This window comes from Corvus cornix, chromosome 8 (assembly GCF_000738735.6).
Source record: "Corvus cornix cornix isolate S_Up_H32 chromosome 8, ASM73873v5, whole genome shotgun sequence".
Classification (NCBI taxonomy): domain Eukaryota; kingdom Metazoa; phylum Chordata; class Aves; order Passeriformes; family Corvidae; genus Corvus; species Corvus cornix.
The window spans coordinates 22,222,640-22,366,818 of NC_046338.1; the positions used below are offsets into that span (position 1 = coordinate 22,222,640).

Genomic DNA, 144,179 nt, shown 5'->3' on the forward strand with positions numbered 1-144,179 from the left:
TTTTTCTCTGCAGTTGAAGAACATGCACACTGACTTCTATTGCAACATCAGGAGAGCTGACAAATACATATTTGGTAGCTACTGATGCCAGTGCTGATTTAGACTGTGACAACACCAGTGCTCAGTAGCCATGCAGTCTCCTGCACCTCACCTATAATTGATTTTTTGCAAATTCATCCTGAAAACCACTATTATAAAGACCACCAGCTGCACTGCCCCACAAAAAAAGCTAGTACAGCCCCACCATGTCATCCCTGTTTCTCCTATTTTCCTTTCTTTAAGCCAAGCAGCTGCCAAATCATCAGCTCATGAATTTCTGGCTGGGAGTGGAATCTCACACTTGAGGCAATGAGCGATGCATGTGCACACACACGCACACACATGCTCTGCGTCTGAACTAGAACTTGGTTCTGGGGAGACACAATCTCTGCAATGCTGCATAAACAAATGCCATCTCCATTACCTCAAATGGCTCCATGTTACTGAAGTGGAGCAAGCTGGATGCACTGCAGGAGGCTCAGAAGTGAGCAAAAGGCGTTTGAAGAATTTCAGCACAGCCTGCCGGGAAGCTCTGAAAATACACAAGGGCCTCCCCAAGGACTCTGTGGAGCACTGACATGTGTGAGCTCTGGCTCCCAGCTGACTGCCAGGCAAGGTTAGGCTATCAGGAGGGTTCATCTCAAAATGCAAAAATTTGAAACTGAGTGCTGAAACTGATCCAAAATAAACTTCCTTTTATTTTTCCCTCTGTGTGTCAGACAGTCACACTTATGACTACATTAGCACTGCCAGCCATGGCACGGCACAGATGTGGGATTGAAGAGACACCCCAGCTGTAAATAGATCTATACCTATTCCTCTGAAAAAGGTTTATTACCTTAATTTTAAAAATTTTAGTAACATTATGCATTGCTGATGCTGGCAATCCTGAGTCTGAGGACGTAACTATTTAAAGCTAAAATAATGAGAGTAATATTTTATTATAACTTGTACTAAGTATCCTGCCTAATAATTTTTTATCACTAGAAAGATCTTTGAGCATAAACTTGCATGGTACTTTTGTAGTCACTTTTCTTTCTTTTGCATTGAAAAGACAGATTGACTTAGAAAGCTTTTGAATAAAACTTTTCTCTGTTGCTGTACCTGTCAAATAATTGGATGATATTTATCAGAAGACTTGAGGTTTTTCTGAAGCAGAGCTATGTATATAGAAATGTTCTGTATTCTGTAACTGAAATTTCCTTTTCTGCTGTAGCTCTCCCTAGTCTAAAACCAGCATGTTGGTCCTTGGAAAACAGTTGCTTTATGTATGGAAAAGTAGCTGCGGTACAGCTGTGTAGAGCCATCCGGGAATTTCTGATATTCTTTTAGAGGCAATCTGTAGAATGTACCATGTCAAAAAACCCCTGGGCCTTTACAAAAGCAAGATGCCTTGTCAAAGAGATAAGCATTGCTACTGGAGAGTTTTTCTGAGGAATGTTAAATAAAGCATACAATTTCTTGCTTAATGAAACACCTGTCTTGGAGCCGCTACTCACTTTACTTTCTTTGCTGCCTCACACAAACAAACAGCTCATGATGGTAGCATTTTTCTTCCCTCTGTAACTCTTAGCCCCAGCACTTGCTGTGGCTCAGACCCACTCCCCAGCACAATTTGTGCCTCTCCTACCAGATTTCACCCAGCTTTCCTGATTTGCAGCAAAACCCAGAACTCACTGCCTGCCTCACTGCCCCAGCAGCCCTCCTGCACAGGAAGTGTCCTCAGGGTAACAGGGAGCAGAGGGGTGGGACAGGTGGGGACCCTCCAGGGCTGTCCAGACCCTTGGCTCCTGCATGTGGCCACCAGCTCCCCTCAGCCTGTCCATTCAGAGCAAGGAGCAGAATGCCCTTCCTTTGCCAGTGGGAGTGAGCTCAGTGCCACTGGAGCATGTGCTCCAGCAGCACTGGCTGGCTCAGAAGTGGAGAGGGTGAGTTCATGGACACTGGCTGCACATGTGGGTGGGAAAGGAGCAGGCACAAACATACCCTGCAAGAGCAGAAACCCAGCAGTGGGAGCTGGGGTGTGGGAGAGCAGCAGGGCTTTTGCCATCTCCTGGAACCCTGACTGCCAGAGTTCTGCATGCTGGCCCTGTTTTGTGGGATTGTACAGCCTCTGAAAATGTTTTAATATAACTGCCTTGCTCATTACAGAGCATGAGAAACAGGAAAAAACTAAACAAAAGCAAACATGCACAGTCCATTCCTCACTGCAGTTACCTGACTGAGCAGAATCTTGGGTAGACTCTGGGGTTCTTCCTCTCCCCCATCTTCCCACACTGGATTCCACTAACACAGCATTGTAATTTTTACATACCCGCCTTTATGTCAGCATCTACCCAGAAAATTGTGGGAGAAATCCAGTCACTCCAGTCACATGAACACTTGATTACCTTCATTTGTTGCTCAAAGTCCTCTCTCAGCTCATCTGTTGCTTAGTTGTTTTTATCCTGGACTTCAGATTCTAAACCATGCTCCAAGAGTGGCTCTCTCAGCTTGAGTCAGTGGTTAGCAGGCTTTCTGTGGTTTAGCTGTACTTCATGAGATAAACATTTTTCATCTTACTTTGAGACTGTTTCTCAACTTTCAGGCTATCCCAAGTCTCCAGTGTGCTACACTATTGTTCTTGCCCTGACAGAGCCAAAGCAGTTCCTAGCAAAGCTTACTAGCTTGGGCTTCGTGTCTCACCTGTAAAATGTTTCACCGTGTTCCTGGGGAACCTGAAATTAATCCTAAAAGTGAGTAAGGCATGTGGCTGGAGCATCCAGCATAAGGAGCACCTTCTACAAGTTCTGTGTCACCACCTCATGGATGTTTGGAAAGAAATGGACAAAAGAGAAGGCAACAAAGCATCCCTGGCACACACATGGAGAATTGTAGGAAGCAACCAGAACTTCTGAACTATGTTAAGACAGCCTCCTTCAATAATACTGGGATTTAATGAGGTTTAATTCTACAATATGTTCTTTAATTTGAAAATAATTAAAAGCCAAGAGCTCAGTTTACCTCCTTGTGACTGTAAAGAAATTTACTGCAAAAGTGGTTCACACCAGGCACATGATGGCAGTTTCAGTGTAAAGCTCCATTTCTCTAATAATGAAAATGTGCATGAAGGAAAATTTAACATAGTTAAGGACTTCTCTTTCAAAGTACATGCACAAATCAAGAGTTAACTTGGCATTCTTCTCTTTAAAAAATACCAGCAAAAGACCACAGAAATCATTCTAGAAAATAATTAAACAAATCAAAAACACCCACAGTTTTTACAGCCTAGGTGCTGCAGGAGCTTAAAAACCATAGGAACCTTTTTTCAAGGAATTGAAGTATATGAGTGCCCTCAGATTTAAAACAAGAAAAGTTTGGTGTAATTTTTGATTTGGGAAACACTTTCAGTTATTCGTAAAAGTGTGACTAGTCTCTGTCTCCACAGCCTTAGATTAGACAGCAGCGCTCACCTCTTTATTTTACTACCTGAACTAGCTAGAGAGCCTTTACAGTTGGCAAATCTTAAAAGAGGGAAAATAAATTTATTGTTCTCTGACATGCAGTGAACACCAGTGAACTAATCTGCATCCACGGTTCTTTATACTTTTAATCTTCAAGGTATGCTAGATTTGCAATTTTGTTTTTAGTTCCTTTAAAACCAGCCAACAGATTTTGGGCCTACAATATCTTTTAAATTACCTTCCCATGTAGTCCCTAGAGCTTTCCCTCCACAGATGACCCCCTTCAGCTTTGCTAGTTTATCACCTAACACAAGTCCTTATTGAAAAGGGAGTTCAGCTGACAGCCAAGCGGAATCCCCCTGCTCTGTGTCTGCTTGCCGACACTTTCTGAAGCAAGACTGCCGGCAAGCACTTGTCTGAGCTGATAATTGTAAATGAAGTATTTGATCTAGGCTAATGGTACAATTAAATTAGGGTTTTAACCAAGTGTGACTGTACATGTTGTTTAGACAGCTCTCTAAGTATTTTCAATTGTGTTTTGCAATGAGAAATTAGGAATAAGCAGTGATAAACTTGGAGCACTGAATCTGTTGTGTGACTGTTCCTTTAATGGCTTCAAGCAAAATAAAATGAAGCCTCTTTCCTGTGTTCTGAGAGAGTCATGACACTTACCTGGGTACACACACAGTTTTAGAAGAATTAAATTATGTGTTTTCCTACCGACATTTGTAAATTTTATCCATGTACGGGACAGTGCAAGCTTTTATACCTTTAGAAGTAAATGATCAGTTTCCATAGTACTAGATAACAAAATCATTTTCACCTTGTCAACTATTAATTATCTTTTTTATTTGTTCTAAAAACAGTAGGCTAAAATCCAGCAAGAAATAGTAAAAATATCATAATTGCAACATACAAAACATCATTATGAAAAAAAAATCCTGTACCAATTAAAATCTACAAGTTTTGAGGAAAATTATCAAAGTATTTTCCAATTCTGAAAAAAGGTTGGAGGCATTATGGAAGTAGTCCTTTAAATAAAAGTAAGCATATGAAATGTGCAAGCGCTCAGTTCTTTAAGCTCTAAGAGTAACAGGATGTGTTTTCCATCAAAACTGTTGCAATGATTCAAATCCGCTCTCCAAACTCCTATAGTAGTCTAACTCTGGAATATCAGATTAATATATGTGGAGCAATAAGGACACCTTGAGGACAGTCAGAAAAATGCAAAAATTGCTATTCCACACTGATATGGGAGGATTTACACGCTCTTTGTAAGTCCGAATTCTTTGGAATTGCCACATGATGTAAATGATAAGGTCTTAAAACTGTCAAAGTCCCACAAGTCCCAAGAGTATTATTAATGCTCTCATTACTCCTGAAATACTAGAGTATATGCTTACCTATAGGTTCACTTACTTGCTAGTAGTTTTGAGGACAGACCTGTTCTTGCAACACAATAATCTTGTTCTGAGTTGCTTTTTCCCTCGTTACAGAAATAAAAAATTTTCCTTCGCACTGCTCAGCATAGCATTACACTGTACACATTTTTAAAAGGCAAAGTATAAAAATAGTGAAAAGGTTTCTGGAAAAGTATTAAATGCTAATCTACACAAAAATTAAACTGCCACAGTTCTTTGTCACTCTCTACAAGTTTCAAGTATTCCTTTAAATTTGTACCTTTCAAAAACTGAAATAACTAAACATTTTCCAAAAAAAAAAAAAGTGGGAAGAGGAAGAAATCTTATACCTCTTCTTTTACTTAAGATTTTTTGCATGTGAAAAAGCACTTTTTTTTTAGTCTAGCTCTAAGATAGAACTGGAGTTGTGGGGCCATTTGTAGAGCTTTCTGTTCCCTTAGTGCTATCTGCAGCCTTAGAATCGTCACATGTTTCAGGTGGCTCCTTTTCCTCTGGCAGTGGTGTGGCAAGACCAGTTGTGATCAAATCAGCTTCCTGATTTGATTTTCCTGCTTCACTGCAAAATTCAACTTTATCTTCCTGCTGGCTGTTCTTCTTTATTTGTCCATTCTGTGCAGGGTAGGTACTGGCAATGGTGTCATACAGAAACTGGTAATGTTCCTTAAAAATAAAGAGAAGAAGTTAGTGTGAATGGAATGCTCAGAGCCCAAGAATTAATCCATTCTTTCCCTGTTCTCTTAAATTTTAGGCATGTAGCATGTAGTTGGACAAGCAAGACTGCATATGAAGCAGCTTCCACAGTTTTTGGCATAGAGAGTGCTGCTCCTATGGTTTATTCTGACTTCATGTGAATATGACACAGAGACAGTTCCTCTGGAGTGACAGAAACAAAACACTCAGTGGCTGCCAGCCTGCAAATGGAGTTAATCTCCCAACTGCAGAAGGGACACTGCCCGTACATCATGAACCAGCTGCAGGAACAGCAATTTACACAATTTGTAGTTTTATACTATTCAGCCTTTTCCAAAGGTGGTACAGAATTGCAGCTCTGGACATCTCAGACTCCTTCATTCCTATCAGCTAAGACCAATGCCCAAATGCTGGTGAGTGTGAATGTTCCAATTAGAATCAGTGCTCCCTATACAGAAATTATGCCCAAGGTTATGAGGATATTAGTGTCCTTGATAAGTAACCTCATCTTTTTTTCTTTTAATTCATAAGATTTACTTACAAAGGTGGAGACCATTCCCAGCCTGGTGCGACGAAGAGATTTTACGACTTGGAAAACATCTATTACTTCTTCTATTTCTGCACTTTCCAAGAGGGTCATTAAAGCACAAAATACACCAGTCTGCTGTGATCCATCACTAGAAGATGTGTAAAATGTACACGTAAATTTACAATGTAAAATCAGAAGTCTTCTGACTAAATGTTAGGTATGTTTTAAAGCCTTTATACTCATTTACATTTCCAAAGCATTTTTTACTGAACTGAAATTGTCACAATTAATTATATGTGTAGGACTCACACTGGACATAGTTTTTCTAGAGAGTACCTGGATCTCAAGTATCACTTAAGGGGAAGAGAGAAATTCAAAATGTCAGACTTGCAGTCTCAACTATTGTTAGCAGGATTATCTTCTGGTTTAGATGGCATGCAAGGCTATTCCCTGAAACAGTCCTAGAAAAGTGAACTTTTATACTAGAGCAAGAGATGATCCTAAAAACTCTACAGGATGTTCACTAGTGTATCCTGAAAGTGCACTCTGACCTAGCATTTCCCCACAAAATAGGTGCACCAGCCAAGAGCAGCTGCTCATAGCACCTGCTCTGTGCCAACACTTGCCCAAGAGAAGTGTGCTTGCTTTTCATCACTACAGTTCAAAAGGTTAAGATTGAGCAATTCAAGGAATCTTCTAGGGGGAGTTGAGTCTCCAGACACATGGAAAGGCTTGTGAGAAAAGACAGGCATCCCAAAATTATGGTTGCTATGTATACCCAGAACTTAGAGCTAGGTGAATATGTGTGCTGAACTCAGACCTACCAGCAGTGGACAAGGAGTGGGACACTGCGGGTTCTCCTGTTGTCCTCAGTGGCTGGTCTGGCTGGAAGCTTTTGTTTAATGTTGACAATCATGCTGACTAAATCTTTGGGGGTTTCTGGAACATCACAGCCACTCCATTTACGGTACTGATACTGATACACCTTCTGAGTTTCTTTTGTCTGGAAAACAGCAGTGGAGATGTAGTTAATGCTCAGGATAAAATATGGATTCACATAGTAACTCTATTGCTGCTGATTTACAAAGGAAGAATTATATTCCTGAGGAACTGCAGGGTGGTAGTTCTACCTCATGAATATGAGGGAGGTACACATCCAAGCTTTGTTCAAAGTACAAAAGACAGCTGATCTCCTGAGACTCCCCTCCCACCATCTCAGCAACTCACTAAATAGAAAACTTGAGATAATTTAGCATTTCTCATGACTGACTGCTGGTCTGGAAGAGAAAAATATTTCCATTTCTTAGAGCAGGAGGTAACTGCAGTGGGAACTGTCTCTTCTCTTTTTTGAGGCTAAATTTATAAATTTGTTTTTAAATTTAAAAACTTCTTGAAAACCTCCTTTTGGAATTAGCAAAAAAAACTTTTACCTTCAGATGTGTAACATCAAATGCACGTATGGTATAGCTAGGACCAGAGTTGACATCTGCCATCTGAACTTCTAAGCCATCATATATTTGCTTTCCTTCTCCCCAGTACTGTGCACAGAGTTCCTAAAATGGATAAAAGTGCAAGTCAGTGATTACCATTCAAATCTCCTTTGATTTTGCCTTCCATGTGCACTTACAGATTTTAGTAACTTTAAAGTAGGAGGAATTCCACTGTAGTTTAAAATATAGCATCACACACTTTTCCATCAAAAATTCATTAGAGAGTAAATTAAGTAGGTAAATCATAGAGCAAAATACATTGGAAATGCAAATTCCTTATGCTATGGAAAACTCTTAAGTGGAGTGAGGGAATGAGAGAGTGCAGTGCAATGTTTTGTTTGCACATAGAGGATACTCAGTATGTCAGTGTGCAGACAATACCCTCACCTGATCTCCTTCCTTCAGCTCTGTCAGCATAACAATGACTTTGACTTTTCTTTGGAACACCATGTGCCAGAAGTCAGAGATAGTTTCCTGCAGCGGTCCCTGTGTTGCAATCATGGCTTTTGGACCCCAGTAACCCTATAAAAGAATTTTTTTTTCCTTCAATTCATCCAAAATGTGATTGTCAAACAATAGAACTCATTGTCATTTAAGGAATACCCCATGGAATAAATTAACGAAGCATTTTGTTTACATGGAAAACATGCCTACCTATCACAGTAGGAAATGATCTTAAAGGAATTCTACTACCCAAATAACATTAAACTCAATCCTCCCAAGAAAAATATCACTTCAGACTGACAACAATGTGCTGCAGTGGGTGAGACCTCACCCTGCCATTTTTTGCAAACCGTCTTTTTAAGGGGTAAAACATTCTGTTCTACACAGCTATTTAGTTTTACCACTAAGAAATTGTGTTTATACCACACAAAGTTGGTGCACCAGTCAGTTCACACTGAGCTTCCTAAAAATAAAGATACATTTACCCTGAATAAGTATCCTAACTGTGCAGCATTTCAAAGGATTCAGATAAATGGAACTTAGCTAGTAATTCCATTAAAATCAGTTACTTCATTTGTGACCAATAACTGTTTTTCTTCTTTGGATATATAATGATACCAAAAAACTGTTTGCTCCGATTTTCAGTGGTAGGGTTTGGTCCATGTGAATAACTATACTCACATTTCACTAACAGGGAAAATATTTATCTGGTTTAACCTGTAGACAGATGCCCACTGATAGAAATACATGTTATCACGAGGCCAGTCTGAAGGCTAATGGTTTTAAACATAGATGGATTTGCCAATCAACCATCAGATCCTTCTCCCTTATTCAACTAAATTCTTTTCTATTGTGATGCCAACACGAGAAAAAGAGTTTTAGCTGAAAGATTGTGAAATGCCTATAGTGGATCCTCTAAATACATACAGTTATGAAGGAAGCATTGATGTACTTGCTGGATTCCTCACAGTCGCTGTCCTCATCCGAGGACTCATCTGAATCATGCTCACTCTCCTTACTGCAATCATGTTCAAGCCTGATGGGCACTCGGTTAAAGTCATCTGTGTGAGACAAAGTGTCACCGTCACAGCACACAGCCCCCTGCATTTGTGGAGGGGGAGGGAATGGAAAAGGCCAGTCCTTTCACAACAGACTGCAGAACCAAGGTCACCTTGCTTGAAATAAACACTCCCAATAATTCACATTGGTAAAAACTCATCTCTTTTTTTTAATCACGATGAGAAATTTCTGATTTTACAGTGTTGAGAATACTAATCAAATACTACCCTTTAAGGTGATTTGCCCATTTTTTCAAAGTTTTTCTACTAGAAGATAACAGATGAAATAAGGCAAGGTGGGATAAAATAAGGCAATGGAAAATACTTACAAGGAATTATGTTGGCGTTCCTATTTTTGCTTTTATTTTCCTCCCGATTCCCAGTGTTCTGCGTCCGCCACCCCTTATAGGATGGCAATCGCTGAAGAAAGAGGATGTTTGGTATTATGCTTGATTAAAATCATTCCTGAGATCATCATATCCTCAGGACACTCACACCCAGTCTTCATCTCACAGTGCCTCACTCCTTACTTTAGTTCTTTAAACTTTGGTCACATTGAACTACAGTTTAAAAATGCCTGCTACCCACGCACAATGGCACAGGAAACCATGAACACAGACACAAGTAATAATTCTGTGAGCTCCATCTTTCTTAAAAATATTAACACCAAAGCAGAAATAAAACTTCATTCATATACAGATTATTTCATGAAGGTAAAGAAACTTTCTGTGTCAGAGAAATAAAATATCATCTAAATGATCTATTACCTCTGGTATCTCTATCTCATGACTATTGTGCAAGGCATTTTCTAATACAAGTGGGAAGTTAGGGCAACTGAAATGCAAAGCTTATTTACCTGGAACTCTGCCTCCAGTGGAGAAGGCTCATTCGGGTGGTCTTTTCTTTTCAGACCATTAAGGCAGGAATGCAGTTCTGAGAGACTGACCTCCGTTTCTCCATACTGATTGTATTCCACCAGTGCTTGATGAATAAGGATGTACTGTGACTGGTGTTTGCCATTTGAAGATTTTAAACATGACATTATTAAAGAGTAAAAGAAAACCATAACACTTTTTAAAACCATTATAAGAAGCTATTACTCCCATGATATCAGCATTAGTGTTAATAATATTAAGCATTAACATTAAACAGGTCTTAAATACAAGTGTTAAAACTGTAAAATGCTGAAATAAGTTAAAAACATGTGTTGCATCAGTCCATAACTTTTTTTGTACTCAACTCAAATGAAAATTGCACTTAGGCAGATGCATTTTAGAATTTTTTAAATCAAGTTTGACTCTGCAAGCTCAATTTTGCACTTGTGAATTGTAAGCCAGAAAGCTGTTCTCCTTGGCTTCCTCTTCTAAAGTCTAAACTTAAAAAGTTGAAGTTTCTAAAATTGAAAAATTATGTTGGAAGTTTTTCTCCCTCTTAATACTTTTCAGAGCTATATTTTCTAAGAACAGCTTCAACTGAACTGAGCAGTGCACTTGTGAGAAATACTGCTGAAGCCCTAGTGAAGGAGAGCTGTAAGTGACAGGAGTTTCAGGGACATACCTCTACTTGGACCATGAGGCATCGCTGCCGACGCAGCTTCACAATGTAGCCATAAACATCCACTCTGCCTTCTGCATCCAGCCCCTCCAACATGGCGTCAATCCCTATGTATGTCCCGGTGCGCCCAACACCGGCACTGCAAAGTGCAAAGGGATTTGGTTATCAACAGGGAACGGCAGCTCCCACTCCCACTCCGAGGGGAGCAGTCACGAGAGAGTGAAACTGGAAAAGTGTAACAACAGGATTCAAAGTACCTGAAAACACTTCTTGCTGTAAATTTATTGGCAACACAAACAATGATGAGTTTGCATTTTTAGTATCTTTTAGTGAAAGCAAGGACAACACGGCCAAATATGGTGCTTATAGCCAGAGCAGCCCCACATTTATCTGGCTGTTTTTCAAAAGTCTGTGTATCCTCAGGTTTTATCAACCTGAATTTCCTTCATATCCTCCAGAAAACAGGCCTTGTGTATCTTTGGCTGCCTCATTTTCAAGTGTTCAAGTCACAAAATCTGGGATCAGACAAACACTTTTGCCAGCTCCCTTTTCTGAATAGCTTCATTTCAGTCATTTACATTACCAAATTTTTTAAAGAATAATATATATTTACCTGCAATGAACCACGATCGGACCACTAAAAAAGTTGCTGAGAGCATTAACTCTGCGTCGGAGTTTGAGAAGAAGATGCGGATCCTCAGGGACTCCATGGTCTGGCCAGCTTGTGAACTGGATATGAGTGACATCTCTTCCAGCTGTCCTTTCTCTTCCCTAGAAAAAGTGTTGTTTTTAACACATATCAATCTATATATACATGAATATATGTATATATATGTATACTTAAGTAGAAGTGACTAGATTAAAGCTCAAAGCATGTGAAGTCTTGAGTTGAATTTGGTATGTTGATGCTAGACTAAAAGGGAGGATCTAAGGTTTGACAACCCTGATTATAAAACCAAATGAGAAAAACTCCTCAATGACATGCTTTTACTGGCCATATTTAGTATGGTTGTACAGGCACATCCTAGTAATTAATGCTCAAATTCTTACTCAAGAGTTGAATTATCCAGTTGTTTCAGTAATTGCCATTGTTTCAGTAATTATACATCACTACCACAAATGCAGAAGTCTTCACTTTCTTCCAGGGAATCACTCTTAAATTCCACAACCAATATCCATTTTATCTTTACTGATATGATGTCAGCTGAACAAAAAGCAAACAGCTCAAAAAGTATCAGCCCTCAACCCACTGCAATCTCTCATTTCTAAAGTCAGTCTTCAAGTGACAGAGCAATGTCCTGGTAAATAGTTAATTCTTAACATCCTGATCTACTCACTGACCACATGAAGTTACAACTTTCTTTTAATCCGACCACTTTCTGAGTAAATTTTAATGCAATATGAGACAGCAGAATAGGAATTTCCAGCTGTAATAATGGGTCAAGATGGATGAATTCTGTTGCTTTGCTGAAGATCTGTCAGCAGATTTACACTTTGAGTCTGAAGGCTTTTTAGCTAAGACTTAGGCTCCATTTATCATCATTGAAGTGTTTTTGCAAAGGGCCTGAGGTGAGAATTTAGCCTTTGATGGCAAATTTTGTTCTCAATTACATAGGGCAACTAATGTGACTTCAGATATGTGAAAGAGAGCAATTAACCAGACTTGATGACCCTAAAAATATCTAAATAGTGATTTTAAAATACATTTATAAATGCACTTGAGATTACCAGGATTTGTAATTGTCCCACGGCACAATTATCACGAGGGCAGATAATGGTTATCTATGAGTCACACTGATTTTAGTTGCAGAAGGTTATACTGGGATACGCACAAACCAGCAACTTTTTTGTTCTCAAGAACAAACTAAATACATAAGGAAACCACAGCGTATTTACTAATTTTTTACCACTTTTCAAGGTATTAATAGTTTAATTTTAAATGTATTAAAGGAAAATTTAAGGAAATTTAATTTTAAATGTATCAAAGGAAAATTTAAGGAAATTTAAATGTATTAAGGAAAAATACCTTTTGAAGTTGGGAAATATATATCCAACTTTGCAAGGAAGGACACCTACATCTAAATTTTCCCTTAAGCTATATCATGCTTAGGAAAGACAGCAGAGCATCTTCCATTAATAGCTGACTCTTCTTTCTTAAAATGCAGACTCCAAATAGACACTCCAGTTCCAGTCAGTCTCACACTTTTGAGTCAACTTACATTTGTGATGTGCAGTTTCTGAATAACATAGTCTGGACATGTTTTACTTTCATTGATCTTTACAATGATGTCCCCATACGTTGCAGTTCCATTCTCCATTGATGGCCAGTACTGGGCACATTTGTTCTATGAAGAGATGACGTTAAGTCAGCAGCACAACAGCAAAGTGGTAGAGAGCTGAGAGCTAGAAAAAAGCCTAATTTAAAGTAGATGGCAACTCAGTATAGCTTTTCCAACTTCTCAATTCCAAATATCTAACAACTCAGGCCTCTGACCTGAAATTCATGGCCATGGAATTTAGTTTCAGATGTAAAGAGGGGAAAAAAAAATATCCTGTGCACTAGTTGAAACAATGAACTGTGACTGCTGCTGTTGCCTGATGGCTGTAGAAATGTTTGCAGCTACTTTCGTGGCTTCTTTTTCAGTCAATGAGGGCTGCTGCTCCTGCCTGCCTATAACATCATCTTGGCTGTCAACATCTTTAAATGCAGCTAAAACAGCAGTTCCCTTTCTTCCTGCTGTACCTGGAATAAGGAACAAAAGCAGGCCAGAAGCATCCAACCTTCCGCTTAAATAAAGGCAACAGAGGAAAAATATTCTTTCTAGGATCTACTGAGGACTCTGCCAGGATACCACAATAGACAGAAGAAAAATAGAAACCATACCCTTTCTGACAGGTCTATGAGGAGATACAGTTCTACCTTGAGCCCTTTTCTGGATTAATTAGCTGTACTTTGGAAGCTCACCCTCTGCTACTTACAGCTATGTCTAAAGTGATATTTTCTGATAAGACTGATAATTCGTAAGGCAACAATGTTTTAGCACGCTTTCCAACACAGGTTCTGCCACAATGAGAGAACAGCAAAGAATGAAAAAAAGTACTAAGAAGACTATGTAATTCAGCACAGCAATCCACTCTGTTTTCAGGAAAAAGATGGATGGAAAGATAGAAGGAGGGAAAGATGGATATTTCTCACCCTCTTTCCTTCCTCACAACGAGTCACCATGACAATAATTGTTGCCTTCTGTTCCCAGATCATTCTCCAGAAATCATCTGTGGTTTCATCCTTGGGGCCTAGAAGGAGATAATTTAAGGGACCTTTTCGGAGTGCAGCCACATGAAGAAAAACCCTGCCTGCTTGACATGCTTAGCCATGCAGTCTGAAGAGCTAACCAGAGATCACGCAAATAACAGCCACACACTTGATTTCATTATGGCTGCTGTCATCAGGCTACAACAGTTTAAAAGTCTCATCTGTATCTGTAGTGCATAGCTATGAAATCTGAAAACTTTTGGTGCAAAATTACACAAGATGAAAAACCTCCCTTTGAAGTACCACGATTAATCTTCACAAAATTCCCTAAGCAAAAACACATTGACAACTTTGTCATATTAAATTTCAAAAGGTCAGATTTTCATTTTTCCTTTAAGCTTACTAATAGGATTTCAATAGTCTGCCGAAAATGGGTGACTAAAGAAAGCATATTCTTTTAAGGTTATAAATTACCTTGTGCAGCAATGTATTTTCTTGGTTCTTTGAAGCCCTGTAAAAAGTACATTGTTATTAACTTTTAGGAAGAAAGCATGAACAATCTAAAAGATTTGCAACTTTAAAAATAAATTCAGTATGCAACAGTTCAATGATACTAAATACATTACAAAGTTGAAAACAATTCCAATGGAAATCCTCAAAGGTGTTGTTGCTTTAAAAGCACAGACTACAGGATTTCCCACACAGCATCTAAGACCTTTTTTTAAGTAAAAGTTACTCACATCAATATAACTTGCATTGATATAGTCTGATCCTGGATCTCCTGGCATCTCTGAGAGCTCAACACGGTTATGGTCGTCTGTTTAAATAATTTAAACCAAAATAATTATGTTATCTCAAGGCAGTGAGAAATCAAACATTTATAAAACATGTCAAAATTATTACAGATACTCACATGGAAGAATATCAATGTAACGGTTTTTGTTCTGATTATGGCTCTTTTTGGCCTCCTTTATAGCAAATTTACTGAAAACTCTGGGAATACTCTGTAAAATGTAAAATTTATTTTATTAGTTAAGCCTCAATTTAAAATATCTTTTACTTACAGTCAAATGCATATGGAAATAATTTTGTATTACTGAATCTGGAAGGTAACATTCTATTTCATACAATATTACTTCCTATATTTCTTATATCTAAAGTTAAAAAAATTCTTCTCCCTAATGTAGATAATATATAACTCCAGAATTACATATTATTTATATCCCCATGGCTATGCAGTAAGACAAAGTTTAAAAAATATGTATTAAAAGGTACTTTAGAATGAGAAATATTTAGAATGTGTTCTTTATACTTTTGCTGAAGAACACCTTCAGGAAAAAAATTATTGTCATCTTACAATGAGGAGAGATTGGTAGCAAAATTAACTGAGGCATATTTGACCTTAGATGAGAATTCACTCAATTTTCTAGATTATTTAGTTATTTATTTCTGACTAGTACATATACTTCAAACATGCTCCTGAATAGACTTCTTCCAACCACCGGGATAAAAAGCTGTGGTATATTTTGAGCAAAGGGCAAACCTGAAATTCTTCCAAGAAAAGCCTTCCTTCATCTGCAATCTTCCTCTTGTATGCGTCCAGCAATAGCTCTGAGGGTATTGGCTCTATGTTGAGAAGTTGCTTGTCATCATCTTTAACTGTAAATAAGCCAAGCATTTATTGTTACTGATGATGAAAATGTACATTACACTCCAGTAAATGTGATTCTAAAACTCCCAGATAAATTAACAAAAGGACCAAACTCTTTATTTTAACTTGGTGTATTTATGTTTTATAAAACTGGTGTTGCCTGAGCCAGCTGTGAGCAAACAGGCTGTGGGAATAAGAGAACTTTTCCAGCTCTACTGCCTGACTGGAGACACCTCTGGAGGCTACATGCAGGGACACCACATTAACTGCTTTTGTACAATGTGGTGACAGTCACGTTCAGGAAACAGCAACTGCCGCAATGCCCACAGCAGTGACATGGCCTCACCTTCTGCTTCAGTACTGATCAGTTATTGTCAGTGATTAAAATATAACAACACGTATTGCCTAACTTTACAAATTTTCTCCAATTTATGTTTTGAGTTGCAATAATCTGTAATATGATCTTGAATGATAAAATAACAGTTGAACAAGTTTTAACACCTCTTACTAGACACAGATTAATTTTTCATTTACATTTACATTAATAACCATGAATCTAAGTAAATGGATTTGAGTTTCAACACAGTATTACTTCCCATTTAATGTAGTTAGTTTCTGTGAGTTTTAGTGTTCTAAATTATTTTTGTCTTGAAGCCTTCTGGTACTGACTGATCCTGTTTTCACAGGCTTTGAAATCTTGTGCAAAAAGTTGCACAAAATTTTCAGTTTCAGTCTTAGGGATTTGAAAGCCTTCAAAAGTTTTCAGTAAAAAACAACTGACTAATGTTCAATCTCTTGTTTTGAAAAGGTGCACAGAAAAGGGAAATTTTGTTTTAAGATGGATTTTATTCTGGACTTATTATCAGTGTTGAACATCACAAACGTGTCTGGGATAACTAAAATTTGGTTTGCAATGAAATAATTAAGAATTTTTCAGACATTGATGAACTTTCAGTTCATTCAAGTACACATACTTCTGTGTATTTACTGAAGTATTTTTCCCTCCAAATAGGGTGTTATTGTGTTGATATCTGTAATCTATGTATGTAACCTAGAATGCAAACAATCCAAAGGTGACAGCAAGACCTGAGACTAATTTTATTTCCACTTGCTAAATATACAAAGATACTCACCTGCAACAAGGTTCACGCCTTCAGAAGAATTGCTGTAAGAAGCAGAAGCATCTGTAAATGCTTTGACCAGTAAGATATACATGATAATAAGTTAAATAAAATCAGTTTTGTATGAGAACACCAGGGCTGTTGTTAGCTAGCAGCCTGCATTACAAGCTGTCTTTGAAACAAGAGTGCTACACCTGGGATTATGCAGAGGTGGTTGGGATCCTTGTCCTCCCACCCTCCTGCCGTGAGGTGGAGAAATGTGGTGATCTGTTAATCCATCGCTTTTCCTATTTCGTATGTCCCCCCTGTTCCCTTCCTAGCCCTGGGCACTCCCTCGGTTTCCCCCCTATTTGCTCCTGTGCCCCAGCCCCACCCAGGGACTGCCCTTGGGCCCCTGACAAAACCACCCCGCACCCAGACCTCGTTGTCTCTCTACCTCTGAACGTCGTGGGGACAGGATGTGATTAAAGCCATCTCAAACCCTCATGAGAGACCCTTCTCTGCCTTCTTTACCCCCCCTGCCCTGTAACGCTGCTGGCTGCCGGAGCCAGCTCGCGGGGCTGTCCCAAATGGACTCTGGCATGCGACTGCTCGCATGGCCCTAGGAAACCTGGCTGAGCTCTCAGGGAGCAGCAGCCTGCTAGGCAGACTCCAGCAGTCACAACAGAGAAACAAGGTGGAGAGCAAAAAGCTTTACTGCTTGCATGATTTTGCCCATCTCGCCTACAACAAACATATACTTAATTTCTTCACTGGAGTGACTGCTCACACCATCTTCACTTCTCTTGCTAGCGACAGAAAACTAACACATAAAATATAATGAAATTAAGTTTAAATGCTAAGTAGCCAATAACAAGTCAGACTCTCTGGAGCTGTACAAGCAGAAATTAGTTTGGCTTCCCTAAACATAAAAGTTTGCATCTGAGCAAGAGCAGCTCCCTGTCCCCCTAAGGGGAAGAGTAGGGAAGGGGAGTCACCAAGTTCTGTTGTTGCCAGAGGGTTGAGAGGTTTCAGAAGAAATTTCCCAAACTCCTGTGTCTCTCCCAGCAGCCTGTGCCCCCTCAGGAGAGCAGCAGTCAGCCTGGCTTTGCAGGTAGGTGGCACAGGCATCAGGGAAGGCAATGGCCATCCTTCTATTGCCATCCTCTGTCCTACACAACTGCTTCGTTGCCATCAAGAAATTACTGTAATAAACAACACCTCCCCGAGATATTGTTCTGGGTGAACAAACATTCAAAAGGGTTACAAGAAAGTGTGGATTATTTTCAGTGTTTTTGATTTAAATAATGAAGGAAATATTTTCCAGATATTTCAGAACATTTTTTCACAAAACTAGGGAAAAATCATTTTGTTCTGTGCCTTGAACAAGGGTAGAGCAGAGAGATTTTTAAATCTATTTCATTATATTTGTTTTATTAGACAAACACCAAAAAATTAGTTTCTTTTAAAAGGATTTAAAGGTAAAAGGTTATCTTTTTCCAGTATTAATGAATCATCAAACTTGTAACATTTTGCCACTACCCACTGTGAAATCTTGTGGAAAAACCAGAAGTCTCCCCCCCCACCATTTATGGAAGAGAGGGAGACAAACATGAAGCTTACCTAAGCTTTTTTTGGTGAAGATCATAGATTTTGTACAGAACCAGTAGTAAAGCAATTGAAGTCACAATGATCAAGAATGCCAAGAATATAATCAAGGCTCTAGAATTATCTATCAACAGAAAAAGAATACATTTATTATTTTAAAATTACTTTAAAAAAAGAAATCTGTATACTCCCTAGAACCAGGGCTCATCAATTTTTAGTTTGAGGGGTTTTTTTGAGAAAAAACCAAACTGTTATTTTTAAGTGTTCGGTTTAAGCTTACTATGCCAAAGTAGAGGAGGGAGTTTTATGTTCTCATTAAGAAAACTTTCCCTTAAACAAGTTCTCCAAGTCCACCTGTCAAAATGCTACAACTCACTGGTTCAGCATTACTGTGCTTGTCTCCTGCTTTTGTGTGACCTGTACACCTGAGCAGTGCAGCTCTCAGTTGCTCCTGATCTGGGAATTGGGAACATCTGCCAAGTCACAGATGTTCAGCTCCTGAAATGCAGGATCTGAACACAGGAGAAATAATCCTGAAGTGAATAATATAAGTTAGAGAAATTAATTTCTAGTTGCATTCAAATGTTTCCTGAAGAAACCACAGCTGTGTAATAATTCTGAATTATGATTAATGACTTTTCAATAGGATCTGTTACATTAATACTGAGAGGGGATAATATTTTTCAAATGCAGATCAAATATTAACTATAAAACAGGCAGTTTGGATTTTTAATTAGGAGCAATTTAACCGAATTTGCAATTTACATTATTTATATTATGCTAAATATGAAGGTAAAGATACTGTACATATTTACTTACATCTGGTTTTTATACTCCCCACTACTGGTGTCCCATTAAATTGTCCATTATTCACGAAGATCTGCATGCAGTGGATGACAATAATAGAGATGCTAAGACATGACAAGTAAAAATTTCTGCATAAAATTCTTTAAAAACACAGCACAATGGATATTCGAAAATCATCCATCTATTGACAACCTCACTGACAGCAGTACCTGCTGTCAATCTCTGTATTGCCATTTATGGTGCAACTCAGGTTTCTACCCAAGTTACAGCAAGATCGAGATCCAAAAATATAGGGATGACAGGAAAAAAAATTTCGAAAAAATTTTACATTTTACAAAATAAAAATCAGATGCATCTCAAAATCAATTTTATCTTTCATCAAGCCTCTCAAATCTGAAAAATAACCAGGTAATATATAAAAACCCCATTTCCTCAACAGTAAATATACAAATAGTCAACTGAATTTGATGGTTTTAGTATAAGTTTCTGTATGGGAGGTAATTAATAGAAGTTTAATTAAATACACCATTTTCTTGCATAATTAACTTTTGGGTACTTTAAATGGTGTTAAAATACTAACTTTGTTTTGCTGTGTTTATGTTTTGTCATATATTTAACATTTATTCAACATTTTAAATTTCCTGAATAGAAATTCCTATCAGATCTAAAAGACAGCTTGCAATCAAATACTTCACACTGGGCTTTTTTTCCTCTTCAGTCTTCTAGAACTTGATCAGAGTCCTTTCATTACCAGCTACGGCCATTAGGTTTTCTCTGGTTTTTTGGGTAAGAATTGAGCAAAATAAGTGCAAAGCAGAAGCCAGGATTTGGAGGTGCAGAAGCAAATTCCTTCTGTAAGGAAAACTGCTCACTGAAAGTGGTGGACAAAAACTTTAAATGGTACAAAGATCCTGTGCTACTGGGACAATGCAAGGATCTTTTCCTCCTACAGGACCTCATCTTTATTTTCCAAATACAGAGCTCTCTGAGCAGAATCTGTTGGGAAAATACAAAATCCTGAAATAAAACTGAGACTACTCAAGTCGTCTGACACTGCATTTCTGCAGCTAAAAAGAGAAAAGGAGGAAAAGACTGTGGGAAATAAATAAATGAAACTGCTTCCTAAAAGTAGGAGAACTCCATCCTTACTGGTTACTTTCTTGCCTAAACTTTACTGAGAGGAGCTATCAGGATATAAAAAATATTTCTACTGGCCTTATTAAGAGAATCGCACAAGATCATTGGTCTTGCAGGCAACCCCAAAAGGGTGAAGAGAAAATTGCAGGAAGCCTTCAGGAAAGTGAAACTTGTAAACAGAGGATGATATATTTTGTATAGAAACAAGGACTGGCTTGTAAGAGGCTGATGTAAGGACATGCAAAAGGATCTGAACTGCTTTACACCAATTAGTCCCTGAAGAACCAAAAATCTTCATTCATTAAATGGAATATGTTTTAAAAACTAAAATATCAATCAAGCTCAAGAAACTATTTTAATCTTATCGATCCCCCAAATTTCTCTCTGAGCCAAGTACAAACAGGCTATTCCACTTGCATTTTTCTTGCTGTCAGAACCTATGTGGAATAGCACACAAGGGATTGCTTGATAGGTTAGGCACCTATGGATTGTAGTTCCAAAATAATAGCTACTTATTTACACCTGAGGCCTACAGATTCATAGATTGACTCCTCTGCCACCATATTTGCCTTTTTTTCCTAAAATTAGTATAATATGCTTAAACATTGAAAATACAGCAATATTTTCTATTTTTTAATACAATAAGCTAACTTACCTTAAATTTATAGTTTGTTAAGTACAAGAGATTTTCCTTTTTAAATTCACACTTGCTTTTGTTTTCACTTTTTCCATCATTCTCCCAAATCAGTATAAATTCTGTACGTGGCCCAAACACTTTTTGCTTTTTGCACGTAATCTGGACAGCATTATCAGCTGTCAATGTTTTTTTAACATCAGTCACTTCTTGTGGTTCTGTAGACAAAAAAAAAAGGGTTACTTGCTCTATTCTCATCATTTGAAACCCAACAGCTCTATGTGCTCATGTCTGTTTCCTATCTTCTGTCAATAACTTCATATATTTTCTTCCTTAAAGATTTCAGTCCCAATTTAGAAGATAAGTAAAATCAATTTTGACCTAATCATAGGCTTATCTAAGCTGGAAAAGATGTGAAGTGGAACTGAAAAGGCTCTACTGAGAGTCAGACTGAAAAAATAGTATGATGCCAAATCTCTCTCTTACATCTGAGATCACTTTCTCTTTTGAGGAACACGGGGCAACAGACAAGACAGGAGAAAAAAAGAGTTCTCCATGTGAATATTCATTTCAAAACTACTGTAAATTAAATTTTCTACCAGGAGTCACTAGTGTATTTTAATATTTGGCACAGTGTCCCTTAAGTCTGGCCTAAAGCCACAAAAACTTTTTAATGATAGAGAATCTGTTAAGTCTAATCTGTGGTTTCAAACTTCATTTTTGTTGCAGCAAATGTTGCAGGCTTCAGACTGAGGAGCACAGCTGAGGGGCCTTTCACTGAGAGCTGATAAAACCTATCAGAAACTAAATCAGGCAGCCTCTGTAAGGCAACCCCATTAGCCACATTTCAGTAGAACACTGATGCCTGGAGATGGCCACCTAAAAATAGAGACTAGACAAGAATAAGGGAATAAAGGTAGGTATGTATTTGAAGGGCCTTCAAAGGTACACCCTGGGCAGTCAAAAGGCTACACCCAAGGTGGACCCTGGGTCATGAGCTCTTCACACTTTTGTCCATTTGCATATCAATTCTCCAATTACAACCCCAGTTAATGATGTAACTACTCCAAGTTTGCCCTCCTCTTGAAAGGCTTTAGTTTACATATTCTGGGGCCTGGGACAATAAGGTGTCCTTGGAGAGCAAACCTAGAGTGGCTTGTTATGTCTAACCAGCATGAGAGAACAGCAGCTAACAGGCCACAAGAAACTTCAGAGTTACACACTAGGCAGTACAGGATTTGAAAAATATAAAAGTTAAAACCTAAGGCATCAACACCGCCATGGAATTTTTCTTCAAAATCATGTTAACTTGCAAACCAGCATATAAAAAAAGAAAAAAGGCATCTTCTTTTTTCTTTATGTGAAGAGCTAAGACCTGTGAGGCTTTATGAGCAGATCAAATATCCCGTGTGGGGAGTGGCAGGATATTTGACTTGGCTGAGGGGGAGGTTACAACATATCTGATCATTTTTATCCACAGGGCAGATCTGTTAGATTCATATTCCACGTGCTGCTGAAAGAGCTGTGAAAAGGAGAACGTGAACATTTCTGGAGGCAATGTGTTTGTTGAAGATGAAAACCTCTTTTATAAAATGTAAGGGTTTTCCTACTTCCAAGGACTTGTGTTCTACTGATACATCCTTCAGTAAGAAGCCATGAAACTCTTCCATTTCCTGTGTGACCTGTTATCAGCTGTTGTGACAGCTGGAGAAGTTCTAATACCATTAATTCATGAAGCAACTCATTATTTTCTCAAAAAAATAAGAGAAATGAGGTTGTTTTCACACCCATAAACTTATATCGTAGACTTTAATCTTCACCTGAATTATTAAGATATGAGTGGAACCCAGAAAGTGGGGGCTTCAAAAGATAATATGCTCAAACTACATTTTCATAGAAAGAATCATGATCATGCTCAAATTAGGGCTGCCTAAAAATTAAAGCCATATTTAAATTTCTGTAAAAGTTAAGTCTCAGATCAAACTGTTCACATTTATCAATATATTAATCAGCTTTTTAATTTTTTTCATGGGGCTTCAGGTGACAATTCTGATCCTTGTATACTTCAAACTATACATTTGAAAAGATAGCCCCAGAAAGATGCACACACCTTTCTGTCAGCACAAGGGTTGGCATGTCTGTAACCTAGTGTTGGAAGCTGTGTACAGCTACATCCAAACTAACTGGCATCCATTATAGACCTCAGTGTTGGTGTAGCCTGGGTCTGCTTCAAGCAAACAGGTAACTACAGAACAGAAGGTAGAGTCTGCACGTCTTTCTAACTTTCACGCCACAAAGAAAAAAGCAAATATTTTTATTCTCTTTTTGTTTAATTTGAATCTGTTCTTTACATTGGGACATAATGCTTCCTAAAACCTTAACGAAAATTTCAAATTAATATTATTTTTTTAGAAATTATGTATCTATAAGAAAAATATGAATACCAAGTGCATAATGAAAAAATAGTTCAACATTAAGTAATTTTAAAAGGGACACATATGAATGTCAAAACAATTATTTTAAGCACTTTCTTGGCTAATAGTAATACCATGTATAAAATATAATGAACTACACTAGGGAAGTACATATTCTTTGTGTTATATCAGCCTAGGTCATAACAGTTTGCAAACGAGAGATTTACCTTTTGCTTTTGTTGTGAAGTTTGTGCTTACACATCCACCACGAAGGGTTTCATTGCGTTTGCTGGTTGTATATGTAGTCACAGATACAGAAGCAGTGGTATAAGGTTCAAATTCACTGAAAGTATAGGAAGTTGTTTGGATACTGTTTTCATGAACATCTGAAAAATGAAATTAATTAATGAAATTAACGAAATCTATATTAGGAGGACAAGAACTCTTACACTTTATCAGAGCTACCTGAAACCACAGTTATGTGTATTTCTATTTTTAACTTGGTTGCTTTGCTTTGCTTACTAATGCTAAGTGAATGCTCAGGAAGAGGAGTAAATATATAAATATATAGAGAGTATTTATATATATAAAGTGCATTCAGCTTGGGCAGGGCTAAGTAGGAAGACATCACTCTGCAGACTGAGCATGTCTATCCTGGTATGATGCCAGAGACGTTGTGGTGGTCCTGCTTTCAGGAGTGGCAAACAGGACAGAAAGGAATTGCATGAGAAGCAACATGAGCAAACCTACTGCCCACCGTGCAGCTGGGGCTTTGGTGGCTTGGGGAACTGGGAGAGCCATGGCCTTTCCATGTTTCCTTCTACCTGCTTCCGATGTGGCCTCCCTGCACCCACACATCACCGTCTCGGTCTCCTACACTGGCCAAGTCAAACCAATCACAGACACTGGCTCATGAAGCTGCCACCCCTTTGGGTTGTGGTCAAATTTGGGGCTTGGAGAATGGGAGAGATTATTTGTATCAGGGGTCACAGGAGCATGACAGCCTTTGGTTCCTGTGGCAGCACAGGTTTACATAACCTGCAGTACGTGAACAGAAAGGCTGAATTAAGCCTAAAGGGTGAATCAAACCAGGTCTAGCTTAAACCTGGTACATATTTATTATTATCAGGCTCTTGATTTTAAAAACCTCATTGTCCATTCCTTGTTTTGAAGAAAAGCTTGCATCTGGAGAACATGATCCCAGTGCAATGGATACAAATTTATTCATTGAAATGTAAGGTGGCCTAGACCAGCATATCTGACAGGAGTGGCCATTTAGCAGAAGACAATCCCCTGGCTATACCTATCTAAACATTTTTATGTCTAACTGCCATATGTTTATGCCAACTGAACAGTGACAGGGTCATGTCCTGACATGGTAAACTGAATAATCTCAACTGAAAGTTCAACTGGAACAACCTCAAAGGAAAGAAATTTAAATGTTTGTTTAAAAAAAAAAAAATTGCAGTGTTAAGAAATTCCAATAGGACTTGACAGTGCATTATGCTTGGTGCTCTGTAATTACATACATTCAATGAATTATTTAATAGTGAATATACTTACTTTGGCCTTCCACAATGAATTTCACAACGTAGCCATCTATGGGACCATTTGAATTGTTCTCAGGTTTCATCCATGTAACTGTTACACTTGTGGTATTTATATCCATTACTTTAAGGTGTTGTGGTGCTTTTGGAACTGTTGTAAAAGAAAAATAACAGTAATTAACAATAAATGAAAATGCAAGTATTCCTCTTTTTACCTACTTTAATTAAATTAAATTTCATCTGACACTAAAGCAAGATACCAACAACATGTAATATTTTTTTCTACTGTACTTCAGGAAATTATACATAAGTATAAACTGAGTATATGTAAAAGCATCATATTACAGTAATTTCATAATTAATTAATTCAGGACAAGGTGACTACAGCAACATCACATTTTACTAAAATTGTCCACTCTTCAAATCAAGAGTTTGAAACTTGTTTCAGACTAGATCTGCATGTTTTTTGTGTGTGTCTTCATTCAAAATTCCTTGTAGTTGACCATGTTCTCAGCCTCCAAAAAAACAACAAAAAGTTATCACAGTCTCTGATAAAAGGAAAGAAAGGCTTTAGACTGGAAGACTGAGAGGGTGACTGCAATCAAAGAACAACCACAAGGGCAGGAGACCAGGAAGGAAGAGCTGAAGGAGAACCTGAGTATGGCTGAGAATGCTGCTCAAAGTGTATCTTGAATTGGCCATTGAAGATGATGGCCCCAGGAAACACAGATAATGGGGTTCATAGCAGGGGTTTCCAGAAATATGTGGAATGTAAAGCAAAAGTAAGCATTACACTTACTGTCATAGTCTGTTTGTATGGAGAAGTTTTGGTTGACAACATCCCTTTCATTAAAACGTATGAATCCAATGCAGTAGTACTCATGGTAGGGTGATAAATTTTTCAGTTCTTCACAAGTTAAATTTTTACATCCTGAGTGTGTAGGCTGTGAATCTGTAGACACAAGAAGAGTTTTATCAATATATTTCACAACTCCAAAAGTATGTGGCACTATTTCAAACGGGATTTTCTCTACCATATTTATTCAATATAATTTGTAATAAACTACCATAATATTCCAAACAGAAAAATGTATACCTGATTATTCTGACTAGATTTTAGGTTCTTACACACTTAGTTTGCATAGATCTTTAATTTTCATCAGTAAAGGTCATATGATTTGACTTTCTAAGGAAACAGCTTTCCTACAGAAATCAGAACATGTCATGGGGAGTGTGGCAGAACCCTGGAATGGCTTCGTAGCTCTTCAGCTCCCTGAAGCAGGAAATCTCCAGGTGTTCATTACCCATTTTCTGGGACACATAAGGACATTCAGCATTCATATTTGCCCTATCACTAGGTGCCTTTGAGCCATCATGTCCTCAGGATGGCTGGCTCTGAGAGCAGAGAGCCTGGCCTTGCACCGTCCAGGAGCCTGTACCGCCAGTGGCCCAGGCAGCCTATGAAGGGTCAGCTCATAGCAGAGCTGCAGACTGCAGCATTTCCAAAGTGCTCAGCTCCCCTTCAGAAAATCAAACAGGACCTCAAAATCTCCAGAAGTCTGCAATTTGTGAAGCTGGTAAACTCAGCAAAAGAGGTCTCGGTTCCCAGATCTGCACTCTGTGGGGATGGTAGTCCCTCAGCTGGTGATCCCAGGAATTCTGAACTACCCTTCCCTCAGACTGGCACAATTAATTTAAATCTGCCAGTCTCTCACCAAAAGACAACATCAACAATACTTTAGAAGATAAATAAATAAATAACCCACTGTCAGGCTCCTTTAGAGGTGATGTCCCGTTGCAGGTAACAGTCACATTAGCACAGGCCAGTGAACTAGTCCGACATAACCTGGCAGATTTGTTGGTTATGTCCGTGACTACAAGAGGTTTATTGACAACTGAAAAGGAAGAATATTATACATCATTGTGACATTGGCTATATTGAGTCTTTAAATAACAGTTTGTTTTATGGTTTTTGACCTCTTCTGCAATATGAAGATACAATCGGCATAGAATAATATACAAAGAATTTAATAAGAAATGGAAAGTAAAAATTGAAAAAGCCTTCACGAGATAAAGACCCACAGGTATTCAAATAATAAAGTTTTAGTCCAGACTTCAGCATAAACACCGACTTTGAAGTGGTGGCTGCTCTTGCTATTGTTTACCACACTGCATATGGCACATGCAGTTAAAGTTCCCTTTTTTCTTTACAATGAAAAAATTACAGTTTGTTTACATTATTCCTTGAGAAAATACTGAGAAGTTTTAATGAGCAATTTCAAAATATCTTGCAAACCATGGACGAAATATCAAAACTTTCTGTCTGATTCTCTGAGAAGTGACAAGAATACGCAAAGAAACCTGGGGAAGATTAATTACTGCATATCAAAAAAAAAATTTAAAAAAAAAAGAAAATAAACTACTGAAACCCTTGTACACTTACCTTTCGGAACAGAAAAAGAACTACTGTCTGAACACCTGCCGTTTTTAACTTGAACAGTGTATCTCTTGCATTTCCGAAGCTGTACTGAACGGTTGCTGGAATTCACAGTTATGCTTTTGCCATCCCCCAATATAATATATTCTCTGTCTTTCGTGAAATTTTTCAGTTCAACTTCAGCCATTTCAGAGTCGCACTTAGAGTCTTTTATATCTTTAATAATATCTAAAAGAAAAGCCACTGTAAATGGAGGTGCAAAGACCAGAATTGTTAAATAACTTTAATCCTACTTCCAGAACTGGAAGACATTTTATTAAATAACCCAAGATGCTAATTGATCAGTTTTATTTTTTTGCTGCTTTATCAGCTTTACCAGTTTTCTGTATTTGAGTTTACTGTTTGGTCACATTTCAAGACTGAAGAAGAATAAGGGGTTTGGTTCTTACCACAAGGTTCTTCAGGTATCACTGTGATAGTTTCTACAAGAAAAGAAAACAACATGAAGGTCTCTTAGCAGGTTGGGTTTTTTTCCACCGAGCATTGGAGAAGGGTGACCAATACTGCCCCAAACTCTTTGTTCAATACATTCAATACAAGCACATGTATTTAGCACTCCTCTCACATTTGAAATAGGGAAGAAATTATCAGCTACACATAATGCCATTCTCTAATTAGTTATTTTAGGCATCATGTGTCTTTCACAATTTTCATATGACATCAATGAACTAGAATTTAAACTGGTTATTAGTAACGTTTCTGAGTACAAAGTTGCACAAGAATATTCCATAATCACACATTCTCATAGCAGTATGCTAAGCTGCAGAAGTTTTCCAGGATATGTATACTGTGGAATGGGTAACTGAGCAGTATGTCACCAAAGAAACAAAATTTACCTGCTTTTTGCACTGCCACTCTTACCTTTGGAAAGAGATTTATACAACAGTACAGATTGTTTAATGACTATTTGTACACTGAGATACCCCCAAAAAATTTTAGCTGGTGTTTTCTGTACAGAAGCTTGAGCAAAGAACTTCATCCTGAAAACACTTACTTAAAATATCCTAAGGTAAAGATGTTACCAAAACACACAAATATCTGATTTCTTTTTTAGAGAAGGCAGGCCCTAGATTTGCCTCCCTCCAGGCTGGGAGTCACCTGGCTGGATAGTGGCCCTACTGAGAGGGCCACTGGACAGTCACCAGGACTGGGCAGAACACCCACAAGTAAAAGCTAAGCTCAGTTTGTCAAAGAGCAGACAGCAGCCTACAGCTACTTGAAGGACAGTTGAAAAAGATGGTAAGGGTCTGGATGTACTTTGCACAAGCACATACCTATATGTTACTGACCCGAGTAATTCCTTACAGCCCAATGGCAATTAAACCCTCTCTAAGTGTTTGAACTACTGCATCCCAAGAAAGTATTACTGCTGTGTGAAACAAAAGGGAAGACACTGGAAAACAGAGAAGCACACAGATCTTGGATGTATTCACAACTTTGAGCTGCTTGGGTGAATTTCTGTGAATAACAAAAGGAGTACTGATACAATAATTGACAGATTTATCCCCCTACTATGTGCCACTGTGTGGAAATAATTTCAATTTTTCACTTGCTTGACAAGTAACAAACCTGGTATCTTTAATATTACTCATAAATAGTTAGAAAGATTCCTAAAAACATCCTTAAGTTTAATGCAGTTGTATGCCTAATTTGTATGCTTAGGTTTGATACATTCTAAATGAATCATCTCATTCTAACCCATTTTCTGTGCCTGATGTATCATAATTGAGGTAACTGTGTGCAAGTTTGTCACCTATTGTGTGAGTGGGGCTGATCCCAGTGCTTGTTGGCATGCTGACTGATGAGGTGGTGCTGTGCAAGGATGTTGAATTGTAATCATCTGTAAGAAAATAAACAACATATCAGCATTAAAAACTGAAGTTCATTCTTTCATATGGCTTTGTCTTCAGAAATGTCTTACACTACAGCCCTTCTCCACCTTTTTTTCTTAGGGGATTTTTGTTATTTAGAGAAGACGGCTAAAAGAAAAGTCATGTCAAAATAGTAAATAAAACAAAAAAATGAGTATGTAAATAGAAAGCAAATTTTTAGGAGTATACCCCTTACAAATGAATTTTGCAATGTACAGTGACAATTTTTTTGGTCATTATTTAGTCATAATCCAAGATGAAGTCAACATAAAAATGTTACAGTTTGTGAACTGGGAAAAACAAGAACATTTTGGTATATTATTACAGTAAAACAATTATGAACAGTTCTTGTGCTGTTTCACAAACAGCAACTCTAGATAGTGCTCATTTGCAAGATCATGTAACTTGCTCACTATATTTCTTACCATATATCATTATTTATCTCCATGTTTTTAAACCACTGACAGGTTTATATATTCTCTTTTAGGCTCATTCCTATTGCTCTTGCTTTGGGGAAAGCTTTGTTGGCAGCAGCTGGCATTTTGGCGCTACTGTGACGACTGCAAGACTTGGCCTCCATATACCAGACCTGGTCCTGAGATCCTGCAAATAATCCTGGTATTGCTGCTGTGCCAAATTGCAGACACCTTTTTGATTTGAGGAACCATGAGCTGAAAAAGGCTACCCTGATGCTGAATGACTTCGTTTTCCCCCAGAGTTCTGAGAGCAGAGAGTGGCTTCCAAAGGAAGAGTGCAAACCTGCTGAACCATTCCCGAAGGCAGAGGGAGTGCGTGCGGTGAGGGCAGCAGTGCTGCTGTTGAGTGCTGGGGTGCTCGGTGCCGTGCTGGGGCTGGGCGCTGTGTGCGTGGAGAAGTGCGTGCTGTTTGCAAGGGTGGCACCTGTGGCACCTGTGGTGAGAGGTACAGCAGGGTCGTTAATGCTTCACGTCTGCCTGGCCAAGGAGGGACAGAGCTGTCCCCAGCACTGGGCTGCAGTGCTGGAGCACTCTCATACTGGAATGCTGGGAATTTTTAAGGAAGCAAAGAGACAGCAAACTTTTAAAGTGCAGGGGATTCACAGGTGTCAGATGAACATCCAGTGAGTATATTCCTTTTTGGTTATGTCTGCACCTTTCATGCTAAATGCTGTGTTTTAAAATGCACTCAAATACATGACTGAAAACCAGACTTGTCGGATATTATTGCCTATTAAGACAGCATATTTCATTTTGTTGCATGAATGAAAAGGCATTATACACTCTGTGAGGTAACTGTGTGTGAGAAAAAGAAAAAAGAAATTATCAGGGAAAAAAAATCAATGCAGTTCTCTCAAGTGAATTAGGTTTCTTACCAGGTGTGGTCATTGTTATCGTCTGTCCTGAAAAAGAGAAAGAGATAGAAAAACTATAAATTAAACTTTCAAGGAACTAAACACGTCATTGGCCAAAAATACAAAAAGACACATTCCTTCCTCCCAAACATCAGCTAAGCTTTTCCCAGGAAATTACACATTCTTAAGTATTATTTAGTGGATGTAGCAACAATCAGACCCCCAAAATATCAAGCATGTGGTCACAGAATCACAGAATGGTCTGGGTTAGAGAGGATCTTAAAGACCGTCTAGTTCAAACACCAGTAGATGCCACCCAGTAGATTAGGTTTCTCAGGGCCACCCAAAAACTTCCATCCACTTCTTTGGTTCTTCCTTCCTCTTTCTTTTACTTCTTCTACCAGTTCTTTCCCACTATGTTTGTTTCTTGGAATTTATTTCTTTTTTTGTGGCACGTGTTTTTCAGATAGTACTTTCCTATTTATAATTTCTCTGTTACTTCAGCTTCCCTACATGGCACTTCACAACTGCTGCAGCTCTACTCTTTTGAAAATAAACTCCTTCAACCTTTAAAGCAAAAAGCCAGGTTTATGTGACAAAGTGCAATACTTATGAGGGATACATAAGTATCCTGTTCATGTGCCAGAATCAAAACCATGTCTCTCGTCTCTGACACAGATGATCAACATAGGCAGTTCTCCTGGGACTCCAGAGATTTTCTCCCTATCGACCTGACAAGCAGCAGCACACGTGTTGGTTGCTTAGTGGGCACCATGGATTCTGCACCCCATATGGACAGTTCAGAAAGCTGACAACGGCCATTAAAAACACACAGCCAGTGATGGCAACGTCACCTGCAAAGAGTGAGCAATTTTGTGCTCAGAACTGTCATGAAGTGTATCTAAGCCATGATATGAATATGAATGTAAACAAAAGCTAAAGTCTTGCAAATACTTGTCTAGTGAGCAGCTGAATTTGTTGTGGACAGTATATTATTCAAGATCTCTTACCACAAATTAAAATTTGAAAAAAGCCAATAGGCTGATGTCTTACAGAAAAAGTATCAAGAGAAGTCAAATGAACTCCAGCTAAAAAGAGTAATGCAGTATTTCTTTACAGAAGTGGGGAGGGGTGTTGCCTAAAATCTGCTTCATGAGATGAGGATATGGGTCTGTCTATACTTTGCTTGAAATCATATGAAACTGCCAAAATAACATTGCTCTTAATTGTAAGAATATAGTCTCTAAAATGTAGCAGACTGACAACAGGTTGAATAACACGGGTGTAGAAGCCACTACATTAACAGGTCTAGCATGAAGATTCATTTATATCTATATATCTTCATTGCATTCTTTTCAAAGCTACAGAATATTAGCAGATGAAGCTTCCTAACCTGAAAGAGGTTACAGATAAGAAACAAAAATATAGGTGATCTTTTGAACTATCAGTGTACCTTCAGCATCCAAAATCTCCTATCTGCAACATTTCTTTACAACAATTGCATAAACAATAGCTATACACATTAAACTGCCAAGGAACCCTGTAAAAGCTAACAGTTATTCATATTTGCCATAAACAATTAATTTTCAATGTTCTTTCATGGTTTTCAATTCAGTGTTTGAAAACTGGCAGTTGGTCATTCTAAATTCCATAATGTGATTTTTCTTTATTCAAATGGCTTCTCAGATGAAGAATCAATTATTCCCCCTCCTTTCCCTAATCTTACTTTAGTTCAACACATCAAATATACCTCAAGCTAAAAATTAACCTTCTGTGAGCATCAACACAGATCAACTTTCACTTAAAAAACTTTTCCAAGAACACAATAAAAAGAAGTTGTAGAAAAAGTCCTAAATTAAACTCTGCTCAGATTAGTGAAACATTAAGAAATGGGTTTCAAGCTGCTTACTGATCTCTAATGCAAACATAATAGAAACAAAAACATATACATCAAGACTGCCTCTTCCAAGTAAAGTGAGATAATAAGAGAAAAGGGGGATCATAAGCTTGTTGGTGTTGTGTTTCTGGTTGCCTCATTCACTTCCTCAAGATTCCTGTGAAAATAATTTTCCCCATCCTCCCCCTTGTAAAGTTAGGAATAATGCTAGTAGCTTAAATAGAGTGTAAAGTTTATTGCTCACTCGCAGTGAGAGATGCTAAACATTACACATAATCATAGAACTCCAGGTTAGAAGTGATTTTAGAAATCACCTGGTCCCACTGCCTTGCTCAGAACAGTGTCTTAAAACAGTCTGGAAAGTAATAGTCCTAGATTGCCTTTTTTTTCCCCCTACAACTAAGCAGTGTTATTTTAACAGAACTTCATGGCAGTTTTATGCTCTTCTAAGCATTTTAAGGGTCTCCTGCTCTCCTGTGATTCTCTTCCCTGATACGCTTTATTGTAAAAATGGAAGAGGACGCAGTTGAAAAGAATTCAATAGGTGGCACCAGAACACTAGAAAATCCTCTCAGAAAGAAAAGCAAATACATTTCCCCATGAAACCTTATTGGGAGATACTTGGTAAAATGAAGGAAAATCAAGAAGGATCCCAACACACCAGACTCTGTTGCTCTGAGATTAATAGGTATATTGCTACTATTCATTTATTTTCAAAAACCTGACCTAGAGCTAACAAATATGTCTGCGTTAACCTCAGGCTAACAAAGTAAACCTCAAAGACAAAACTGTCTGCTCATGTTTATATTCTAAAACATAACTCTGGAAACTTGAAAGCTGAAATCCAAAAATATCTTTAAAATGTAATAAGGATGTCCAATCCCCCAAACACACGGTGTGCAGTACCAAAGCTTGGTGATTGCCAAACTAAGCAAGTCGGTCTGAGTTTAAACAAGAACTATCCCAAAACTTTTCTCAAAGCTTAAACTGCATCCAACCATAAGACAGTTTTAAGATGGTATGTGTAGGATAGCCCAAGGATAACATCAGATAACCCAAGTGGAAGAATTAAAGCATAGAAAAAGTTCCTACTACTGAAGTAAGTTTTTTAAGCCTCCCTTTCCCTTGTCCTGCTTTGGCCACCAGTTGGTTACTGCTGACTTACCTAAAAGATTTGCAACCCATCAGTAATGTTTGAGCAAATCTGGCCTTAATCACATGCCCTGGAAAAAGATATAACCAGCAGCTCATCCCACGGGCAGATGGGAGACTGGCTAATTGCTTTCATTCTCCTTCCTCTCTGGCTACCAGTTGGCAGACAGAATGCAGCTTCTGCTTGAAAGGAAGGGTTGAGATGGAATGACAGGCTGCCAACAAAATACACCTAAAGCAAATGAGCTGACCACTCTTTCTGCTGAAAACCCAAAGACATACTGGCCCTGTAAGTGAACATGCGACTGCTGCCTTATGAAGAAACCTTTTGATGTCCAACAAGAAGAGCAAGTGGAAAAACCGGGAAAGAAACCAGGCCCCCAAAAAAAAGCCTATCCCTTCAAACCCCTAGGACAGCCTGGGTCACATCTGGAGGTACAGGAGCTGCTGTACCACCTCTGCAGTACTGACTCTGTGCTCAGTGCAGTGAACTGTGGTTGCACCTGTAGAAGAAGTCCAGTTGTATAAGGAGATAGCTTGTTGCTGTCTTAGGAAAGTGCTTTTACTTGGCAGGACCAAGCAGCTTAACAGAAGACAAGTGGGACCCAGAATATGTTAAAATATACTGTTTTTCAGGGAAGTCCAGGGTCTGATCTTCTCAAGCAGAAGGAAGTGCCAGCACACATTTCCTGTGTGCGTGTGCTATTAATAACACAAACTCCAGCTGATAAGATGGAGATCCTCTTGAATCAGCATTAAGAGCCTAAAAATGTTATCATGTTTATAGGGGCAAAAATCCATTAGCTGACGACAGGGAACATCCATTTTAATTCCATTCTGCTGCTTAATTTGCGCAGTGAGTAAAATGGACCTGGTTTTGTATTCCTGCTGGACTGGCTGGGAGACTACACTTGCATCGCAGCAGCTCAGGCTGTCTGCTCTGAGCACAGGATTGCTGCAGGACTGCATTCCTCCATACACACAGCATAGAGCAATGTGGGAAGGAGGATGCCTCTTCTGCTAATAGTGCATTTGGTGTTTTATCTAGCATGGTACCATACCAGCTGGCTCTTCACATCCAGCTGTACTCCTCGTGTCTTTGCCAGAGCTGGGAGGGGGCCGAGGAAGTAATCCTTCCTCTCAGCCTCATGTCTGTAAAACAGTTGGCAGCCGGGTTTTGCTGCCAGGAAAAATGCTTAGTGATTCTGCAGAGCTGCTGCCCTTTTCCCAGGATCTCTCCAGCCTTTACTATATTGGACAGACCCCAGCAACCCCCACCAGGCAGCATTTTACACCAAGCAACGAGTGTAGGACCAGATTCTGTCTTCCCTCTTTTCACAGCTGAACAACACTGCTTCAGCAGGGTCAGGGCTCTTCACATCTGCACAGAAAGCAACAGGATGTGGTCTACTTGTTCAGATGGAGCAAAGCTCTTTGAGGGGGTCTCCTAGCAAATAGCACAGACATTGCAGCTCCCCTGCAAGCCAACACTGAATTGCAAAAAAAGAACAGCTCCTGGTGGGAGGTGAAGGGTGAGTAAGGCAAGAAGCCTTACAAAATGCTGCCAGCCACCCTTCTTTGATTTATTTTTAAACTTCAAGTGGGATAGGACGTAGTTCACACCTACTTTAAGGTTCCCTTGCGCTGCCAGAACCAGCTAAAGAGACCTTAAAGTAAAAGAGCATCAGGGCCAGAGATGTTACTGTTATTTTTGCCAAAAACACAAAGTGAAGGGATCCATTGCTGCTTTACAAACAAATCTGGGCAGACCTAAGAATAGACTAGCAAACACTTAAACATCTGAGTAATTCTATACCACAGAGGACCCCTCAAATTTTATAGGTGGGATCTCATGTGCAGAACTGCTTTCATAATCAGAGACTACAAAATTACACTTTATTCTTTATCACTAACCCTGGGGAAGAAAAAAACTAAAACTGTTCCTAGTTTCTGAACAAAGTGCTGCTTTTTGAAAATTGAGTAAAAGAATGCCATACAGAGTTCATATTAAAAATACATGAAATTTTGCATGCTCTGAGTCAAAAAATAAACTACTCATTTGAGTCTACAGTGTAGAACTTTCTCAGGTAACAGAGACATTTCAGAGGGTCCTAAAATAGAAACCTACTCTTGTGGTCATTGAAGTCATCAAATCACTTCTAAGTTATTCGTTATCTAATTGATAAAAGTCTTCATAGCCCTATAGCAATCATAGGAATTAGAACTAAATAAACATTTTAATTTCTTTTCCACAGGCAACATTTACAATATTTATTTTCACCAGAAATTAGGGATAAAATGTTGAAACTGTAAATTTTAATTGAACAGAAATTCTAACATGTTCTGATTGAGAAATGCCAATTGTTTCCTTTTGACACCTGGATTTAATGTCCATTCTGTCTCTTCAGAACAATAATTAAAATAGTTTCCCTCTGATTTCTCAAAATATTTCTTTTTGTACAAGTTCATTAATAATTGCCTCCCATAGCTATTCCTTCACACAGTGCATGGCAGCCTAAGAGCCTGATCCTGGCACTCTTTCCTACACCTTAAACCTTTGGTTAAAGCACATATCTGACAGTCAAAGGTCTTGCTGTTCCCAAACACCTGCCAGTGCAGAGACCTGACTTGCACGGGGGAAGGCGTGGTCTTCCTGCAGAGCACAGCTCAGGAGTAAGTGCTGGCCTGACTACAGCTAACGTGATAGGATGTGGTATTATGCTTTTAGTGAAAACTGACCTCTGAAATTAATGCTTGTTCTAGATCCCTCTCCTTGCTGTCCACCTTCCAAGACTGGAGTTATCCCTATCCTCCTCAAGTTCAGAGTCAACTATAGGCATTAATCAGTATTTACAGCTATGGAGAAGGCAAAAAATTCAAATTAGCCAGCAGTCAAATACAAGGGGAGCAACCAGAACAAAGAGATGGAATTATGAATATATAACTGACAGATACAAGGAGGACCACAATATTGCAAACTCAGGAAAGAGAAGGAAATAAAAACATCAAAGTTTGTCAGAGTTTATAAGGTAAAAACGAATTATTACCAAGTATAACTTGCGCAAACATACTGAGCCTTTCTTAAGAAAAGGAAAAGGAAAAAGGCACAAGAAAAATACTGAGATAATATTTTTTCTCAACTAACCTGAAACTGAATATTTCTGACCATTTAAAAAAAGTTTCTGACCATTTTAAAAAAACTTTTCTTGTTGTGATAATGCAAAATAAATGTAAGAGTTTAATTTTTTTCAGAGAAAAATAAAAACACAGAGCAAAAGAGAATTTCTCTGATGAAATATTAATTTAATGGAAGTAATACTTGTTACCAATGATATGTAGAGTTTCTCAAAACCATAAACCTGACGTACAACAAAAACCAAAAGCAAAAAAACCCAAAAACTAAAATTAAATTCTTTTTGCCAATACAGTTCCTACAAACCTAAAATAAATACCCAGGAATATTGTGTGTTTAGCAGTCAGGAGCACTTTTCTGTCAACTGCACCATATTTAATTGACATTCTCAGTCTTCACAGGACGACTTTGTGGTAACCCACTTGCACAGCTAAAGCTAACGACGCCTTTGCTGCTCTGTGGTTTCTCTCATGCTGTTTACTTCTGCCTTTCTTCTACAGAACCCTGCTCAAAAGGAAGAGGGTGCAGCATACTGTTGTTTAGAGCTTAAGTGCTTCCAAATGCAAACTGAGTTACCATAGCACCCACATGCCCAAGCAATCAGACTTATCTTAGTGCTAAACCACTTCTCTAGTGCACTCGTGAAACATCCCTATTAAACTCCTTTTCATCACATTTGCATTTGTAATTATTTTCAGTTGTACAGGTTCATTAATATGACACAGTGGGGGCGGGGGGGCAATCTTTGGGATGAAGTCCAGGCTGCTTTGCAGAGAGTACTTGTCACCATGTGAATTGTCTGCAAGAGAGGAGAATATCAAACCCTGAGGTTCCTTCAGCTGTGAAATGCTGGGTACCCTTCACAGTCATTAAGAAACACCTATACACAAGGAATGGAAGATTGGCTGTGATATTTGTTTGGCAATATTGTGCTACATGCAAAAAAAATCTGTTAATATTTGCTCTGCCCTTTATATATTTTCAGAATTTGTGCACATACAGTCTTGAGCCAAATCCATGTTGTTCCCATGCTAAATTTCTCTGCTCCCGAGGGCCAGTCCCTCTGACTTGAGTCATGACTTTCCTAGCCCTGCTGCACCTTCCTTGATCTTCCTTTCCCACATGGACCATGAACAGAAACACTTGCTCCATATTTCTCTGCTCAATGGCACTGATAGGATGGTTCTGGATTTGCTGAATGGATATTGTGTATGACAAGCAGAAGGAGCAAAGAACTTACACCTATTGTATTGTCCTCTCCATTCCTACTCCATGGTTTTTGCAATTGCCAACTCTATTAGTCATAGAGAGCTGTGGAGGACAGCAGAAAGCAGCTCAGTTCTCAAAAGTTTTGATCATAAAAAGAGGCTACAGCTGAGAACTGACTGACTGTTGGTGAGAGTGCAAGGCAGGGGCAACCTTCCTTCATTTGAGGCCCTTCATTGGACCACGGCTTACTTAAATATCTGACTCACTTCTCTGCTTCTCAGAGACAGATATCTGAGTTCCTTCAAGATTAAAGCATTATCTGGTTTTGTAGATCTTCCTGATTGCACATAACTTTTTATATAATTTTGCCAGCAATAGAAAATGGGCCCTTTGCTCTGATAAACAGAATCAACTTGGAAATACTTCTCTAAACTGTCTTTAATTAGCTCAAACTTCAAACCATAAACAATTTAGTATTGTATGAAAAGTAGGGGAGGCTGCAGCTAAATGATGTTTAAGGTCTATTCCAACCCAAGTCTTTCTGTGAGTCTGTGATTCTAAAATCCCCATTTTAGCCACTGATAACATAGAGACTGTTGAAATCAGAAATACCTTCTGTTTGCCAGAGTCCAATTAGCTTGAAGTCCTTGGATCAACAGCTCTGTACTTACTGAGAGCATTGTATCAGTGAGGACTCTAATCAGCGATTTTCAAAAAGATTCAGCCAGTGATTTTTAAAAAGAAATTAACATTTCTTCCAAGAAATGACATCTCCCTGTGAGTTATTCCTTTTTGTAGTAGTATTCTTCTCTGATCCACTGCTATGTTAAACACCCTAACAAACCACTTGGCTGATTGCTATGCACTGCAGATTTTTTACTGATAAAGGACACATAAATGTACCACAGGAGTGCCTTGGCTTCACCTTGGCCAAGGGCTGAGGGCAGGGCAAGCATGGCTGTGTGGTGGCACACAGACTCAAGCCAGCAGGACCAGAGTGTGACAAATGACAGAGCAACAACCCACCAGAGAGCAACACTGAATAACTTCTGCAAAGGTGTAGTGCGGGTGTTCCTGGGGCTGCACTGACACTGACAGCACCTGAGTGACCCTCAGGTAGTAACTGGCAGTAGCAGCTGGGGACAGAAAGAATCCAGAGCCCCACAAAGCTGCAGTCACAGAGTACCTCTGGCACAGGTGAATGTACAGCTGGTAGCTGCACTGTTCCCATAGTTGTTCCCCTCACCAAGGTAATTCAGTACTGCTGCAAAAATCACACTTTTCAGACAGGGCTGTGACTACAACATTTCTGATACTTCTAGGAGATGGCAAGTGGCTCAAAGGAGTGTTGGTCTGAGTGATGCAGTGATGCTTGGTGCTACTGAAGTGGCCCTGTTACAGAGCCAGATGGTGGGGCTGGGGGAGTCAGCTGCTGTCTTGGGTGAGAACAGGTCCCGTGGTTCAAATGAGCACATTGGAGTCAGAGTGAAGATCTGAGTGAGGATCTGCCTTTATCTACTCACAAAATTAAACATTCATTTTTAATTGAATTATCTGATGCTTGTGCAGTCCAGGCCTAAAGAAAACCAGCTGTTTATACCACAGCAGAGTAATGCATGTGCTATTATTCAGTACCTCCAGTCACAGTGCTGGGTTTTATTGTGCCCAGTTACTCTGCCTGCACAGCCTCAGCCTTTGAAAGATTCGCAAATCAGGATAAAGATGTGGCACAAAAATTTCCTTTTCCAGTGATCTGTCATTTGTACTTCTGTGACTTCTTGCTCCGAGCTTAACAGAACCCTCAGCAGTCCCTGTGCTCCATGAGCTGAAGTCCCAGACTCACATCTCCAAGCAGCAATGCTCTAAACTATCCTGCTAGTCTCAGTCATCTCCTATGACCCAGATTTCTTCCAGCATGAAGAGAAGATCCTAACCAGCACTGGCTGATAGACAACTAGCTTCTGTTTCTTGAAAGGATAGAGAGTACAGAGGGAAAAAAATCATGCAGCTCAGTGGAGAACCGTTCCCATACCAACTCTGCCTGCTGGGCAGCTTCCTCACCCTCCCGGGGCTGCCAGCTGCAGCCAGCAAACTCTCTTTGTTTCAAGGGACAGTGATTTTACTTGGCTACTATCTTCACTTTTTCTTTTTCCTCCAGACATTCAGGCCAAAATTTATCAGAATTGAATATCCATCATCAAATATGCTATTACATATATATATAATAACATTTTTGTTGTTCATAAAATACTATGACAGCCAGTATTCACTGACCAACAGCTAAATCAGCAACATACTTGTTAGGGTGCAATTTAAAACACAGTAATCTCTACACACAAAATGTTGATAGGAAGCATCATGTAAGGGTCAGATTCTACCAGCATTATTCATGCAAAAATCATTTGAAAAGTAAATCACTCAGTGATGCATATCATTCTTTTCCAAAAAGCTGCCTCTTGAAATTTATCATTCATTTTTTATTATTTCCCTGGAGGCTTTTAAGAAAAGACTGGATGTGGTACTTAATGCCATGGTCCAGTTGACAAGGTGGTGTTAGGTCATAGGTTGGACTCAATGATCTCAAAGGTCTTTTCCAACCTAGTTAATTCTGGGATTCTGGGATTGTGTGAAAAGCAGAAATTACACTATTTAAATTAATCAACATTTCCTATATTTGATGTATGACCTGAAATCCATCTTGTACTCAGCCAGAATGAGAAAAATTGGAACTGTGACCAAGTCCTACCCAGGAATTCCACTTTTTACTCAACTGCGTGAGTGGCTGGATGTACCTTCCATTTCTGTGCCTCTCTAACATCCCATGCAAAGTGGAGATAGTGACATATTGCAATTAGAAATCAATTTAAAATGATGAAGTTCGCAGACAAGAGATCTGAAAGTGCCATAAAAAATGTGCTCACGTCCATCTGATTGCAGGAATAGGAACAGGCTGCAAAGAGAGAAACTCCTTGAACTTGAGCTCCCCAGAATGCTATGCACACCCTTATGAAAGCCTCTCCTTATCTCAAAATCTGGATTGCAAAAGCTGGGTTCTGTCCCTTCAGGGAAGCAGAGCAGCTGAGCAGGTCAAGAAGGGGCCCTTACTTCATGCCACATCAGAAGCAATGATGAACGGATTTCAGAAGATAACCGAGTCCAACAATTCCTCCAGAATCCAAAAAAAACATTAAGTGAAAGTGATTTTTTGATCCCCTCTCCTTCTTAATTTTTCTCTTGAAATCAGATCAGCAATTTTGGTACCCAACTCTGGGCCATTCACTCCATTTCAGACGTGCTCTTTTTTTTCCTCTTTCTCCATTTGCTATTTTCATTATAACAAACAGGAGATGTGAGATCCACCTTTAACTAACAAACCACCTGATAATCACAAGCAGAGAGAGGCAAAACCAGTTAATCTAATGTTGCTTTAAATCCTGTGCTGATCAACCTTTTCTAAAAGACTCTATGCTGAATGTTTCAGGAAATAAAGGCTCAGAATGGCAGTATTACACTCTGCTCAAAGGGATTGTGGTGCCCCACATTCGAGCAAAAATCTAAAGCTCATGTTCCTCAGGATTTGAACAAGACAGATTTCAGTATCTTTATAAATAATTCAAAGCAAAAAGAACATAAATAGTCTATGCTTCCATCTTTTGCATGTGGCAAGCAAGTTTCATTAGTATTTCACGAACAGTTCCCTTTTTTATTATAATTTTTTATTTTAAAAGCATTAAGTAAGTGGTCTGGGAAAGAAAAGTAAAATCAAAGATACTAGATAAGGATGCTAGACAATAATTTATTTAGGAAAAGAATTTTATGGACCTTTCAATGTATAGGGACCCAGGGAAAGCCCTCAGGCCAAGGTTAAGAGAACATCCAATTTCATGCTCCAAATAATTTTACACTCTTTATATAGGCACAGCTATGCACAAGCCAGGAAATTCCACAGACCTGTAAATATTTCTTATGTCTAATAGTAAGAAATGTGTATATAGCAACATTACACATCTAATGACAATAACAACAACAACTCCCACTTGGAGGTAGGAGGTCAGAAACTAAATTTGATTCGTAAAACAACTATTGGTTTGTATACACACATCCACATGGATGGAGCAGTTTGGAAGCAGAGCGTGTACTCTCTGCTGTGAGGACAGATGGAAAAGCTGAAGCAGAAAGACACAAGTATGTGAAAATGTGGGTAAGACTTTTCTAAGTCTGTACTTTTACAGTATTTTGTTGAAATACTGGTGAATGTATGGCCACATGGCCTGGTAAAATTTACTGCTCTTTCATTTTTAATATGGAAATAGTTAAGATTTTTTTTCTATTGCATAGACTAAGGCATTTGAAGATATTATTTAGCCCCTATTATTTAGCATTTTGTACGTATACCCCACAAAATTGATAGTATGAACAAACTAAAAAAGACAAAACCTTCTGGTAGGTGTTCAAGGAAGTACAGAAATTTGTCATTTGTCATTTACTTCAGTAAGAATTAAGTATAGTTTAATAAAAGATCATAATTTGAAAAAAAGGTTATCTGAGTCAAGACTGCTACAGAGTCTGGCACATAACAGATCTCTTAATAACTCCCCAGCAACACAAGCAGGAAGTGGGGATTCACAGTGCTTAATTCAGCACTCAGCTCTGCTGGCTCAGGAAGGCACGTGAGCCTTCTTTGTACCTCCACTTGGTGCACGGAGACAACACAAGTGTGGGATCACCTGAGTTTCCATGCTGTGCTCTGCACCAGCATGTACACTGTTAGGAGTACTTGGATAAACTCAGCTATCATCAATGCCCTGCATAATCTACAGCACCCACACCCAAACTCTGTCAATTTTTTCTGCTTTTGTAATACTTGATGCTGCAAACTGAAATTCTGAAGGCAGTTTAATTCATATTAAAATTATGAAAGACAATTTATAATGGTGCCCAACATTAACAAGGCAACTGAGAAAGACAGAAAGACTGCAGCATTTCAGTCAAGATTATCAAGAGTATCCTCATGAGCAGAAAGTTTGAAAAATCTATAAAAAAGTAAAACTCTAGCTTCTGGATTTTCATTTTGCTGCACAAGACCGTTTTGTAGGAAATTCCATGGTCAAGGACGCATGATAGATGCTCTGCTCATCTGCTACAAACCCAATCAATTCTACATTGCTAGCACAGTGTGATCTTTCTTTCCTTTTGGATATAAAATATATTCCTTATATACATTTACGTAAGACCCAAAGAAATTAAGGACAGACCAACATCATCTGCAGTGACGACAGCATAAAGCAGTCTGAAGAAGTGCAATGAAAGATATGTCATGAAACCACTAGCCTTCTTTTTAGGTTGACAGGGTCAAAGGAAAGCTTTACAAAGATTATTAAACTTCCAAGAAAATAAGGAACATAGTGATCAGGGAATGGAACCCTGTACCAAGGATATAATGTGTTTCTATTAGGGTACAAATAGCCAATCCTCCAGGGCCACAGCAGATGGTGTAAAAGAAAATTGAGTTAAAGGCTGTCAATTCATTTTTGGCACATGTATGGGGCAGACAGCAGCCCCAAAGGAACAGGATTCTCTGATGAAGGGAAACGGAACTTTTTAAAAGAATTCTCCAAAGAATGCAAGAAATGGCACTGAGGTCCACAGCATCTCCTGCACTGAGCTGAGATTCCCCTGCTCAATCCCCCATCATGGGTGATTGGGAAACTGGCAGTAGCAGAGGAGCTGGCTCTGCAGCGACAAGTGGCTGTTGGCTCAGTGGCATCCCATTGCACTTGGTATCATGAGGAACTTCTCAAATCAGAACCACTGTAATCTATTTGACCATGGCTTTGGTCTACATTACATGAGGAATATGGGCCTCTTGCCAGAGCGTTGGCTCTCCAGCCAGGAGTGCAAGTGTTTTTACTTGTGCAAAGGTACACACTGCTAAAATGGCTTAACTGCCAAGCTTGTTTTGTCTTTCAGTTTTAAGTTACTGGCAGCTGCTAATGAAAGTAATCTTCTACCTCATCAATGTTAATGAGCTTTGGCACTACACTCCTGAATGTGGTTGTAAAAGTCCTGCTTCCTCCAGTAGTTGTGTTACTGCTTGTTCAGGGGCCTCTCTGCCTGGCTTTGCTGTACCGTGTAATCGCATCCTTTTTGGCTATGAGTCACCACAGTTAGTCAGCCACATGGTCTAACTCCCATTTCAGTTTAAATCAACTTCAGGTTAGATTTGAGTGGCTTAACAATGGGAGGGTTCCCATTATCTTGTTTCTGCCATCAGACCTTAGGGGACAAGGCTGAGAGTCAATGCTGGTGTTTACCCATTAGTCAGCTCAAAGTTTTGGTTTGGCAGAGATATAGAGACATTACATACAGTAGAAACCCACTGCAATCCACCACCTCAGTAGGAAGGGGCAGAAGAATTATTTTAACACTTAAAAGTAGATTAAAGTCTTGTTAAATGTGTTTGGTCTGTAGTAGTAAGTTTGGCAAAATGTCTGCCTCTGTTCCTTCCTAGGCCCTGCATTAATGCTGACACTGACAACAGCTTATGAAGCACGGCTGACACATAAATGCGCTCAGAGAAGGGGTTGGGAAGGTCCTGCAGGGCTCCACTGCCTTCTGCACATCCACCCAACAATGCTACTCTGTTGTGCAGCTTAAAATTGCAAAAGCCATATGTGATTGGCTGCTTTTTTCCCTTTTTTTTTTGCCTTCTGCCCTTCCTACCAGCCAATGTTTTGGAGTTCCTGATTCGATGCCCTTTCATCAGCCAACCTCTAAGCTGCAATGGTCCCACGTTCAAGGGGCTGGTCCCCACCTGCCTGGCTCCTCATTATCTTATCATCATGCATCTGCTTATGTCACACTCCAGGAAACTGGCCCACAGCTCTGATGATGCCTCCACAGCACAAATATCCCCATCTGCAAGATGTGTTCAGCCTCCATAGCCTAAACACTGACATGTTCTTACACCAGAGTTTCACTAGGAACTTAGAGCTGTTTCAGACTTGCCACCTAGATTGCCTTTTAGGATGCCTTTACAGTTTGCTGTCTCTCTGACAACTTGATCAGAAATTCTGAAATTCAGAGGTGATAAGATCACAAGGATTAGTTCAGTCTTCTACAGAGATAGTATTAAATTTGTTTGCCCAGCAAGCCTGTGATGTATAACCATGGCACTGTTTATCTTTCTAGTCTTGAGCAGTTTTCACTGGGATAATATGGTTTGACTTCTGGTAAACTAAGAACCTTAATTAAGATTTATATTTCTTTTCAGATAATAACATTTCCAAAATAGATCCAGTCAGCCCCACTTAATAATTTATTGCTAAAGGTAAATAAAATTTAAGTTGCTAACATTACAAAATAATAAAAGGAGAATGTCCATTTCCCTAGTCTATAACTTCATCTGAAATGTATATGTATTTCAAGACTAAAACACAGCTGAATTTCAACAGCTGCATATTCAACATCTTTTGTACAAGGGTAAGAATGGACACAGGAACTGGCAGCAAATAATGATTACAGATGTACAAGAAGAGTTGCATTAGTTACCAGTTATGTGAATTTACTCCTGTTCACCTGCAAACCTAATATGGCAGAGAAGAAGCCAGAGCAGGTTTTGCTCCTCCTCTGCCACCACCAGGAAGAGTTGCACAAGCAGCAGGTTAAGCTCACAAGGTGTGCTTTCAACTGTGAAGAGTATAAGGCAAATCAGGCATAACTTTTTAAACTGCTGCTTTTTAACAGTTTTTGGAGCTAATGGACTTCTTTCAATTTCCTGGTAAATGGCAGCCTGCAAGAACTAAATGGTGTGACAGGATGTGGGTGCCTTAATTTTATCTCCATGTAGCAGAGCACTGGGCTGTACTTAGCAAAGCAGCTCTCAGCTTGCACTGAAAGCAAGTACCTTCCCATTCCCAGGCAAGGCTGCCTGTCAACCCACAAATGAGTAAACTCCTAACTGAGGTAAGGGGAATGGCAGCAACATACAGAAGTACCAACACTTCAGCCTACATTATTTGAAGGCACAGAATTTTGCAAAACTAAAGAACCAGAAAGTGTAGATGCCCTAATGACTCATTTTTTTCATTTTTAGCGTGCTTTTTAGCTACAAAGCACTACACAGGCAACCACCACAATGACCCAAACCTCATGGTACACTATGAGACAGCAAATATCTAAGAAAAAAGACTGTAATTTACCTTCTATGAGCATTGCACAGAATATCCAGAGACTGTCCTGATCTAGGATGATCCAAGCTGCCCAGTACAAACATCCAAAGCACTTTTTTCTTTTATCCTTCTGCTATTACTGTTTCAAGTATTCTTTTACTATTGAAGTCTCATTGATCTAAATTCCAAAGAGCTACCATTAAATGATGATCCCCTGGCTACCTCTACCATAGCAGCTGATGCTCAGGCATCTGATTTTTATTCTTATTGGAATTTCATATTCATAAGTCCTTCAAGAAATGTTGGGTGAATTCCACAACATTCAGCTCTGAAACTTACTTCCTAAAGACAACATCCACAAGCTTTTTCTCATAAGTCTATTCATAAGCTTTTCTTTCATAAAAGAAAATCTAGCATTAATTAAAAAGAAAAAAAAGTGCCATGTCCCATTTCTGCTCTTTCCCAGTGCACCCAGAAGCAAACACCTCGTGCTGTTAAACTGCTGGGCCCCCTCCCCACACCACTAACAGATTGTAGCCAACCCTGCTTTCTACTGTTGTCATACTTTCCAGCACTGAACAGGAATCTCTCTGGGGCTGACTGCATGAAAACTTTGTAAAAAGGCACTTTAGTCCTCTGTTTTATTGCTTCCATTACTTTTTAAAAATCTAGCAGACCCATCGAGTTATTCACAGCTTTTCTCATACATTGGAGTAATTTGTTAATTTATTGTGGCTTATGTGATTTCCTGAATTAATGTCTTCCTTTTGGTAATAATTACTTCGAATTTTACCTAGAGTAGTTGATATTATCTTTAGATAGCATCGCTTTAGATGGATTTTCATCTTCAGAAGAACACCACTAGTACCTACACAAACACTCATAACCCAGCTGTAATTGTTTTCTCTGGCTTTACTGCTCCCTCTCCATTTAGGCTGAGGCACACACTGGAGCAGTGTGTTGTCATAATTTCCTTACAGGTTCTAGGATTTCAGTTTATATTTGTATACTTTCTTTCCATACAATCTAAAATCCTTTCTCCCAGGGCTAACTTTTAACACTTGTCCTCCCAGAGAAGACTAGAGCTCATATTCTGCAGAAATAGCACTGGGGATTTCAAAGGAGATGTAACTTTTACTGTTTAAATTATACCCAGAAGATAGCATATATATTTGCAATACACTACATTTATGTAGCCTACTAACATCTCTCACTTTTTAATACAAGTGTGCATATATTTTTACAATACTAACTCCAAATGAGATATTTATGAGATAAGGCAGTGGCAGAGATATACCATGAAGCTCTTCATGGTATATCTCTGCCACTTCCTTACACTGTGCAAGGAGTCCTTTGGTTAGGTAGGCTGGGAGCTTGATACAGCTGAGTGAATTAACTCTGTTCTTTATATGCCCAATTTCCAGTTTAACTTAATGGTATTTGCAATGGGATTCTACAAATGTGTACACATGTGCCTTGTCCTCACAAAGAAGAATGCAAACTCAATTAGTGTTCACTCCCAAGCACTGGGAATGGAGAAGGGTTTTTCAGACCGTTAAAACCATCACTGCATCTGCATATTGTTACCTGTGCTTTTCTTAAAGTAGAATAAATTCTCTGTGAAAAAGTATCAATTAAAACATGACATTAAACCAAGTTTGTATTTAGGTAAAAAGTGGTGAATTACTACAGCAAGAGCAAATCAATCACTGGAAAAATAACACACTGCCTAACATGAAGAGAGACATCCAAATGGCCTCAGGCTCCATCCTTCATGCATCAGTAGAAATCGATGAATATCACTATACCAACAAACCTGAAAATGTTTCCAAGATTGCAGGTCCAGATCAAGCACCTGACACCAAAGAGGAAGCACTTCCATCTGCCACACTGGCTCTACATGAAGGAAGTCTAAAGGTGCAGGAGGGATGGAAGCAGCAATGTGAGTCAGGGGTGACTTCCTGGACAGCCAGAGGGCCGACAGCCAGGCAAAGATGTTTACACCTGGGCACATCACACCATATTTCTCTTCCACTTTATAATTTTTATGGATTTTTTTATTTAATAGTTTGCATTATTAAGGTTTTAAAATAGTTTCCTATTAATACAATTTCTCTAATTTAAATTTTAAAAAAACCCCAACAAGTAATTCTGTCTGCTTAACAAAATTACAAGTATTAGAAAACAGCATAAAAACAGTTGATTTTAATAAAGTTGCTCTGACAGATCATAAATGCCAGTGAAAAGAAATACAGAAAATTAATTCTGTTTAATTATTAATCTACTGATGGTACAAAGCTAGTGCAATGTACCTGGAAGTGTCCTTGAGATGCCTCTGGCCTTTGTAAGCAAGAAGGTGGTCAGAATTTATTTTTGCAGAAGATGAACAACCCCTGCATCCCCAGAGAATCCTTTGAATCTCCCAGATCTAGAAAACCTGCCTGCTATGATGTTTAAACCTCATTTTTGTTTCTGTAGCATGCAGACAACTCCAATCTGAGTTGAGAAACTAAGAAGTCTTTTTGATTTCCTCTACCTTCCTCACAGAAAGGCTTCACCTATGAAGAAGGCATGAGCTGGGCTGGTGCTTGCCAATTTGGTCATTACATTACTAAATCCATTGACAGCAATATTCAAACACTCACCAGTAAGATTGCAAGCACTGGACACTAAAACAATATTAAATCTAATTATTTTTAGCAAAGAATCATCAAAGAGCTGAAATTCAGAAAGAATTTTGGATATTAAAACAATAGCAGAAATACATAAAGCAAGTGTACCATAAAGATAATGAGCAGAGAGACCAAGCCAGGATCTATTTGCAATCAAACTGGTTTCTCCTCCAGCAACTACATTGTGAAGCATCTAGATGGAATCTGTGGTCAAGAAACAGCTAACAGTTCAAAAACTCAGCATCACATACTGTCAGCCATTCCCAGCATTATTATGAGTGAAATCTCCTGTCTCTGTATGACAAGAACTCATGGGGATTTTGGATTTGAGCTTGTTTTTGAGCTAAAAGCTTTGAAGCACTTTTTGTTCTGAAATGTGGCATCACAATGAATTTTGCAACAGATCATTTCCCTAATGATCACATTTCCTGTAGAGAGACTTTACATCTTCCTCTATGAATACACCAACACTGCAACACATTCTGCAACAGCTTCCACCTCCAGTGGAAAGGCTCTTATAGTCCCATAGATTGAAAGAGGACTCAAAGAAATGTGTCACTGACTTAAGTCCTGGGTCAGGTCTCTGCATCACCAGCACAGCTGAGCTGTTTTGATTTGGGGGTTGGATTTATTTTACAAGGTAGATGGTAACTTCTATAACAAGCTGCCTGACTAAGACCTATCATCACTCTGATCATGTTAATTCTCATTTGCATTTGCCTCCTGCAGTGCCACAATAATTCCAGATCACAAAATAAATGCAGCTCCTAAACATACTGAGCCCTGCTACAAAATTACTGGGACATTATTGTTGTTTCTCTGCTCTTGATTTACTCTTGCTCATGTTCATTAAAAAACACGACACTCTGACCTGATCCAAGCATCCAAGCGACCCTTTTACTTGTGCTCAATTTGATACCTCTGATTGGAATTAGGTAGAAATTTTCTGTGGAAAAATTTCTGACAGGAATTCTCTCCCAGGAAGAAGGATTAATGCCATCAAGTCCTCCTGCAGTAGTCTTTGCTAAATATCGTATTGAGTTCTTGTGTCCACCCTTTGCTTGGATGACAAGTACTTTATGAAGAAGGTTAGCCCAGGATTTCTGCAACCGTCTGATGTGATTTCCAGGCCTCCTACCATGCTGCTGATTGACCAACAGTGTTCATTAAATTAATGGTTCATTTCATACAATAAGCAGTGTTAGACTCTTGGTTTGGGTTGTTCAATATGGCTTTTTGCTTCAGTTTGCTACAAAGTATGTGACTTCCTTTACGAAATTACAGTCACAACCAATCAACTTCAATGTTTGGATTAAAAAATGCTCCTTGTTTAGTCTTAATTTCTGATCTTTTTTTTTTTGCTTCTTACTCACCAAAAGGTTGAGTATTTCTTTTTGTTTAGCAGCTTTCCAAGTGACCTTTCAGAAGTCAGCTATCTGAATGTTTCCATTTAACACAGAAATAATAACTTTTGTTTGCTGAAGTGTTCTGATCTCTGTGGAACAGTAAGATATTTATGAAGGTGCACTGAAGTCCATTTATGAAGTAGACATATTTTATATCAGCTCTATGAGGTGACAATTTGATATGATGAACAGGTGTCCCAAGGCTCTTTTCTTTTGCATTTCCTTTGATAAGTAATGTTTAGCAGCACTTACTAAAACAAATTTTGGTCTGGTTTCTGCAAACTTTTCCCTCTAATGAAACAAATATTTTGCAAGGTAATACTGTCATTTAAAAAATGGTTTATAGGTCTTTTAAGGAAATCACATTTCTTTGTCTCACCTAAAATATGAAAGTGACCGTCACTAACATTATTTTTCACTCAAACCCCCTGATATGTGTGTGAAATAATCAAGGTTCAGGTACATTCCTGAAAGCAGGAGTCTATTCTAAATCCTTTAGAAGAATCTTGTGTTTCTACTTGCATACTAAACCCCCACACTGTAAAAACTGGCAGCCCATTCATGGTTTGTGAATCCTGAATGATGTCTATGGGGTGGCCAAGAGATCAAGCCTTGTGTGTCTGGTCTGATAATGATGTAGTTTAGTTTCACTATAAGAAATCCCATTGAATTTGACCAAGTTTCAACTAGTGAATAACTCTGCTTTCCCAATAGAACAGATTTAAAGAAGTAAAACAGTAAGACCTTATTAACATTGATTTTAAAGTCAAGCTATTTTGTCTTGGCAAAACTCTCACATAGTTTGAAAGCTTCTCCAGGTAAGAATCTTCTGAAGAGACACTACAATAATTTCTCCGAGCAGAATTCCTCCCCCACACCTGTAAGAATTGCCTATACTCTTTCTTAGACTGGAAGAATGGCAGTATTCTGCCTACACTTCCTGGAAACTGTGCCTAGGTCTGTGTGTCTGCTTTTATCAAAATATCCATCAAAGGTCAGGTAATTTTCCATACTCATCTAGAGATGAAGATGCTACCTATCTTGATGAATCAGTTCAAGAGTGTTAGTGCTTTTCCCTCAAAATGGATCAGATATAATCACTAAGAAAATGAAGTGCATTATTTCCATGACTGTTTCCAAGCATGCTCAGAATTACAATCGTAGCAGATTGGGCAGCTTGTTCCACTGTGTCCCCCCAGTCAGCTCTTCCCTGGCTTTGGAGTTGGTGGCAGGAGACAAGAGGCTGAGCAGCAAATCAGTCAGTAAGGGCTAACTAGACTTCTGCACTAGTTCTGGCAGCTATAAGAAAGTATGAGCATGGGACACTGAGCACTAGTTCTAGAAAAGAAAAAAGACAAAAAAGAGTAGAGAAAAGAGGTGGGGGGAATGCTATCACTGAAGAAATACTGGAGATAAGCCAGCAGGTTTTCATCCTCTTTAGACCTGTGATTGTGCCTGCAGTACTAATTTACTCCTTTAATGAGAAAGAAACCCCATGATTTACTGGGAAGGAAAACCATGCCATTTGTTTTAGCATCAGGACTGCAGTTGCCCCTACAAGTGATCAATAAGTCAGCACATTCATTTTAAGCCATTACAAAGGTCACAATTTCCAAAACAGATAAGGGATTTAGGATCTTAAGTGATCCTCAAAATGTTCACTAAAAAAAAAAAAAAATCTGTCATATTCCTCAGCAAAGAATACAAAGACACTTGACTGAAATCAGTTTGTGCTGCAGGGATCCTAACATGACTCAAAGAAACTAAAATATTTTCTTTTACTATTAAATTCTTATCTTGGCATTACGCCAGTAACACAAAATTTACTTGACATCTTAGAAAGACCTGAAATAGTCAACAAATCAGTTTTCTTTCTTCAAACTTTTCTTATACTTGGGCAAAAATATTAAATATTCCTACACAATATTTTGCAATATGTTTCCTACCAACATACACTGTCCAAAAAAATAAAATAAAAATAAAGCCTACAGCTCAAAACAGAGACAGTGCAGTGATTTTTCAGAAGATGTTTTTCCTACTTCCATCTCAATTCTATGCTCCATTAAATGGGAATTATACTGCCCTTTGTCCAAACTGAAACTTAAAACATTCTGAAAACTGTAATTCTACATTTCCTGTAGAAATACAGATCTAGTATTTTAACAATCTAGAAGATTGTTAAAAATATTCTTAATATTCATGTGATTTACCTTTAATGTGGCAGCTACTTTAAGATATTTCAGTCCTTTGTGCAAGAATCAGGAAGGTCTCATAAAGGAACATTTTAAGTCTTTTGCAAGGGCTTTGCAAATAAATAACATCAACAAATGCAACGTTCATTTTGACAGTAATATTGAAAATACAAAAATAATGATAGCACCAACATGATACAAGTCATTTTCATGGTCATAAAGACAACAGAAACAATTGTCATCCTCAGAAGTAAGTAGGAAAGACAGTTACCAATGGGATGCCCTTGGTCAAGAGGTACAGGGGATGTGGTAGCTTTGGCACTAAGCTTCTGCAAAGAGATGAACTGGCAGAAGAACTTCAGCACAGAATTACAGCCTGGAAAGTCACAGCATGTACCATGTACAATGACTTTTTATAATAAAATCACACATACACAAGTTGTTCCAAAAGTCATTGTCCAGGGAGCAAAGGCAATTATTCAAGAGCTGGCAAATACCATTTGCACTGCCACTGCAAAGCCCTAGTTCTTTTCCTTTCCTAACACAGACAAATATTCACAGAGATGTTTCATTCTTTGATTGCAGACTTCTGGTTTGGTCCAGCATAGAACACAGCTCCAGAGCATGTGGTGAGGATACCTTTCACCTGCAGAGCTCATTCTGTGCATGAGCCATGGAATTAGGGAGGCAGAGAACCATGAGAAAACAGAGATCCCACAGCTAGGTAGTAAAACGGAGGTTTAGGTAACAGGATTACATTCCAGTACTCACCACAGAATTCTTGTATGATGTTACAAAATCTACTCATACTAAATTTTACATGCAGAAATCATTAATAATTGGTCTGCATTTAACAGGTTCTTAATTATACCAATCTGATTCACAGAGGTGGTAACCTTTCAAAACTGCAGATTAACTGAAGCAAGAGGTGCTTTAAAGAGTAGGGTGCTTGTCGAGATTAATCTTTCCAATTAATAGACTGATCTTCTCTTTGGGCCATTTTGTCATCACAAATATGAGACTCTATATGTGCATAGCACTTAGCCTAGAGAAGATAAGCAGCAGCATCAAAAAGCTCAAAAAGAAACTAACATTTCTAGCTGTAGAAAGTTTTCAATAGCAATTCTGTAAATATGGCCTGAACTGTACACTGAGCAACATAGGTGTAACACATTGAATGGATTTTCATCCTCTTCACAGAAAAGAGAATCAAGTAGAGGAAAAACCTCTTTCTGAAGTTCTGAAGAACTTCTTTCAGTGAAGATGCTGATTGCATCCACCACCACTGCAAAGATCTGGTATCAGCCATACATCAGACTTACCACTCTATCAGTATCTGCAGTGCTCTTCAAAGACTACCTTAGAGATTTAAAGTGATTTTTAAAAAGTGTTTAGTGTTACTGTACCTGCTTCCTCCCCCCTATGGCTACTCATTATCTCAAGGAAAGGCTGCCAGGACAGGCAGAGCTCAGATTTTACAGAAAGATGATATTAATAAACAGTTATTATACACACATTACAAAATACAGTTCCATTCAAGGCTCTGCTTAAAGCTGTATCTTATGACCAGCTACTGCATTTGCAAATAGCCATTCCAAACCCTTAGCATTTCACAACAAAACCTTTTCACTCAAGCTTGCAGCCATCTAGAACCCAAAAGTCCTTATGACCCTGAAATCCAGCACAGCAAATTAAAAACCATCAATTCCACAAAAACCAACAAAACAAAACCAAAACCCCTCAACCCTCTGAAATGTTCAGTAAATATTTAAAAAAATATTCTGTACTGTATTATGGATCCAGATCACACTTGAATTATTGCAGGCAATCTCCAGAGCTTTTATCTACAGAGTTCACCATGTGATATTCAGGAAATGTGATTTTTTCTTTTCAGTCTAAATAAATCAGATAGGTCAATTACATGTCAAAATTAATTTATTATTGTTATTACTATTTATGGCCACTGAGATATGAGAATGTTGAGGGCAACCTAAAATTTTTTTGCACTGTACTGAACAGAATGTGGTCCCTCTCTTCCAAATCCAGATGCTGTTCATGTTAGCTCATCTCCTGCAGGCAGAGGAACAGCTACAAGAACTGAGAATCAGGAGGGTGGGATTACATGCTCTCCCATACAAGAGAGTAAATGTGTGTGGATGTTTGTAACACATCATCTACACATTCTGTTATTTGTTTACTGTATTTCACTCACTGGTGGGAGAATCCAATATGTTAATGAAAGGATTAAACAGCTGGAGAAAATAATAATTGCAAATAAATATAGTGCCTTTGGATGTGACCTGATTTTTATTGTTTCCATATAGCAAGAGAGGAGCTTTGGAGCACGGTAAGTTTTTACCCACAGTAGTTTTATCATTAGGAGTTACCTTCCAGGATTACTTGCACTAGTTGTTGACATGTATAAAAGTTGTAAGAGTACAATGTGATGATACCTGCAATACTTGGACTCCTGTAGGAGAGTTTAATTTGAATCCCGGGAATAATTTATTGCACGTTGCTTTGAATAAGGAGTTGTATGTCCCTTTCTCAGAAAAGGAAATAAATAGCACACAGGATTACGCAATTTCTCTGGCTGGCCACATATGCTGCTATCACTTTTTCCATTGTCAGTGTTTCTCTCACCTCTAGAGCATTTCCTTTTAAGAAATATCCACACTGTCCAAAATCAGATCAGAAATCCTTTGAGGACAAGACCATACTTCATCCTACATTTGTCCAGCACCTGGCCCAGCAAGAATGATTGACCACAGCTACAGCAAATAACCCTTCTACAAACACAGAAGTAAGACGGTCACATCCAAACAGAGGAGCAGCTCCTTCCTGACTTTTCAGGTATTTAGTATTCACAACTTCAGGAAAAGTTTCAGAAAATATTAACTTGCAGCTGCACACTACAGTTTTTCACATTGTCTCAGTGACCAACACATGAAAGTCCTCTGAAAATCTGACCATTTTCTTTTCATTTCTATGTAAAAACAGTTCCCAAATGTTTTGGAGCTTACAGTCAAAGCCAGGGATATCTCCTCCAAACAGCTTTGTCAGGGCAACTAACAGGAAATCAGATCTTGGAGTTTGAAGACCCCCAGTAGGTTTAAAGGGGAGGGGAAAAAAAAAAGAACCAAAACAGAAAAAATCCCAAACCAACAAAACCAGAAAGGAAAAATAAATTCTGTAAGATACCTGAAAGCTTTTTCAAACTTTCCACTGACATCACCACTGAGGTGAGACTCAGGTGAGCAGCAATTCTATTGTGAAGAGAAACAGAGAGCATCAGCTGCAGAGAGAGCAGCTAAAAACGGCATTTCTGGCATGCATTTTGTTATGAAAATGTCTTCCTTGCTTGGTGAGGAGTGTGGTTTTTAGAAGCTGTGCAAGCAGTCCTTCCCTTGCCATTTAAGGCATCCTCCTGCAATGACGACACACTTGTTGACATCCACATTGTAAATGGTTTTCTTTCCAATGTTAACACAAAATCTTTAACCAGCTACTGCACCAAAATTTTTTCTATTTATTCAGGACAGTGCACAACTGCATCTTAGCAGGCTATTGAGCCCAGCATTAATTGCACCAGGAAGACAAACACAGCTGTTGTTTTTTTATTAACTTTTGGAATAATTGATCCATATATCTTGCAATTTTTGTGTGACCTTTTCTCCTGAACTGTTCTATGATTTCTAATTAATTTAATGCATTCTGTGTTGATTCAAAAGGCATCTGTAGGTGAGTTCCATAACCGTATACCTCTATAAATAATGTTTTACTACATATTAAAACTTAACTACTTTATCACTTCAAAATCCTCATGGCCAAACCAACCAGTCTGCAGAAAAGTATAAAATGCTAAATTTGGCAGGCCAAGCAACACTGGATTTTATGAAAGTTTCATGTCTGAGTGTTATAAAACCTTGATCCGTTACTGTTACCGTCAAGGTTAAATAACTCTCTATATATTTCACATTCATTTCCTTGAGCTGCCTCCCTCATATTCAGCACCATTCCACTGTAAACCTATTCTAAACTGTAGATAGGAAGCTGTCACTGGCTTAAGCTGTTATTATTCCTACATTTTTTTTCTAAGAGCAAGAGTATTGGATGTCTCTCAGAAACATTTATTTCTAAGTCATTTTATTACCAAAGACAGCAAAATCAGAAATGCTACATATTTCTTTCTGCTCTTTCACATCTTTCCCCCAAATCTTTCTTACCTCAGACTAATACACCAGACTGCAGGTGTGTGGAGGATGTAGAAAGATTTTTCACTTTTGTTGAGGCAGCACAGTTGAGCACAGAAGCATTAATGAAGCTGCAAATGAAGTCAAGCTTTTTTTCTGTACTTGTTAGGCAGTCTGAAGTATCCCAAATGTTACCCTTCCACTCACACATACTGCACAGGCATGAACAGTCACACACTGTATTTTGGGAGGACGTCCCTTGGTATACACGACCTAGGGCAATAATTTCTTACTGCCATCAGGGACCAAATTAAAAAAAAAAAAAAATCACATAATTTTAAAAATATATGTTTCATCATTTAGATTTTTCCAAGAAAGTGTGATATGAATTAAGACATCCTCCAGATACTCTATCCAAAACTCACTAAAACTGGAAGATTTCTTTAAGGTGTATACACACATGATTTTGCATTCATTTTAGGCATCAAAAGTCTATCTTAAGAGGTTAATCAAACTGCTGCAGTAGCAGCACTGGTCATCTTTCCTTTGATTATGTGAGCATAAGATTTTAAATCATATGCTGACAAAGCCGGCTTGGCCTGCACTTCTCTAGAGCAGGTGCTTAGGTTTATAACTACTACCACTGAGACTCCAAAAACGTCTCATTTACTAGACAGGCTTCCTATTGTATTTACCCTTAAATGTGGAGGATAACATGAAACCTTTGCAGCTGTGATCTGTTTAGCACACTTCAGCTCATCCACAGACACAGGAAGTAAAAGGCTGGTGGTCCTGTTCTAGTGTCTCAAGAACTTATTTATCAGCTTCAGTTATTTCACCCACATTTCACCCAATAATGGGTAAAATAGAGACTACAGTTGATGTGACCGTGTTTTACAGAATTTCAGATTTGCTGAAGTTAAGCACAGTATGGGTCGTTCTTACTCAGCACAAAAGTATCAGCTCCCCATTGACAACACCTGTGCTTTGGGACTGAGAAAAAGGTAGAAATTTATGAACAAGTCATTTGCTCCATACTTTTGCTTTCTTTGCTCACACTACCCAAGATACTTTAATGTACAGCCAGTTTCACCACATTAATTGCTGGTAGTTTACATGTTGCGAGACACAGGCATACCTGTAAATATTTAAGGAATTAGGACTCTACATTTTTCCAAAAGGTAAGTGTTACTATCTTCAGTTTGACAGATGATGAAACTGAGGTCTGGAGAAATGAAAGCAACACTTCACACCAGAAGTTTCTAAGACAACCTAGACTGCAGCTGACTTCTGTCTCTTAGATCTTATTCTAGAAGCCTGACTTGGCTTTCCCATTTATCTTACCCTATTTTTCACCTACATAGTCTTAACTGACAAGCCTCTGGAAACAGTTCAGGGCTTAATACTATGTTGGATATTCAATTCAAAGTTTTCAATATATATGATTACCTGGAAAGGCATCACTAGCCCTATATTTTTGTAACATCTCAGCTAAGGTTCTGTATTACATATTTTTCTGAGTATAAAAATCTTTCAACCCATATAGGACATATATGCTTCATTTAATGAACTACTATTTCCTTACATATTTTACAAAAAGCTTCATTGTATGGCTTCATTTCTCTATTAGACAGCTATTTTTATTATTTCTCTTACTGTTAGGAAAAGAATCTGTTTCAAAAGGCAATTAAAAATATTCCTCCATGGAGCCCACATTTTTGAAACAACAAAAAAGTCATTCATGCACTACAAAAGGTACCTCTAGAGCTCTTTGCGAGGCAGTGGGATTATGAATGAAGAACAGACAGATTGTAAGAGAAGTCTTTGAAACTAGAGAATAGAAACCTAAGCAAGCAGGCCAGCCGAGAAGGCACTGACACAGAGGGAATAACTGCAAGAACAGTACTGCAAAGTAGTGGTATAAAAGAAAAGAAGTGGATCCTGTTAGCTATACAACACTATGGATAATATAAGCTAGCACTGAAGTGCTCACAGCTAGTTTCTAAAATCCTGGCATTGAAGGCCCCAAACTGCTTTACTTGAAAGGGAAAAAAAGCCTCGAAATAGATAAAATGCTGTAACAGTTACTGAAACACCAGTGAAAAAGATCTGTTTGCAAGTGTATGGCTAGCCTGGAAATATATAAGGACATGAAGGCTGAAAGAACAGTCAAGTTGCAGGGAAATAAACAACTTTCGTAACTATCTGTTATTTTAATCTTGATATTTACAGGAGGAAGCCAGAGTTTTGCCACTCTTTAAAACTTTTCACCTTTTTTTTTTTTTTTTTCCACAGAAGTGCTTCAGGGCTTAAACTGAGCTTTGAAGAGAGTCAACTACTTCCTCCAAAATACACTGGATGTACTTCGTAAGTCTGTCTGAAAGAAAAAATTGCTTGATTTCTAGTTACATATGATTTAAGATAAATCAGTGTGACGATGGGTATCTCGGGATGATGCAGAAAGCAGCAGAGCTCGGGGACAATCGCTGTCTCGCAGGCAGCGCTGGCAGTGACAGTGCCAGCAGCCAGCTCAGTGAGCCCATCTGTTCTGAGCAGGCACAAACACCCAGCCCAGCCCTGCCTAAGCCACTGCACTCCTGTAACACGGGTGCTCTGCTGGGCGGTCAGAGGATCTCACAGCCCAGAGCTGAACTCTTGCTAGCAAGCCTTGCCCAGCACTTCACACCTTCTTGCAGCACTTCTCATTCCTCTGCTGTCTTGGGTTCCACCCCCGTGCTGCGCTCTCCCTGCTTTAGCTCTCACCCTGGGACTGGCAGCAGAGGAGGAACAGCCTCCCAAAGAAGGGGGAATGACTCAGGGCAAGTCTGCCCTGCACAGGGCGGTGCAGAGATACTTGGGCTAACCACACCGGGTAGTTGACTATGTACAAAAAGTCAAGCCATGATGCAGAGAGGTCACTGTGGGGTTAATTTCTTCTGCCTTTCTAGTGGACCAGATTTATGCTTATGAATATTAACTCTTCAAGTAGATTGAGAATTTAAACAGAGGACAGAACATTTCCATGACTTGGTGTTCTTCCCTAACTCTCAGCATGATACACTAAATACCACAATGCAGCTGCACAGCAAAGAAAACAGAATATGTACAATATACCCGCATCTTCAGTGTGGAGACTGCTGCTTGTTTAATGCATACACAGGCTACCAGACCAACAAGCAGTTTTGCAGATAGGTCATGGGAGTCAGAAAAACAGAGCTTGATTCCTGACACTCGACACATTTTGGAAAGTCACTTCATCCTGTTTCCTCCCCCCATTTCTTCTGCCTTATTTAATTATATCTGCAGTGTTTCTAACACATTTGCTGTTGATTTGTTCTTCAGAACCTAAATATATAAGTTCACTAAATTAAAACTAAAGGAAGTAGTTCCAAATACCAAGCCACCAAGAGCTGGACTTTCTTTAGAACTGGTCTCTGCATGGCAGTATTTTCGGCTTTAGGTCTACACTGGTAAAATACTCTTAGTATATCAACATACTGATGTGAGTGAATAAAAATGACTAGAACATGTCTTTTCCATACTATGTAAGGAAGACCCATTAGTCCAGAACCAATGTCTCTTGTACTGTCTGCATCAACAGACATACTGATAGCACATCAACCATCCAGCCATCTGCTTGTTACGTTTGCACAGGTTTAGGTGAATGAGTAAAGAAAATCATATATTTAGTCCAAATCAGTATCTAATTTCAGTCCAGAATCCAAGCAGTTCAGCCAGAGTGCTGCTGAGCTCCAACCAACTTGTATCTGGGTTGTAGCTTAGGTATGACACCATAATGAAACTAAACTGCTTCCAGTTTAGCAGTTGCTTGTGTCTGGCCAGCCCAGGGAGCGAGCAGAACTGCAGGCCACGTGTGTGCACACCAACTCCCTGCCTCAGTTCATTGGGAATAAAGTACTGGGGTGGTGCACAATGTGTAAAGCAGGCAATTTGTTGTAAATGATTAAGAGGTCCCTGAGTGCAGGACTCTAGGGTATGCATTTCAGAAATCCTCAAATGCACCGCTATAACAAAAAGGAACAGTCCTAAACAGAACCTGCACTGGGGCATCCATAAGAGGACAACATCAGTGGTGATGCTCTAAAGCGTTTGCTTTCTTCTACCTTAATATACATTCTCCTGCCAGAGCAATTCCCCTTGTACTTTATCCTACTCATGAAACAAACCAATATTACTAAGTTCCACTACTTAAAAAATTAGGTTGGCCAGACTCTTTCCAAGGCGATAGACTGATCTGTGAAAAAGATTCTCACAGAAAATTGGAGCCATAGGATGAGCTATGCTGATCTCTCTGCAAAGAAAATGTAACACTTCCAACTGGAAACTTGCACAGCTGTTGGGCATGGAGACTGCACGGCCAGATTTCATGCATGTGCTGCTTTTGGCTGGGGTAGAGTTAATTTTCTTCACATTATCTATCATGGGGCTATCTTTGGATTTGTGATGAATCCAAATAATAATCCTGGGATGTTTTCATTACTGCTGTGCAGTGCTTACACAGTCAAGGCTTTTCCTACTTCTCATAACACCCCACTGAGTGAGGAGGTTGTGGGTGCACAACAAGTTGGGAGAGGACACAGTTGGGACAGGTGACCCACCTGCCTAAAGGGATATTCCATATGGCATCGTGCTCAGTATATGGAGCTGAAGGAAGGAGGAAGTGGGGACATTCAGAGTGATGGCATTTTTGTTCCCAAGTCACAATTACAAGTGATAGAGACCTGCTTTCCTGGGGATGTCTGAACACGTGCCTGCCCAGGGGAAGCAGTGAATTAATTCCTTGTTTTTCTTTACCTACAAAACGTTTTTTATCTCAGCCCCTGATTTTTCTCACTTTTACCCTTCCAATTGTCTCCCCAGTCCCACCAGGAGGCAGTGAGCATGCAGCTGTGTGGGGCTGTTACCAGCTGGGGTTAAACCACAGCAGCCCTCTTTGGCACCCAATGTAGGGCTCAAAGGGTTTCAGATAACAACAGATCTGATTGGAATGTGTTAGATGGAATTTACAGCCCTTGTGGCTCTTTGGCTGCTTTGGGCAGACTCCTGTGCTTGCCCTGGGCTTGATGCTTTACAGTTCGTTAGTGTAGTGCTCATCAGTGGCTGCTTTTTGCTTTCCCTGCTGTTGTGCTGCTGATCCCCTCACTCTGCAATGCCTGGGAACATTTTGAGGACAGCCATGAGGATGCACAGGGACTGGAACATGGCCAGGGAATCACTGCTGTTTCTGTGCTGCTGTACTGGACACACTGGAACTCCAGTGTGAACTGAAGTCAAAGGGACTGCAACCTGTGGAGGAGTCCACGTAGGAGCAGGATATCCTGAAGTTTATTTAGCCATTAATAAGTCCATGGCAGAGCAGGTACATCTTGAAGTGGCTGTGGCTGTGTCAGTGCCACAGCAGGTGCACCCCTGAAGGTGTCATGGCCCAAGGACAGGTGGGTGCTGCAGCAGGCACACCTTGAAGCACCTGTGGCTGTTCATGAAGCTGTGCTGGAGCACGTGAAATCATGTGGACATGGATAAACCCACAGCAGAGCAGGAACACCCTCCAGGGACTGCAGCCAGGGGCGAGGCCGTGTGGGGCAGGTTTGCTTTCTGCGGGGATGGTGGCTGTGGGTGAGGCCGTGCTGGAGTGGATCTGTTTCTGAGGGCACTGAGGCCCATGGACAGGGCCGTGCTGGAACAGCTGCCCCTCAGAGCCACTGTGGCACAACTATGGCTGTGCATAAATCCATGCAGCAGCTGGTGTGTCCCTGAAGAGACTGGCTCATAGACAAGGCTCTGCTTGGAGCAGGTACAACCCTAAGGGCCTGCTGCCTATGGATAAATCCAAGCTGGAATAAGGGCAAGGGGATGAGTTCATTGCACTGTTAAACCTGATAGGGAGTGGGTAAGAGACTGTAATAGAAATACCTTTAAATTGTTGTAACCCATGATTTGAGTTGCATATTATAGGAAATACTATAACAAGAACCACCCAAACCAATGGAGGAGAAGCCTTACAGGAAGCAGAGCAAGCACAGCAGGAACCCCAACAGAGCTGGCTTTGGTGCACAACAACCACGAAACAAACTACCTCTCCTGTCCTGAGTATGACAACATGGAGCCCACAGTCCTGGACTAAATGGACTCCGTGCACAGGTGGTGGACATTTTATGCACACTTTGCAGTGGTTGATAGGCTAAGGGAATAATATCTGTGTATTATACCAAAGGATGGGAAGTCAGGTAGTGGTTAATGTTGTATTGGACAGCATGGGACATAAACGGTATGGGATACAGAAGAAATCCGTGTATTATCAACCCGGTTTTCAGCACAAACCCGAAACAGAGTCCCATGCTAGCTGTGTCCAAAATTAACACTATCCCACACAAAACCAGCACAGTGTGCCTGCTGAAGCTTGATACTTTTAAGTTGGAAAGAAACCATTCACACCCAAAACCAGCAAGCAATTATTTAGTTTCCTGAAATAAAGGAAGTGGCTCAGAAGTGGGTGAAAGCTTTTGAAAGCTGTCAGATTGCTAATACTTTTGTGAAGGAAGGGGGAACTTGAAATAATGATCTAATGGAAACAGTGCTTGTTCTGCTAGCATTTCTTTTTCCTAAAGTGAAGCAAAGGTGTTTCTCTGACTTTTTTGGCTTGGGTTAGGGGTTTTTGGGGGAGGGCTTTGGGGCATTGTTCAGGTTTTTGGGGTGTTTGGTTACTACTACATGTCTCTTTTCCTTATCAGAAAAATTAGCTGGATTCATGCTTTTTATTTGAAGGATTTAAAGAGTTGAAAAGGCCTTTGTGCAGGCTCTAAGTTCTTCTATTTTGTTTGGTTTAATGTAGTTTGATGCTCCTAAAAGTGGCGTGATGATTACAGGAAATAAGTGGTGTTCTATAGGATGTCTGAGCTTGTGGAGGAAGTCAGACAACCTTAAAATTTCTTCTGCTAAGTTTTCAAAATCACTAGATACAACAGTATCCAATATGATATATTGGAAAATAATTTTAGTAATAACAATAGAAGTCCCAGTGCCCACCCAACACTTACAATCAAGTGCCTGAAAACTGATTGCCATAGAACCAAGAACACCCTTTCGAAGTGCTGCTCCTCCATTAACAAACCCCTCCCTGGGAGACTGCCCAGTCTCCCTTGGCCACAAGGCAGAGCAATCTGCACAGCAAATATGGAGTATAATGGTTCTGTCACCCTGACAGGAGAAGCAATCTCTGTGCCAAACATCATAAAAACAAGGTCTATGAAGTTGTGTACTTGATACTACAGCATGAGATTTAATTGCTTTAAGTGTAGTAGAGAGGAGTGAAAATATCATTTCCTTAAGGCTCTTCAGTTTAGTAAATGTAAAGAGGAACTGGCTCAAGTTAGTCTACTGTGTGTGAACAGGGAAAAATAACTATTACTTGAAATAAAATGCTATTACCCATTTATCGGTCTTCCAGCCCTCTCTGTCAGCTAACATGTTGACTGACTGTGGAGGTGGCTGAGAGAGCAGACAGTAGCCTGCCTTTTCTGAAGAAAAGGTAGCAGTGGGAAGTCTCAGAAGGACTTATAAAATGGAAAGTAGGACAGCAGATAAAAAAAAGGACAGGAAAAGCAAGAGATTTTGTTCTTTTCCTCTACAGTGCAGCATTCACTTGTTTTCTTATAATATCCAGCAGCTATCAACCAGATTTATGCAGTGCTGTCTCTGTTCAGGGACTTTGAGGGACAAGAGAGCTAATGTTCAGGCTTCAAACGCTCTTCTTAGCTGGTTATCAACTAAAGGCAGATCATTTTGTTGCTTACATCAGTATAAACCTGGAGTTACTATAGTGACAGGAGGGTAGAAGCATGAATAAATTCAATGTAAATGAAAAGAGATTTCAGCCCTGAATATAACTCGCTGCCATTTCAGAAAAAATATTTCAAGCCACTTTTTAGGGTCAACGTTACTCTAGAGAAAAGTTTTTGTGTCTGCTGTCAACCATCCCAAATTACATTACTAGCTAAACTGATGGAAGATACATATGCATAAAATGTTGCATTTTCTTCTGATGAAAATATTTTCCTGCACATGGATACTTTTTTGTATTTTTATTAAGTATTACCTCGAGATTAATTGCTTTTCTTGATACTCTCTTTATCTGTCACATCTAACATGTTTTGCAAGTTTGTCCTCTTGGGTTCTTTCTCTCATAGAAGTAAAAAACGTCAAGCAACAAATTCACCTGCAGTGAGGTAATTAAATGTTCCAAAGACTATTTAAGGGGCAATTTTTACAAAATAAATAAATAACGTCTATTTTACAAAATAAGTAATTTACCAATTGTAGAGATTAGTTTACAACTTCTAGAATTTTTTACTAATCCTCCTGCAGTAAAAAAATCAAAACTTGAGGAACTGTAAGCAGATTCTGTGATCAGGGAGTGGCTAACATTGATGGGAAGATTTTTTCTTGAAGGATTTAAACACAGAAAACAAAGTATTGCATCATGAGATGAAGCCGAACATAAAAACTACATTGAACAGGTTCACATAAGAGACCTAAATGTATTCTTTTTCAAATACAACTACAAATGTGTGGGGTTTTTTAAATGGTTTGTGTAACTCTCACATAGGACCACGCAGAAGACATTTTAGCCTAGTACATGATGTGTCAGTCTTCCTGACCTAGGTTCTTACACCATTGCATACAATTGTATTCTAATTTCTGAACCAAGAATATATTTCTCCACTTTACAAAGCTTTTCATTGGTTTTACATCTACAGAGGATATTGAGGGATCAAAATGAGAGAAAAAAATATCAGTTGTGACCTACCTTTGAGAAAAGCATCCTGTCCCAGAAATGCAACACCAAATGCTAAGAGTTTAAGCCACAAAAACATGGTTATTTCTGGAAATCAGGCGTATCCTTATGAAACAGCATGTGTCTCTCTCTGGAAAGCAAAATAAATGTTATCTGTCTGCCAAAGAATTTCTTCACCAAACTTGAACCCAAAAGGAGACTAACTAGGCACATACATTGCACTGTCTGCTTATCTGTGAAGGAGTTGCTTCCTCTGTAACCCTAACTAACCACTCGCAAACTCGCAATGCACTTCAGTGATGTCAGAGACAATTACTTCTTCAAAAAAACTTCTTTCAGTTTCCAGGAAGTCAAAGGGGTTTTTCTTAAGTTCCTGCAGTAATACTTAGCTTCCTTAATTCAACTAAAATAGATTATTTTCAGCTATTTCTTTCTTTGTACTTAGGAGCTACACAAGATTTCACTTTTCATAGGACTGGATTTAGCCAAGTCATTTTTTCTCTTCATATGCACTTTTCTACTGCACACATTCACTGATTCCCTTATATGTTATGCATGTTTCTTGAGATTTCTGTTGAGAGGAAGAGAAACCCTAACCACGAGTCATGAAAACACTTGTTCTGACAACAAGGCCTTCATAAAAAGATGCATCCTCAGGTGAAGTAACTGATGATTAAATGAAAACCCTTTCAACATGGAGTTGAACTTGTTCTCTAGGAGTCCCTTCTAATCCTAAATATTTTGTGATTCTGTGGGATATATTTCTGAATCTTTCTACAAGGATGTCTTTCTGGGTATGACAGCAATACACAACAAATGGATAGAGGCAGTCTAATTCTGTTTTCTATAATGTTTAGAATTAGAGAACTCAATACCATTCTTAACCATGATTTTGCCGGAGGATTGTTGTCACTTTCATGGACTTGATGCAAGGTACACAAAAGACATCTTCCCTCACTGCATGCACTGAGGAAGTTCTCAACAACTTGGTAACAAATGCCCCTTATATAGTAGACTAAAAGGGGAAGAAATGTTGGGATTTCTTCTCTTATTTAAGATTTCTGAGGTTCTAAAAGAACCAGCAGAACCCTGTCATAAGACAGGTAAAGAAGGGAAGAGAATACTTTTGTGCTGCCTATTCATAAGTCCTTCAGAAACCTCCTAAGTATCACACAGGAAAACGTTGCACAAATTCACATATTAATTCACAAATTACCTGAGTGAATCAAACTCCTCATAAGATTAAACACATCTTCTACAATTTTGAGTCAAGTCCTACAGGCCAAAATCTTAGATTCCATTAAGCAGTATGTCTCTACACAAAGTGGCTGTAATAATAATTATATTGTAAATATGTTCAGAACAAAAGTAATACAATGACATTGCTCTGACATTCCAGAGACTCCAATTTTGATATAAAATAACTTCATCATCCTGGAGTTGTCACAAATTAAATTCAGACTATAGTTATACGTTGCTTGCAGCACCGACATCTCAGTCCCTTTTATCTTAGACAAAACCAGGATAACAGCATGGCTGAAGTGTGCCATCTGATGAGCGGAGTGCATGGCATCCTGTGGAGAATCTCTCCTAAAGGTTCTCAAAAAAACCTGGCTCCATTCCTACCTGACCTTCCCCAGCAGTTTTATACCACCTCCACTCAACTCCTCAAGCTGTGACCCCAAGACAAATTCCTGCAGAGTGGATCTTTTCTGGCTGTGTGATATTGACAGAGCTTCCACAGCACTGAAATATTGCAACATACCCTATCTGTTATTAGGGGAGAACATCACACACTCTAGTGATCACACCATTCTAGGTATACTGCTAACCATAAACCATCAACTGTTAAGATTGATGACCAAAGTTACAAATTTACCTAAGAAGCACACAGAATTGTTGGAGCAAGTCCAGAGGATGGCCATGAAGTTGGTAAGAGGATTGGAGTACCTCACCTATGAAAACAGGCTGGGAAAGTTGGGCCTGTTCAGCCTGGAAAAGGTCATGTGGAGACCTCATCGCGACCTTCCAGTATCTGAAGGGGCCTAGAGGGAAGCTGGAGAGGGACTCTTCATCAGGAACTGTAGCGACAGGACAAGGAGTAATAAGTTCAAGTTGAAAGAAGGGAAATATAGGGTAGACATTAGGAAGAAATTCTTTACTGTAAAAGTGGTGGAACACAGGAACAAGTTGTCTAGGGAAGTTGTGGATGTTCAAACACTGGCAGCATTCAAGGCCAGATTGGATAAGGCCTTGGGCAACCTGGTTTAGTGGGAGGTGTCCCTGCCCATGGCAGGGAGGTTGGGACTAGATGATCTTTAAGGCCCCTTCCAACCCTTAACATCCTATGATTCTATTAGAACATGTGAAGTCTTTTCCCAAACATAAACCACAGTCTCCTTTCCCAAGGTTACACCCAAACCTTTACTTTTGAGGGAATGGGAGACGATTAATTTATTCTACTTGCACATTAAACTGTCGTCTGTTAAAATAAATCCTTTCTCAGGAGAGACCCTGCATTTTTAATTGGCCAAAATAATTATGTCAGTATGTAACTACAGCAGTATACTTCCCCTGTGCTGGAAAGAATCAAAGCCAGAACCATCCACTTGTATTAACAAGGATTTCTAAAATGACATTAAAAATGTGCAGCTGCTTAAGTTACCCATCTCTTTGGAAGTCTCTCTCTTTTGTAAGCTATAAAAAGAGCCACAATACCTCCAAAAAACCAACCAAACAGTATAAGATGCAAATATTTCCTTGTCTGATTCACCTGTCTTGAAATACAGATTTGATAAATTATCATGAATATCTCCTATTCTGTGCTATTAAAAACCAGCTCAAAGGGCAATTGTATTACAACTGCAATAAAATTTTAAAAATATAAGTCCTAAATAATAATCAATTTTGCTTTCAATTTGCATCTGAAGGCTTTGGAAAAGATAACAAATCCATGCCTCCTTCCTCCTACCAAAAATTTAAAGGAAAGAGCCCTTGAAATATAGAGAAAAGAAAGTTAATTCAAAGAAGAAAGAAGCAAAGCAGCATGCCCTTTCTCCAGATAAGTTGCAAATATTGTTATGAAGCAATAAACACTACACCCGCCCGTCTCTGTACATAGGCTCTCATAAGACATCAGACAAAACCGCTGTAGGTGCCCAGTGACACGTTAGACAGTGCAAAAGCTCCGCCCAGACCCCGAACAGTCTCAGAGCTTGCTGAGAGACACCCAGATCTCTAATAGCCCCCACAGTCACTGCTAACTTGCTTTCTACCAAGAGGTGTTTCTGTAACTCTGTTTTGTAAGCTGTGCTGCTCAAAGGCATCAGATTACAATGTGTGACAGAGGGAGGGAGCAAGCACATGCATGACACTTCTGCCCCAGAACAAAGCCACCATATGATAATGCAGCTAAAAAATACCTTACTATTCTTTGGGGAGAAGCCAAGGAGCTGCTTCCTATTCCAGCGAAGGGCAGAGGAAAGTAGAGAACAGCCATAAAACTCACTACTATTTACCCTAAAGGCAAGGAGAGCTTGAACTCTTCAACCATGTAAAATTATTTTGAGATTCCCCTTTCCTACTCCAAAGAGCATTCCCCAAACCATTCCCTATCTCTGCCTGGTGCTACTGAGCCAGGAGGAAACAGACTGGATAAAGGAAGGCAACAGTAGCAGTAATCAGGGTATGAACAGCAACTTCATATAGCCACAAGCCAAATAAATTTGTGTCTCACGCTGGATTGTCACAGGTTGCCCCCAAAGATTGGCCCACCCTGTATCTGCCATCAGATATCAATAGCCACACTTCCCCTGCACACTGACACCTACGGGGCCTGTGCCACCCAAAACCAATCATTTCTGGTGCTCACTGGGTTTAATGCCATAGGAACCATGATGGAAATATGCCAGTGAAACCACACTCCGTTTTTTTTTCTCTTCATATGATTTCGTGCTGCTCAGTTTCACCCTGTGTTCATTTCCCTGAGAGTTTAGCCAGATAACACTGCAGCATTCATCTTCCTCGCACAACACAACTTCCAAGTCCAGGTTATGAAAGTCAGTATGGTTTCACTTAGCATAATCACCAAGAATTTTAACTGGGATGTATTTTGGGTTTTTGAGGGTTTAATAGCATGGAGGGTGAGGGTAAATTCAGGCAATGGTGTTCTCCGGGGTACCTAAACCTAAAGCTGTTTTGTGTCAATGTGTTTACAAAATGTGGTATGTGTTTTAGTTTTCTCAATAAATGTATTCTCAAGAACTCACCTGTGTTTTCCTTTTGTTCAGAGGCCTTGAAAGAATAAAATACAAAGCATGTAACTAAATAAAAATTAACTTCTCCACATACTCCATACAATTTTTGAATTTAAAGTAATGCAGACTTTGTTTTGCAAACTCTCCCCTGCATTGAAATCATCTCATATGACTCAGCTCAGTTACACCGATACTCAGCACACTGCATAACAGAATTAAGCAGTTCTACAGAAACTGAGGGCACACGCTCTTGCGAACACTAAGGGACACAGGGTAAATTCATCCTAAGGGCAACTCTGTTTAACTCTGTTAAGCTCTGTTTAAACCTGCATTATGCATTTTATCCAGTAAAATTAATTTGACAGTCTTACTGTGAAAACATTGCTCATGCTAGAGAATATATCTTATAACAGTCTTAATATTTCACTGAACATTTGCTAAGGGATCTATTTTGCACATACTTTTTCAGACTTGTTTTCAATTGCCAAGAACTATTTCCCGAAGAAAGAAAACATTTCTACTTGATGTGTCATATTGGATCAAATTATTTTAAGGTCAAGAGTAAACAATAGAGCTCTTTGTGCAAGCATACTGCTCTGCTGCTATCAACCCTCAGGCAATGATGATTTGACATCTTCACTTCATATGTTGCCTGCATGATCTGTGCTGTACCTGCTCAGGACAGAGAACGTATTCTGGTATCCCTGAGGCACTGTTCACAATCTGGCCCAAAATGAGCAATAAGTCTACGAGAAGCTCTTGGAAGTGCCAGGCACCTACTTCTTGCTTACACTGAGCCCAGGATAACACTGGGCTCAGTTACTGTGAAATTAGTAGCTCCTTTTAACATGCCCACCTAGAATTTGCTACCCTTAAACAGTGTCAGCATACCCATAAGCCCTGAGATTTTTTAGATTTGTGCTGAACATCTGCTCCTCCTCCTGAACTTGGATGAGTGCTGGATGCTGAGAACGGCTCAGGATTTACCTTTGTATAAGGTGTTCAGATATTGCACAATGAATGAGATCATTTTACGCTATAAATCATCAAATAAACACTTTTACCCACAGTGTCTTTTCTTTGTATCCTTCCATCATTCACTTGGAAAGGGAAAATGAAAAGGAGGGATGACAATTAATTGAATATTTGCTACCCACTCCTTGTTGAAATCTAATTCAGAAGAGCTCTTCAACAGTGGCAGATTTTTCCTTCTCTTAGTCCGATTCTGTTTCCCCTCCACCCCTCCCCCCCCAATTTTCATTTCCTAGTGTAACTTCTTAGGTTGTATAGGCACTCATGAGATTGTCTCAGCAAATGAAGAACCACAATTTTAAAGGGCAGTAAGCCCAATGCCAGGCAGGGCACTGTTCTCTGAGAATCAGGCTGAAACTCAGGGATACCACCCCAGCTGGAGGTACTAAACAGCTCCCTCTGTGCAGGGTCTCCCCTATCACCTTCACCAAATCCACCCTGCCTTCAGCAAAACTGGTTACTTGCTTGCTGATGGCTTGGTATTAGCTAATCTGTGTCTGCTGGTTAATTTTCCCAAATTATATGCAGAATTATACTCTAGTGCCTAACACTCTGCAGTAAATGCTGTCTTACCTGCACCATAAAGTCACAATTGCGCCATGTTTGCAGAAGGCCTGACAGAATACGAGTCAAAGCAATAGTGGCACCTGCCAACACAAAAGAGCCCACACAGAAAAAGAAGAAAGTGCTTACAAGAAGCAGTCTTTTCCAAAGTGTTTCCATTCTGGTTTCATTGCAGATCACTGGACATTCCCTTATCTCTTGAACATTGCTTCCTGTGTGCTCTGTAACAAATTTAAAGACCTGTCTGTTTATTCTGAAGCTAACACACAGGGTGGGCTTTTCTTTTTTTTTATGTTTTTTTTAAGGCTCAACTTCAGCTGAAGCAGGCCAGGACCAGGGTCAGGGTAGGCTACTGAACCCATGTTTCAGGCTATGTTCCTACCACATGCTACCTCTGAGCTAACTGCTTGCTGGTCTCTGTTGTAAACGAGCCGAGCTGCTTGCCTTCTGAGAGTTCTTGTTGTAACCGCGCTTACAACAAGTTCTCTGTCCCCTTTTCTGTTTTTCCCAACCAGGTACCTTCTGTTAATATTAACTTCCGTATTCTTTGCTTCTAGCACTGCATCCTGCTTCCACCCAGACTGCTTCCCACCTAGGATGCCAGATTTATTGTCATACCCTATTAGCTGTGCTCTACAAGTTGTCCTGGTGTTTTACTATCTGTCAGATGACAACACTTATATTCAAGAGTACTTGTGTGCATTTTTCCAATAAAACACAGGATTACTCTATAGCAAATGTTTTTCTAACATCCCAACTATGATGTTTTGGATGGAAATGAAGTCCCACAGCTGATTGTAGTCGTTATGGTATAGAAGCACAAAAATGCCTTTGAGCGAGGTATTTATAAGCATAAAGCACAAATCTTTACCTAGAAGGCTGATCTGCTCACAGTGATGCTGTCGGTCATCTTCTGATAGCCCATCTCCTGCCCTTCTTCACATTGTGACATGAGTTTTCTCTCTGGGGCTGTCCAAAAGGGTTAGAGAGATGTCTCCAAAGATAAGCATGTGGCAGGCATTACTTCTTCCTCAGGGGCTTGTCAAGAAACAACTGCTCAAAAGCTAAAAGAGTCTAGAAGATTTCTATAATCCAAACTTGCAATAACCATCTTTGAATTTGAAACACTTAGGAAACCAAGCTGATTCCACTGATGTATTTACTTTGTGCATCAGGGTCTACATCTCCCTCCCTCCCTCAGTTTCCATGCCTCTAAGCAACTCAGTTTATTTGATTCACACACACTATAAGCCATCTTAAAATGTGACAAGTTCATAGTGCTGATACTCTGAAAAAAAAAAATCTGTCCAAAGATGCACTGGATGTCTTGGTTTAATCTCACACTACAAAAACAATAAAATATTTAGCAAAGGCAGCAAATTCTAAACTTCTTTAAAGAAAAAGAGTTATGCAAAAGTCATTCATTCCATTTCCAATATTTCTCTATCACTTCTTGTTAATGGGCATAATTAGAGTCAGCTAACAAAGGTGCAAAAATATTGGAAATACACTTTTAAAGTAACAATCATGTAAACAGTAGACAAATTTTGGCAGAGTTAAGCAAATACTTGAGTGATTTATGACAGGTAAGAGAAAAGACAGCATTGGGAAGACAAACACTGAAATAAATGGATTTGGTTTGTAATATGGGTTTTATAGCTAATTTCTATTTCACCTTAGAATATTTTGTAATAAACATTCAAAGACATTTAGCACAAATTTGCTATTTTAACTGGGTCAGAAAGCCCAAGGAACACATTGCTGAGGCCTTATAAACACATACAGTCTGTGCATACCATACAATGGAAGAGCCAAAAATAGCCAAAAAAGGATGGTGGAAGGGGAGGGGGGCAAGCTGGTAATCCATCATGCTGAAACAGTCCATGTTGTGGTATTCCACAAACACCTGGAATTCTCAGAGTGTGTAAACACCTGAATCACAACAGGAGCAAATCAGTATCAGATTCATTTATTTCAAGAAAAAAATACCCCTTTCACATGTCTCATAAAACAGGACAGTAAGAAATACCACAATTTCACAACAACTATTTTATAATGTGCTCATGTGTGCACTGGCAAAAATCTTGTCTCTGTCAAAAACAAAATCCAAACCCAAAAAAAACAAACAAAAAAACCTGAACAAACAAAAAAAAGCCAAAAAACCCTAGTATCACTATTGTTTCTTAAGTTTTACTCTGAAAAGTTATAAAATGTTGGCAATATAAATTATTATCAAGAATAGCTCATTTTTCCCATACCAAGCTCAGGCTGATATACTAATTTGGTAATATGCTCTCACTCCCCAGATCAGCATAAAATATTTGCACATCCTCTTTCTGCCTTACAGCAAGTGTTACTTCCTACACTTAGTAAGTTAGGAAATATCACAGAAGATGAAACCTCATGCAACAATTATTTAGCAAGAGGCTCTGTCTGTTTTTCTCTTCTTCTCATAAGAAGATCCTCTTTAGAGTTTATGAAATTCTGTGTTAAAATATAGAGGCATTATTTAAAACTGATTTTGATGCAAACCAAAAACACAATGCTGGTTCCTAGAGCAAAGTCAGTCTGTCAAGCCTGTAGCTTGGTAAACAAAAATTAAGGCTTTTCCTTCAGACAAAGCTATACTAAGCAATCTGAACCTCCTATTAGTTTGATATCTCAGCTTAATTTTCAGTTTACCGAGGTTCAGAAAGTTGCTCCACACTGATCAATGGAGACACATTCTGGAGGGGTGAATTTTCTGAGACACTTTACCCTCTCCATCAGCACATAGTCATTTTAGGTGGAGGAGACCAATCACCATGGAAAAATACAGATTCACAAATAAGTTTGCCTAAGAAAAGCAAATAACCTGTTCATTTTCCTTTTCTTCTTCTACCATAAACAGGAACAATTTAAAGACAGATGACAGCAAACAAAACAAGACATGCCTGCCCTCCTCTGTCCCTGATCCAAAAATCCTTCGTGCTATTCCTTGCTCTCAGAACCTTCCTTTCTCCAGATTTCCCACATTAGCCTGAAAAAAATCCTGAACTGTCTCACTGCTCTTTGCAGACTCTTCACCTTCTTCAATCATGAATCTGTAAGGTCAGACTTACATACACGCCATTCTAGCTGGAAATACCTTTCACATACTACTACAATTTCTGGGTGCCACAATACCAGTCCTGAGGAAAACAAGTTCCATGCATATTTTTGCATGAGGAACACAAGGAGGGTGAGAAAAGAGAAGTTCAAAAACAAGGTGGGAAGAGCTTTTCTCTGCTGCTTCCACTGTGGCCACTGCTCCATGCCAAGAGGTAACAGGAAGTAGAAAAAGTAGCTTTGAGAAAGCCTGGGTTTTATACATGTCCTAGCTCGTATTAGAAAGTTGAGCAAGCTGAAAATGTACATATTCTTTGTACATCCATATAACCATGTGATCTCTCTGAAGGTCATGCATCTATATTTATTTACCTATTTTAAACAGTTTTATGCTTTCATTAACAGTCAGATTAATTAAGGGGGGAAATACTTTGGTTTTCATAATCTACAATAGTTAAACTATGTGAAATCAGTTTTATAAACTATCTACCGATGTTCAAAATCTCCTACGACTCTTTATCGAACAAGTAAGAGCTCATAAGGAAAACCAAAACCCCAAAGCCCTGTCAAATAGATTATCTTGAATCCCAGAAAATACCCACTTAAAATACTGATATTATTTTTCATGCTGTATTTATCAAAAATGTATGCAGTGGAAACAAGTTTTATTTAACTGCATCATTAGACATATTTAATACCTTTACTGTTGTGAAAGATCACCAGCAGTGTTTTTCAGGGCTGTCAGATTTGGACTACTAGACCAAATAAAGCTATAACTGTAAAACAATAAAAATTTCTGACTGCTGCCTTTTGCTCTTGCCTCAGCTTGGCCCATAAACCAATGCTGCTCTCACTTTTCCAAGCTGGTTTCACTTTCTGGTTCCTGTATGATAATTACCAAGGCCCAGAAATGGTGCAGAGCCACAAAATTTATAACTGAGGGCCTGAATATAACCTTCTTTTCCAGCTAAGTGAAATTCAAGCTACATCAGTGAAGCCACAATTACATTTATGTTGTCTCTGGTAGCTCTCTTCATAGATAGGCTTTCTGGAAATTAGCTGAGGCATTTTGATGCAGCCCACTGCTGGTCCCTGAAGTGAGGAATACTCTGGGAGCTGAAAACAGCAGTGTTGATATGCTGGTCCTCAATCCCCAGCCTCAATTTAACATAGTGAAACACTTCAGGTGAGTGCATGTCTTCTTACCTTTGGATTGTTTGGATAAAAAGATTGGTCCTTTGGGGACAAGCAATCTAATATCTCAGATTTCATTCTGTACGTCAGAGGTACCAAGCTGCTTTTCACCAATCTAGCTGCCACAGGTGCCAGCACTTTCTTACTGAAAGTAGAAAAGTACAGAGACAGATAAATACCATCCATATTCTCATCTAAGGACTACATTAAAGATTCAGCAAAACTTTTTGAGTCAGATGCCTGAGGTTTTTCTCAATTGATAAGCTGGTTTCTTAGCTCTTGTCACAATACATGGGGTGATCTGAAGCTTGCACTGAACTAAAGCATAGATGACACTGACTCCCAGGTGCTGCAGGACCAACAAACCCTGCTCTGGGGCAGGGGAGAGGTTGCAGATGTGTGCAGACATTTGAAGTTCTGTCCAGTCTGAGTACTGAGAGTACATCTCTTGAGCTCCCTGGCTCCCAGCTTGTTTTTCAGCTTGTCCATAGCTCCCATTTAACAAGACAGGACTTGAACACACTGTATGGAGCAAAATGGTCCATTACACAGCCCGCCCAATAACACTTTCTGGCAGTATATTTGATGGGATACATTTTATGTCTCAGTGTGTCTTGGCTTGTAGTTGAACCACATATTTTAATATACCTCTGGTGTACACAGTTACCAGTAACTCTTCCTCCCCTTACCTGCTGAAGTGTGAGGCTGACCTTTCTCTGTTTAAAAACATATAGCTGTCACTTTATGGCCATCTCTGCAGGATTATTTGGAATAATTCAGACATTTTCCTCATTGTAAGAAATACATTGCTAGTGCAGATATCTGTGTTGTCCTTCTCCTAAGCTGGGGACGAGCACTGACAGAGTCTTTCTTTTTTCCCCAGCTGTCCCCTGACCATACCAGTGCTCAGGGAAATGCACCCTTTGGCACTCAGCTCTGTGCAGCACACATGTTCTGGTCAAGCAATGTAACTGTGTGTGGGAGGGAAGGAGAGGAGAGGGAGGAGAGCAGAGGAGAAAAGCAGATCATGAAGCAAGAAGTGGTCACTGAGAGCTCTGCAAGCAAGATGCTGGTAATAATCTCAGCAGAGAAAGCATGGACACTGGTACAATGCACTGTGCTCTACTACATCCAACTCCATCTAGAGGTCAGGCTGCTGTGCCCTACCCTCGCCTCTAACGCATTTGTGAAGTCCAAAGGAGTGTTCCAAAAGGGCAATGGTATGCAGGATTCTCAGTGTATCTGTAGGGACATATAGGAACATGTACATGAGTATGTAAGGATGGATGAAGTCGCAGAATAGTTGTCATTTTTAGATGGAAGGGTTATCAGGCAAAGAAGATCCTTTATGTGTTTTGTGTTCCATGCTACACAAAAACCTTTGAGCATATACTTGTTTTAAGCAACTCATTCTGCCCAGCTCAGCAAGGGTAGTGTTCAAATTTGCTGCTAAAATTAATGTCAATAGCATTTAAAGGGTCACTTCTTGGAAGCTTTCAGCTCTAAGAACTAGAGTAAATACATACCTAGCAAGAGACATGGTAACTTAGATTTATAACCTGACCTTGAATTATGGGAAAATATTTTATAACTTTCCAGATTTATGATTTTACTTCCTGAAGACCCTGACTGTAAAATGAGGTTGGACTTAAAGAATAAAGTTCACTTCTGGCTTTCTTAACAAGTAGGTGTCCTTGGACTGTAGTAATCTCATAACATAAACCAGATTCAAGAAATCTATATGCTTCCCTAATTGTCATAGCTAAAGGCTTTTAAACCAAGATAAGGTATGTACTTTCTCACATCCATAGATGCAGAGACACTGAGCAAAATTCTGACTTTTATTATGCAAATTTCTTGAGAGTATGATATTGTTTTTCTTCATATCCAAATTTTACAAATACCTTTTCTTTTTCTTTATTTGTAGCCTACACAATCGTTGCATTATAACATTTCAAAATTTTCAAATTTATCTCAAGGAAAACAGCCATTCTTAACTGCAATAAAAATTCAGAGGTAAATGCTTTGAAGTCTTATATCCTCACTCCTTCATGATGTGTAAATCAGATCACTTGTCCTGCAATCATTAAAATTTGCTAGAACAGGCTTTCACTACAGAAAATTCAAATACAACTATTATTCACTTGATGGCTTAAACTGATAATGAAATAGATGCCTGTACTTAATTACTTCTTCTGTTTAGGAGTCAAGACCAAAACCTACCTTTAAGGTATTGCATTATTTTCTGTTTCAGAGTTTTTCAACTCTCACTCATCTTACTTACAAAAATATAGGGAATGGGAAAACAAAATGAAGCACAGAAAGCAGCTTCAAAAATTGGAACTTTACAGTTACTTCCCCTTTCTTGGTTTTCAGGAGTAACTATAAAAAACCTCAGATTTTATTTTTTTCTTTTCTTCAAAGGGTTGCTAGGAATAGAATTCAAATTATCAGAGGAGGTTCCCTTTCTTATTTAGGGCCACTGACTGACCATAAGAAAAATGTATTGAGGCATTAGATGTATTTGTTTGAAATACTTGATATTGAAATTCAAACAGTTCTTCAAGCAGAATTCCTAACAAGAAGGATTTGTGACAGGGAGTCTACAAGATTTACTTTGAAGAAAGAAAATGTGTGTTTAAGAGACCCTCAAACCTTCAAAAGAACACCTCCTTCAAAAGGCCCCACCTCACAGCTATAAGGGATTTTCAGAAGTTAATGTATTTACATAAAGTGGAAAGACTTGCAAACTGTACAAGGCAATTACTGGAAACAGTGATGTAGTATTGAACAAAATGGTCCCGATTTTCCTTGGGTTTTTTTTCAAAGAAATTCATTATTTCTTTCATCTACACTAAAACTATAGGCCAAATCCTGTAGTTCTTACTGAAAAAAAAGCAATTTTACAGACCTCATGCTGGTCTTACATGCAAAGAAATTGAATGCTCCAGTGAGGTGAAGGACAGAAAGAAAAGGAACTTGGAAATGCAGTCCATATGAAAGAAAAATTGTATTTAAAACGCACCAAATAAACACTAAAGACCTATTACCATGTGTTTGAGCAGCTTTTTCTGATATTTCTATGACTATAAATATGTTCCTATACAGACACATATATATGCATGTATATTCATGCACCATTCCATACAGAGCTATCCAGATTAAAAGCCTGTCCCTTCCTTCTTCTTTTTGGTTATAATACATTGAAACCAACACACTCTTTGCTATCATCAGCTAATAGGACTCCATGATGCCTTATTGCTGCATGTTTCAAAACAGCTTTGTGAACTTATTAAAATTATATTTCAGAAAGAGAGGGGTAGAAAAGCTAGAAGACACACATAAGCAGCAGGGTCTAGCTGGGTAGTTCAAAGTGATCGATGCATTTATTTTGTTTGGGGTGTTCTTATTTTATTTTTTTTTTAAATTTCCCCTTCTAGTTTATGCACAACTTTTGCCTTCTGAATCCCACCTTTACGTTTCTCCTTATCTCTGCAATCATCCTGGAGATGTTTCAGAGAGAAGGGGAGAGACTTGAGAAGTATTTTTGTAACAGAGTAGGACAGGTAGAGCTTTTCATCAACATTGCTGTGGACATGCATGCTTGAGCACATGCACACACCAACCACCACATTTCCACTGAAGATTCTTCCCTGACTTCCATAACTCCAGTATTGACTGAAAAAAAAAAAAAAATTCCACACTGCAAAACGTGGTAGAATGTCTGGTATTTTTGTATGGGAGCTCATTTTTATTCATTTTTAAAACTATCTTAAATAATTCAAATATATTACTGACCATCAATCAGTTCCCAATTAATCAATCACTCTGGCTGAATGCTTGAGACTGTTTAAAATCATGTTGCATATTTGAAGAGCAAAAAATATAAAAATCAGTTTTTCTACACATCATGCCCAGCATACAAAAGCTATGAAAAAATCAAGGCTCTTAGCTGCAAAATCTACATAGCTGACTAAGAAGATTACAGACACAAGCATTTCCTAATTATTCTCAGCATAATTAACTAGATAGCACTGAAATTCTAGGACTCTGAAGCAACATTGCTTCTTGTGGACACTTGGATGGTGAATTCTGAAATTTTTTACCTTACAATTTCAAAACCAAGGCAAAGGCTTCCATTTATGCCACTCTGGAGTGATCCTAACTGTTTCCCATTTGTATGGGAACCTGAAACACTTCTGTTGTGAAATACTCTTTTCAATATGAGGGTTTCCTCCAACACAGAACCTACTGCCACTCACCTACTACTAAAACTGAACTTTCAGAGTCTGTGTAATCACTGCAGTAAATGCAATGAAATCTTCAAGCCATTTCCTAATACTTAGACTTTCCTTTGTTCGAATTTTAAAGTCTGCTGCTGTGTGGTCTCTGTGCAGAGGCTGTGATTCAGTAACATGACCAAACCATGAGCCTGAAAACATTTAAATAAGCTCTTGATGATTACAGGGGAAGAAATACAGCCTGTAAGGCCTCTCCATTTTCCCACAAGGATATTAGTGCAAGCTAGGGTACACTAACTGTAGCAGTTACAGCCTAGATGTATGCAGCAGTTTTTCCTCTTTATATGCCTTGAACAGTCCTTAGAAATGAAACTCCATCACATTTTCCCCACTGCTACCTGCAGCTGTTAGACAACCTGAGAGACATCATGGGGTGCAGGAAAGGGCTGGGTCATCTCTGTATTCTCTCCAGGCCAGGACACAGGCTGTCCACAGACTGTGCAGTAGAGCCCCTGTCATGCCATAGCTCCCACAGCTTTTGACCCTGGGGGCTGAGGATGCCTCTTTGCTGCACCACTACTCTACTGCCTCAGAGGTCAAGCAAACTGCTGGTAGATGTGGAACTAAAACATTTTCATTCTCAAGTGCCAGTCAATGTGCTCAAATCATGTTCCTGCAGAGAACTCTGGGGGTTACCCTTGCAAAATTATTTTTCAGGTCAGTTTTCTAAAACAAACAGATTCTTTGACAAGGTAGTTTTCAAAGCTGCTATGAAGATCTGTAAGCCAAATAACAGGATAACACACAGGCATAAGCATATTTCACACAAACCTTTGATTTGTTGGTAACAACCTTATCAGATACTGTCTGAGGAAGGGGAAAGTTCCCACAGCCAACTCATCCCTTTATATATCTAACCTTCAAAACAACAAAAATTTATATAGAGGAAGTCAATGTTACTGTAAAGAGTCAGGTTTCTGAACTTCTTACCGTCAGCTCCCCTCCCACTCTAATTCACATACCTATTGTCACAGGTTTCTATGCTGTAGAGCCTTGTTATTTCTTCAGTATCATCAATACTTATAAGTGTTTCACACACTGCAGAACTGCAAAAACAGAAATGTGAGAGATTCAGAAGAAAACACTGATATCAAAGATATTAAAATGACAGAAGGTAATTTATACTTGGAAATTTCAAGGAAATGATAGTGCTTTACCATTATGCTTCAGAGCAGTCCCCAGGATAATAGCACACATTTCTTTTGGGGCTTTTTTCTGGAATACATGGGACATAATATGCACATTATGAAAACTATATCAACCTGTTGCTATTACGGGCAGTTTGCACAACATCCACAATGCTTGACACTGTAGCACAACATTTATTTGACATATACAGGTGAGTGCCTGCCCCCGCACCTCACTGAAGCTCGCAAGGAGAAAGCCTCGTCTTTCATCACCATGTCTGTCCCTCTTCTTCCCATGTGGGATTCATTAAAGACACGGCTGTTGGAGCCAGCAAAAGGGCTGGCAGGGCTACACCTGCAGCTGGGGCAGAAGCCTGCCTGGAGGTCAGACTCAACATGAGGCCCTGGGTGTCAGCGCTGAGAGGGAGCTGCTGGCATGGGCAAAATGCAAGAATGGCTGCTCATACTATCACAGCTTATTTCATAAAAGCAGACCTGGTTTTGTTCTGAAGGCAAAGAGGAGTCAAGTTGCCAGAGAGAGGCAGAAAAAGAGTAGTTTCTGAGACTCAGTACTTTGCATACAGCGTTCACCCCTTCCTTGAAAAGGGGGACAAGTGAAATGGACAGATGAACTGCTGTAATGTTGTGAATTCTGGGACACATATCTACAGTCATCTCTGCTATTAAGAGTAGGATCTCAGGTGGCTTTGAAGGGAAAGATCCAGTAGGGCACACTGACACAATAAAGGCTATTACTTCTTAGGCCTCTACTAAAGAATTTCAATGGATTTAATTTAATTTCAAGAGTGTTTTGAGAGCCAAGACTGTGCAGCCTTTTATCAAGGGTTACCATACCCATAAGCATGAAGCTTCTTTTTTTTAATGTATCTTTTGAGGTTTTTCAAAGCAATGATTTTTTCTTTTGAGAGACTTCTATTATAGCCTATGCCATGCTCTGTGAGAAAGGTTTAATCCATGCTGCTTCTGCTGTTACCCATAGTGTCAAAAAAGAGCAATGCAAATATTCACAATATCTTCAGACAGAAATAGAGAGAATACTTTTGTGCTTTCATAGTAGCCTAATTCCAATTTTTTCTCTAAAAAAAAAAAAAAAATCTTTCCAGGCATTTATTTCAAAGATGAAACAGGCAGCTGCTCAGAACTGCCAAAATGATAATAATTTGCCTTTATTGTTGATTCCAGCAGCTCCTTTCAGACCACATATTTACTAGAGCAAACTTTTCCTATTAACATGAACTGCATGTAAATGAAGTTCCATTTCATATTAGAAATATATTTTTTAAAGTTATTCACCTCATTCTTGCTATGACTTCAGAATGGCACAGATAGAAGTGAGGCTCTACTTTAAATGCTGCGTGATACCAGAAATCCCGTGGCTCTGCAGGGCCAGAAAATATTCCCTGGGATAGACAAGGATCTTCCAAAATATTCTTCTGTACAATCTTTTGCTCCTCTTTGTTCTCCCAGACAAAGTTTGACCCTTAGAACTTCTGTGCAATAACCACAAAAATACAGAGCCAACATCCCCACACAGGAGCTGTGAGGGAGGCCCACAGGGAGCTCTCCCATGTTGGCCCATGCTCCATGGTTCACCATTATAAGCATAATTCTTGTCAGAAATGCACCTTTTCAGTCTATTACACTTCCAGGACAATGACACTAACCACCTCTGACCTATCTTTGGATCACCACTCCTGTTGTTTCCCATCCCACGTCAAGGAGCATTCCAAACAAGCCCGGGCCTAAGGCATGGTTTGGAGCTGAGGCCCGGGGAGGTGTTATGAGGGCCCAGCTTCCCCGCGGCGGCTCCCTCCAGCTCCCACCCCAGTCCCACCACCTGGACCCAGGCCCAGAGCGCACCTCTGGCCGCCTTCCCTCCCCTCCTCCTCCCCAGAAGGGCAGCCCCAGGGGAGGGGAGCTCTGTGGGACAAAGCGGGAAGGCTGCTCAGGCGGGGAAGTCAAGGCGTGAGGCACGGCCACCGCCCGGCACGCAGCCGTGTGGGCAGCCAGGCTGCCGGAGGGGCCTGGCGCCAGAACTCGGGACGTGTTTAACACACTGTAATGGTGCTTAGCTTCCCTCAGCTCTGACGTTACTGGCAAGTGAAGTGTTTGAAGAAAAGTAAACCTAACAGTGCATTCTGACCTTCTGTTCAAGCCTGTAAGAGGGACAAATGCTCCACATTAAAACATACAGAGATCCTCACCATCAGAATTATCTTCTGCAGAGGAAAACCCAAGACCCTACTAGCTACCAAGAGAATGGCAAAAAAAAGGGGGGGGAAGTGTTTAAACTGCGCAAAAGCTTGACAAAAAAACTCCTTCCCCCTCTAAAATGAGGAACTGCCTGAGACACAAGACTCACTACTCTCACAGCCACATGACAAGCAAGAGAAACAGAGAACAGAAATACCAGAGACATGATGTAAAGTGGTGGATAAGCTAAAATTAGTTAACGTTCTGATTTCTTTTATGAAGGGAGGAAAAGTTCTATTTTTATTTTTTTAATTACACCAAAAAACCTAGAGAGCACTGGAAAGTGGTGAAGTAGAGCTTTTTAAATCTCAATGCACACATGTACCAACATAATTACATGTACATGTTAGTGTTTAGGAACACTAATTAAAAGTAGATTCTACAAAGTAAGGACAAAAACACCTCATTCACCTTCAGAACTGGATCAGAATAACATCAGGAAAATTTACAGGGACTATCTTAGCTGAGGCAACTTCTGCTCTAGTCTTAAGAGACAGGTTGCCAGTATTTGTAATTTTTTCCACCCCAGGTTTTCTGTCTTACCTTTCCAAATAAAGCTTTCCTTCTTCCTATTGAAGTATTAATATTTTCACTACAAGAAAGGAAATTCTTATTCTTTTTTTTCACTTTCAGCTTAAGCTGGTGTCGCTCAGAGTTGGAATGAAATACAATTCATTTGACTGAGTAGAAAATTAAGATTTTATTAAAAGTCAGAAAACTGATCAAACCACCTTGAGCTTTATGCAAAGCAGCAGTACTTAAGTACAACGCAGAGAACCACAGGTTCAGCTCCTCTAGGCTGCAAAGTTTAACTATTTTATTTGTGGTATCTCTGTTGATCTTGTTAAGTCTAATTTGAGACAGAGCTGAAATTTTCTGATATACTACACTCAGTTTTCTTCAAGTGAATGTAGAGCTGTGACATGCGTGTGAGTTGTTGGTTAGCCTACACAGTTCAAAATATACTTACATGGCTCCCCACTTCCCCTCCCTGCCTGCCTGAGTGCGCAAATACATGGGTGAAGCTACAAACTTCTTTTGGGAAAGGCAGCCATGTGAAAATCATAGAGAGGATGTAATAAGGGAGGAGGCACTATTGTAGTGCAGAAGAGCCGGAAAGAAGATAGCAAATATCTGCACTGGGAAAAGAAAAGAGAGAGAACTATTTGAAATGCCACTCTGTGCTGGGGCTGGCTGCAGTGGAGTTAATTGCTTCATCGCAGCCTGCACGTTGCCACCTTGCTGATAGCACAATTTTAAAATTGTGCTGATAGAACCCCAGTGTTTGAGGTATTGCTGAACAGGGCTTGCAGGGTGTGAAGGCTTTCTCTGCTCCTCAGCTCTGTCCCCCACAGGTGCAGGCTGGGGCTGGCAGGAGGCTGGGAGTGGGCACAGCCAGGACAGCAACGCGGGCTGACCAAATGGGTGCTGTGTGTCATGCAGGGCCAGGCTCAGCCACAGAACTGGGGACTGAGCCTTTCCACAGAACCCCTGTTTGGAGGCTGACTAGGCATTGGTCTGCTTGTGGGAGGTGAGAAGCGACTTCCTTTGCATCGCTTTACTTTCCCCTACCCTTTCCCCTCATTTTTAAAACTGCTTTCATACCTTGACCCACAAGTTTTCTCACTGTTGCCCTTCTGATCCTCTCCCCTATGCCACTGTGGGGGAGTATGTGATCTGCTGGGTGGAGTGATCACACCATACACTGAGAATAGGAAATAAGCACAACCATAATGACAGTTAAATTGTAAGTTAACCTGAAAGTTACAGCCATAGAAACTATGGCTTTCTTCTGCTGCTGCTTTTTCTTTTGCACTTTTTTAAAATTGACATTTACTCTACCTGAATTATCACATGAGTAGTGAAAAAAAAAAAGGGCACTTTTTTTATTCTTAATTTTTCTCCTGGAAGTTGAAGAGATCTTTAGGAAAAGTAATTAAACACACAGCTCACACTGGCTTTCTCTGAATGCTAAACTCCCCATAGTTGCAAAAATAATTACTTCCATTAAGACACAAACCAAATTTAGGAAAAAATATGAGCTGGTTTAAAGGAGGTGTTTTAATACAGGGTCATCAGAGCACTACACCAGCTGAAGCTGGGGCTGTGTTGCAGACTTGGCCAGCAGTCAGTAAGCTCACCCAGACAGTGTGGCAGCAAGCTCCCTCTAGCAATATTTTAATATTTATTCATCTTTGCATACCTTTTTGTTCCCATATTTTTCAGGCCTACAGGTGAAACTCAGGCTGCTGAGGTCAACTGTGGTGATGTCAACAGAGTGAAACTGTCCGTTTCAGAAAACACTACCAAGAATCTTAGCTTGTAGACATAATTACAACTTCAGTACAAAGTTCATAGCTTTTTCTTCTAATGTAAGCAAACAGGGTTTTTGAATTCAGAGAGAAAAGGCCAGGATTTTCAGATATGTATGATGGTTTTCACTGCATACTTTTCAGTTTGTGTACAAAGACCTTTTGCTATTAATGCTAACAGGAGCCCATCATTCTTTCTCAGCATGACAGATCTTACTGCATTTGAAGGTGCTCCATTTTCATCAGAGGAACAGCTCCCACTGTGCTGCAGGAAGTCATGCAGGTGTGCACCCTGCTTTTCCTTGCTTAGGCCTTTCTAGAGCAGCAAAACAAAAGGCACACAGACCCAGAAAAGCACCCGAGCCAGCTGCCCTGCCTGACACACTGCTGATCTTAAGGCTTTATCAGTGAATCAATGTCGCTGCTTTGAAGCTGTAGCCTGAACAGAGTGTGCTACTTAGCAGTTCTAGCAGCTCATTTGGAAATAATTCGGTTCATAATTTTTAAAAAAGTGATTAAAAAAATTGTATGCCTTGGGAAATACAGCCACAGAGAAAATGCATGGGAGACCTTCAAGTTAAACACGTTTCAGTGGAAACTCTGCCTGCTGCCCTCCTACATGCAGGAGAGTCTGTGCACACTTAAACCACAATAAAAGGATGCCACAGCACTACCTTTACTGCTCAGTAGCAGGTGGATTGAGAAGGTGGTAAACTCATGCTAGATAAAGCTCAATCTGTGTTACAGCAAGCAGATTTTTTCCAAATAAAATAATCTGAATTACCCCGGGTGAATTCAGCCACTGGCCCTGGCCTTCCCACTGCAGAGATAAAACAGCAGCTACACAGCCTCCATCTAAACTCAAAATACCTGATTTAGAGTGTTTCTGCTGTTCAAGCTGTGGGTGAGCAGGGAAAGCTCAGCAGGGTCTCTCATCCCTTGTAGCATTCTTCAAGAGCTGTTGTTCTACAGCTTTGCTTTGAGGCAGTAAGAACACCAGAACTGAGCCTATTTTTCCCTTTCTGTCAGCGAGGATAACGAAAAAAGGCTCAGGAAATTCTGGAGGCCAAGATAGAGAGACAAAATGCTGAGAAGAAAAAGGACACTTTAAAAAAACAAAACCCAAACCCCTTTTCTCTGCCCTCTCTCACTTTGGTAACACCTCTCCTGCCCCCATTACTAGTCCCCACATCAGCTTTTCTTTTCTAACTAAATGAGTCTGGAGCTGACTTGGAAAGAAAGCCAGCAACTATGACACAGAGAAGTTTCTTACTGGTTTGTGTGATGAAGTAGGAGCCTGTTTGGCCAGTCAGTGGTTGAACTTAATTTATTTTAATGAATTATCCATGAGGTGGGATACACAGAAGTGCCATGTCAGCATAGTCTGAGGTCATCACAAACATCATCAGACAAGCTTTGAAATTAGTTCTAAGTGGCAGTACTTCATGTGGAGTCTAAGAAAATGTATATAAGCACCAGCCAAAATAATCATCTTCTCCCCTGCAGATGTGCACTAGTACCTGCCTGATGCCACGAGGAGGGCCAGCATGGCATCCCACCACACTGTATGGAAACCAGTCACAAGGAAAATTATAAACTGAGATTTTTTTTAATTCATAAAAATATTGAAAGTGTGAACTGTGACATATGCAGCTCAAATGATCTGCTTAAGAAATACATTAATATTTTCACAATGGAAGAGCTTCATAATCTCTTGAAGATTGGATCTTTTTCCCATAAAAATTCATCATATAGAACTATTTTATGAGAAATATTAGTTAACAGATTGTAAATATCAAAATTCAGATCATTAATGAGGCCCACATAATATAATTATAACATTGAGAACTGCTCTGAAAATTCAAAGGGTCTCACCCATAATGCTGTCAGCTAAATCCAGAAACTGAAACAGTTTAATTTGCCAGTAGTTCTGTAACATTTCTCGCAGCAATGAGATTTGCTTGACAAGACCCTTTGCCTGGAATATACGTTTGATGTCTGAGACGAGCCTGACATTTCCACTTCCTGTTTAATTTTTAAGTAACTTCTGCTTTAAAGTTCTGAGCCCAAGTTTCCTGCCCCAAGTAAACCAGATCTCTTCATTTTTTACTTTCATTTTCCACTTCTGCTTTTCTTTGCCAGTAATATCACTTGTAGCTGAGGCCCAGTGGCAAATGGCTTCCTAACCCTACAGTTTCCACATTTTCTGTAGAATTGATCATCACTACTTCTTCTATGTCTGAATAAAATAAACTTCAAGGTTATACATTAAAATCTTCTAAAAACAGTGCCATGTCTGCTCTCCTGGAGTGAGAGTGAACCCCTGGTTTCAGTGCTGGAGACAAGCAAACATCTCACACAGCTTCTGGATGAAGAAATTAACTCAGTGATTAATACACTGTAAGAAAGGCAGAGCTTGAGTGAAATTTGACTTTGCAATATCACAGAATAGAAACCAAAGTCCTTTTCCAAGTCTCAGTGCTACCGACATTCAGAGCACTACTGAAGACAGCAATAGGGCAAGAGGCTTCTCCTTCCATTTTCTCTCAAACCTACAACTATTTGGGAGGGAAAAAGAGACTTCATACCAATTGCACATATTTCCTCATCAGGATCAGGTAAAAGTCTAGCACAGCAAGGAAGCTGCGAGACACGGCTGCCCTGGGAAGCCCCAGGAAAGAAAGGGCACTACAATAAGAACCATTAACAGAGAGCACTAAATAATTTTTATATAAACATATTTTAATTATAATCTATGCAGAAATCATATCTACGTGTATAAATATGTAACTATGTATATTAAACTGCAGCAGGAAAAGAACATTTACATCAGAAGGTGATCTCCAGTCCTGGCAGAGCTCTGTCAAGAACTTCTAATAAATATACTTTAGTCATGCTAAGAGGTAATGTTTTACGAAAATAAATCTATTTTAATCATGCAACTTGGCATGTCCCTCTCCTGTGCAATGGCTGAAGTATCTGTAACAAGGGGGATTTGTTGGGTTTTTTTATGAGGATTCAGAATATGAACATGCGGCTTATTCATGCAGTAGCTCACAAAACTCTTCCTTCTGTAGGGAATGGGATGTGCCTTTGCAGCCATGCTCAGGCATTCATTTGACTGTTGTGTGTGTTATGACTTGAAAGTAAAACCTAGCCCACCATTTATACCTTCCAAGAGTCCGGATCTTAGAGCTAAGCCCACAGCTTCTCACTCCATCTCATGTCCACTCACTTACATCATGGCACATTACAAGGCACATACTCACCACATGCTTTTTTAATCTTTAGTCCCCAATGAATTAATTCCTATTGAAGATTTTTTTAAAGTGAAAACCCCAATGAGTAGTGTTAAGAAGTAACATTAAACAGAAGCCTACAAGCAGTTCTTGGTGTTCAACCAAAATCAATTGTTGACTGAGCCTGATTCTTCACTTTGAGGGGAACTGTTATTAAAAGGAAATGCCAAGAAAATATTCTTTTCCCCTCAGTTCCTAGACAAGATTAACTGTATTCTGCTTCAGAAATAAGATTCTAAAAAAGAAAAAATTCCCCATTAAACTACAAGCCATTTGAAGAGTTCTTTTTTTCCCCCAGTGTGTTAATCAGACACTTCAAGTTCTCTGTGACCCTGAAGAGAGGAGAACATTCCTTTCAGCCTCACTGCTGTGTTTTTCCGACTGCACTCCCAGATCTGTGCTCCCAGCAGCAATCCAGGCACAGCTGGCTGGGTTGGTACAATCTGGAAGCTTGTTGCAATAACACACAGAACAAAAAACACAAGGAAGAGCCTGGCAGCTGTATAAAACTCCCTCTGAGCTCCAGTCTCCACAGAAGTTCACCAGCCCCAGCAATCAGCATGACCAGCCAGTCTCAGGGAATCCAGCAGCTTTTGCAGGCAGAAAAACGTGCCAAGGACAAACTGGAGGAAGCCAAAAAAAGTAAGTAGCTGGCCTGGTTTTACTGTACTTCTCAAATGCAAGCCCTTCAGAATTACAGTAGCTCACAGAAAAAGATTACTTCATCTGTGTACATGTACTAGTGCTGCGCCTTGACTGCAGCCAGGCATTTACTCAAACGTGAACGTTCAGAGTTTGCTTAGAATCCCATGTGCTTGTGTGTACATGTACATGTGCCTTACTACATTAAAAAAGATTTTCTTTGTTATATTCATCCTGTCAGCTGCATTTGTTCTTCCTTTATCTCAATGCCAATAATGTCATTACTGCCTTGCTATTTAAACTAAAATCCTGTGTGCCTTTGGCTGCCACTTCTGGAGGACCAGACTCCAAACTCTTTATTTTTCTTTATAGGTCTTGCTAAAATTTTTCAGTGTTCCTCTTTACTTGCAAAATTCAGTAACTTGTCTCCTAGTTGAAGCTGGGCTTCAAGAATGTATATGAAAACTAAGGGGAGACTTTGGGACAGTGATCAAAATCAGGTAAAATCTCGAGCACTCTCAGTACTGTAATAGATCATACACAGAAGTTTTATTACATGGTACAAGTAATTATTCTCCTGAGTGCAGGTAACAACCACGTGAGTCATTGACCTGCACTAGCACTGAAACATTAGTACTGTTTTCTGGAGTGATCTCGCTTTAGAAACCAGCAGCAGGAAATAACGCTGTGCTGCAGAATGCGAAGAAAATGCACGACAATGATGTCATGTGGAGCAAGAGTGTGATTAAAGGAATATATTTTGTTTTCCAGGGAGGAATGGAAGCTAAACAGAGTAATTTGTGTAGTTTCCATATTCCTTCTACACATGAATCAGCATTGTTGTGTGCTCATTAATTTTTATCAATTTGTACAGCAGCACACAAAAATAAGTAGAAAGGCAAGTCCCCTCCCTAAGCACCCAGCCACTGCCTGTGCCTTGCAGACACAACAGAGATTAAAACAAATCCCCTCACCTTCATAAAACAGAACTCTCTCAGGCAGAAACTTGAAAGCAATGGATAGTTAAGTAGTGTTTTGACCTCTTATATGGCCAAACCAGGAGCTCTGGGAGGCTTTTCCCTTCTCATGCAGGGCAGAGGAAACACTGCTCCTCCTACCCAGAGAGCACATGATCCAGAAAGGCATAGCCCCAGTGGAGGGAGAGGGAGTTTCGCCTGAACACAGACTGTAGAATCAGGCCTTTAACTGTGATATCTTGAAGTGAATTACCCTTTACTTTTGGGTTTAGAGGGGGGTTTTTTCCTTAAATTTCATTTGGGTTTGTTTTTAAAACCAGAAGAGTCACTTTAGCTTTTCCTTTAACAGGCAGTTAAAAGGAAGCTTCATAAATTAAGGAACTCCAAAACTGAAAAGAATCATTATAGCATAAAAGTGATGACCAAAGCTGAATGTCTTGCAGAATCCAGACACAGTTATGGATGCATTTACTCTACTCTGCAAAAGACACACTCCCTTGTCAGCACCTCATCCTCACTTGGAGTGCTTGTGATAAGCACAAGGTTTCATACAGATAAAAGTATCTTCAGAGCCCTCTGAGTCAGAAACTTGAATTAAACCCCTACCAATGCTTATCTCAACACTAACACACTGGTAGGAGTTATTAACCAGCTACAGAAAAACAGCTATTAAGAATTTTGCTATCAGTAAAATTATTTATAGTGAAAATAAATCATCACTATGGCTTTCTTTTCTACTACTTTTAAGGCCAGAATTTTCTTGTATTTACAAAAATTATTAAGGAAAATTAAAATATCAATTCACAAATTTAAACATAAGAAAACAACTCAATGACTGTGAGGGAGGAACAGGCTGCCCAGAGGCTGGGGAATCTCCATTCTGAGACGTTCAAAACCCACTGGATATGGCCTCAATCAAGCTGCCATTGCTCCCATCAGGGAGTGTATCCCATAGGATCCTTCCAGCCTCAGCAGTTCAGTGTGATCCGATGAAAAACCTCAAGAATTTCAGAAAGATTTTATTCCTAGGTAGAGCATATCAAGGGCAAACAAATAAATAAATCCACCCTGGATTTTGTGCTAAACCAAGCACTATAGGTAATCTCTACAACCATTATATTCAACATTGCAAGAATTGCAGTGAAGCTACAAAATAAAGTTTAAAATTTCCATGATGTCCCTAATTTCAGTATTTTTTATAGCAATGTCACTACACCACCTTAGGTAACTGACTATGCCAGCATAATTTAAAATACTGTGGGACAAGGACAAAAGGGATTCTTTGAGAGGCAAATCTGGCTATGCTAAATTGGGATTACTTCAGCAGTCTCTTCCCCACATTGATTCTGCAGTTAGATCAAAACAAAGGACTGCAGAGTTTGAGCATAAAAGCGAAGCCAAAAGGAAATGTATGAAATGCAACAGATCTGTGCAGTGCGATTGGTTGACCTGTGCACACACGGCTGGGTGAAACACGGGAGGACGTGCTACCTCACCCCCGAACAGCCAGCTCAGATCCACCCAGGACCAGTGTGGATCAGCAGCTGCTGCTCAGGGCCTGTTCTCTGCAGGTCTGGGCTGCCAGGGAAAGCACTGAACCCTTCCAGCCGTGCCACTGCTGCCCCAGCCCTATGACCTCCTTCGTCACCGCAAACAGGAACTGCACACCACCACTGTGCCCGAGTCTGGCTGCTGTGCTAAGACGGGGGCATCAGCTGGCAGGCTGTTCACGAGACACACCCAGAAAAGGCATTTGCAAGGAAATGTGACTAGCAGAACTCCCTGATGCAAAGCCTTCGGTGTTTACAGTTGATACTCACATAACCAATCAAAATGTAGTGTGAACACGCATAATATTGTATATAAACAGGTAATGGGCCTAGGTTTTGTTGACATATGTGCAGTTCATAATGCAAAAGCCACTTTAAATAACTGAAAAAAATTAGCAAATTAAATTGATACACACAAAACAAAGCAAAAATATAGTGCTAAAGCTCCTCTGTACATGCTTTTTCATACTTCTTGCTCAATACCCTTTATCCTGGCATGATGTCATTAGCTGATATCATTTATACCTGAAAAATTATTAGTAGTTTAATTAATTAATTAGTAAATGCACATGTGCAAGGCTGAAATTATTAAATTTATTAAACACAAGCCAAACCAGTCTGCAATCCTTTGGCCTTTTGAGCGTGGTGCTGCTTTATCTATCATTTTTACTTTAAGCACAATTTGGATCCTGGAAATAACCGAGCATTAGCAGTGCCAAGACATCAATTCCTGAAAATCCTTTTGGGTAAAACAAGGGGAACAAATGTGTTGTGAACACTGGGCTTAGCAAAACTTGTTCTCCTATAGATTTTTATGTCTTCCCTTGAATTTCTCATGCCTAATAAAAAGAAAACTCAGATGAAAGATAATAGGAATCATATTAAAACAAAATTAATCAAAATAAGATATTGTAAACAGAATTATATCCATGGAACTCTCTTGGATAATATCCAAGACATATTTTATCTACTGAGAAAGCTGTACATAATGCTTAGCTGCCTCTATTCTATTAAAAGTACAAAATAGTTTTTTCAGAATGCACATCCCCAAATCCCATTTTCCAGGCAATTTAGCAAAGACAACTGTTCTATTTTAAGAAAACATGATTAATTTTTGGCAACTTCTTCAAATGACTTGATTTCTATGCAGAAATTCAGCCTAGATGATATGTTTGAAAACCAACCCCCATTTTAGCATTGCAGTTTTGGAAAGTAAGATAACTTAGTGTTTGAACAAATTAGAATGCAACATTTTTGCCTCCTACTGTCTTTCTTGCAAGATCTAAAAAACTCGAACAACCTAAAAGACACCAGTTCTTGTGGATCTAACCAGAGCAAGGTGTTTCATTAACATCATAGAAATACCTAGAAAGAAGAATATAGCCTTTCTCCATGCTAATAACACCTTCCCATGTTGGGCAAGAAAATCCCATACAGGACTGGCTAGTCACAGCAAGCTTTTTAGGATTGGGCCAGTTTAACACAATGCCTAAGAATTTTTTTATAGGCTGTGGACAAGGAAATCATGCATAGCACAGCTGCTTTGCTGCTGCCCATATTCAAGTCGGGAAAGAGGGACAGAGGGCCAGCAGCAAACCTGGTCCCCACAGCATGACCTTTGCGGCAAAAATCTCTTCAAACTTGGGGCTTTCTGCACCTCACCTCTATGATCCTGGAGGAAATGTCATTGGGCCAGGCTGGTTTGCCCATCCTCCTGTATTTCTTGCCCTCTTTTTGCACGATTTTGGCTGAATTTCAGTGTCTTCCACCCTTCAGTGTGTCAGGGTTGATTTCAGCCTGGCTGTGCTCTGCAGAGAGCCCAACCCAGCAGATCAGTAAGGCTTTGAAAAGGCAGTCCTGTATTGCACAGCTATGGTAGCAGACAAGTGGTTAACAACAGACTGATTAATTAATTTTGGTTTGTCTCTAGTGGAACAGCAGGTTAAGCTCTAGTTTGTGCTTAACTTAATCAGGTGCAGCATATGCACCATCGCATATGTTGGCAGTTGCCGATTCTGTCCACAATGTTGTTGAACTAGCAGTAATTTACTCACAGCTTTTCCACTTAATTAAATAGGAAGCAGCAGGTTCCTGCTGTACCAATTCTTAAGGCATCATGGAAAAATGAAATGGCTGCCACCCTACGGTGACACCCTATGTATTGTGCTTACTCCAGAGCACTGTCAAGAGCTGACACGTATGTATGTATGTACTCCTCGGTTCACTATCTACATTGTCAGAGGCAAGGGAACTGTTGTTTTACAGTAAATCTCTTTCCATTTTGTACATTTTAAATGGATATATTTATCTATCTGGTGGCCAAATATGCAACATATTTACTACAGATGGCCCCCCAGATGGAATTTGAAATTAAAATCCCACTGATTTTGAAATAATTTAATTTGCTATAGAGATACAGTTCCTCAGCTGGTGAAATTGGCAAAGCTTCATCGTAGTCACTCCCCCCGACTGCCAGCTCCAGAGAATCACCCCCCGGCTCCACTCCTACAGAGTGGAAACTCTACAAAAGGCTGATCAGCTCCAAATTTGGAAAGGAGAATAAGGGAAACTTCAAAATACAGACCTAAACCTGGTTCCAAATTTTGTTGTCCAGACTTAACGTCAGGCTCTTACACAGATCTGTCAGTTCACTCATCCTGGTCCCAGTACTTCATACAGTGAGTGGTAGAAGCTGGGAGAAATCAGCCTTTATCAAAGAAATACAAACTGGAAAAGTACCCACTAGGTTTTAAACAGCCTCTCTCCCCTTTATGCATAAGCACAGTAGCTCAGTGGCAGAAGGACTCTGAGAAATATAATTTACCGCACAAGAGAGCCCTGCACTGATAGACTGGGGGTCAGTAAAGCTATCTAGTTCCCCAGCAGGCTGCTCCTTCCTGTAAAAAGCCTGTATACAGTGCCACCCCCGAGGTTCCACAATAAGCACACCCACAAAAGCCAACAGTCTAGGAATCAAGACTTAAAAAGTAATCCACATTTCATGCATCTCTCTGCTTCTACTCACCCATCTGCAGATAATTATTTTGGAAGGAGCCATCAACTGGTGAAGTCATTTCCTGCTGAATCAGGTATTTTGCGCAGGCTTTTGCAGAATCTCAGATGTATTAGAACAAACAGTCTTCCTCCCAAGCTTCAGCTTCCTCATTGTGCCATGCTCAGTGGAAGCAAGTTGTTATATGATACACCTGATAAGGCTTCAGAAGCCCAGCTCTGGTGTAACCAATCCAGTGGAACGGCTTGGAGGAAACAAATCAGAAATATTTATGTTCCTCTTCCTAGCCAAGGCAGAGAATGTTCCCTAGGATTTCAGGAAAGCAGAAAAGGTATCTTTTGTCTTCTGTGCTTGAATTGAAAGCTCAAAAAAAAAAAAAATACAAAGGTTCTTATTGCTCAGTGATGTTAAATAGGTTGTTACAGTAAGTAAATAAATCAATGTGCCACATGAGATCAAGATGGCTCATTCAGCTGCCTAGGCCGCCACTCTCTCATTCTTGTGATATCCTAATTTAAGCAACTAAGCAGTTTTTCAGCCACTGAAGATACTGCTCCTGTTAAGAAAGGGAGCAAGCTTATTCCCCCCCCTCCTAAAATTCTAGCTGTGCAGCAGAAAGAGACCCCAAAAATCAGCACCAGCCCAGGTGTCTCAAGTATAACATATCAAATTCCATACAAGAGGTTTACAGTTAGAAAATTACTTTTTCCTCACAAGGTAGTATAGCAGAATCCTGAGGAGATCCATGCAACTTTACCGACTTTATAAACGACAGAGAAGCCCATGGGGGTTTTATGACATGCTCACCAGCTCCTTCATGTAAAACCTTAAACATCACATTTCCATCAAACCATTTACTCTTATACTTTACATGACAACCCAACTAGATCCAGAAAGTACCTTATGCCCAGTCCTGAAATTACTTATGTGCTCTTGATTTGACAAGCCCATAGTGTTCTACCTAAAACAAAGTAACTATTCACAGCAAACAAAATTAGGTATGTAAACAAGCCTGGTGAGGAGGAAGACTCTGGTTTCCACTTCACCCTAAAATGTCGCCTTACAGACCACCTTCTAGTTTAAAATGAAAAGAAAAAAAAAATTTAATCCCTTTCATAGTTTCTGTACACTGGCAGAGAATGCCATTGACCTCCTCCTCTTAATCACTCACCTCTGCATTTAACAAAGGTTAGTGGAAAAGGGTGGGGGAAGAGAAGGACAAAGCCTCAAAGTTGCAACTCAGTTTGGTAGTGGTTAAGACATATCTTGCAGTATTTTGGAAATCTGCCAGCTCTAAGCAGAATCCAGTTGGTGTGGGATGAAGGGATTCTGGCAACCAATCAATACAGGAAATCTTACAGAATAACGTCTTTTCCCATCCATGACAACTAAAATCTGTTATCTGGCTGCTACTATTGCTGATGAAGAAAAGATAGATATTTATTTAAACACCAATCTGTGATTAGAAAAAAAGCATTTGTGTTGCGAGAAGACGTGTAGTTGCAAAAAAACTTCTGTTCTCAGCAAACCAAGAAGCTCTTCAGTTGTTGTGTGCTTCTGCACAGGAAGTTGGTCTCAGAAGATGGGTACTTGCATGACTGGCTAGCAGTCAAAAAGTATTCTAATTAAATCACTTTGTCTTTTCTGACCATTCTTGTGCAAATAAATCTGATGGACAAGACTTTCAGCAAAGTCAGTGTTCTACTCTGCCAGCTAAACACCTCCTATTTAGAGAGATTCATCTTTGGGGATACAGTGATGGTATGAAATATGTGCCTCTTTCTTGCCCCTCTAGGAAAGGGTAAAAGGCTGAAGCAGGCCAAGGAAGAAGCCACAGCTGAGATAGACCACTACAGACTACAGAGGGAGAAGGAATTTAGAAACAAGGAAACAAGTGTAAGTTAGAAACCTGCATATGTTCTTTTCTTGTACCGATCTGCTCAATGGTAAACCAAATTGCTTCCAACAGTATTACATGGAGACTCCTGCAAACCAGTGTGGTCATACTGATTAAACACAGGGATTCCATCTAAAGTGTGTATATGCTTCATTTGGACTTTTTCACAGGCTTTGAATGCATTTGTAGAACAAATTGTGGACTTTCACCACTAAAATTGTCCAGATTGCATGTTTGGTTCATGCTTATGCTTTGAAGACATATGTCCCTTAAGGAAAATTACTTTTGGGTCCTCTTTCTACAACCACAGACAGACCTAGTTCCTGTCCTGAAACTGGGGGATTCAGTGAAGTGGATGTGTCAGTAAAAGCAAAGGTTTAAAATGTTTCTTTCCATTTCTGTTCCACTTCAGCTGTCTCTTTTAATTACATACAAGACTGCATCCTTTATCAACTGAAATCACCAAAACCTTGGAGTTTTTCACTATGTTTCTATAGTAAAAGTGATCTGACAGATTATTTTCATATCTGAATAAAGCTGTTTTATACATTTATGGCATCTTGCATTTTTCCCTAGCATTTCCATCAAAGTTCACAAACCATTCCCTTTTTACCTGGTGACCTTTCTCTTACATTTTTGGTCTTGTTTTTTCCCCCAGCTTGTATCATGCAAAGGCAAGGAAAGTACTTGTGCAAAACAGCCACAAAAAGAAAAAAAAGCCTAAGAGGTCAAATAAAATCTGTTTTACAAATCTGTCATTTCAGTCACACTTCCTATAAAACATTTTCCAGCAGGGATCACAACCCTTAAGAACATCTGTACACACAAAGTCTCTACCATACCCTGCCAGCCCCCAGACACACCGTCACACAGGCAGGCCAGGTAGAACAGTCTCAAATGTACAATTTCAGATGTTTACTGACACCAAAATAAAGTAACACCTCTAAAATTTGTTCATCTTCTCAGTCAAGCCAGACTTCTTGTTCTAGGTCTTGATAGCAGAAAAGTAAAGATGTTGCTTTGTTGTGAACTCAATTTTTTCATCACAAGCAAAATTAAAGCTGCAGGAAAGGCCACTGTTTGTCGACTGAACATTTCACCTGAGCAGGACAGAGCACATATTGCTCCTTGAATGACAGGGCGTTGTACAAGATCATTGCAGTCCTCCTCCATGTTCCCTGACCCATTATGTCAAACATTTATCTACCCAGACAAATGCCATCATTATTAACCTGTGTCTGCTAGGCAGTCAGGAGCTTCAGCAGAGCCGGTGCAGAGGGAACTCTGATGCCTGGATCAGTTTACTTTCCCAGGTATTTGGACACAGGTATTTTTAATTCTTTGTCACAGTCTCCTTTAAAGCCATTCTTCTTCTTACTTTGTGTTGCTTGTATCCAAACTGGAGCAAATTTTCTCATACTATGAGATGCTTCATATCCATCCAGAATTAACAACAGCAACAGAAAAATAACGATAGAGGTCAGAATGATAATATGCAAAATATTTTTTCAAAACATGCAAAATTTTTAGCCTGGATCTCAAACAAATTTTGCTAAAGTTCATGGGGTTTTCACTCTGGAGATGTGCAGCCTAGTTCTGAATTTTGTGGTTTCTGAGCCAATGTAGTATTTTAGCAGCTTTGAAATTACACTAGTGCAAAACCTGTATGGGCAAAATAAGGGACAGACCTTCAAGGTCAGCAGAAATCATAAACTAAGCAGAGCATTGCCTTCATTCTGCAAGAAAAAGGTCTTCAAATTCAGAAGCAGAAAAAGAGGGAAAAACACATAGAGTAAGAATTTACTATCTCAAGTTACAATATTAGCATGAGCTGAGAGAGCAGGTCTGTGGAGGCTCTTCTTAAAATTATAATACTTTTCTTGAGACATTTCAAAAGTATTTAGTAGCTGGATAACATGCAACCATCTGGGATCTCTAGAAAGTTCTTTTCCCCAATGGAAAAAATCAGCTCCATAAATTCAGTCTAAGCTGTACAACCTTTCCCACACATGACCCTTGCAACTTGTCTAAAAGATAAAATAAAGCGTCAGCTAAAAATATCTATTATGGAAAACTATAATCTTTTCCCAATACTTAGTATTATGTCTACAACCTACATTTCTTCCAAATTGAAAAGTGTTTTACGTGTGGATTATGGACAAATGCCTCACTACATTGACAGGTACTGGTAAATGCAACAGGGTAAGTGGCTTGTGCAAAAGATGCTTTTCCTTCTTCTAAGGACTAAGTTGGGCTAAAACCAGATGGAAAATAGAGTTAATGACCCCTCCCCTGTTTCTGGTCATGCTGTAGGTACCCCACTAATATATCACAGGTTAGCTCCACCTGCTAGTCCACCCCAGAGAACCACGGCAGGAACAAGAACAATATGTTACTTATTCCTTTCTTATTCTGCCAGCATGCAGAAATGTCTTCTTCTCTCCACATGGAATTCTTTAGCTGGCAACCAATTTCTCTGCTGGTATCTGAAGGACTTTTCCATAAGGGAAGAATTCAAGGGATGTAGGGGCAGTGAGGGAGGAGGGAGCAAAGTCACAGATCTGGAACGTGTGCATCTGTTTATAACATAACCTTGCTAAAATGTTCAGTGAGTCTAGAGTCAATTAAATTCTAAGCGAATGTCCTGATATTAACTGTGCCAGAAGCTGTCTGGTATTTCGCCAGATAAGAAAATGTAACATTAAAAGACCTTGTCTAAGGCCTGTTGAGGGTTATACATCACTAACTGCTGAAGACATTTCAAGTACTCTGAAACTGTAATTATGCATTTTCAGGAAGGTTTTTCCATGTTTGGTCCTTAGCTGCACTCACAGGCATTCTCAGTGAGGCCAAATGAAGCACACGGTGATAGAACTTAGCTGACTAGTCATTAAAATAGAAAACAAATTAAAATGAGCCATATAAAAGACAAAACACACACAACATTTTCCCTCAGGGAGCTGGGAAACTTTCATTGCATGGGGAGATTCCCATTGCTAATGAGCATATGAGAGTTGCTTTTAATCCTGTTTTTATGCACACAGCTCAACCCAGATCATACCCTTACTGTTCGGAAGCTCTGTGGTGTGTTTGTGTTATGCTTGTGCTACACGATGAAGAAAAGTACAATAAACATGGTCATATATAGCCTCGCATTTTGCTCAGAGGTCTTCTGCTTTTTCAGGTAATGGGCTCCCAAGGTAACTTCTCTGCCAAAATAGAAGAGCAAACAACAGAAGCCATCCGAAACCTCACAAGCAGCTACCACAGGAACATGGAGAGCATGATGAAAAAGCTCTTGAGCACAATATGTGACATCAGCCCTGAAATTCACCCAAACTTCAGACCTGTGGTTTAAGATTCAATGATGTGCTGTGTTCGTAAAAAGTAGCCTTCTTTCTTCATAGGCATAAATACTTCCTCATGTATTGTTTCTATATGTGTGAGAAAAAAAAGAGCACGAAAGCCAAAAGCACACCATTCCACACAGGCTTTTGATGTGACAGGAATTATCCAGGATATCACAAGCATTTGTTGGAATATTGTTTCCTGTAGCTAAGCCCCTGTCATTTAGACAGGGGCAAATCAACAACAGCAGAATAAATGATTCTTTGACACTAGCAGGTTTTCAGTGGGAGTCTTTGTTCCTTTTGTCTTCTAAAATGTTCTGTACTTGGATGTTACGTTGCATAAAGTCTGTTTATCCCCATCTTTACTGTACTTCAAGTTACATGAAATAGAATATCACAAAAACTTAGAATAGAACATTTCTGCTTTCCCTGTGATACATGGAGTGGTCAGGTTATGAACCACACAGGAACCCTGTAGATTTTGGTCAAAAATATAAGTCAAAACATTTTCAATTTTTCTATGGTAATTTAAAGCAAAATATAGTTAACTTGTACAAAATTATTATTAAAAGCCATACTCAAAGTATTGTCCTAATATTTAACTACACCACAAAATTTATATAGCTTTGTTAAGTCTGAAGAATGAGAACAGGCATAGTCATTATTAACAAAATTGCTATGGTGCAAAGCACAGAATGGCACTTCCATTATTATCTGTACAGTTACCCTGAAAGCTCAGGAATCCAGGGGCTCAAACTCTACACCAGTTATGCTAAATAGTACCTGAATCCACAGGTTGTTCACCAGAAATCACATCAGCTACAGCTCACTTCTCTTACTCTAAGCGACCCTGGGTAATACTTTCCTCTGCAATAGCACAGATTTCCCTTGGAATAAATTCTACTGAAGTTAGGAAAATACAATATGATCTGTGTTCTCAAGGTGAAGCCCGTTCAGTCTGATGGGATGAAGCTGATGGGAGGCACCGATGAAGTGGGGATCTGACACACACCTGGCACCATGAGCTCCTTTAATGCCTTGTCTCCACTACAAAATTACACCAAATTAGAAAAGAAGCTTGAGAAATTGCAATGATTAGCAAACAATAGCCATGATTTTCAGTCCACATAGACGCAGACAAATCATTCAATTTCACAGCAGCTAGTCACAGGCAATCTCCTGTTCCAGCAAGGTTTACACAGCTGACATGCTGTCATGTGTAAAATGACCGTAAAGCTGTAGTCAACCTAATGTCAGCAAACATGACTCCTCAAGGCTGTGCCTGGATACTACATAATCTCCAAACCCTGATTGTTACAGTCTCCTGTGCTTGATTATATTCTCTGGGGACCCAAGGATGCTGAGGAATGGGAAAGAAACTGGAAATCCTATTGACACCGGCTGAAAGGCTCATTTATTTAGGAGCGCTTTGAACCAAGCTGCGATAGGTTTGGATTTACTGAGGGGATGAAGGCACTCCAGTCCCAGCCTGTGTGCAGGACCCAATGCAGGCATCTTCCTGCACAGCTTGGGGCAGTCAGGACTGCCTCATTGCCCGGGGGCACGTGCCTCCAGCTTGAGTCATGGCTGCAGTCCCAGTGCAGCACTCAGCTGTGAAACACAGATCTTCTGTGAACTTAAGCAGTCACCAGGGTGGGCACTAACACCTCACAGGGTCTCACTGCAGTGCTCAGGACTGTTTTCCTTTCCCTCTGGGCTACCTCAGCACTTGCCTCCAGCTATCACTTCTAAACATACAGAAACGTTGCAGGTTCAGCTGCAGAACTAAAGCAATGGGACTTCCATTGCCAGCTGCGTGGGATAAAACACACACCCCCCTGTATGGTGAGAGCAGAATTGCCACAGCCTGGTGGGCAGCAAAATAGAACAGCAGCTTCTCAGGAGGCAGCCACCCAAGTTACATGAAATAAAGGTTTGTCTTCCTTGTTACCCTACTTCATTTTATGACAATCCCTCTCTCCCTCATTCTTGCCAAAATCTGTCTATTGTCACCAACTACTTCTCTTACAAAGCTTTTAAGGCTGTCTGTACCCTTCTGGTCCTAACGGGCACACACACATCTCTTATTTAAATATCCTCTGTCCTGCAGTCACAGCTATGTCCTGCCTGTATCCTTGTTATCATCTGCATACCTAAGGTACACTCTGAGTCTTAGGTTCTCAAACTTTTTTGGACATGATTATGTTCTTGAACTCTGGCTAGTCCATGGCTACAACTCATGAAAAAGGAATGAATTTGATATGATGAGGTCTTTGATCTTGACATATAAATCTGAGAGATTTAGCACTCTGAGTAAATACTCTCTTCTACATTCAGTCCTTCTGGACAGAAAAAAATTGGTCATACCATTACTTTTAGATGTACAGAGGTAAGGGTCAAATTAGACTTCATATAATTTGGCAAGATACTGGGGTTTTAAAGGAAGAGTGTGAAGTACCAGCTGCAGCAATGGAATATCGGGGTACCAATAAATGCTGAATTTATCAGTGCTCAAAACACCTTGTATGTGACAGTTACATACTCATGGTAATGGCAAATAATTGTTCCATGCAAAAGAAAAAGAAGGATGCGTAATTTCAAAATGTTTTTAAATGCTTAAAAGATGACTGAATTGGCAGTCACCTACTGGGGATGATTACAAATGTCCTTTCAGTTCCTGAGGATATTCCCACACCCAAGGGAGGCCCCAGTCCTCACAGTGCCCTGGCACTAATTATTTATTACCTAATATGCACCAACGCAGTTGCCAAATAAAATGACAAATCTCACATACCACAACACAAACATATTTTAAGAAATAAAAAGCCACATATAGATAGCACTCATACCAGTATAAATCCTTCTCTTTTGTTTCAAAATTACCATTGAAATCAACTGTAAAACTTCCAGTGTGAGATATTAGGACTGAAACAACAAACTTGAGTTTCTTAGATTGGCCCAATTCTTTACTGGCTTACAAGAGAGGGGTTAACAAGGCTTTTCTGTCTGGAAATAAAGAGCAGTTTTAATCAATAAATTCTAAATCCACTGATTAAAGTATCTCAAATAACAACTAGTGGAAAAGGCCATACCAGTGGAAAGTACAAGAATTCTTTTATACAACTCATGGCAAGGATTGGGCTGAATTTCTCTGGCTGTTCTCCCTCAAAATTCTCCTTTGAGTTATAATATATGAGGACCTAGTGATGTGGTTCCCATTCATGGGTGATGAGGGAAGATCTCTGAACTCATGCCAGTAGGACAGAATATCTTTCAAGTCTAAATAAAGTAAAATGAAACAGACATGAAGAATTAATACTATGCTCTATGTTGAAGCTGTCTACTGACTTTCCCATTAATTTCTGAAGAGTTTGAAAGCCGAGGTTTAGGAAATCAGAACCAGATGTTAATCCATTACATGGATTATGATATTAACTGAAATTTTTCCATATTAAAACATACTTGGAAGTTCATACAATCTGTAAAACATAAGTTGTTCTTGTAAATCAACATATGTAGGGTATAAGTGTGTGTGTGTGTGAAGTTTTAACAGAACAAACATTTCGGTCCATGACTTAAAAGATTTTGTAGCTCCGGGGCTGTGAGGAATGTTTCCCTGTAAGGTGGGGCAGGATGACCTGCTGTTGCAGAGCTCAGGAGCCACCACAGACAAAGTGGGAAAGATGACTATGTGTTAGGATGTATTGAGCATCGCCCCTGAAGCAGGGGGCTGTGTTAAACTTTGGGCTCAAATTTAGGCAGGGTCAGAGAGCAGACTGAGTCTGGGGCTGAAATATTAAGACATTGTTAGGCTATTAAATTATACCTTCCATCATTTGCAGTAGCAATGGATATTAGCAATACTGACAGGCAGGTAATACTGCCATCAATGAAGACATGTCAACAGTAACAGTTCTTAGAAAGAATGAACCTTGCCTCTGTGGTCCATTAATGAAAATACATTCTGTTCAACTGCAATTTCTCTTAATTGGATGCATCTTTCAGCTATGGATTTAGTTTTTTCTCAAAATAGCAGCATGCAGACTAATCAAATGTTATCTAGACACAATTCTTCTTCAGTCTCAGCCAGAAGTCACGCTAGTACTCTAGGATGTCCTCACCAAAAGACTTACCCATGGGAATGTGGCATCTCATCATCATCTTCTCCATGCCCTAGGGCAAAAAACATGATCCTGATTGCCCAACAACTCAGTGAGGAGCCAGGTGCTATTGAAAATAAACATAAGGGGAGGAAAAGATACCGGGCAAAGGTTTTGGGGTGACAGCAGCAATTGCAGGTCTTTTCTGTTCCAGGAACCCCCCACAGCCACATGTTGATTAAGTAGGAAAATTGAGCATTATGTAAAGTTATGTTCTGCTTCATGTATACAATGCATACACTTCAAAATAATTTCCTCCAGCTCATCATTGAAATCGAGGGAATGCCTGTTACACAATACACGAGTGTCATATATTCCTGTCAGCTTTGCTGTGGCCTGTCCTTCACAGATTTGATTATTCCACATTTTATGGTAGCATAAGGCACTTCATACCCTAAGTCTTCCCCAAGGAATGTTAACGCTTGTTAGAAGTGCATGACCCAACCAGTACTACTACAAAACACTTGGAAAATGTTACATTGGAGTACTATTAATACACTCTATTGCACTTGCACTACATGACTGCATGTGGAAAATCTGATGACTTGCAAGCTTATTAACTTACCAAGATTCCTCATAGCTTTTATGAAAGATATGCCACAACTGAACTACCTGACCCTGGGTGATTCCTGAAACTTCTTCTGGCCCCAGATCTGATTTAATTCCAGGGACATCAGACTCCAATATGCTACCAAATTTCCATATCACTTTTGGAAATACAGGATTTTTGAGCAGAGCTGTGCTCCAAAAACAAGCTTTCCACAAAATATGCCAGAAAAATGACCTTAAAACTTGCTATTAAGTAGACCTTGCTTTAAGAAACACAGTATTTATAATTGAATTCTGTTGAAACAAACCAAAGAGCATAAATATTAATATAAAACAGATCATCAATGCCAATATAACCTAATTTGTATAACCTTCTCTATATATTTCATGTAAATATTTATTTAACAATCCTGTGGAACTGATTTATTGTAGAAAAGAGACAGATAGCTAAAACCAGATATAGAACATAAATGTAATGTAACCATGTATGTGTCTTTGGCAAATAAATCTAGCATTTTGTGTTGGTCTCCTTTCCATGCAGACTTACTCATGGGAAATGAGCAATCCCATTGCTGGCAGTGGGATGACTCATACCTGTGCTTAAAATGAAATAAAGGTGAAGTGTGGTGGCAGCTCCGAGTGCAGAAGTGAGACATTGCAGCAAGGAAAGACTGCCAGGGAACGGTGGGTGCTCAGAATTGCTCCTGCCATGAATTCTTCTCCAAGGGTGTCTGCCCTGCACCTCACACCAACACTGCTGTTCTACCAGCCCATAACCACACCCTTGACTCTCCAAAAACATGGCTCCCCAAGCATCAGGAGGATACGTTTTACCTCTTACTCACGGTTTCCCAGGTGTTAGCAGTAGCAAAGAAGGTTTAATAAATTAAATAATTGCGTCTTATAACAGATTAACACTTCTTAACAACATAGCTACTAAGATTAGTTGCAAGGAAAAAAACTAAAGTATTGTTTCCTATTAACACTTAACTGCTCTGTCTGTATGTGCTATGGGTAATGTTTCTCATGGCACAGGCTGCTAAATCCATTCAGAGCATTTTCCCTAATGCCTTTTCCATTCAGCACTTTTCTCTTGTTTTTAAACAAGTCACCCACAAAAGTGACATTGAGACAATAATTTACTCCAAGGTGAAGAGGGTTTGCAGACTCTTTACCCATTTCCATAAGTACACCCATTTCCAGCTCCTACTAACTTGTACAATTTTGACTGATACATATATATGAGCATAAATACATCCCATATGTATCCTTTATTTTCAAGAATTTAAAGTAATTTTCATTATTCATTCAGTTTCTGGTTCTGATTATAATTATTTACCTACCTTGGAAAAATAAACAAAAACTACTTTCCTACTTGTTTGTGTCCAATTTAAGCCTGAATGATTAATCAGTTTCCACTTAATTGCTGCATAAAAGAGCCAATATTCACCATAAAGGATTTTAGACCTGACTGAGGAGAATAATCTCCAAAGCAATTAAAGGTTTCCTAGAAATGTTCCTTCCAAACTTTTGTTTATTGTAGAACTATTGTGAGAAAACCACTGAAGACTCGACTGTCAGCTGCTGGCAATCACTGGAAGTCAGATAATACCAACAGAGTAGCAAACAACACAGTTTAGTGAAAATCTGTGAGTGCTGCATCTGTCTCTGGCACTTTCTGTGCTGTGCTGTTCCACAATATCCCAGCACGTCTGCTGCTCTGCTGATGCTATTGCTCCTATCTGAAACTAGATTCAGTAAGATAAACACCTTGTGATGGAGGGGGTTGCTAGCCTAACAAGGCACAAGAAAGATGATGTGCATGGTCACAGTTTGTGCCAGGTCTGTGTGCAGTCACTTCACTGCCCAAAATAGCCCACTGTCAATGACAAAGGCTGAAGGGTACACCGGGGAACTAAAGAGAAGCTCAAAGTGGGGGTGCCTCTTAGGAAAATTGGTACTTTCTGAGAGAACTTCCCATGAAAAGTTTTTCAATCAGCTCAAGCTTAAAATTGTGCTGCTCTATTATTTTCAGTGAGAATACCTTTAATAAAGAGAACTCATTCTGAAACACACTGTAATACCCTCTGGACCACAGTCTGCTTGAACAGAACAAATGGATACAGCCATGTTCAGTGAAACATGAAAATTTGTCACAGTTTTGATCTGCACAGAAATTCAGTAATTCCACAGTAAAGCATGGTGTTTAGAAATGATTCACTTGTTTGAGATGTGACTCGTTCAAGCACTAAGACCAATATTTATACTCTTTGGTGGTTAAGAAAGATGTCGTATTCAGAAGAAAATATGTTCTACGCAGAAGCATGTGGACTTGTCAGCAAACATTGAATGCAGTCATATATACTAATATGTTATTAATTGCTTTGTGGATAGTAAAATCAAGTCCCTGATGTACTTCAGAGTGAAAATATCTTTCCTCTCCTTGAAATGGAGAGCAAACTTGTATCCTACGTACGAACATGGATGCCAGCATTCCTCAAAATCTTGTCCAGCTTTTAAATTAAATTTGAGATTCATTCTCTATTACCACATGGAAAAGGTAAGATTAAATGTGTACTAGTTAAGACAGCATGCAATTAAAATTCAAAGCATTAACAAAAATGGCACCATGCAGTTTACAGTTGACTTGCAGACATAAAGTTTAATGAGCCTCTTTGTTTTCTTGCCCCTCTGCAACTGGTTCCAACTCTTTTAACTATTCCTTTGCCTTGTAAATTCAGGCCCTTGCGAGGTGAAGATCAGTGTGAAGGTGTGTGTAACCTAACAAGTGTGTCTGAATTTGTTTCAGTGCCCTGCTTCCCCTCAGCTGCTCATGTGAGACTGGAGCAGGCAGAGCACCAAGAGCAGCCAAGTGCAGGAGTCAGTCCAGAAAATTGGCACTGCAGCACTCACGAATGTTTGTGGAGAAAAGAACATCAGTGGTACATGCACAGGCATTTGCTGACCTTATAGGCTACTCCTGGAGTTCAGACTTCAGTATGTCTATGGAAGAGCCGGGAATTGAAAGAGCAATCTGAACACAGACCTATAAACGAGAGGAAGCACACTCCAACAGCGTGGGTTTGTGGGGGGTCCAGTTCTTGACTTAAAACCTCAGGCTACTGCCCTAAGAAAATTGCTAGAGGTGAATATCCAGCTCCTATGCACAGTGGGGGCTGTCACCAACCACTGGGGTACCCTGTATTTTTTGTGTATTTGTTCTAACACAAATGAGGCGGAGAAGATTTACAAAGATCGCACTGCTGACACGACTGAAAAACTTGAAGGCATCTCTCCATAATTCTATATACGGATTTCATCTGCCTTTCATGGGATCTCTGCTCAAATTAAGTATATCTTCCTCACCAAGGGAGTGCAGGTATGCTGTAATGGTTTGTTGGTTAGTCTTTTTCTCACAGCCACTAGCGCCACTGTGAAGAGTGAAAAAACCCATAAACATAAGGCCCCCCAAAACTTTCCTGGCTTCTCACTTTCATCAGGCCAACATTTTCTCTCACACAAAATGCAACCTGCTTTTCTTTATGTCTAATGTGTACCCTAATTTATTCCCACCATAACCTCCTTAATTTCCACTTACCTTATGCATCCAACTTCCATTTTCCTCGAATTATTTTTCAAATAAGTCTCTTCATGCTTTTTCCTTCTCTAACAGGAATTCATCATAGACACATTGCTTCATTTTCCTTCACTACACTCCTGGTAATCCTACCAAAAGAGCATGGGAACTCTAAAACAAATTGTGTTATGCGGCTACTACCCAAGAGCATCTCAATTTCTTTGTTTTCTGACTTTCCTATTCATCTGTTGCCATGTTGTGCTACAAACTCCTGAAGACGGGAACCACCTACCCTTCTGACCTCAGCTCCAAGTCCCACCCTCACTGGAGTCCTGGTCCATGACTGTGGTACCCAGGAGTTATCAAACACCAACTATTACTATTAAACAACAGAGTTTGTATTGGGTTTGATACAACAGAATGACTGAGGAACATTTTAAATTGAGAAGCCATAGGTAATTCTAACTTGTCCCTCTTACACTCAGTAGAAAGCAAAAAATATTCCTTGTGTTTACCCCTGGGGTGGGATTAAAAAGGCACATTATAAAAAAAAATATCCCATTTGTATTGTTTTCACTGAAAGACTTTAATTTAACAGGTCTGACCTGGATTAAAAATAATGACCCTCTAAATTCCAAACATTCTTCATGTAAATACTGGCTGTCCATTTATAGTATAATTCAAGCCAGTTCGTAACTTGTAGCTGGCTCACCACCACCTGCCATTAGCAGCTTGTTCAGAGTTGAGCCTAATTGTACAAAGAGAGGAGGAAACCATCAAAGTTATTTCTTAACCAATCCATCATCTTTTATGCCCATCTCTAAGTGTGCCACTGTACTGCTGGTAGGCAGACTAATCTCTCAGATATATAAAGGGAAGGGACTGCTGCTTTACCGTTACTGCTGGCTAATCTTATTAAAATAACAATATGTATACAATAATTAGATGTCAGAAATAATGAGTGCTGCTCTAGTTCTATCCTCTCCTTTTTTTTATTAGACTGTATTTCAGGAGAAGGTGATCCGGGGGCCTCTAGTTCTGACCTTTATCAAGTATTCCCGAGATCTGCAGCTCAGCTTTTCTAATCTTACCTTGACTTCTCTTCAGTGACCCCCCGTTCCCCGTTACAGACTTCCCCAATTACCTCAATATTCACAGTATTCCCTAAAGCACCACGACATGGAACACTATTATCTCTTATCTATTTTATCTGTTAACCTTAGGAACACCAGCAAGCTATTATGGCAATCACTGTGCTTACAGAAAAAGGACAGAAAAGGGGCTGTGCTTTAAAAGCATCCATGGAAAATGCTTTGCCATTTTGAAAATATTTTGTCTTTTCTTCTAAAGGAAAAATAACCAGATATTTCAGAAGCAAAGCCAAAAGTATCTCAATTAAGCCTCTCATCTCTTCTGCATTCAGTGAAGTACTTATATTTTTTAAAGATGTCTCCCCTTGATTCCCACACATTTTCTATTGCTCACTCTTCACAGAGAGCCTGTCAAAAGACAACAGCCACCTGGGGATGGAGGTGCCCTGCATCTCTAACTCTAGCCCCATACCCAGTTTTCCAGGTTGACTGCCAGGTTCTTAGGTTTGTGATGCTGTGCATCTGCCTGAGGATGGGAAACAAACTCCTGAAGAGCGGCTGCTTCAGGAGAAATAGATAGTTTGGGAGAGAAGGAGCAGTCAGCTCAGAAAAGACAGTAATAGCATGAGACAGCTGGAGGAAAGATCTGCAGGAGAAAAGCTCATCCCTGTTCATGTACCGTCAGTAGAACCAACAAATTATTTTTGTTTCCCAGTCAAAAGATTTTGGGCTTTTGGAAATCTAAAATTTAGAAATAACATATATATAGACAGCCAAGGTCAATTTTTCCCCATTTAAAGGTGGTTTGTTTGTTTGGGTTTTTAAAGTTGCAGATCTGCCCATGTGATCATATTGTGTAATATTGCTGCTTCCAGATAAAAGGGGAAAAAATTTGTCTGCTTCACAAACAAACTCGAAGCATACATTTTCATCTGCTGGTCTTGGTTACTGCTTTTTTTTAAAAAAAAAGGAAAAAACATAATCTTCCCTTTTTCCAAAAAGCTCAAAAAATTTTGAAAGCTATTTCTCAGTCTGAGGGGGGGATCAGGGGCAGAAGTATGTAAATGCTCTGAGCACAGGGGCAAGGAGAAACCCTCTGGGCTCCACTGTACTTTTGAAATGACATTTTGGAGGTACGGATCTTATTCTAGCTCCTGAAGAGACAGCAATATATGCCGAAGTAGTCGAGGCAATTTAGAGGTGCTGAGCTTTTCTGGTGAGGAAAAAAAATTCACGCATTTTGTGCTTTCCATGTTTAAAGATGTTGTTTAATCACATAATTAAATTGTATTTTGAAAAGTAGCGCAGAATGCTATCCCCAATCAGGACTCAGTGCCAATTCCATCTCTAGTCAGCAGATGGCACCATGAATTCGTCAAACAGGATGGAGACCAGAAAATTATAAATTTATCCCCCCAAAAATGGGGACAAAAAAAAAAAAAAGGAAAAAAGCATACACCCAACTTGACACACATAAAACAGGAATTAAATTCAGAGGGTGTAACTTTCCCCTCGTGCTACCCCTCCAAAAATACAACGGGCTGTGGAACACGCTGTGTGACACCCTGATGCACAAAGAGCAGCTACACCTATAGTGTCGCCAGCCTTGCCCTGTCACTGACCTACATTGTCTCGTGGCCTCCTGTGAGACTGGAAAAAAAAACCCAAATCTGAAACCATAAAAAAAAAAAATTAAAATAAATCCCAACTTTCCTTCTGACCTCCCCTTGCTCTGAACAGCACCTCTGGAGGAGGAGGCCTCCCCTGGGCTGAAAGGGGGACCCAGGAGCAACAGAGTAGGGAGCTCAGAGAAGCTGCAAGCAGAGCTGCAGATGCAGCTGCAGAGGCCAAGAGTACAGAGTGACAGGGGGTGTGGAGTCTACCCAGCGAACCACGGGCTGAGAGCAGGCAAGTGCAGAAGAGTTTGCAAGACTTTTTGTTCCACTCAAACAGCAAAATTTCTACTTGGAATTCAAAGGCTGGTAGAGGCAGCCTCCCCATGTCCCTCACCAGCACCCTACATCCCTGAAGGAGCACAGCACGAGCCCACAGCTCCGCTGCAGAGGCAGGAAGCTCCGCTCAAAGGAGCAATTCGGCATTTCTGGGTGTCTGCTCTTCCCCTGGCCCAGCCATGCTCATCCTAACCCCTGCTGGTAGGATAACTCTCCTGGCAGGCATGGAGCTGGCACCCACCTGGCACCCCTTCACACCCACTGGGCTCCCGCAGGGCTTCGCTGGTGGGCACAGCGTGCCATGAGAAGGCGGTTCCTTGGCACACACGCCAAGGGATGTGCAAGATGTGCTCACCCCCAGCAAAAATCTGCTGCCTTAAATATGGGCTTCTCTGTGCTCTTACATATGAACAGTGAGTGTGAAAATCCTGCCTGTCCATCTGTTCCTTAAAGGTTTCTTTCTTTTGCTGCGTGTTAGAATTTCTCCCCAAATCTTCTTCAGTGGCACAAATCACATCAGTGACATTTATAGGTTAGGTAAATGGTATGCTGCTGACATCATCTAAGCACAGTAACAGGCACATTAGGTTGTCTGCGGATACCTTTTATGCTATGGACTTCAAGCTCCATTTATCCTGTTCTCAACGAGCAATAATTAAAATGTGCACTCACAGAAGTATTGCTCTGAGAAGCAACAGCCTATGCAAAAACCAGAAATTTTCCCAACAGAACAGAGCATTCAATCAACAGTTTCAATCATAGCACAGGAATGAAAACTCTGACGTATAAAATTTAGAGAGGAGAGCAGAACAACAGTAAAAAGATGAGCTTACCTTGCGTTGCATGGAGTCATCTTGTCTCAGGCCCAAGGAGCAGATGCTGTAAATTTTTACCACTTCAGACTCTGCATGTCTGGTTGTTGCAAAGTGATTTTTCTTCCTGGCCATTCCTTACTATTTTCCCAGCCTGCCTAGCAGGCACAACTCACGAATTACCAATACCTCGGCAGTGACACAATTGATTAAGTATGAGCAATACCAGCTTGGGTTTTGCATTCAGTCAGAGCTCTGTAATGGCAGCACAAGGGGCCTCGCTTGTTGAGCAAGAAGGGCTTTATGTCACTTGTCCCTAGAGCAAGGCACAAGTGATCTTGACGGAGAAGGCAGCGAACATACTGTCAGAAGCCATATTCGCAGGGAAAAGGCAGAACAATAGAGATTAAATGACAGGGCAGAAGCAAGGAATTAAATCATCCCCGAGGCTCAGATATTCCAGGCTTCCCCCCATGACACCTGCTAGAGGCACAGGGGAAGACCTGGAGCAAATCCCTGTGGAAGTCTTGCCGTCTGTACCAACACTCTCATGGAAAATCTGCAAAATCGCTTGTGGCTCTTCTAAAAATCATGGGCCTTACAACCTCATGTCCAGCTGCACACTCACTTTTCAGCCAGTTTCCAGTCTGAAAACTGGTCTGGAAAACAACCGTAGAATTGCTTTGAATCCAACTCTTTTTAACTCTTTGTGTCTGTAAAAAGCATAACTCCTGCCTACCCTCCTGCTGTACTAGTGTAGTTAACTTCCACATGGTAAAAAGAAAGGAAAATAATTGCTTGCTATAGCTCAAAGGAGGTTGTGTAGGCCACGTACACACTTCTAACTTGGTAATAACTCCATTCTTCCAAAGGACAGGAGGCACCCTGAACCCACACCTGCCCTTTCAACAGTGCACCCGAACCACCACAGCAGAGCCCTCTGAACACGAGCATCTTTTCTTTCAGATGTGCTTCATGCTCTTCTGTGCTTACACGGACCCATAAAAGATATTTGGCTGGGAAGACAGCAGTGAGAGATTTAGGATTGTCACCTGAGAGGCAGAACCACAGTTCCAGGCCTAGTGCCATGGAAAAACTAAGTTTTCCACAGACTGGGAAACTGTGAGGAGAAAGGGAAAACTAGAGGTCTGCTCTGTCTGTAGCAGCCTGATCATTCCATATCCTCCCAGACCAGAGGGGAAGAGACCTTTTCTTCAGGCAGGAAGACAAACCCCTGGTCTAAGTCGGATGGAAGATTTAAACCCTGATATTGTCTTTCCCAGATTTGTGCTGGAAACAGTTTAAATGCCTGTGCCAGAGTGAACAGCAGCATTTCAAAGTCATGGTAAATAAATACAGGATCCAATTATAGCAACTTACTGCTTCCTTATATTGAATAAAAACCACTTCTGTGGAGCAATGCTTCAGGCTGGCTTTAAGTTTGCGAAGATCCTTGTTCCTTTTGATTTAGTAATATGTGGGGATGATGGGCACTGCTCACTTTACAGCTCTCTATGCCTGTTCCTGCTGGTGTGCAGCCATTACAGCCCTGCCTCTTCAGACCATCCCTCAGGTTGGTACAAAACTCAGGGATCTTGTGATCTGCTCTCAGCTCTGTCAGGGACATTGCAATGGTAATCTTGATTTTTTACTTAGCTTTTCGGTCTCTTGCCTTGCACTTAGTTTGCAAGATATCAAGGGCTGTGGGGTCTTAATAGAAACCTGAGGCCTCTAACCCCCACCAGTACAAAAAATAATCTTCAATGCCAAAAGAATCTACAGGCCATGCTCAATGTCTTCACTAAAACAGCCTCCTGTGCCTGCTTAAAACAGAAGAGAAAATTACAAAACAGGAGCCACCACCTGCTTGGGAGTTGGCCTGAAATACACCAGCTGCAATTGCTGCTCAGCTCAAACAAGCAGCAGGCAGCTGATGTTACACAACTCAGTAACAAGGGGAAAGTGACCAGCAGCAATATTAACAAATTTACTCCATTCATTCACATTGACTTCATTCATTATCAGTATGGGACTGTTTCCCTCATACTTTTCTCCTCACCAAAACATGTTTCCCATGCAATTTTCTCCCAGTTTCAAGTTGGATACAAGCTTTTTAAAACTAGCTACTTAAAAGGAGAAAACTAAACTCTTTGGCACAGCTTTGGAAAATTAGCATCATTTGTGTCACTGGTAGGATATCATTAGGGATTTTGTTTAGTCAGAAGGGTTGTGTTTAGCCTAGTGACTGAAACACATCTTCGAGACACCCAGAGCACATGTCCCTCTGCAGAGCTTCTGCTTCCCATGGGGGAGTTGTGAGGCTGGCACCCCCATGCTGCCACCACCACACCTCAGCAGAGAGGGATGTGCCTTTAGCACCACTCTATGGCTTTCTTAACTGCTGGTATTTCCAGTTTTCCTGTACCTGCAGCTGGCTGTTGTTTAGACAGCTTCTACAATATTGGAGAGTCACAATGACTGGTCTCGAGCCTGAAGCAGTATTTTCACTGTAAGCACTGCTGCTCAGCCCTTAGAAGTGGAGCTAAGTAATTCAGGGAGAATTTTATCTGACAAATGTAAACATGGTATGCATGAATTTCCATTAATATTTCACATGAAGAAAACAAGGCTGAATTCATCAGATTGCATTGCAATTTAGCCACTATCTCTGGTGATAAGCAACCACACCAAACCCACAACTCTCTTCTTCAGTTCCCTCAGTTTAAAATTTCCAAGGATATTTCTTTGTGAACAGTTTTTTGCTTGCTGGACCTTCTCTCAAGAGTTTACTTACATATTTTGATTCATAACTAAAGTCTGAAAAAGTTTTTTTAAAAAATTCTCTGTCTGCATTCCCTGCTCCAAAACACACAGTCCCTCCACAGCCCTTCTCAACCCACACTCCTTTCACCTCTGCAGCTGCCCTTGCTTTACTGTACCTCCTCTTGCAGGGCTGCACAAGGCACAGGAGGAAAGAAGTCACCTGGCAGCAGAGCCATCCACAGAAGATGATGGAAACAAATCTCACCGGCCTCAGCAGGCTTCAGATCTACCTGCTAGTAATACAACAACAATCCTCCAAAGGTACCCAGGCTGTGGAACAGCCAGGGGGTTGAAATATATTCACAAAACCATAGGAGCTCTCCCTCAGATTGGTACCAGAGTCTAGTGAATTCAACCTGAGAGGCATGGACATCTTCAAACTGTACACCTGCCAAAATTCTGCATTTCATTGCAAAGAGGCATCTACGTGCTCAAATGTAACACTGAGCTAATGTCAGCATTAACCCAGAAAACACATAGATGCATAACAGCAATTTGAACTGATTTCAGAAGCAAGCTGAAAGTATCACACTAACAAAAGGCACTTTATGGCCTAGTCCACACCTACTTTTAGACACCTCAGAGACCCTTAAGGGTTTGGGGCTTTTTTCTTTGTGGGGGTTGTTTTCTGGGTTTGCTAATATTTCATTTACAGGAAGGTTGAAGACTGTATGCCAATATATGCACTTGCACTATATTTCTTTAAATATGTTCCAGGAAATGCCATACTCATGAACTGCTCTGTAATGTAATCCTTCAGACTGGAGCAATTCATAAGATCCCAAGAACAAAAAAGCTTTTTCAGCAGGTATATTTAATCAGGGAGTACATGCCACATTAGTATCCCTCAGGGTTTCTAGTCCTCAACCCAGAGCATGGCCAGTTTGTTGTTTTGCTGGGAAAGCTGTCACAGGACAGACAGACTCATTAGAGATCCATTTCCACGTTCTCTGGAGTTTGGAGCAGAGGCTTTGCCATCTCTGCTCTAAGAACTTTATTGGTTGTAAACCAGGACAGACTTGAAGAAGAATTTTCAGCCCTACAGTCCAGAAAGTTCACAGTGTAAGAAGCAATTCACACCAAGGATAAACTGTGAAATGCATTTTTTAAAGTGTTTTATTACAATTTTTTCTTTGAGCCTGGTGTTGGAGGTAGATCTCTTTCCTTGACACAAAGCCCTTTGTCCCACAACCAGTGTAAGAGCTCCAGGGACAAAACTGCAAATTGGTTTCCAAGTCTGTTTTAGGAATGGCTTAACAAACAGAAGAGGAAATGTGATATTCAAATCAAATGGCTAAATTTTTCATATTAAGGGTGATGGGGCAAGATCTGCTCTAACATCACAGAAGAACAAAATGCAAATATTCTAGCACTGAGCAGCTGTGCATGGGCCAGCACCTGCTGAAGTCACGCATTTCTACCTGCTGACTTTGGTAGGGAATAAGGCTGTAGGGGAGCTCCTGTGGGACAGAAGCCCGGGGGGGCTGGGGCTGGTGTCCCTCCCCCAGCACAGCACAGCAGTCGATGGTGAGCAGCACTCTGGCTGCAGCTGCATCCCCCAGCACATCACCGTAAATTCCAGCTGCCCAGCAGCCTCCAGCAAACATCCACCAGGGAACACTTACACCATCACATGAACAGCCAAAAAAGCAATAGTTTGAGGGACACAGCAGCTCTAAATATTGCACCTTCCTTCTCCCTGCTGGAGCAGACTCCATTTGAAGAGGATAACAAATTCCATCCGGCTGGCACATGAGGGCATAAACCCCCCAGCACAGAGGCATGTGGCTCTCTGGAGCCTGGCAGGATGTGACACAAAGCACCTGGGCAGCACTGCTGCATACAGCAGCTAAGGGTGCCTGCACAGACACTCAGTCCAGCTCATCTCAAACTCCACTGTTTCCAGAAACTCCACTGATAAGAGAATACAAGTATACACATAAGTAAACCCAGGTTTGTTTGCAATTAGCAGAGAAAGGTTTCTTAGTGTTCATATTAAGCTAGTTTTGAATTGGTACAGTTACTTAGTGTTCACTTGCACAGGTAGAAGGCTTTTATAGAGTTTTGCCAGAGAAGTAAAACAAATGTTATCAGGTGACAGCATAACACAAAGGCATCAAAGAGAATGGAGCATTGCCTATTTACAGGAGCGAAAGACCCAGCCTCCAGCGTCCTCTGTGCATTCAAATTAAATGGACACACTGCAACCTTTCGTCTGGTATAAAAAGTACTGGAAAATCACTGCTGGTGCAAACCCAGCTGTGCCTTTGTACTGGCTTTTCCTGTGGAGCACATAACGTGCATTTGCTTGGCCCGATTCACAAAACAAGGCACCCAACCATACACCACACAGCGGGTGTGAAATCCAGCCACGTGCTGCTTTAGGGGTGTCTGCATATCCTGCTGCTCAAAAATCCAGCTGTTGGTGTCATTGGCGCTGGGGGCAAGTCCGTGCTCTGGAATGTGGCCACTTATGGGAAATGGGTACTGCTCTGCTTCTCTAAGGGTCTCTCAACATAGGGAAGATTTACTGAGGCAATTATCCTGCCTGTAACAGGGCACTAACCTGCTACAGTCACTGATGCAACTCCTAGTACTGAAGTACTTATCTGTAGCTCAGATTAAATTGCTTTGAATGCAATATAATTATTACACTGACAGAATTGTAACAGCAAATATCCCTTTGCAGACAAGTTCTAAGGAGTAAAAGGCTTTTCTGCCCTGAAAAAGACCAAGCAGATACAAATAATGTATCATCAGATTTTTTTTCTTACTCCTATTATCTGTCTGTGCTAACAGCCTACATGTGAGGAAGCTTGAGCTAATGGATTGGGCATGGTTTTAAGACAATGAGTGTCTCATCTCTGGTTTTCACATGCTGAGTGACAGCAGGTAAGTCACCTGTTCTTTTTGCCTTTTGGTTTGTTAATAGCACCAATATTTTTCTGGCAAGTCAGTAGAGGCAAACTGCCAATTTAATAGTCACTGTCTAATTTTCCTGTTTCAAATGCTTTTTCTTCTTAACACTGATTAAAACAAACAAGATATCTATTGCTCCAGCATTCCACATTACCACATTCCCCACAGAAATATGCCTCCTCTGCTCAATGCACCTGATGCTGACAGTTGCAAATTGTTTGCAAATTGTTTGCAAATTTTGAAACCATCTGAGCTCAAAACTCAGGTCCTCTGTGTGAGTCTAACCAGTGTAATTCTCTGGAGACAGACGAGGAAGAGCAAAACCCACATTTGATACAATACTGTTGCCTTCAAGCCACAGAGGAAGTTCTTTGTTTCCAAATGGCATTTTACCTGCAGTGCTGCAGAGATGCATGTGGTGACTGCCATCCCAGATCTCCAAAAAGAGGTCTTTCTACACTATCTCACCCTGCTAGATGACTGGGACATGCAGTAGGTCACTACCTGATTGAAATGACCTTAAAGTCTATTTGCTCACAGGTCAGTGTTGCCTCAAAAACCACACCTTGCCATAGTCCAAGAGCTGTGCTGTGCCACTGTTCCAGACCATGATGGGCTGCAGAAACAGCAGCACCTCCCAGCCAAACACTGGCTCATGGGAGCCCATGTGCCTCTGGAGATCCTGATACAGCATCTCTCATTCCTTTGTCAGCCATGGCTCCCTATCCCCAGCAGAGGCTCTATATAGTCTTCACAGCCACCAACCTATGCCCTAACTAGCAGGCTTTCAAAATTAGGGGATAGCTAATGTCATGTATTTGAGGGCTGGATGCCTGGACTATCAAAATTACTTCAGGCTTTCTTTGGGGTAGTGAGAACTACCTTTTCTAAGTAAAAACATCCTTTTCTGAGACAGATTTTCTTTGCTTGCTTAACTATCAGATGGGAGCTAGGGGCAACCTTCCTTCTTATTTTCAGGTGCCTGCCAGCACACAGGGATGTGGGCACAGCTGCCAGAGGCTCCAGCAGGTGCCTAGTCACAGTGAGAAGCAGCAAAGCCTCCACAGCCCCCTGAGGCATTCCTGGCAGGGAGTTCCACAGTGGGGATGCTCAGCCTGGCATCACCACTGGGGGAACCATGCCATGCTGCAAAATGACCCATCAAGAGCTCAGCCGCCCTGTGCCCTTCACTTTGGGTCTGGACCCTGCGCAATGCCCTATACTGGACACACACTGCACCCTGCCCACATTTCACTGGGGTCCTGGCATGGAGAAAGTGTTTCAGAGACAGAGTCATGAGAAACATCTAGGCAGATAACAGCTTGACATAAAAGAGAGGAAGACAGTACACCCTTCAGACCCAACCTGCAAATAAGTAAAAAAAGACAGTACTCCCAAGGCAACAGCCCGAGATGATTCAGATTAAAAGCCAGTGATGTGCCATTAAACTCCTGAGAACACCTAGGGATGTGAATTTTTCCCCTGGTATTTTTGACTAGCAAACTGTAAATTGTGTGAAAAGGTATGTGTGTCCTTCCCCACCCAGCTGGCACAGGCCACAGTTAGCAGCTAAAAGAGATGGTGTATCCTGTGAAATGCCTGTGAGAAAAAAACATGGTGAATGTGCCAGCACATGAACATGAAAATATTAACCTTGTTTTTCCTCATAACATGGAAAATGTGCATTGGTTTTCCACAAAGCAGCAAAATCAAAAAACACTAGGAACATCTCACACACAAACAGTTTTGGATAAATAAAAACAAAGGTGGGGATACATAAAGGCAGCATTTGCATGCTACCCATCTAAGAGTTTCACACACTGAAACGTCTGCATGAAGTCCTGGCCTCACTGAGATTTAGAGTCAGTTTTATCCATTGAGAACAGATGAGGTCTTCCACTTAGGAGAAAAGGGACTTCAAGTTTAAGTTATCTGTGGGGATAACACCTGGAAACTTTATGCATTATCATGTATTTGCTTTTTCACTCTAAAGTATCCTGAAGTACTTTAAGTTAGTATCTCTCTGAAATATCCACAGCTTAAAAAAGTGTAACTGTCATATGCTGCAAATACTCACTTCACATGGTCAAATGACCAATTCATGATCTTGCAGGTACTAAAACATGCACACCCTTACCTGACAAACAGAAAAAATTCAATTTCACCCATGTGGACAAAGCTCTCTGGCATGTGGTATGATACTTGGGGTTGCCTTCTGCAGGCCAGGAGCTGGACTTTGATGATCCTCGTAGATCCCTTCCAACTCAGGATATTCTATGATTCTATTAGCGGAATGACACATTTTAAAATCAGTATTCCCAAAGCATCTAAATGCATGACTCATGTAAATGTTGCACTGTACAGCTTCATGCTTTTGAATGAGGTTGTTCATATTTGCTAAACTAAAGAAACATCTGAGTCTTTGAAGGCATGGGGAATCGTTTGAGACACTGAGCTGTACAAAGGAAAAAGAAACAGAGATCACACAAGCAAAGAGATGACAAAGATCAGCATGACATGGCTACCTCACTTTCGGGGTACTTTTAAGAAAAGTATCAGATATTCAGGAGATGCTGAATATTTACCTTTAGAGAAAAATCAAGCCCATCTGAAGGTGCCAGACAATCAGTCTGCCCTTGAGTTTCACTTCTACTGTGCCAAGAGACATTGTGCCTCGCCTCAGCAAGCCTCTCAAAAACCCTGTAAAGACTATGATGGAAGGTGCCTTACTCCAGAACACATGGATATCACAGCAGTGGGAGTCAAATAAATATCTGGAAAAGCCATCAACCACAGTGGGAGCACTAGTTTCCTTCAGGGTTTTTCTGTGGCTTGTTTTAAATTTGGTGCTTCCTTAATTTTTAATTTCTGACCTGGAAGCCCAGTGGGGAGTGGGGAGCAGCATGGGTCATTGTGAGCTCCAGTGCTCCAAGCAGCTGCTCCAGGCACCAAGGGAAGCTGGAGATGAAGGGCATTGTGCACTTTTTAGGCGTAGGTTGTCAGTGAAGTTGCTACCCCTGACACGTTTTTGGTGCGGGCACTCGTTTCTAGGAAACACTTTGGTAAACAACTTTGAAGTCAAAATGAAAAATTACAGCCTGAGTGCTTTTTTTTGCTTTTATCCACCGTACCTTCATGACTGTACTCTTCCATTTAAATGGCAAAGCAGTGCTGAATGCAAACAGCCTCCTTCTGCAGGCTGTCTCCACAGTTCAATTACCAGTGCTTTAACAGTGCTAATTAGCATTCCTCAGAGCTAGATCTCTTTGAGTGACAGGTAACCATGGAGAGTCACAATCCTGTAGGTGATCAGCAAGAGTCTGACTTTTCTTTTTAATTAAAAATTAGAAATGCCTTAAACAAAAATAATAATTCACTGATTTATGCTATTATCCCAGGGTTGCCAAGCTGGTGAGAATAACATTAGTGTTGTAAAAATGAAACAATTTTTAAATGAATAGACTAGGGTGATAGAAAGGAGAGCAGGTTTATTATCTGTAACAAGAGAATGTCCTCATAATGATGGTACAAAATAGTAGACACTTCTCCAGAGAGTTGGCATGGAGACCAAAAATAGGACACTTTCCTGAATGTGGGATGGGATTACCCCAATTTATTTTAGATTTTAACAAAATAGATAGATAAATACTAAGTCTGTTGCACAAATAGAAATTTCATAGGGATATCGTTTCAGTAAAATTTAACCATGAGTTATATGGAGAGATAATACTGCATCTGGTCCAAGAGGGAGTCAAGACTGGAAATTGAATCAGCCAAATAATCAATTAGTGAAAATTGTTTTCAACGTAACTGTGCCATTTCCCGTCAGCTAATGATCTAGGTCTCCTTCCAGAAATGGACTCCAGCGGCAAAAAATTTATAGTCATATTTTTGCAACATGGCAGTGGGTCTAAGTCAGCAGTGTTGACCCAACCAAGTCTGAGTATTATTCATCAACAAATAATAAGGAACGTTTTTAAGCTGAACTTGCCAAAGATAGGAGGACGGATATATTAATATCTGTAATTAAGAAATATTTTCCAAGACCAAGTCAACTCAGCAAACTCGTTAATTGTAGATTCTAATGAAAATAACTGCATATAAGACAATAAAAGGAAACAGATGATTGAGCAAAAATTATTCTAATAACCAGCAATCACAATGCAGAATTCTAGCCATTGTTCAAAGGCAAAATCACAGCTGTCAATTGTGAAGCATCTATTCAACAAGGGGTTTTTAAACTTTCCCCACATAATTTCTTTACTATATGCAAAAAATAAAAAAACCCAAACCCAAAAATCAATATGGTTTGCTTTCATATGGAGGTATTTACATCTTTAATGTAAATGACAGTAAGATTCAACCCTATACAGGAAGGAAAGAACTAAAGGTAATTGCACCCATATCAAAATTTCAGATTGCATAGTACTATTTCTATTTATAATTGAAATGTTAATCACAAAGTTAATTTTTACAAGTCCTGGGAGGAACATTTTCCTAAAAACACAAGTAAAAAAACCCAGCTATCTTTCCAATTTACCAAGTATAAATGCAAAGTAGGCACTAGTAAAATAAATACCCCATTTTCAGCTCATTTATTTAATGTTTTAAGCTTACTAATGGATAACAAATTGAAAACAAGTATTGTTGATATTACCCTACAGCTGTCAAGATATGCAAACAGCCAGGGCTAATCACAGTTTTACTGAAGTTTATAATACAGTCAAAGAAAGAAAGAAAAAAAAATGATGAGACATCTGAGTCTAATATTATCTTCATTTCTTTCTGCATTTACAAAAATATCAATCACTGACAGATTTTTTTAACTCCGCTGAATGCTCTGAACTTTTTCTTTTTGAAGGAGAAATTTTACAAGCAAACAAGTCAGAGATCTGGCTTTGTGCTGTTAAGAGACTCAAGTGCTACCCAGCCTGCAAGGTCTTATCCAGAGAGGAGATCTCAGCACAGCCGTAGCAGAACTCAGCCACCCGTGGTGACTCCCAGGAAATTCAGTTTGACTCCTTACTGGTTATCCACACACCCAGTCACACTTCTCCAATTTTTTAGGTCTTGTAATCTTCTTCTTACTCTCATATTTCAAGGAAACAATAAATCCAGTTTTATGATGAAGCTATTTTGCTCTAAATTCAGTCTGCTTGTGTATCCGTGTAGAATGGTTCATTCAAATACCGCAAAATTTAGTCACCAGCATGGACAGAAAATTCTTAATAAAAGACAATTAGTAGAAAATAAGTCTCAGGATAAAGGCAGCCTGCTTTGGAGGCCAGGTTTGTCAGCTTGTTTTGAAAGCTGTTCTGCTTTCCTTAATCTCTACTGCAGTGCAAGGGGAGCAGCAAGGGAAAAGATACGGCTTATGCAGGAATGGGATAGGAAAATAAAAACCCACCACTCCCTCTTGCCACAACTGCTCCTGTCCTTGCTCTTGGAAAGAAACTCTTTTTTATCTGCTAAACTATCACCTACTTAAACACAAAGTAGATTTGAGCAACTACAAAAATCACAAAGATTCCTGTCAGTAAGTTCCAGATTTTAAGAGGTAACAGAAATAACCATCATCTGAAATGCTGAAGGATTTTTTTTTAAATAAATGTGTTTGGTTCAGAGTTTAATTAAAATCATTGAAAGTTAAACCCTCTATAATATTACTGTGCTATTTAACAGTTTATATCCTTCTTGCTTCACTTGCCTAAATAATTACATCCTGACAAGTTTAGGGTTTCAAAGATTAATTATCCTATCCAAAGAGGATTCATTTTTTTCCCTTCATGTTGGTAAAGCTATCAACATGCTTATATCGTACTAACTAACAGCCTATAATCCACTCTCTGCAGCATCAGAAATTTTGAAATACAAAACAAGCTCTCTGCTAGCTCTCAGCTGAGGGATGAGATGCAGTGACAAAGGCAGCCGATAAATTCTCCCCAGAACGGCTCTCAGAATTTCTCAGCAACATCTCTCAATATTACAGCCTCCATTCCTTGCCCTGTGACTGCCAGGCTGGAATGACTGCTAGCTGGAATATCTTGGTTTCTTTCCCAAAATCTTTGGCAATATCTTCATCGCTCTCATCCTTCCCCAAAAAATCAAGGCAAGCAATCAGATTACCTTCAGTAGAACTTGTACCAAGACTTAAATGTGCTCCTGTTACCAATTCTGTGATTGATTCTGATGGATATTTTGGTATTAGTAAATATTTATAAAACTTCAGAATTTTATATAAGCTATTATTTCTCCTCTTCCCTGACAGAAACCCTCTGGCTATGAAAACTGACTGTCATTTTTCTGAAACCACACTCTGCTCCTCTTCTTTCAACTTTCACCTCGCACATCTTAAAAACAAAAATAACCCAGTCCAGTCTTCCCATTAATCTACATGTAGGCAGGCATCATAGGGTAATATCAACAATACTTTCAATTTGTTTTCTTTAAAGGGTCTGTAATTCTTCACCAGCCTTTGACTGTAGAGATAGCTCCCAAAAGCAGGAGTCTTCACAGGTGGTGCTTTAACACACCGTCTCTGTCCCTGCTGTGATAACCTCATCTTGCTTTCATGATTTCTTTATGCTTTGAAATGTTTACAGTATGATACAACCCATTTTCTGAATAACATTGTTGGGCATACTAAAAATCTGCTGTTTAGGAGTCCCTCTGGATGAGAGAACAATTATATAGCTGAAAATACTTCCTTCAAGATAAGAAGCAAAACCTACGGAAAACATTAAATTATTAAAGTGAAGAAATTGCTCTCCTGAAGAATAGAACACAATTCTGTAAGATGTGCTTCTTGCTGTAGAGCCCAGGCTGGCTGGGGCTCTAGCCCCCTCCCCAGGGTTCAGGCTTGCCCTGGGGGAGGGGGTCCAAGCTGGACCCTGCCACAAGCCCTCAGCCATCCCTGCAGGCTGAGCCACAAAGCAGGGGCGTCACCTTCTCCTAATTGCACCCTACACTGCATTTCCATCCACCTCAGAAGAGCCCTCAGGTGTGTTCTGCTGCCTGCACTCAGAAGCAGGCACAGAATCTACGCTGCTCCTGACTCCAGCACAACCTACGAGGTCAAAAGTTGAGTGTGGCACACACTGTTATTTATTTTCCTTCTATTTTGTGTTAGGTCCATTTTTGAGTCATTTTCTATAGATAGCAAACTGAGACTGGACTATGGATCTGCTCTCGGGCTCCCTTGTGGAGGTACACGTAGGAATGGTGTTATTTGCATGTGGCTAAATTTTGGTTAAACATGCATGGCACAAGAAAAGAGAAGGGGTAAGTCGGACATTCAAGAAAATAAATTTTGCATCTCTGTTTTTAAAGAGGCTGCTGGAAAAGCTGCTGGCAGCTGCAGAAGCCCTGCCTAGCTTGGTTACTCCTTTCGGACTTGGTGTCAAAATGGAAAATTTCAGTGCTGTCCAATGGAGATGCTGCATTTTGACTTTCCCAGAAACAGGATAGAAATTGGAAAGCCTACTCCAGTTTTTCCTTTGGCAGCAAAGAGGCTGAAACACATCTGAAAGCCTAGAAAGAGAAAAAGTAGTATGCATCTTCTGATTCCAAACAAGAGGAATTAATTGCAAAGAAAGAAAACGTTATCACAAGATCATGTATTGAGTTTAAAATGTACATATGCACGTAGCTGTGCACATATTAGAAAAATTCCAAATGCATAGGAGATAAATTTAAGTTTCAGCAGTGTTAAAAAGCTGTTTGCTACTTACTTATTTCGGCAGGCCATAAGTGATTTTTTATATTCAGCAGAACAGGACAGAATGTATTTCCTTCAGGTACAGCAAACTAAGTATCTTGCAATGAAAGGCTGCATTGTTTTGTTCAAACTAAAGAGAAATAGTTGAGTGAATAAGAGCATGATCTAAAGCCTATTGAAATCAATGGAAAGATTCTCATTGACTTCTCCAGGCTTTGGATCAAGCCTCAAAAGAGCAGCTATTTCTCTCTGATACAGCAAGGAATCAATTCCCTCTCCCAGCGGTACTCTAAATAATTCAATATTTTGTCTCAGATCATTTCCTAAGAAAAATGATGAGGATGTTGTTTAAGTGGGCGATACCCTGAAGTGACAGAGTTTACAATGCATTCAGCCATGTAAAACCTGCTCTGTACTGTGTGGCTGCACAAAGGCAGGGCAGTCGGAGCAGCCCTCAGACACTCAGTAGTTCCTCCCTCCCCGCCCGCCGGCCGAGGGAAAGCACGGTCCTGCTTCTCCCCTCGCTGGCCAGGGGAGACAGAGGAATTTTGCTAAATCACAAGGAATGCCCACACCGTGACAATTCTTTAAAGAGGCAGCATTATTTTATCTTTGCAGTAAAATTGTGATCTCTTTGCACAATTTCTTTTGATGTCCACAGAAGGGCAAAAATTGCAATGCTGATCGTGTTGTTATTTACCAACAAAACTGATGCTCTCACCATTCTCCAATGCTTTTGCTTTATAGAGCAAAATACTATATGGAAATTATATCTTCTTTCTCAGCTCTTTTGTTCCACATGAAAAATTTATCAGTACAAAGCAAGCCAGCATTAGATTGAGGAACTCTACCCCAAACCTCAGAAAAACCTTACTAATTTTTTCTCTCCTGCCATAATCCGGTGGCCTTCTGCACACTAATCCCTTTCTCCTGTAAAGTGGAGAAGCCTGCTACAAGTTGCTTATGGGGAGTTTGGAGGTGAGGCACAGCATCCATGCTGTCTCCTGGACACAGAGGCCGACAGGAGCACAGCTGAGCTCCCAGCCAGGCTGCCTTTGAGCCAGCAGCAGAGCAGCGCTGGGATGAATTCTCCCCGTTTGCACAGAAGGACAGCAATTTGCAATACACCGTTTTAAGAGCTGGGGGTTGAGGGGGGGAATAATCCCACTTCTCCCCTCCGACCTGGCAGCTACCTAGAAACAGCTGACAAATGGGCAGGATGAAATTGGGACTGAGCTGTAACTGGGGCAATGATCCCCCTTTCCTATCACTTCAGACTGAGTTACACCTGTGGGGAGCAACTCGTCAGCAGCACCTGTGATGACTGCAGACATGGCAGCTCTGGCACATCCCTCTCTTCATTCCCCACACAAAGCACAGCCACACTTCCATCATCATTTGTGGAGAAATACTAATCAGCACCTGTCCAAGCATGCTCCTGTTTCCCTCCCAGCCCCTTGCTGCCTGCACACGATGTGTACTCACAATTCCTGCTCACTGTGCATTTCAGGTGCTTAAAGCACTGCATGCTGCCTCAGGTGCACTGTGATGCCAGCCCCAAAAGCTTGTCCTGACTCCTGTGTGAAGCCTGGAAATCCTCATGCACAGAGAGACATTTGCTGCCAAGGCCAGCTTCCCCTGCCAGCTCTTCCATAGGAGCAGGAAAAGACACAGGCTCTTCCCCTTGTCAGGGCTGCTCAGTTTCAGATGGGTGTCGAAGATCAGCTGAGTATTTGTGCCAAAGCCCACTCAGCTGCTCTGCTGGGATGCTGCTGCTCACCACTGGCACAGCTGGGACAGCCACGGGGCATGGCTGACTGCCCAAAACACTTGAGAAATCCTCACAGGCTGGTACAAAATACACCTGCTCTCCTCTCAGACACCAGGAAGTGTCTGCTCTTGGCAAGGCCAGGGAAGGGGATCCTTAGCATCCCTCCTCTGTCATTTGCCTAACACTGCCACATACAGCCTGATTTCCCACCCCCCCCTCCCCAAAGTACTTCTGCTCCAGTTTCAGAGGATTATGTTTGCTAAATTGAGCTGCTACCCAAAAAAGAGACTCAGAATATTTCTGACACATCCTTCAATTTCATCAGAAAGTGCCCTTTTGATTTCTCAGGCACTGGGACATTTAAAAATGATGAATTCCAAAGACATGATAATAATCAGATACTGAAAAACAAACACCATCCAGACTTCTAATCAGAGAAAAAAATTGTCTGTAGATAGATGAACGTATTCCAGAAAATTTGATTGTTGCTTTCATATTGTTGTCATTAAATCTCATACTTTTCTGGAAAAGGCTTTAAAATAATGCAGCAATGAGCCTTTAGTTCTATATCTTTTCATTTAAACAGTATTCCCAAACCTTTCGACTCGCATTCCTCCTCCCAAATCAATTTTTTCATTAGCAATTTCTTACAATACCAAGGGGGATTTGGCAAAATAACATATTTAGGAGTCACTATACAAAAAATCTCAGAACCATCTCTTTGATTTGCCATGTAAACCTACAAAGATAAGTTAATATCAACATCACTCAGCCATGTGAATTGCAGTAACAATGCTTCGTGAGCAAACTCTAGGACTAAAAACAACAATTCAAATTCCTTGTTTTAATTTGCATTTTAAACTGGGTTTTAAAGAGAGCATAAACAGCTTTTTGCACTTTTGTTATGAGCAACAGACAAGAATAAATATTATAGTTAGAAGCTTTCTTCTAGCACAAACCATTTAAATTAGTTTACACATGAAACATTTCACCTACTTGCATAGAAATTTAGGCACTACACACAGAAGACATGAGGGTTTTTTTTCCCCTCACCACATATGAGCACCAAACTGAGTCTTTACCCCCTTTCATTGTGCCTTAGACTCCACAGCTTGACTGTCACACTGAAAAGACCACAGTAGACATCTGTGTGCCTCATCAATAAGGCGCAGAGTAATGCCTACGTGTACCTCCACCCTGCACCTCCAACCATTTTATTTAAAGAATAAATAAGGATGAGACTCTGTCACGGTCCCACGAGTAAAGGGGAAAGGCAATACAAGAATTTAGGAGTTATACATATCTAACCACAAAAAAGATATTAGCTGCTAAAACACCACTTCCTTTTCTAATGAGCAATTTTATACAGCAATGAATAAAAAAAATTTGAGAGCTGCTATTTATTACAAGCAAGTTAAAAATCCTCAGAGCACACAGAAAGTGAATTTATCAGGGAAGACACTGCATCCAGTTTTCAAATGTATTAACCCCTGACTGAGACAGGGGAGAAACGTTCAGCTTTTTCTTTAACCAACCTTGGTCCATGTTATTAAACACACCCCCACTGTTGATAAAAACCAGTGGCACAGGAGACCCCACACTGGCTGTCTTGCCTCTTTTCCACCCCAAGCATGGCTCTGCCTTTGGGAGGCTCCCAGCCGGATCCCACACTGCCAGGAGCATGTGTACGCCCGCTCAGCTGCCAGACACACAAAACCTCATTGCAGCCCCTTTGATTCTGTACTTTCTGTCCCTGCCTAGATAACTTTTCAGAAGCTGACAGAGCCTTTACAATTTAATTGGTGTTGACACCTTTTGAAGCAATGCCTTGAGGCGCCGAGGGTCATTGTCTACTTTATCCTGCTTTTCTGCGGCTGCTCCATTTGGCTACCTTGCAGCCTGTGGTGCTATGGTGGCCCCTGCACTCTTCATTCATGTTTGTACTTGTACTGAGTCCCGTTACAAGGACCCTTGTTAAACGCCCAGCAGGCAGCTCTGAATAGAGATTTTGACTATCTGGGATTTGAAGGCCTCTAGCAATAAGGGAGAAAGGCCTGTAAACACAAAAGTATCCCAGTAGCAGTGGGGCGTTAACGTAATCACGCATTTATGCCACAGGACCTCAGGACCAAGCTCCTTACTGGCGATTCACTGGCTATTAAGCCTTGGTAATTAGGTGGTTTCCCGTGACTTTTCTTTCCTGGGATTCACCAAATATCATTTTCCATATGTCCCTTTTTCCCAGAGCAGCTATACACCCTCACACATTCAATAAGCCAGGCAGATGGTACCACGTACCAGGCTCTGAGCAGCCAAAGCCGATTCAGAACAAGAAAAAGGATTTGGCATGGCATTCCCAAAGCTGCCCAGGAAACCTGGATCCAAAAATCATGGAGGTCACACTGTCTCATAATGGCAAACACATCTCTCCAGGTTCAGCCCTGCAGTGCCTGTAACCAGCGAGAGGTTTCTGGGCAGCCACATTCCCGAAGCAGCACTAGCACAGAAGGTGAACAGGACAGAGCACTTTGAGAACCATCTTACACTTCATAAACAACATTTAATATGCATTTCTCTGATGCTTTCCAGGTTTAAATAATTAAGTCTCTCAAATTTCCTACTGAAAATGCAAAGGACTCGCTCACTTCATTTGGACCGAAGTGCCAGTCATCTTGGGGCCACATCTCAGTAAAACTCAGCCTCAAACACTGTATTAAGACAGTGAGTTAATAAGATCATAACCAAATAAAATGGAAAATAACAATTCAGTTAAGTAAATATTTCAGTTAAGCAAGATATTAAAGCATGGCCAGAATGACCTCAATGGCAATTTCCTATTTTGAAAAATTCCCTGCCATCACAAAAAAACAGTCTTGCTCCTCAAACCCGATGGCTGGACTTTGCATTTTCCAACATTCTCTCTGCCACATTTCAGAGTCTGCTTTTCCACAGTCACTCTGAACTCCAGCAGTTCACCTATAGATCTCTGACAAATGAGACCTGTAATTCCACTATGGTGCTGCCAACTCTTCCCACATTCAGTATCATTTGGTCCTTTGCCATCTGGGGAATGCTTGTCCCGGTATCCATGGTCCCATCAAACCCTTGCTTCTATTGTGGAAAAAAGCAGTCAGAACCAGGCCCCTGTGCACACCTGCATCCCATGGAAACTGGGATCTGACTCCAGATCTTTACTCCTTTTTACCTCTCTTGTTACCCTGCAGTCATGCCTCCCAACGTGTCATTCACAGCCATTCTCCTTCCCTCTGTCCCCAGCCTGCTGGAAAGAAAGCTGCAGCTCCAGGCTCTGTATCTGAACCAGTGCCACAATTATACATTCAACTGTGGTAAAGGACTTACCTTTCTCATGCTTTATGAAATCCCTTTGCATCTTTCCATGTGCTTCTCTGGCATGGTGCATGGGGCTTTATGGAAGTACATCAAACTCCAACAAACAGGGTGAAAAACACCCTGTGTAGGCACAGTGGAAGAAAGGAGTGGTGTTGGAGAGGCCAGGCTGGCCTGGCTGTGAACACACATGATACAGAGTTTCACCTCCGATGACAGGTGTGCTGTTTCAAATAGCTGAATGTAAATAATGCCAAGAACAGCTTCCAGCTCAACACGCTTTAGGCAGCTCTGCCAGGAGAGGTTTCCTTTGACTGAGAGAGGCAAATGCCTTGTGCAAAGATGAGTGTCCCACCAAAAGCAGGAGCAGTGACACTTTGCTGCACAGGCAGCAGAGAAAGTCACGGGATGAGAGTTGGTTACATCCGTGTATGCATCTGCTTCCTTGAAGGCTACAGTCAATCCAAAAGTCATCACAGCTGAGAGCACATGTTGGGGCAAAACTTTGCTTTTCTTCTATCTTCATCATCTCAGAGAGAGTCTGCAGGGATGCTGGCTAGGAAATAGATAGTAAAGAAGCTCCTCTAGACTGGCCACTCTGTTGTGTAAGTTCAGCTGAAGCTGTCACTTGCCACGATTAAACTAAAGCCATAACACTTTCCCCGTGGAGGCAAGGACTTTATAGAGCCCATTGCAAGGTACAGGATATTATCTATGTACAGAAACAGCCAGCATGTCTGGTCAGGTGAGAGGCTAACCTCCCTTTTTCTGTAAGTGACCTTTGTGCCCTTCTATTTAAGAACCTTTAGTGAAGCTTTCCTTCCATTGTTGCACTCAGACTCTTTCCAAGTCCCACCACTAGATACCCACCCATTCCAGAATCATGATGCTCATTTAGAATATTTGGTGTTTCCCTAACAATTCATTCAAAATAGCACAAAGTACAGGAACTGCTCCCTCAGATAGAACAGTTTTCTATTGTGTGCTTGTCTTACGGGTTATGGAGGAAACATTAATTTTATTTCTGAAATGTTCAATATCCCTCTTTTGTTGCTTTTTTCTTCGTTTGGTTTTGGTGGTATTTTTCTAAATCCCCTTATTCCCTCCAAGATGGGAAAAGCGTATTCTATTCAAGGACTTCTACACAGAGAAGCTGCTGAGCCAAAGGAATCCCCATGTCTGCCCTTCCTCCAACACACTTCACGTGGGAGCTCTCTGCCGCACCTTCCATGTCCCAAACACAGGCAGGCAGGAAGAGGTATGCCTGCTCTTTTGAGAGGTAGCAAGGAGAGGTTATATTGAGGTACAGCCTACGTCCAGCAAGGCACAAAGTCTCCCTCAACATCTGCTACTCAGACTTGTATCCTTGGGGCTAAATAGTCATGCTGATTACAATGAGCTCAAAAATCTGCTCATTTTAGGGAGAAAATAACTAAAAAAGCCTAACTACATTTACAAGGGGACTTTTTTTCTCCTTTGGGTTAGATTTATATCTGTCCTGGTTGTTGTCCAGGAGTTTACCTCTGATCTCCAGCACACTGAGGATGAAACAGTCCATCTGACTCTAGTTACCAAAAAAAGCAATACTGATCCTACCAGGCGTCAGAGGGGAGATTACAAATGAGAGAAGGAGCCACCCCAGCTGGTTGGATACACTTCTAAATCCTTTCCTTTCCGCATCTCGCATTTGCTGTTTATTAAAGCAAAAAATAATAATGCACTGTTTACTTAGTGCACAGGGTAGCTGTAAAATTTAATTAATCACTGTAGCTTAGCTTGCTGAGATTTTTCAATGAAAACCACTATAAAATATAATGCTTGCTATAAAGAAAACCCCTCAAAATTGCCTGACTTCCTGCTTTGGTATTGTACCTTATGGGACCAGAGACAGGACACTGCCTACAGTCCTGACTCGGCAAGTTCCTTGGAAGTAAGCACATACCTAAGCCAGTGAACACCAAAGAGTACATTGATATGGTTGACTTGGGATGACTTAAATTGGTGCCCTATAGACTGTCTGCTTCTGCATTTCCTGTCCCCCTCCAAGGGAGTCTGAACTACCAACGAATCTTTCCTTTCTCACTTCCAGATTTCCAAACACACAGTCAAAGCATGAGCCCCTATTAATAGTACCTTACTTCATGAACATCCCTATGGGTCTGGATGAGTGGGTACTTCACAGCGTGTTATTGTGAACAACAATTACATTTAGGATTGCTGACCTAGGAAAAGCAGTATTTCTGACCCCACCCCAACCCTGTCCCTCCCCAGAGCCTGGCTGGGATTTGCCCCAAGGTGTAACACATGAATGCACGTGGTGGTACAAAAGATCAATGCTGTATCTCAAGTGCTTCTTTTGTCTTCTGGGTAATTCACACGAATTATCACACAAATATATACTCTTACAAGCTGATAATCCCCCCAGACCTCCTTTGTTCTAAATCACATATGCTAGAAGACAGCAAATATTCGGGGGGTTTTTTTTCCTAATTTACAGCCTTAAATAAAGATTAGGACATAGGGATGGGCTGAACACAATGTTTCCTCCTCCTGCAGGTATTACTTTCCCTGTTACAATCCGAACAAAAAAACCTCATGGGTTAATTTTTTCAGTTACAAGGAAAGGCAGAAAAGAAGAGGGCCCTTAGTGAGGTACAATAACATGTGCAGGTTTTCTTGGATCAATTGCCAGCATTGACATTGCATCCTTCAGCTAGCAGTCTGTGATGAATGGTACCCTGTAGCATTGGAGAGAGCAACAGCAGCCAGGCAGCATGGGTGACTGCGTGCCCTCCTAACTGGCTGATGAATCAGGAAACTCAAGAGACTCCGAGTGTGGGAGCTGGAGTGGTAAATGTTTTCATCTTTCTCTTTTATGATCTTCCCTTCTCCATTTATATAGGACATTTTAGAGATTGAGCTTTGTTACAAACTATTAGCCCAAGGCAGTGGGTTGGGGATGTGAGATCTCATGGAAAGACAGAGCACAAGAAAGTGTGAACAACTGGAACTACATGTGATATTAGTGGTTTGTTGTTGGAGGAGTTTCTGTTTGGATTGTAGTTCAGACAGTTGCCTTGATGTATTGGAATGAAAATCAGCACCCAATGTGCCTAGAGACAAACCACAGAACTGTCAAAAAATACTTGCCTTTTTATCTCCCAGAATCTTGAATTCAAAATGAAAAGTCCCCATTCAGCCACAGCACAAAAACAGCTCGGCACTCACAGCACTGCAGAGTACTATAGGAAACAAGAAAAAACAACTCCCCCCCAAGAGCACCAACACGAGACACGGGTGTATCCAACTGCCCAGATTGCTCTGGCACACTCTGTGACACTGGAGAGCCTAACTTCAAGCAATCCCACCTCTGGTAATGGCCGAGAGTCAGGGAGGCAGCCACTCAGCTTGACCAGGTTTCAATTTGGAATTCAGCTTTCGTTCTGTGTTTTTTTCCATAGAGAAAAATAGAAGAGAAGAATACGGTATTTGCTAATATATCATGACCCATATGTGAGCAAGGCTTTAACCTGTGCACAACCAGTTTGTTCATCTGTGTTGCAGATCCAGGTCAGCCTGGTGTAAGCTCTCTATTTCCCGGGAGTCACAGCTCCACACAAGCCAAGGGTGCGGGCTGGTGCTTGCACACCACGCTGAGCTGGAAGCAACACCATGTTTGTCAGGCACTTAAAACACCCAGCTTCAGCAGAGCTTGGGCATGGACGTTGTGCAATGGCTTCCCAGAAAACAAAAAAAAACCCACACAGGTGCTCATTTAAATAGCTGTAGGCCCCCTGTGAGTGCCAGGAATTTCTCTGGCCTCTTAACTAGCTACAGCTCTTAACTACCAAGATGAGAGAGTGAGCACAATGAAAATGATACCTTTCCCGGCACTTTGGGCTTGGAATGGCAACACGAGAGCCTCCTAGGGAACACAAAAATCTACAAGGAGAGTCCATAGAGAGAAAGGAATACCTGGGGACACCCCAGGAACATTTGATTTCTCTAATGGTATGGCAGCCTCACTCAAATATTTTATTTTAACTGAAAATTAGTAGTGATACAATGCTATGAGGTAAAATATTTCCTTGTGTTTACTACCACATGTCAAGATGGGAATCACTGCAGGACTGAGCTCATTCCACGGGCACGTTACAGAACTGTGTTAAATGGCTGAGAAGCCTTACAGGAGCTCTAGAACTGACCAGAATTAAAAATATTGTCTACAGACTGTTAAAATAGCCCTTGTTGTCCCTCTAATTGTGAGAAGATTAGCTGTGAGGTTTTCTTCCTGTCAAATAAATTGTTCGTTTTCCACTTGAGGCAAACTAAACTGCCTACTGGGAGAGCCCTGCAATGGAAATGGCTGAGGAACAGAATTCCCAATTGTGAGGAACCGAGGGATTTAACCAAAGGGAATTGTTTCCTTATTACATTTATCAGTTTACAAAACACGAGACCATAAAAGAAAAGGGAAGTTCCCCATGGTAAATATTTACCATTAAATTTCTGCAGGACTCCTACCATAAGTCAGAGAACAAGAGAAATCAAGTCCTTTATTTCCTGCTCCATGGTGTACATGATGCCTGCAGGATGAGACCAAAATCTTCACCCTGAAGGGAGCACTAAGATGGAACTGTCTTCTCCCTCTGAGTACATCTTTGATGGGTGTAGTTTCCTCTCTTCTTTTGCTCTCCTTCATTAATTTTTATTAAATTACTTCTAGGAAAACTTGAGATCTGTGGACAAAGCTTTTAATGATAGGAAACTGAATGAAGCAGGGCTAGGTTGGATGGGGCTTTGAGCAACCTGGTCTAGTGGAAGGTGGAAAGTGTCCCTGCCCATGGCAGAGGAACTGGAACCAGATGATCTTTTAAGATCCCTTCCAACACAAATCATTCCATGATTCTGTGAATGTTCACATTTAAATATAGAGTTTGATCTTCAAAAGCATAGGCTGCAATTAATGAATGCACTAACACACCTTTATTTTCTAATAAATTTATTTTTCAATGCTTTTTAGTTTGTTTTTTGAGTATTTTTAGTCCATATTTTGTCTGTCCTTGCTTATGGGAGTGGGAAATTTTGAGTCAACTAAACAAAAGTAACTTCCAGGTCCTTCAAGCAGATGAAATTGAACATGCATGTTCTACTGGAAAAAAAAAAAAGAATATCTAACTAAGCCACAAAACCACAAGGAAAACCACCATTTTCACACTTAGGTACAAAGCATTTGAAAAATTGTCATAGTAAATCCCCAGGCAGAAAGCAGGGAGACACTCGGTGATGGACTCTTGAGTGAGGTAATCCCACATTAGAGGCGATTTGACTGCACAGTCAAAAAAAATCATACAGGCAACTCTTCGAGTCCATAAGGATTAATGGCATACCTTTCTATTCTACTTCAACAAGAAAAAATAACACGAAAAAGTCTTCCTTGGTCTAGCACATCCATCAGAACATTTTCCCCATCACCTTCCTAACACTCAAACAAGGAACCCATTGACCAACTCTGTTCATCCAGGGGAGCAGCAACAAGGAGAACGAATGAAGACATTGGGGAAGACAGCAGAGGGAGACTGCAAAACCTGACAGCTTGGCCTGGAAAACTGCAGGTCAGGCTGCCTTCAGTCAATATTCCGTGTGGGTCACCCTGAGTAAAGGTCATATTTTGTTTATTTCTGCTGGAAGAAGTGTCTGAGGAGGCCAACAGAAGAACCCAGCAAGAGTGACAAATGTTTTGGTTACAGTTGCAGGTTGCTCTGGCAACCATGGGATATTCCAGGAATGTTTGCCCATAACAAAGCCTAAACTTGTCTGGAATATACTGAGGTTTCTTATAGTTCAGGCACACCTCATATGTAAGTAGTCTCTGTCACTTTTAATAGAAATACTAGAAATACTTGTTCTCCAAACAAGGCCGAATAAGGTGGCCAGAATTACTTCAGACAGGAAAATTAAGCTTTCCTATAATTCCAGTAGATCGTAAAATTCTATGGCCTTTGGCCCTCAAAGGTTGTTTCCTAAAGCAAGTCACAGTGCTGCAGGACCAGGGTGATGAAAGCAGCTGTCAATGGTTGAGTCCTGAAGTATCCCAACAGCCACAAAGCACAGAAGTTCTGAGTTCACAACATAACATAAGCTTAAGGATCACTGCCAGACTCGACCCAGCTCCTCTAACCTGACTTCTGTCTGGTGGTATCCCACCTACTGGTTCAGTCTGGGAACTGGGTGAAGTCCACATCTCCATTAACGAGAAGGTGCCACAAGGAGGGAAGAGGTGAAACCATCCTCATTGACCTTGGGGATCTCTGTTAATGTCATACAAATCCTGGAGAGAGTAGAGTCACGCCACTGAAAAAGTATAAATTTCCAGCCTTGAATTTCAGCCATGCAAAGACCACCTTTTCACCTCCATCTCTCCACAGTTTCAGGCCAGAGCAGCCTGTTTTTGCCACTTGAATGGTGCTAAATGGAGTGGACAGAAATTCATATTGAGCAAAGCTCTTATGCAGAACAACCAATTGTCGTCCTGGCCTAGAGACCCAACACTGTGGATGTGGAAAATGCAACAATGGCACCATGAAACAGCCTCAAAAGCTCATTATTCTAAAGCAAAGATGAGGCACAGTGAAAAATGAGTACTCACTATACTTACTTTAACAAGCAAAAGATATCAGACTTGGCCAGGTCAGTCCTGAATCTTTTCAAAGCACTTGGAGCTTGATTTTTTTCTGCTATATGTCAATAAGGTCAAACTTCCAGAGTTAACCTCTCAATTTGCATGGCAACGAAACACAGGAGAAGTCATACATTTATCAATATAGCTTAGAAAAGATGATATAATAGAGAAATATTCACCATTGAAGGTAAAACAGAAGGACTAAATAAAAGGACTCCACCTGCTTTTAATTTGAACCCGCAACACAAGGGAGAAGTTAAAACTCAAATAGGTACATACATTCCTTTGAAAAGCTAGATCTGTGCCTGAACAAAAGAAAGAGGCTTTTCACTTACCTCCTGTGGTATCAAAGAGCCCATTAAAAACCAATAAAATATTATGAAGCTTTTTCCCTTTGTGAAAAAGTGCAATTAATATCCTTCAGCAGATGATTATTGATTTTTATAAAGCAATTTACAGGCTTCTAAAGTCATGATTATTCAACCCTCTGGGGGCCAGAAAGGAAGAGTTTTCAGAAGTAGGAATCGTATTCTCATTTCCACATCAGCACAGCCAGAATTTACAGACTTCTGGTTTGGTTGGTCTTTTTTGGTTTTTTTTTTTTTGCCCCCAGGATATTTTTGTTGTTGTTGATGTTGCAGTGCTCCAGCACAGCATTAACCCTTTTATTCTCTCCCACCTGAGACAGATTTTTTTCGTGATCTGTTCTTGAAGTATATTGCCTGTCAGATATTTATCCGCTGCTCACGGCTGGTGGGTTGGATGCTCAGCAGAGTAGACTTTGTGTCAGAAAATCAGCAGCTGCTCATATATCACAGTGGTCATTAGCAGAGGATAATTCTGGACCTTTGCCCACAGCACCTTGCTATGGCAAGAGAAAGGCTATAAAACCCTAGGCCCTGTCAGCTGTTGTCATTTAGGTGAGAATTTATCAGGTCTCAGAGTGCCCTCTGACTGGATTATTATGAATAATGAATGAAGCTTTATGCCACACTGAGGCATTAATAAGACTGGGATGACTGGGAGAAATTCAGTCCAACATCATAGCAGTAACTTTGTGTGAGCGAGTACACAGCTGGTGGGCTTGCTGGATTCAGCCTGTGTTAGACACTGCCACTGAAATGAGGAGCTCATTTAATTATTGAGCAAGGGGCACAGTGCTTTTGATTTAGCCTATGGGCGGTATTACTGACCTGCTCACAGAAAGCTTGCAACAAAAGGCTCTCTACCCTTCAACCAAACTCATTTTCTGCTCTTAAGGAGCTGGATCACTGAGCCCTCCCCAAAATATCAATCTTCATATTTACTATTAATCTACCTTTAAAAAAGGATATGTAAGAGCAACCAGCTAACAATAACTCCCTAAAATCTCCTCACACAGTTGTCTAACCTGTTGGTGATAACTCTGGGGATATCAGCCAGGATTACCAATTTTCTTCCTTGTTTTTTCCTCAGTTCATTCAATATGTGTATCCCTACAGCGCACAAATGAAAAACAGGGAAGGAAGGAGACAAAAAGGCAGCCACTGACCTAACTTGGAGGGAAAAAAAAGCAACAACAACAAAAAAAAGCAGATGCACAGCAGAGACTATTGGCAATAATCTACCTCCTGGTGAGGCAGTTCCAGCTGCACTCCAGAGGAATGAGCCCTCAGAGCTGACAACCACTGGAGGCTGTCATTTGTCTTGGTACCACCTCCACTAGGAAAATTATTTTATAGGGCTGGACACACTTTTACAGACTCTTTAATACCTTAGGTGCATAATATCATTAGAACCTTAGGCTCCCAGTATCTCATATTACCGTGCTCTCAGCAAAAACAAAAACTGCATGGTCTCTTTCAAATAAACATGTTCTCTAAACTAACTTTCTTTTCATTTTTCCCCCTTTAATTTGGCATGCAGTCTCAAGCAAATCCTTGCTAATACTAGGCCCCATTCTTCCAAATGGCACTAAATAAGGAGGCACAGAAGGAGGAGCCAGGGAAGGCAATCACCAACTGGAGGCACCATGTCTCAGAAACACAGCTCTCTCAGACAGAAACGTGTAATTCAGGAGCACTATTTCAACTCATTCCTCACACACAGGCAGTGCTAGGACTTGGCTTAACTCTCACACCAGCCTCTCCATTTTTACAGCAGAGCCACTGATGCACAGTCAAATCATGAACAGAGCAAAAGGTTTTTTTCAAAGGGCAAATGCCTTTTTGGCAGGGGCTGGACATAGGAAACACTCCATTGAAAAGGCTCCATTTCCAGCTTACTCACACAGTCACAACTGGAGAGCAGAAGAACCACAAGGAATGGCAGACTGGGAACACGACACCGACCACGGGCAGCTCTGAGAGCCAGCCTCTGCCACCAGGCACAGCCCTTGGGCACACAGCCCAACCAGAACTTTACAAGCAAATATGTCAGACAAGTTTAAGAAGCTTTTCTCCAAAATGTTATCACCTTGGGTACAATATTAACACTACAAGTTTTAAAATATACTGTAGCAGCCCTCAAAGCAAATATTACATTAAAAGTCCTTAACTTGTCCCAGCTCAGTTTCTGCTCTTTGATCCTAACTGCTTCGACCTTCCTGACTCTCAGATAGGACTCATTTTCAAGTATAATGTTCAAAACTTTGTTATTTAATAAAAATCTGACCACGAAAAAGAGGGAAATACCTACATCCACAATTTTTTTTTGAACAATATGTAAGTCCTTAGGACAGCAAATTTCATTGTAATAAAGGAAGCCCAGTTCAGTCTCTGTTTTGCAGCAACAATATGGCCCCTTTCCCACACTTTTACTACTTTTCTATGAAAAGCAAATTGTAAAAAGATGACAATCCCTTAATTCCTTTATTTCATATAAATAATGTAAAATGCTTCATTTTCATTATTTCAGTGCTAGACACCTGTATTTAACAGAAAACTTGGTGTAATCTGGAACTCTGAAATCCAATTTTACAACTACTGAAATAGTAAGATTCCTATAGTTTTTCATTTTACTGGATTTAAAATATTTATCATTACTATCACTCACTGTGTATTTTTTTATAATATCTTCATATTTTTATGGCTTTGATCTAGAATGCCTCATATTTACATCCTGCCACTTTTGCTATGTATGGGGAATTTAAAGATGACAGCGCAGTCATGTACATTTTTAACTTGTGGATCTTTCCATTTATCACTCTTTCTCACAATGAGTCAGGAATGTAAATAGTCTATGCTTGATTCACATTGGTGAAAAAGCTTTGAAAAGCTGTTTAGAAAGCCAGGAAACAGAAAACTGAGTTTTCTTTTTTTTTTTCATTTAATAATCTTTTTGTCTCAAGGTGGCTTCCACCTTAGTAAGAGATTTTGTATATTCACAGCATTTTGTCTGTAAGGACCTCCTGTTTTGGTAAAAACAGCCACAGTCCTATTTTGGAGGCAATAGCAGCATGAATGGGAGTAAAAAGCATAGTCCCGCAATTCATTGAAGTGTGATGGCCACAGGCTTGGGTTTTTGGTTGTTTTGGGGGGGGGGGGGGGGGGGGGGGCTGTCTTTTTGGGACTTTCTGTGGTTTGGGGATTCTTTTCTTTCTTTGTTTTTAAGGAATCTACGGGGGTCTGGGTGACAACAGGAACCGGGTGTTTACCTCACCTGGTTTTCCTGAGTGTGTCCCAGGCTAAGCCTCACTTGTGACGCATATGGTAAATAACCTTTTATTTCAGTCTATTGAGGGTTTTCCCCCTCTTCCCCATTATTGCCTTCTCTGATGGAACTTCCCCATGTGGAGTTTGGGGACAGCAGGTGCTGCTTAGCCCACTTCAAACCCAATACCCAGGCCCCCACCCCATGAGAGAAGTGCCCGACCAGGACCACAGTGGTGGATCACAGTCTGCCTTGTGATGCTCCCTCTGTGCAGAGAACATGGAGCTAAAACAGCATCCCTGATACCCTCCTCCCACTGCACCTCCTTCTGCTCCCTTGGCTCACAATCCATCCTAATTTCCTAACACTTCATTTGTACTCTATTTCCACTAAAATATTTATAAATGGGATTACATACCCTTAAAAGACATCGTCTTTTCAACAGCGGAATAGAGCCAGGAGAAACCTGCCCAGTCTTGGCAGCCTGAATCCTCCCCATGCCAGAAGAAAACTCACTAGTGGCAAACGTGTTTGTAGAACTTGCAAGAAGTTAATTTTAGCTTCTTTTGTGATTTTTAAATATCCATTTGGTATTACAGATGTCTTGCTGCAAAGTAACATTGCCAGTGACACCTAAAATGTAAGAAGCTAATGAAACATAACTACACTTTTTTTTTTACTTTTTTTTCTTTTTAAAGTCCCTGAACCATGGGTAACCTATGCAGTTATTCCTAAGTCATTGTAATGTTTCAAGCTGTTCTCATGTTTAACAAATTATTACCACAATTCACTGGAAAGTGGAATTCAGAGGCAAACTGTCCCCACCTCCCCTCCCTGGGGTTCTCAGTGTCCAGGATTTACACAAGGCAAAACAGAGTGATACTTGAGGAAGGAAGGGGAAAAAAAATCTGTAATTTGCAAATAATGGCCAGAAATGCAGCCTTAGAGGCAGTGAAACAATTTGTGAATTCAGCTGCATTTTGACTACTGAAACACACATACACATACTAAACACGTACATAAAAGTTAAAGTTGCCTCTCTGCACAATGCTGAATGTCCACATGGCAACTCTCCCACCTTTTTTCTAGTGTGCCATTATAACGGAAACGATATGTTGGGGAAGAAACCCACCCTCTCAGCAGAAAACCCCCAGCTCAAACCCCACGCTCACAGTAAAGTGTCCTATACTAAGTTGATCCTTTTCATTCCTTTGAGCCACCCAAGATTTTTGAGTGCACCTGTGAGCCCCAGGAACGGCCTGTATGGCCACACATGCACCAGCCCTTTGGAAGGAAGCATCCACTGGTGAAATTGTGAGAGTCAGGAAACAAATGTTCCCCTCAGTCCCATCCCTCCACACAAACCATCTGGTACCTTATGGCAGAGGCGCTGCAGCTCCTGGCTCATCCCTGGCTGGTTGTTGCTGTCTGTGGGGTTCTGCATCGTTCCATGGCAGCTCTCCTTCCCTAATTAAAGTAACAGAGATGAGTCCAACTGAGTTTCACAAAATAACAGAGGCAGAGAATGGGTCAGGTTGGAAGGGAGCACAGGGGGTCATCTGGTCCCACCTCCCATCCAAGCAGGGTCATCCCAGAGCACAGTGCACAGTTTTGCAGCCAGACAGCTCTGGAATATTTCTCTGCTGTTGGGCACACACTCCAGTTTTTGCTTTGGATGAAATCTAGAGGCAGACACACTTGTTTTAAAATGGGACTCTTCATGGAGACAACACTTCATGTTCTAATTTTTTGGGTGCATAATCTAGGAGCATTGGTATTCCCACCTTTTGATTGCAGTAGAGTTAATGGACACATGTAAGAACACAAATACTGCCTAACCAGCTTTATTTTATTATCAGCAATAATGAGTAGCAACCCATTAATTTTAAAAGTCGAGACATACACTGTAAAGTTAATGAGAACCCAGAGTCAATTAAAATAACAACAATTAGGGCATTTTATTGATTTCTCAGCTATCTTTTTTCTGTAGCAATTTTGTGGCACATACCACACTGATCATCTGTGTGATATGCTTCAATGCAGACAATCATCTCCATTTAAAAACTCTTTTACTTTATTATGACTGAACAAGACATGCTGCTTTAAAAATTCTGGTTTATTATTATATATTTAAACCATGCCATTTATACGATTTTGTAAAGCTTTAAACCATTTTTCAAGCTTAAAATTTCTTAAAAGTTGGATTAGGAGGATAGGTGGAAGAAGAGACTAGTCTTTCCCACCCCATATTTTGAACGTGTTAATTCAAGGTTCTCTTCTGGAGAAGAACTTTTTTTCCCTAAATTTATTTCCAACTACTTTTGTTTTCCTTGAGGGACCTTTGAAACACTATATTGCTACTTTTCATGTTTTTTATTTGCCCTCTGGAACAATAAAGGCTCAAAGGTTCATAAATATGCATTCTGTAAATGTATTATGCTGACAAAGTGTTGCTCAGATAGCTGCTTTTGCCTTTAGGGAATGAATAAGTTTACAGCATGCTTAAAAAACAGTGTAAGGGGAAAGAGAGAGAGGGAGAGCTGTGTCAGCGTGTGGGCTGAAAATGGAACAAAAGAGTTATCCTGAATGCACAGAAAAGAGAAAATAAAGTTAGGTAAGACACCACAGCTAGCACCTTGCAATAAGAGGGGGTGGGGATCTGAGGGTGCTACTCCTCAGTGATGTGACTGAGAGGGCATCAGACCTTGTTTTCCAGGAAGGCTGCAGGTCTTGGACAAGGGTTCATAAATCAAACTTTTTTTGCTGATTGTGGCACATGAATCAGGGTAACTCCTTTGTTCTTCCCAAAACATTCAGTTCCTGGCAGAGTCCTTGTCCTGGTTCATTCTCATCCCATCAGACACAGATCTGCTTCAGTCATCCCTGCCTCGCTGGAAGCTCAGGGCTGGTGCTTAT

The 144,179-nt window shown here is 40.2% G+C and overlaps 2 protein-coding genes and 1 long non-coding RNA gene across 5 annotated transcripts in view; 1 reads left to right on the forward strand and 2 right to left on the reverse strand.

Moving 5' to 3' along the window:
• Positions 1-4,309: 4,309 nt before the first annotated feature.
• PTPRC (protein tyrosine phosphatase receptor type C) lies at positions 4,310-65,672 on the reverse strand. 3 transcript variants are annotated; one of them, XM_010409271.4, is made up of 31 exons: positions 65,573-65,672; positions 65,370-65,487; positions 30,539-30,565; positions 29,947-30,096; positions 29,070-29,156; positions 27,706-27,738; positions 27,263-27,484; positions 26,586-26,714; positions 25,619-25,771; positions 24,836-24,970; positions 23,500-23,658; positions 20,880-21,076; positions 19,100-19,160; positions 18,296-18,404; positions 16,706-16,737; positions 15,465-15,580; positions 14,835-14,925; positions 14,662-14,738; positions 14,396-14,432; positions 13,865-13,962; positions 12,888-13,013; positions 11,282-11,439; positions 10,672-10,807; positions 9,971-10,120; positions 9,444-9,534; positions 8,984-9,117; positions 8,000-8,134; positions 7,553-7,675; positions 6,947-7,125; positions 6,135-6,270; positions 4,310-5,563 (listed from the first exon to the last, which is right to left on the reverse strand). In XM_010409271.4, exons 2-31 carry the CDS (start codon positions 65,434-65,436, stop codon positions 5,291-5,293), a joined length of 3,621 nt encoding a protein of 1,206 aa, XP_010407573.3. In that variant the 5' UTR covers positions 65,437-65,487; positions 65,573-65,672; the 3' UTR covers positions 4,310-5,290. The 3 variants fall into 3 exon arrangements, with proteins under 3 accessions (XP_010407573.3, XP_010407574.3, XP_010407577.3); XM_010409272.4 differs by lacking the exon at positions 29,947-30,096; XM_010409275.4 differs by lacking the exons at positions 29,070-29,156; positions 29,947-30,096.
• A 23,504-nt stretch (positions 65,673-89,176) lies between these two features.
• ATP6V1G3 (ATPase H+ transporting V1 subunit G3) lies at positions 89,177-100,502 on the forward strand. Its single transcript, XM_010409276.4, has 3 exons — positions 89,177-89,445; positions 96,781-96,881; positions 100,067-100,502. The coding sequence occupies exons 1-3, from the start codon at positions 89,364-89,366 to the stop codon at positions 100,238-100,240; spliced, it is 357 nt and encodes a 118-aa protein (XP_010407578.1). The 5' UTR covers positions 89,177-89,363; the 3' UTR covers positions 100,241-100,502.
• Positions 100,503-141,687: 41,185 nt separating this feature from the next.
• LOC120410404 overlaps positions 141,688-144,179 on the reverse strand; it is a 9,027-nt gene continuing 6,535 nt past the window's right edge. The window contains exons 2-3 of the long non-coding RNA XR_005602534.1: positions 142,639-142,730; positions 141,688-141,896 (exon numbers count right to left, since the gene is read on the reverse strand). This is a non-coding gene — a long non-coding RNA (uncharacterized LOC120410404). The remainder of the gene's footprint in view (positions 141,897-142,638; positions 142,731-144,179) is intronic.

Bases quoted from the DNA above. Each gene is read 5' to 3' on its own strand.
- PTPRC (XM_010409271.4), bottom strand. From the start codon at position 65,436: ATGTTTTTGTGGCTTAAACTCTTAGCATTTGGTGTTGCATTTCTGGGA. The intron at 24,971-25,618 runs GTAAGTGTAATG...CTTTTACAACAG, and splicing joins CATACAAACAGACTATGACA to TTCCAAAAGCACCACAACAC. The intron at 10,121-10,671 runs GTATGTCCCTGA...GGCAAACACCAG, and splicing joins GCCTCATGGTCCAAGTAGAG to TCACAGTACATCCTTATTCA.
- ATP6V1G3 (XM_010409276.4), top strand. From the start codon at position 89,364: ATGACCAGCCAGTCTCAGGGAATCCAGCAGCTTTTGCAGGCAGAAAAA. The intron at 89,446-96,780 runs GTAAGTAGCTGG...TTGCCCCTCTAG, and splicing joins ACTGGAGGAAGCCAAAAAAA to GAAAGGGTAAAAGGCTGAAG. The intron at 96,882-100,066 runs GTAAGTTAGAAA...CTGCTTTTTCAG, and splicing joins TTAGAAACAAGGAAACAAGT to GTAATGGGCTCCCAAGGTAA.